Source organism: Lithobates pipiens, unplaced genomic scaffold (assembly GCF_037356315.1).
Source record: "Lithobates pipiens isolate NorthernLeopardFrog02 unplaced genomic scaffold, aLitPip1_a1.2 Scaffold_18, whole genome shotgun sequence".
Taxonomy (NCBI): Eukaryota; Metazoa; Chordata; class Amphibia; order Anura; family Ranidae; genus Lithobates; species Lithobates pipiens.
The window spans coordinates 533,475,805-533,619,983 of NW_027507758.1; the positions used below are offsets into that span (position 1 = coordinate 533,475,805).

The 144,179-nt window shown below is 42.5% G+C and overlaps 1 long non-coding RNA gene across 1 annotated transcript; it reads right to left on the reverse strand.

Moving 5' to 3' along the window:
- Positions 1-34,748: 34,748 nt before the first annotated feature.
- LOC143988897 (uncharacterized) lies at positions 34,749-113,852 on the reverse strand. Its single transcript, XR_013276933.1, has 6 exons — positions 113,823-113,852; positions 109,298-109,397; positions 81,069-81,408; positions 80,396-80,519; positions 49,201-49,263; positions 34,749-36,409 (listed from the first exon to the last, which is right to left on the reverse strand). It is a non-coding gene; the product is annotated as an uncharacterized LOC143988897 (long non-coding RNA).
- Positions 113,853-144,179: the final 30,327 nt, after the last annotated feature.

Consider the following 144,179-nt stretch of genomic DNA (forward strand, 5'->3'; position numbering starts at 1 on the left):
GCAGCGGGTTCCCGCATCGCATGCCTCCCGGCGGCAGTTCACACTGCCCTATGCGAACTGCTGGGAGTGTCAGTGAAATGTTACTGACACCCCCAGATCAGTTCGCATATCGCAGTGCGATCTGCAAACTCGGATCGCATGGTGTGAACACCCATGCGATCCGATTCTGCTGCGGGCCAAAAAAAGGGTCCCGTGCGAATTTGCGGCGGGTGCGGCGGGTGTGGCGGGTGCGGCGAATGGCTGAACTCGAATCGCACAGAGATCGGATGTGATTTGCACTGCAGTGCGGTGCGAATCACATTCGTTCTCATAAACCGCTGCAATGTGAACCCAGCCTTAGTGACACTGGCGACGGGGGGTGATCACGGGGTTAAACCTTTATTGGGGGGGTTAGGGGGGTACATTAGAACTAAAGGGGGCTAACTCTAACTGCCCTAACAGTTATTACAGTCACAAATGACACCAATGCAAAAAAAAAAAAAAATGACATTGGTGTCACTGTGACTGGGGGGCAGGGGTAATTGGGGGGGTGATCGGGGGGTAAAGGGGGGGTGTGAGTGTGCCTGGCATGTTCTACTGTGTGTGTAGAGTGTTGGTGCAACTCACCGATCCGCTCTCCTCCGTGTCGGAACGAAAAATACCGACACGGAGGAGAGAATACATCACTTCCTCTCCTGTGTTTACATTACAGAAGAGGAAGTGATGTCACGGGGGATTTCTATTCGTCGGGAGCGATCGCGAGGGGGTGGCCATGAATGAATGGCCGCCCCCTCGTCCCGGATCGCTCCCGGACGAAAACCGACCACCGCAGGCACCGGGCGGGGGCCCGATCGGGCCCCCGACCCGCGGGAGGCAAGGGACGTACATGTAAGCCCTTATGCCTGCCCGTGCCATTCTGCCGACGTACATCGGCGTGCGGCAGTCGGCAACTGGTTAAAGTCCATTTCCAAGGGGAATTTTGTTTCTTGTTCCTGTTTTGGCTATGGGACAGGAACCACTTGCTTACTGGGCACTTAAACCCCCCTCCTGCCCAGACCAATTTTCAGCTTTCAGCGCTGTCACACTTTGAATGACAATTACTCAGTCACGCAATACTGTACCCAAATGACCCAAAATTTCATACAAATAGAGCTTTCTTTTGGTGGTATTTGATCACCTCTGGATTTTTTATTTTTTGCGCTATAAATGAAAAAAGATGGAAAATTTTGGAAAAAAACACATTTTTTTTAGTTTATGTGATAAAATTTTGCAAATTATAATTTTTTCTTCATAAATTTTGGCCAGAGTTTATACTGCTACATATCTTTAGTAAAAATAACCCAAATTAGTGGATATTATTCGGTCTGTGTGAAAGTTAGAGTCTACAAGCTGTGGTACAAATCATTAAAAATTGATCACATCTGATGTACTGGTGGCCTATCTCATTACTTGTGACCCGAACAAGCCAGGAAAGTACAAATACCCCCCAAATAACCCCTTTTTTGAAAGCTGACATTCCAAGGTATTTAGTAAGATGCATGGTGAGGTTTTTTTATGTTGTAATTTTTTTCCCCCAATTCTTTGCAAAATTAAGATTTTTATTTTTTTTCCACAAAATTGTCATTGTAATAGGTTATTTCTCTAACATGGCATGTTTATACCACAAATGACACCCCAAAATACATTCTGTTACTCCTCCTCCATTTTGGAAAGCTAACACCCCAACGTATAATCTATGAGGCATAATGAGTCCAAATGTGTGAGACTTTTACACAGCCTGGCCGCATACAGAGGCCCATTATTGAAATAGCACCATCAGACGTCCTAGGAGCATAAATTACACATCTCATTTCTTAACTGCCTATTAAACACTTTTAAAGGCCCTGGAGCACCAGGACAATGGAAACCCCCACAAAGTGACCCCATTTTGGAAAGCCAACACCCTAACGTATAACCTATGAAGCATAATGAGTCTTTTGAACGGTTCATTTTTTTCCAGAAGTTTTTGAAACATGTGGAAAAAAAATGAAAACGCATTTTTTTTTACGCGAAGTTGTCCATTTATCAGATATTTCCAAAACAGAGCATGTGCATAGCAAAAATGACACCCCAAAATACATTTTGCTACTCCTGCTGTAGGTACAAGATGGAGCCCACAAGAAAACTAAACTGGAGCCTTTCCCCTGCCGTGCCCTCCGTGGCAGAAATGCACATTTCTCTTGTTTGAGAACTTGAACTGTATTGTAGGATTTGCTTGTCTTCAGTTGAGAGAACTTACAATCACAACTTGCAATAACTTATGACTTTACATGTTATATAGTTTGAATACCATGTCGTTAATATATTACTTATTATTTTGAATTAACATATTCCACACTTTTTTTTTTTTTCTTTTTTTTCCAGAAAAAAACCAAAAAACATATTTGGAAGAAAAAAACAAAAAAAACTTTTTTCCAATTTTTAAATTTTTTTACCAAACCCTCCCATCTTTAGGTGGGACAGTTTGTTTAGGCTGTGAAAACAATGCAATGCAGCAGCATTATACACCACGATTTACTATAACCATTAATAAGGCTACTAATTATTGTGAAAAGCCTTATACGTATTTATGTATCTCCCATTACTTGTTTTTTCTTCAGTTTTTCATGACGTACTTTGTTGTGTCAGCTGTCCTGTAACACAAGTGTGATTGCCTGTTACATCTTGTCTTTTCTCAGGAATGTGAGGAACTATCCCTGAAGCTTTCATGTTCTTAACAACCATTAATCAGAACATCCAGCACAGGGCACTGCCTGGTACACACTACAGATCACCCCTTCACATCCCGGCTATGGGAAAGAACAGGTCCACTCCACAATTTATGTTTTCCTAATTAAGGAGTTTTAATGCTTTGTCATTCCAAGTCTGTGAGTGTTAAAGACATGGGAGGTATTACATATACCGCCACTCAATATGTGTGCAGGATCTGTTGGTGTCAAGGGTAATTCTTCCTTTGAGGAAGTTTTCTGAGTTCAATTCAGGGCAAACTAAAGTATATTCACCGTAATACCTGTTTATAATATATATTATATATAATATATATTCGTTTTATATTATTATGGTGCCTTTTTCTATCTCTAGCAGAAATGTCAGAAAGTATATATTGTCATCTCAAAACACAGCAAGATAAAATAATAAATTACACTTATGGAGAAAAAAGTTAACATACGTACGTTATCCCCACTTTTGCCCATAGCATTAAGTGAGAAGAATGCCAGCATCCTTTGAGTAATATATACTGGGGGCCTCCAGGTAGTCCAAATCTCACAAGAATGCATGCAGGGCTAGCCAGGTGGCAGAGATATAAAGCAAAAAGGTAGCACAACTTCTTCCTTAGGTGTTTCTTTTATGCAACAAGGAATAAGCAGTTATAGCAATATGTTATTCCTCATTTAAAGTTCAGTTCCAGCCCCTTCCTTTTCTGAATGAACATTGTGAGTAATCAGTACCAATCACTCACTATGTTCATTCATAACTGAAGCATAGAAAACTGTGTTTACTCTGCACAACTTTGTAAATAAACAGGAAGCCACTCAGCACAACGCACTCCCCATTTATTCACTGTCCAGTGCAGCTGAGGCTGCAGAGAAAAGGACTGGGGAATATCTGTCCTCAGTTTCTTTCTCTGTCTCAAAAGTGAGACATCATTTAGACTCCTGATACAGGGCCTTGAAAAAGTATTCATACCCCTTGAAATTTCCACATTTTTTCATGTTACAACCAAAAAAATGTAAATGTATTTTCTTGGGATTTTATGTGATAGACCGACACAAAATGACACATATTTGTGAAGTGGAAAGAAAATGATAAACTTTTAAAAATTTTTTTACAAATAAATATGTGAAAAGTGTGGTGTGCATTTGTATTCAGTCAATCATTTGTAGAACCACCTTTCACTGCAATTACAGCTGCAAGTCTTTTTGGGGATGTCTCTATCAGCTTTGCACATCTAAAGAGTGACATTACTGCCCATTCTTCTTTACAACATAGCCCAAGCTCTGTCAGATTGGACGGAGAGCGTCTGTGAACAGCAATTTTCAAGTCTTTCCACTGGGCCATTCTAACACATGAATATGCTTTGATCTAAACCACTCCATCGTAGCTCTGGCTGTATGTTTAGGGTCATTGTCTTGCTGGAAGGGTTTTGCAGTCTCTAAAAGTTTTTTCTAAGATTGCCCTGTATTTGGCTCCATCCATCTTCCAATTAACTCTGACCAGCTTTCTTGTCCCCACTGAAGAAAAGCATCCCCACAACTTGATGCTGCCACCACCATGTTTCACGGTGAGCATGGTGTGTTCAGGGTGATGTGCAGTGTAAGTTTTCTGCCGCACGTAGCGTTTTGCTTTTAGGCCAAAAAGTTTATTTTTGGTCTCATCTGAGCACCTTCTTTCACATGTTTGCTGTGTCCCCCACATGGCTTCTCACAAACTGCAAACAGGACTTCTTTTGGCTTTCTTTCAACAATGACTTTCTTCTTGCCACTCTTCCATAAAGGCCAAATTTGTGGAGTGCACAACTAATAGTTGTCCTGTGGACAGATTCTCCCACCTGAGCTCTGGATCTCTGCAGCTCCTACAGACTTACCATGGATCTCTTGGCTGCTTCTTTGAATGATACTCTCCTTGCCGGCCTGTCAGTTTAGGTGGACGGCCATGTCTTGGTAGGTTTGCAGTTGAGCCATGGTCTGTCCATTTTCAGATGATAGATTAAACGGTGCTCTGTGAGATGTTCAAAGCTTGGGATATTTTTTTTTATAACCTAACCCAGCATTAAACTTATCCACAACTTCATCCCTGACCTGTCTGGTGAGTTTCTTGGCCTTCTTGATGCTGTTTATTAACTAAGATCCCCTAACAAACCTTTTTGGGGGCTTCATAGAACAGCTGTATTTATACTGAGATTAACCACTTAAGCCCCGAACGAATTTGCAGCCAAAGGACCAAGCCCCTTTTTGCAATTCGGCACTGCGTTGCTTTAACTGACAATTGCGCGGTCGTGCGACGTGGCTCCCAAACAAAATTGGCGTCCTTTTTTTCCCATAAATAGAGTTTTCTTTTGGTTGCATCTTATCACCTATGTGGGTTTTATTTTTTGTGCTATAAACAAAAATAGTGCGACAATTTTGAAAAAAATGCAATTTTTTTTTACTTTTTGCTAAAATAAATATCCCCAAAAAATATATATATATAAAAAAAAATTCCTCAGTTTAGGCCAATACGTATTATTCTACATATTTTTGGTAAAAAAAATTGCAATTAGCGATTATTGATTGGTTCGCGCAAAAGTTATAGCGTTTACAAAATAGGGGATAGTTTTATAGCATTTTTATTAATATTTTTTTTTTACTAGTAATGGCGGCGATCAGCGATTTTTATTGTGACTGCGAAATTATGGAGGACACAACGGACATTTTTGACACATTTTTGGGACCATTGTCATTTATACAGTAATCAGTACTATTTAAATGCACTTATTTCTGTGTAAATGACACTGGCAGTGAAGGAGTTAACCACTAGGGGGCAGTGTAGGTGTTATGTATGATGTTATGTGTTTTTTTTATTGTAGGGGGGCGTGGCCTGGCATGTGACATCACTGATCGTCTTTCCCTATAAATGGGAACAGACGATCGGTGACAACCACAGTAGTAAGCACGGGGAGAGGTTTGTTTACGCAAACCTCTACTCGTTCTTCAGCTATGTGACCCGACCGTGGGACACCAGGATTGGGTCAGGAGCGCCCCCGAGCCGTGCCATTCTGCCGATGTACATCGGCGTGAGGTGGTCCTTAAGTGGTTAAATTACAGAGAGGTGGACTCTATTTACTGGTTAGGTGACTTCTGAAGGCAATTGGTTCCACTAGAGTTAGTTAGGGGTATCAGTAAAGGGTGCTGAATACAAATTGAAGTAACTGATCAGTACCCTCTATTCTTATTATTATCAGTTATGTATTCCTTTGTTTAGTCCCTATAGGTCCCATCTGGGGTGCCAAATGAAGTAACTGATCAGTACCCTCTATTCTTATTATTATCAGTTATGTATTCCTTTGTTTAGTCCCTATAGGTCCCATCTGGGGTGCCAAATGAAGTAACTGATCAGTACCCTCTATTCTTATTATTATCAGTTATGTATTCCTTTGTTTAGTCCCTATAGTTCAGCTAATCTATTAATTACGCCAAACACATGTTATTGTTACTATCACAATGCTATCACCCTTGGCTATGAAATCAATACACGTTTAAGGTCAATTAAATCTCATTTATTTCCCAAGGAAATAAGGAAAATGTGCATCAAGTATCAATAAAAGTTACAATAATATACATAGCATACAATCACAGTGCAATCTAAGCCATACTTATCCGACCTTCGCAGCCACACCTCATGACTGGGTCTCCTGATGGAATACAGAGGGACAGAGAGAGAGCTCAGGTCACAACCCTTTTTGTCAAACATACCTCAGCCATACCACACCCTACTGCCAGTCCCATTTGGTTTGGACCAATCAGTGTTCACATGACAGCCCTCCTAATATTACTGACTGTTCTGCCATATTTGGCTTTGTGGCCAGTCCCATCTGATGTGCCCTGGGCCGTCTTTGTCATCAATCTCTTTGAAGCTTGTGTGCACCATTTGGGCTGAAGGTAACTCCTTTGATATGCAGATTCTGCCACATTCCTCTACACATTCTAAACATGTGTCATGCAAACATCAACATGGCTGAGTTCGGCTGTACAAACAGCGGTGTAGATGTATAATAATAATTCCTGTCTGATTCCAACACAAATGCACGCCACGCTTTTAAAATATTTATTTGTAAATAAATTTGAAAAACATTTATCATTTTCCTTCCACCTTACAATTATGTGCCACTTTGTGTTGGTCTCTCACATAAACTCCTAATAACATTTACTTCTTTGGTTGTAACATGACAAAATGTGGAAAATTTAAAGGGGTATGAATGCTTTTTCAAGGCACTGTATTTCACCAAAGCCCATAAAAAAAGGTTCTCAAACAAATTGTAAAAAAAAAAAAAAAAAATGTAAAATAATATTGTAAAAAATAGTAAAAAAAAAAAAACTACGGACACCATCCACTGCCCTACTGCAATATCTGCCCTACTGACACTGTCCACTGCTTTACTGACACCATCCTCTGCCTTTCTGACAAAGCTGTGTGTTTAAAGCTTTGTGGTGCACACCCTAATACAATAGGCTATGTGCATCTATTTCTACAATGAATTACATTGTACTTAAAAATGCCAAAGCTTTTGTTTTTCATTTTAGAGTAAGGAGGGGTCAAATCCCCTTTTGTGAGATATTTTTGCTGCCTAATATGGTGAGGTTTTCCTTGCTTCCTGTACTCATGAAGCAGTAGGAAATAAAGTGAGCAGAACTCATTAGAACTCCTATCTTAGTTAGTTACCCTCATTGAAAGACTTTCCCTTACCTTTTACTCCAGTGACAACTCACAAGATGGCCAAACCAAAAAAGGGAAAGGGGAAGTGGATACGTGCTTGAGCCATAGTGAAATACCTACAGCAAAGGAATAAGAAAGATTCCACTGGTCCTAGCCAAACTGCCTGGCCCTAGAGGCAGGTGTGAAAAAAAGTGTGTATATGGTGCAGTGACTTTGGTGCCAAAACAATTCAAGATGAGCGTCCCCACCTGTGAGAATTGTGGAACCCCTGGGCTGCCACCCCAGGGGCACAAACACCATGGGCTTCTTTCATATCCCGGCCCTCCACTGGACCAGTGCCTCTCCATCCCTACCAGGAAGGCATTAGAACTTTGAGAGCTTAGGGAGAACCTTGCCTACAACTTGGGACAACCTTGTACGCCAGGCCAGAATCAATCCCGGAGGAAAAGGCCCTCCCACTTCCCCAACTGTTCCCAACTACTGTAATTACGGAAATACAACTGACTCCCCAATTGGCGAAAGGGAGTCAGGGTTTTTTCAGATACTACACTTGATCTTAGTCAAAAGGCCGAGAAGCGATGAAGGGGGAGTTTCTTTGGCCCCAAAATGCATTGGCTGTTTTTAATTTCAAACAAATTAATTTTTACATATTTATCTTTTGGTCTGGTGATCCTTCCATTTTTGTATGTTTTTGTTCCTATTAGAGACATTCATCTTCTCTATATCGCCAAGACTGAACGTGAAGGAAAATGGAAAAACTTGAGCTGATACCAGAACAGGAATGGATGTATTCCAAAGGGGACAGATGTTGTGGTGACAACTTTCTAAAGCTGGCCATACATTATACAATTTTCTTGTACAAATTTCCTTAAAGCGGTTCTGCACCTAAAAAAAAAATATTAAAAGCCAGCAGCTACTAATATTGCAGCTGCTGACTTTTAATAAATTGACACTTACCTGTCCCAGGGTCCAGTGATGTCGGCGGCAGATGACGAGTGATCGCTCGTCTCTCTGCTGCCCCCGCCGACCATCCTCTGTTAGGGAATCGGGAAGTGAAGCGTTGCGGCTTCACTGCCCGGTTCCCTACTGCACATGCGCGAGTCGCGCTGCGCGTCTCTTCTGGTCACTGCTGTGTCCTGGGAACTGTGTGTTTCCCAAAACACAACGGGGGGGGGGGGGCATCTGCAGGGGTCTGCGGCGGTCTGTCCCGGAAGTGGGTGCCGATACCTGGATTATCCAGGTAACTGCACCCCCCTCCCCCCTGAAAGGTGCCGATTGTGGCACCAGAGGGGGGGAGGGATCAGATTAGCGGAACTTCCACTTTAGGGTGGAGAACCGCTTTAAGATCTTAATGAAAGGGGTACAATGGCACATATTTGGTATTACTGCCCACTGCTGTTAGACTTCTGGTCAAAGATATTTTGTATATACTAGAAGATAACAAAATCGAACATACAATTAAATATCTGTATCTCGGTATTATCAATTATTCCAGGGTCAATCACATCCATTAAGGGGGATATTCTACGCCTTATATGCTAGTAGCGGTGCGGACAACGATAGCTCAAAATTGGTGTAAAGTCCCACAATAGCACAATGGGCGTGTGAGATGAGCAAGATGCAGTCCATGGAAGAATTGATTCTAATCAAAGAGAAATCAATTAAACAACCTCAAAAAATATGACAATTATGGGAAGGCTTGCGAACCTCTGCAACTTTTACACAATATCTATAAATAAGACCGGAAACCCTTTTCCCCTTTCCATTTTTCTGTTGTGTTTGTGAGATGGATGTTTGTTATATGTTAATGTGGAGTTTTTCATGTAGGTTATATATGGATAAAGAGAAATAATGTAAAGTTATTAATAGCTAGAGTTGGAACCCTTGACTTTGGAAAAATAGGGATCCTTATCCCTATACTCGTTAATTGGCAGTGCAAAGATGAATGATATGCAAAGAATGATAATCTACATCATCTAATCACTTTAGGTTTATTGAGGTGATGTGAGTGTAAGATGAATGCTTATTGGTTGCTGTCAGATTACTGTATTTTCACTGCTTACAGGTGTCTTTAAGAAATACAGAAACGTCCAGGAAGTTCCTCAGGAAGGCTAAAAATAGGATAAACGCTGTTACTGTAAATATTTCACTGAAATACAGCTGGTAGTCAGTCCCTGAAATGTGAGATCACTATTAGTATTATTTTTATAGCACGCTCAAAAACCATCAGGTATATTAATAAAATTCAAGGCCACACTGAAACAATAATGTGCAAAGGGGAGCTGTAATTAATTCTTTCCTTGGATGTTTCCCAGTGGCCTGGTAAATTTAGCTGCACAATGTAAAATATTTAGGTTTGACAGGTAGTACTAAGAGTTATATGTTCCACAAACAATAAGTGGATTTATTTATAGTTTAATAGCCCCGTCTCTGCAGTCACCAGGAGCTGTACATGTATATCATACATAGATAGTTTTGGGATGGTTCCATGTGAAATAACTCTTGCTGAGGTTACAGAGAAGGTCAGGCTTGCTGGAGATGCACCATATTATGAAGGCAGCAAAGGATTTGTTTTATTTATTTTTACAGTAGACTTCATCTTTATTAAAGCCCAACTCCAGTAAAAACGTTGCTTTTTCTTTTTTGATTGGGCATGAAAGAGTTACATTTCCTGTAAAGTTGTTATTGGTGTTGGCGTCCTCACTGGGGAGATTTCCAGTCACTTCCTGCTATGGTGACACTAGAACAAGAAATAAGAGGTTGTAGGTGTCAATGGACACAGAGAACAATAAAGGCTGCCAGATGTCCTAACCCCTCTACACTCTAAGCCCTTGTACACACGGTCGGACATTCCGACAACAAAATCTGTCAGATTTTTTCCGACGGATTTTATCCGAAACCTGTGTTGCATACACATGGTCGGACAAAGTTGTCGGAAAATCCAATCGTTCGTAACATGATGACGTTTTTTAGTTACAACGGGACTACGTTCAGGCTAGTAGCCAATAGCTTTGGTCTAGGAATTTGATCTGAGCATACGTGGCACTTTGTCCGATCGGAATTCTCTACAAACAATCGGAAAATTTTATATCCAGCTCTTCGTATCTTTATATCAAACTTTGTTGGTTGGACATTCCGACGGAAAAAGTCAGATGAAGCCCACACATGGTCGGATTATCCGACAACACAGTCCAGTCGGACATTTTACTTCGGAATGTCTGACCGTGTGTACAAGGGCTTATATTTGAACATGCCTTTGGTGTCTATGAAGATTCTCATTTATCTAGGTCATGGTATAACTAATATAAAACATAAAAATGCAGTGCTTTCATAAATATTTTAAAGTGCACATAAAGTCCATTTTCCTTTAAGAAAGATCACAACTTGATAGTGTGAGCAGGAACAGAGATCCTGATAAGAGACCGCCACCTCCAACATCAACTCACACAGTCTCTTACCAAATGTAATTGACCACCCTATTACAGAGGGTCAAACACACAGATATGTGATCCCCAGGTCACTCCAAAAATAGTCCCCTTCCTCCACCACCACATCATTATATGGTTCCTTCCAGACTCTAGTGGTCACGCCAGAGATGTCTCTCCAACAAGCAACCCGAGGTCCGCAATGGGTTGGACGAAAAAAAAAAAAATAGTGGTGTGTACGAGGCTTAAGACTTTTATAGATCAGCCCAATGTCTCTGAAAAGCATTTAGGCTTTTTTTTTCTGGGACAGAAATGACTTTATTGATGGAAGTCTCAGTTAAGTGATTACAGTTAGGGTCGGTTCACACTGAGGCAGCACGACTTGCAGCGCGACTGCCTCAGGCGACCTGCTTCTGACTTCAGCGGCGACTTGCAAAACGACTTCTGTATAGAAGTCAATGCAAGTCGCCTGAAGTCGCCCCCAAAGTAGTACAGGAACCTTTTTCTAAGTCGGAGTGACTTGTGTCACTCTTATTAGAACGGTTCCATTGTACAGAACGGAGCGCGACTTGTCAGGCGACTAAGTCGCCTTCGCCTAACAAGTCGTCCCAGTGTGAACCGAGTCTAAAGGATGCCTATTGGGTTGTAAATAAAAGCCATTTATACTTAATTGCTAAACATACACAACCCTTTCTAGTTTCTCCAAAGCCATATTTATAACTTTTGTAAGAACTGACAATGATAATTTGGCAAAGTGTGTCCACCATAGAATTATTGTGTCTACCATAAAGTTCTGATGGGATTGTAATGTTACCTGTATAATGGGCCAGAGATAATGAGTGTGGCCTCCTACGCAAATGCTTTCCGAATACTCCTGGAAGCTAAGACAGGGCTGGCAAGGGCAATGGAATGGCACAAGTTCCCAGGTTCAAGAACCAGTGACTGGAATTCAGGATTGCTGATATCAGATGTGCAGGGGTATACCTGATAATACACCAAGGAAGCACCAAGTTCAGATGCAGACCGGAGTCATTAACAGACAAGCAGCAAGCCACTAAACTGAAAGCAGGATTGTGATTGGGAACAAGCAAAGAACAAAACAAAGTTGGTAAGCAGAATATTGGTCAGATGTTCAGGTCAGTTGGTAAAGCAATCATAGGGCAGAAAAACAAATCCAAGAGCAGTTCAGGCAGAAGCCGGGTCAACAATGAAGATTGGACATAGGTTCAGGTTTAAAGATCATAGGTCATAGGAACACAGGCTGAAGGACCATTCAGAAATGAGCCTATGCGGGTTTACACAGACTGCTGCGCTCCAATGTTTTTGGTGGATATGTAAGCACGTTTGTGCCCATGATGTGCATGTCTATGGGCATACTGTATGCATGGCTGGCATGACGTTCCTTACATGAAAGCATTAAGAATTAGTGCATGTTGGAATGTGGCCACAACTACACTTCTCCAAACCTCCAGATTCCTGTAAGTAAACATACACAGGGCTGTGTGTGCTCCCCACCCCCATCTTGTATCTGCAGTATTATGTGACCCCCATACTCAAAATTACCTGATATTTTTGGGGTAGTTTTAGAGTGGATGACAGCAGAAAAGGTAAGTACTGGTTGAAAAAGGTTGATCCTAAACCTGTTACTTTACCCACAGTACATCGAGGTATACTAGTCCTATTGTACCTGGAAAATATTCATGTCCCTATAGATTTGTCTTCAAAAGGGACTTGATAATGGTAAATCTTCACATACTTCCAGTTTATCTCTCTAATCACAGACATGACGAGTAAGAATTCAGTGTTAGCTGTGGGATACTTCCACCATGTGTTAGACATCATTCCTTGTGCACAGATTGAATAACAGACCCGCCACTGTGATAACTGGCATGCCTTTCAATGGCTTTAATCACCGGCATGTCAATTGCTGAAAACTGCCATTGATCTCTCAGCATCATCTATCTATTGATGTCCCCCTCTGACCACAGACCTAGCCTATGATGATCGATAATGAAACCAAGCTTTGCAGCTAATCGCTGTAAGTCATTAGTGAGACATGTTATTCATTGGTGGAACAAATCCCTATTATTCTAACTTGGCCTTAATTAATGAAATATCCCTTACTGAGATGACAAATCTATCAGGCATGATCTTGAGGGAAAAAAAATATCAAGAAACAAAAACTAAAAGCTAAGTTTGAATGCCGCTTAAAGACAATGGGCTGCCATATTGATACATCCTCAACTGTGCATTACTAGGTCCTTTTTTTTTTTTTTTAAATGTCTCTTTTTATTATACAGTTATTATATGATAGTTTTAGCTGCTAAAGCTAACTAGATCTAAAAGGGGCAGAGATTCATGACAAATTTACATTTTGCTCCAATCCAATGTGTTAGATTGCTATCACCTTGCATAGTTGGCTAAGTTTTGGGAGAAGGTTACATAGAATCCACTATATAGTGAACAGAAAAGAACAGATAATTAAGCAAGGGCAAATCTGAGTTAGTTTGTAGTTAATAAAATAATTGTTCTAATATGGGAAAACAAATTTACACCGTAGGTTTGAGACGCTGGCCGTCTTGAAATCCTTTCCTCAGATTTAATCAACTGCCTTCTAATCTTTTTGATACTTTTTCTCTATTTTCTTATAAACAATCCTATAATCTATAATTTTTGGGGGTCAAATTTATTTTTTATGTTTAGTTTTATAGAAGGGCACTAAATATTTATATGTAAAACAAGGAATGTATTTATTTATTAGGGTCAGGATTTAAACCTTTTTTTTTTTTTTTAAAAAAAGGTTAAACTGTTGGAATATATATTGCCTTTTACGTCAAGAAATAATAAAAAATTGCATATTTTATAGTTAGACTCTTTCATTTATTTAACCACTTCAATACTGGGATCTTTCACCCCCTTCCTGCCCATATTAAATTTGTATATTTTTTTTTAAGACAGAGTTTTTTTTGGTGGTATTTAATTACCATAATGTTTTTTTTTTGTTTTTTTTTGTTAAGCAAATGAAAAAAGACAAAAAATGTATGTATATATATATATATATTTTTTTATTCGTTTCTCTTTTAAAATTTTGCAAATAAGTAATTTTTCTCCAATGATGTGCGCTGATGAGGCTGCATTGATGGGCACTGATAGGCTGCACTGATGAGGCTGCACTGATGAGCACTGATGAGGTTGCACTGATGAGGTGGGACTGATGGCCACTGATGAGGCAGCAATGGTAAGTGGCACTGATGGACACTGATGAGCAGCACTGATAAGTGGCACTGGTGGACACTGATGAGCAGCACTGATAAGTGACACTGATGGACACTGATAAATGGCTCTGATGGACACTGATGAAGAGGCACTGATGATGCTGCACTGATAAGATGGCACTGATAGGCTGCACTGGTATGCTGCACTGATGGACACTGATATGCATAGCTTTCCTTTCTTCACACACTGACAGCGCTGAGGAAAGGATGTGCCTGTAACCTGCAATTGTTTCGACGGAATCAACTGTGATTGGACACAGCTGATCACGCTGTAAAAAGCCAATGTCATTCACTCTTTACCGTGATTGGTGATGTGCTGTGTCTTCGGGCGACACAGTGGTGTAGTGGTTAGCGCTCTCACCTAGCAGTAAGAAGGGTTGCTGGTTCAAATCGCAACCACGACACTAAATGCCTGGAGTTTGCATGTTCTCCCTGTTCCTGTGTGGGTTTCCTCCAGGTACTCTGGTTTCCTCCCACACTCCAAAGACATGCAGGTAGGTTAATTGGCTTCAGTCCAAAATTGGCCCTAGTATATGAATGGGGACCTTGGATTGTGGGCTCCTTGAGGGTAGGGACTGATGTGAGCGTGCAATGTACACGGACAATTGTAGACACTCACTCAGGTTGAAATGGATGGACTGGTGTCTTTATTCAACCTTACTAACTATGAAACTATGACATGGCTCACCACTGATTGCCACATGTATGACCAGAGTGACCAGGATGGTGTCCACACGGAAAGACGAACTGGTTAATACCTTACCTTAGCTGTGGTTGAAAAAAGGCTGCTGTTTACAGACCCCAATAGCTGAAGTTTACACATGCAAGTGAATGAATTAATGAAGTGACATATGCTTTGCTAGATAGCTTCGTCCGTTGCTTTAGTCAGACAGAAATGAGAAAAAAATCTCACTAAAGTTTACAGATTACAATCTGATTATATAATCTCCTTTAGATCTATCAACAACTAGATGTAAGAGTGCAAGGGCCTTCCTGATTTGACAGATTATATAGGTTTTCTTATCACATAGATTTGGTAAACTTAAAGAGGGATTCCACCAAAAAAAAATATTAAAAGCCAGCAGCTATAAATACTACAGCTGCTGACTTTTAATAAATGGACACTCACCTGTCCCGGGTTCCAGCGATGCCGGCAGCTGAGGCCGATCGATCGCTCGGCTCTCGGCTGCTGCCGCCACAATTCTAGGTGAGGGAGTCAGGAAGTGAAGCAAATCGGCTTCACTTCCCGGCTCCCTACTGCGCATGCGCGAGTCGCGCAGCGCAATAGGAAATCTCCGCGCTGTCACTGGGAACCGTGTGTGTCCCAGCAGACAGCGCGGCAGGGCAGGAAATGGCGTAGACTCCCACGGAAGTCTATGCCCGGAAGTGGGTGTAAATACCTGTCTTTGACAGGTATCTCCACCCCCCTCCCCCCCTGAAAGGTGTCAATTGTGACACCGGAGGGGGGGAGGGATCCGATCAGCGGAGGTTCCACTTTAGGGTGGAATCCCGTTTTAAGGTAGATTTTGCAAAGCTTGTATGGCAAGATTGAAATATGTATGCTGACTGTAATAGAGTCCTGGATAGCAGTAAAGCAGTAAAAAAAAAAAAAACAGACAGGGTTTTAACCCTTCCTCTGTCTATCTAAAATAAAAATAAAAAACATGTTTTTTTGTCTTAACATACAGTTTAATGTCCTTACGTTTGTACTCAATATGTATTTATTTATTCAATGTGTTTCTGTTAAAAGGTAATCTATGTAACTATAACACTTCCTATTGACAGATTGACATGGTAGCATGGGTAAAGGTAATTCCTGAAATAGTTAACAGTGGAAAATGGAACATGGCAGTCTCCCAGAATCCCTATCCACAATCCTGTTCACTGATATAAAGTTTAGTGACATCCAGCTATCTGAACACCCTTCTGAGTGCAAAATGTGGGTGGAAGTCCGCTTTAATAAAATGCAGGAAGCACAAATACCCCTTTTAGATTTATTTTTAAATCAAGGTGGGAAGGGTGTTTTACTCAGTGCATATGGTTACCAAGGATCAAGGGTTATCCAATCTCTATATTGCTGCATTTGGTATTTAAAAAAATATATAGGAAAAATATAGGTTAACTGCTTGCCGACCAGCCACTGTCATTATACTGCGGCAGGTCGTCACGATCCCATGAGCCGTTGTAACTATACGTTGGCTCCTTTAAGAGGGATAGCAGGCGCGCAGACACGCCTGCTGCACTGCAAGGGTGACGATGCTTGTGGTCGACGGTCACGATGATCGCCGGGCCACGAACAATCGCGGGCATGAGAGGCAGAACAGGGCTGAGGAGAGACAGATCGTGAGTTCATAATAGCTAGGAACCACGATCTATCATCGCCTACTGTAAGAACACACAGTCATGGAACAGAGTTAACCCCTTGATCGCCCCCTAGTGTTAACCCCTGCCCTGCCAGTGACATTTATACAGTAATCAGTGCATTTTTATAGCACTGATAGCTGTATAATTGTCAATAGTCCAAAAAATGTGTCAAGTGTCCGATGTGTCCGCCATAATGTCGCAGTCACGATAAAAATAGCAGATCAACGCCATAGCTAGTAAAAAAAATAATAATAATAAAAATGCCATAAATCTATACCCTATTTTGTAGATGCGATAACTTTTATGCAAAGCAATCAATATACACTTATTGCGATTTTTATTACCCAAAATATGTAGAAGTATACATATTGGTCTAAACTGAGGAAAAAATTAGCTTTTTTTAAAAAACAAAATTGGGATATTTATTATAGCAAAAAAGTACAAAATATTATGTTTTTTTTCAAAATTGTCGCTCTTTTTTTTGTTTATAGCGCAAAAAAAAAAAAAAAAACGCAGAGATGATCGAATAAATAATGATCAAAAGAAAGTTCTATTTGTGGGAAAAAAAAGGACGTAAATTTTGTTTGGGTATAGCATTGCACGACCACGCAATTGTCAGTTAAAACGACGCAGTGCCGTATCGCAAAAAAATGCTCTGGTCATTGAGCAGCCAAATCTTCTGGGGCTGAAGTTTAATCAATCATTTCCTTCATATTAGATCTTTGTGGTCTGCGCAATAAGAGATGAGGCAGGGATGTGTCCTTTATTTACATACTGTGTGCTAAAGGGTGTCCCTCTTTATCATTTTAGAAAGCTGGGAGGTATGCAAGTTGGCTATTACTTATCATGCAATCTGGGCAGTTGTTCTTATGCAATGTCTTTCTGTGGACCCCTATCAGCTGCGTTTCTCTGCCACGTTCTATCCTCCAAAAACTATTCTTTTCAAGACGTTGCCGTTCTTCCATCCAGCAATGCTGAACAGAGATCTGTTATTCTAACAAGCTGTCATGTTTTATGGTGATGCCCACATGCCATCCCATCTGCTCCAATCAATACGATAATTAGCAGGCAGCCGTGCCAGCTTTGAAAAATCATATTCTTTTTTACTTGACAAGTACTATTTATTTTAAGGCTCTCATTAACATTTAATTTGAAATTAATGTAATTCAATTTCATTTTTGCAAGTATTCTTACATAATGTTCTCTCATTCCATCATAACAATGCTTATTACCCAAGGCTATTTGTTGTATTAAGTGTATATGCTAAATAACTACTAATTATACATACTGCTTTTCTGGGGAAAAAAAATGCAAAGTGGATAAAATAATAACAAAAAATATAGAGAATAAAATGTATATTTTAAGTAAGTTACATTAAAGCTGAACAATTCAATTGTTGTGTATTCCCTTAAGAATAATTATATGTATTGATGCAGAGAACTACCATGAGTACCTGAAACTGTCTTGTTATCAGCCACTCTAAGAGCCAATCAGGATCTGCTGCATGCACATGTACTGATAGGGAACATGCTGACAGTAGGAGGGAGCAAAGTGAGAAGAGCTAATGACTTACCAGTGTGCTGCTGCTTGTTTACTGTCAAATCAACAGACGGCAGGCTAGAAAGTGACATTGCTAGATTTTTATGGCCCGTTCATATGTGTGCAGTAGGCTTTAGGCACTTTGCATTTTAGGTGCCTTTTTTACTTGCGTTTTAAGTGCATTACCATTGAACTCCATATAACAGGCAAGTTTTGATGAAAATGCATCAAAGATGCAGCAAGCAGTTTTTTTTTTTTTTTAAAAGCCCTCTGGCAAATGCTGCACTATAACCAAGGTGAGATATATAATATAAGCAGCCAGCACCAAAAAAGTCCAGTACCTAGTACTTCTTACACAAATAGATGCAGCGCTAATAACAACACATAATTGAATTATGTGATCAATTAATTTGTGAATAATGAATACAGTTAATTAACCACAAAAGGAAAAAAAAGAAGAAAAAGAAAAAGAAAAAAATGTGATCAACAAAAAGAAAACGAATGCAGAGTCCCATTAGAATCAATGGTGAAAACATTTATATAAAGTGTCCACGCAATAAGTGAGTAATAATGATCTCCGTGATCTATCTTCAAACAGCATGCAATGTGCGTTCTCTTCACCACAAATAATGTATAGATTGCCTGCTTACCAGAGGGCGATGACTGCCAAAAGAACAGTCTCGCCTAGCGTTTGGGAAATAGGTCTCCCGCAACCCTTTAGATGTTCATAGAGCCTCCGTATGTAACACTCAATACCGGGAAACAAAAGAGACTTCCATAGTGTGATACCGTAAAATCAATACGTTTTTAATAAAGATAAAGTTTGCACTCACAAATTAGTAGTCATCAAATGGCCGAAAATATATCCAAGTGTGTAAATCTCCAATGCGGTCTCGCCAAAACAATCGCTCTACTTCCTTGTTCTTGTATCCATCCACCGTCTTGCAGCTAGCATGATGACATCACTGTCAAGGCCATACCCTACGCGTTTCGTCTGCAAACGGACGTCGTCTGAGGATTTTTTCAAAGTGTTACTAAACCCACAACAGTAAATACAATCAGTCTGTACATGCAGTAAAGCAGTGGTTCTCAACCTCAGTCCTTGGGTACCCCCAACGGACCATGTTTTGGGAACTTCTCTTAGACCAGTGGCTCTCAACCTTTCTAGTGCCGCGACCCCTTGATAACATTTCCCAAGTTGTGGGGACAACTAACAGTAAAATTATTTTCATAGCGTGGGTTGTCAGCACCCAAGGCAAGACAAGTAATTTGCGCCCCCTAGCCCACGGACATTTAACGCTCCCTGAGTGCCTTCCACTCATACAGTATTAAAACCCCTTATGGTACATTTTAGGATGTACCACTTTTTCTCTTTGTTCTCCTTTCTTTCCCTTTTATCTATCTCTCTATCCTAATTTATTGTTTTTTTCCCCCCATCCCTCTCTCTAGCTGCCTTTCTTGTTCTTTCTCTCCCTTTTTCTTTGTTTCTCCCCCTCTTTTCCTCTCCCTTCCATGTATTCTCTATTTTTATTCCTTCTCTTACTTCTTGGTGGGGGGGTGGAATCAGTGGCAGTGCTGGGGGGAGTTCTGATCAGCCAACTTAGGTGCTCTTGATCAAGGTCATCTACTGATATGGGAACTGTAGTGGGGACTTTTAATGGCAACTCTAATCACAGGTAGTTACTCACTGTCTCTCCGGTTTCACTGTGTCTCCAGCTCTGTGGTGTCTCATAGCAGTGACACCTATGCTGAAATAAGGAGATAGGGTCTCCTCCAGCCCCTCCCACTTCATATTCCTCACCAATCAGCTGACCTCTAGTCTCTGCCCCCCACCCATGCTGTGAACTGAATGGGTGACTGTGAAGAGGCTGAGTGGGCAGCCGTGGGCTCAAGGAACAGCTGTGTGGCTGTGAAAAGGCAGGGAAAGCAGATGTGGGCTTCAGGAACAGCCCAGGATTTGGTGACCCCTGGCAAATTGTCATTGGACCCCCAGGTTGAGAACCACTGCCTTAGATAAAATATCTCTTATCCATACCATGTCATTGAATTTGATTTAAAGCAACTGTGCACAGTAAAGGAAAACCTGAAAACATGGCCCGTTGGAGGTTCTAGAGGACTGAGGTTGAGAACCACTGCAGTAAAGCATGTGTGTTATAATCACTGTGAAACCTAAGGGGTTAATCATCTGCATTGTGTAAAAAGGCTGTTTGAGGCTGTCTTCTCTGATCCTCCCATCCCTCCAATGTCCCCAATTTATCTCCTGATAGAACAGAGCCTTGGGGGCACTCGGCCCATGCTCAGTTCAGTCTGTATTGCTTTTTTTTTTGGAGGGTGCATGTGACTGGCACAGGGCCAATCAGCACTGTCCAGACAGAGGGTCAGGGGTCATGCAGCCTCATACGATGGTCAGAGAATAATGAAAACTCCTCCTACAAGCTTTAACGAGTACTTGTCCAGACACTGATAGAAGTCAAAAGATTGCTATATACTGCTGATGAGAAAAGTTATTTAGCAGTCTATCTTTACTAAAATAAAATGCATTTCAATGTTCTATGCTTTGTGGGAGACCAGATAAAGTGAATGCAGGGTCCTGGGTTTAGTAACACTTTACTACATAGGGGTCAAAATCAGGCTTACTTCCGCATAGAAACCAATCGGCTTCCAGGTTTTATTGCCAAAGCCTAATTGAACAACAGGGTCAAAATCTGATTGGTTTCTATGCAGAAGTGAGTCTGATTTACGCTCTCCAGCTTTCGTAAATAAACCCCATAGTCTCTTTATTTCAAAATAAAGAGGTTTTTTTTTCTTGGGATGGTGCATGTGATCACAGAGCCAATCAGCACTCTCCAGACAGAGGGTCAGGGGGTCATGCATGCTCATAGGACAATCAGTGCAGAATGAAAGCTCCTCCTACAAGCTTTAACCGGACACTGATAGAAGTCACAAGACTGCTATGTACTGCTGATGAGAAAAGGTGTTTAGCCATTTATATTTACTAAAACTATTGCAGTTTCATGTTCTGTGTACTCTGGGAGATCAGTTATAGTGCATGCAGGGTCCTGGGTTTAGTAACACTTTAACACACTGTACCTAAAGCGCGTAACCAGGTGTGAACAAGGCCTAAAGCTTACGTTTATTTTATTTTTGGGGGGGGGATAGAGCATTATACACATTTGTTGTGTATGTTAGTGTGTATCCAATTATCTGCATGCTACTGCTTCTAGACTACTTGAATGGAATCCCAGACAAATTAGGATGCAGTCACACAAGCGCATGAGCCCTAGCCCCTGCCTGCAATTATAAGTAAGAATCCCAGTGGGGGTTCCTGTGATTAGCTGTGAGAGGCAGCCCCATTGAAAGCAATGGGAAGCTGCCAGCTCTTACAGCTAATCGCACCCACTTGCATGTATTCTCTCATGCTGCGTTCACATGCAAGTGATCTGCACTGGACACAGACAGTCTGCATCCAAGGTCGATCGCTCACATTGCAGCATAAGATATTGCATGTGGTGAGTGCAATTAACTGCAAGAGCTGCCAGTCTCCTATTGCTTTCAATGGGGTTGCATCTTACAGCTAATCGTGGGATTCTTGCATATAATCACAGACAGGGTGCATTGCAAGTGTGATTGCACCCTAAAGCCCGGTGAACACTATTAAACAATGAACAATCAACAAATGAAAAAAAAACTGTCGGTTTCATTTAGAGCCGCTATACTCACTATGCAATGTAAGTACAGCGATCTACCCCTGCTGAGCTGCTGTGTTCTGACAGGGGGTTGCCCCCCACGCCATAGTACTCCACCCACTATTGGCTGAACACGCTGACCGGAAGTGGGTTGGCTGCTGGTTTTCCAGAATGCTCGCCCGACACATGGGCCGAATGTCGGACTTTTTTTTTTTTTAACCGGAAAAAGTTTTCTGACATTTGGCCCATGTGTACCCGGCTTTACACAGGTTTCTTTTGCGCACTACAACGTGTATGATTTTCTTGAACAGAAATCACATTCTGAATAGTTAGAATTTTATTTTCTAAAATATTTAACAAAAAAAAAAGGTTCCATCCTGCTCTTTTGAATTTTCTCATCACTGCAGTCAAAAATAATCGTTGCTCTGACCCCACTAACTATTAGGAAACCAAACAAACGTTCCATAAACTAAAACTTTCGAAAGAAATTTTACTGGTATATGGCCAGCTTTAGTCTTTACTTGTAATAATTGTTTTCAATAGGAGATTGGCAAGCAGTGTTTGCCCAGTGGCAACATCTTAACCACAAAATGATTGTCTTGTGTCTGGAATAAGGTCTGGTATCTGTTCTTACTTTAGAAAGAACAAGATTATGTCTTTGATCTTAGGCCAGAAAGCTGTCTATGTAAGCCTTCAGTCTTTAAATGCCAGTCTTCTCTGTGGTTGGCTGGCTGCTTCTATTGCTTTAGCATGTATTCTGTGAAATTTCTCAAGGTGTTATGTTCAGATACAGAATATTTTATTCCAAACTCTGTGAGTTAAAGATGTAAAGGATAACTCATCAGGGATTACACATTACCCTCAGCGTACCTTGAATATAACAAGGGAAGTGATGGAGACAGTTTTCCATTTTTATATGGTTTTTATGGTATGTGCGGCATTATGCATAGGTCAGAAGGATTTAGAAAGTTGGAAAATGTTGTATGCGGCTCTACATTCAGAGAATCTTGTTGGTAATATGTTCTTGTCAATTCTAGGCTAAATGACTTTCAGGCATCTGTGCTTAAGCTAGTCATACACTAGTAGATTTTTGAACGAACATTTGTACTATTTTGTACAAAATTTTCAGTAACATTTGATGGCTTGAAGAATGTCGTTTGAAAGTACATCAAAATTTTGTTTGCTTTTAACCGATTGCAGACCAGCCGCCGCAGTTTTACTGCAGCAGGTTGGCTCCGCTGCGCAAAATCGAGGCTTGGATAGCAGGCGCATGCGTGCCTGCCGCGAGCCCCGTGAGTCCGACCACGGGTCCCACGATTCCCACCATCATTGTCTCACGGAGAGGGAGAACAAGGAAATGCTAATGTAAACAAGCATCACCCCGTTCTGTTAAGTGACACTGTCACTTAGCACCGCTCCCTGTAATTCGGGAGCGGTGATCAGTGTTGTGTCACACACAGCCCCCCCCCCCAGTTAGAATCACTCCCTAGAACGCTCTTAACCCCTGCAGATCCCCCTCCAGGTTAACTCCTTCACTGCCAGTCACATTTACACAGTAATCAGTGCATTTTTACTGATCGCTGTATAAATGTGAATGGCCCCAAAATAGCACCAAAAGTGTCCGATCTGTCCGCCACAATGTCACAGTCTTGATAAAAAAGTCTTGCAGATCGCTGGCATTACTAATAAAAAAAAATTATCATAAAAATGCCATAAATATATATTTTTTGTAGACGTGATAACTTTTGCGAAAACCAATCAATAATCATTTATTGTGATTTTTTTTTTTTTTTTTTACCAAAAATATGTAGAAGAATACCTAGTGGCTTAAACTGAGGGGAAAAAAATGTTTTTTTTTATATATATATTTTTGGGGGATATTTATTATAGCAAAAAGTAAATAATGCGTTTTTTTTTTCAAAATTGTTGCTCTTTTTTGTTTATAGCGCAAAAAATAAAAAACACAGAGGTGATCAAATACCACCAAAAAAAAGCTCTATTTGCGGGGGAAAAAAAGAACATCAATTTTGTTTGGGAGCAGTGCTGCACAACCATGCAATTGTCAGTTAAAGCGACACAGTGCCAAATTGCAAAAAGTGCTCTAGTCTTTAGCCGGCCAAATGCTCCGAGGCTGAATTGGTTAAAATTCAATTTTTGGAATAAATATTGTAAGGTGCGCCCCTCTAGTTCTGCTCGAGCTGGACTCTAGTGGTCAATGGAAAACCTCTCTGACCGGCCGGGTAGTCAAGACACCATACATAGTGTGGATGATCAAGAATACAAAGGTTTATTCTGGCTTCACACAATAATATGCAATAAACAAAAAGAGGTTGTATAGGGGGAAGGTCCCATGAAAACCAATCACATTCAAGCATTATGTTAATACAATATACAATTAATATTAACCTAAAAGATATTCATAGTAACTCTGCCTATAGACAGCCTCAACGTCACAATATATGTTCTTAATGTCCAGCAACTAACCGCAGATGCATCCTGCTTTACACTTCGCCTTAGGACGTCTGGTAATTTTAGCACAAGCTTAGCATGAGATGAAAACATTTTCTAAAACATTATCTTCTAAAACAGACCTAAGGGGTAACTCTACCTTATAATATCTAAAGAGTAACTCTACATTTCCTTACAATCCCTCCTTTGATCATGGGAGACCCTAGTCTCCCCTTGATCACTCACTGTACCACTTATGCTCTGAGTAGAACATAGTTATGGTGGTTATGATAATTGAAAGAAACTCTACCTTATAATATCTAAAGAGTAACGCTACATTCCCTTAAAAATATAATCTCCAGAACAAAAATTACATTCACTGTTGGGAAATTAGGTCAAGAATAATTTTCCATCCCACTCCTTCAAATTCTCTCGTCACTGAAAACTAATGTCTATTTGACTCCATGGATACTGAAGCCCCATACACACTATCAGTTTTTCTGTTGAGTTTTTCCTTCAGATTTACCAAAACCATATAATATGAGGTCAAACCTTAGGAGTTTCAATGTGTATGCAAATAGGGCAGCCCCTTGCACTACATGGTTTTGGTAAACCTGAAGGAAAAACTCAGCAGAAAAACTGATAGTGTGTATGGGGCTTTAGAAAATTGAACAAACATTCTTCAAATTAAACATTTCGAACACAATTCTACTAGTTTATAGCCAGCTTTAGCCCATGTCTCCCATTCAGTAACATGTGATACTTGTGCCTCGTTCACACGAGCGTGCTTAAATGTACACCCTTGCAAAGAGCCAAGTTTGCCCGCATGGGATGCACAGGTGTTCTGGGTATACACGTACAGGTAGTTCCATTCATATCAGTTGGGATGGAGTAGTTGCACGGACACAGCCATTGCTCTCAGTTTGACATCCATCTGGATGCAGATGCATTTCTCTGAACTACACTGTCTGCATTAAGGGGCATTCACCACCACAGATGTCAATTTGGAAGCAGTTGCTGTGTTCATGCAGCTGCTCCATCCCAATAGACCTAAATGGGACTACCTGCACACAGATGCACTGAAAACTTGTGCATCCCATGCGGGCAGACACAACCCTTCACACGGGTGTATGCTTAAAGCAGAGTTCCACCCAAAAGTGGAACTTCCGCTTATTTGTCTCCTCTCCCTCTGGTGCCACATTTGGCACTTTTTTTTGGGGGGGGGGAGCAGATTCCTGTCCCTACTTCCAGGAGTCTGGGCCATGGCCGTTGATGTAACTGCTCGGCTCCCTCCTCCTTCCTCCGCCTCTGGGCCAGAAGGATAGCACAACTGGTGCCTCGCGCATGCGCAGTAGCGGCCCGGCGTGAAGCTGTAATGCTACACTGCCGGTTCCCTCACCTGCAATGGTGGCGGCAGCACTCATGGAAACATCAGCTGGGATGCCGACATCGCTGGACTCCAGGACAGGTAAGTGGCCTATTATTAAATGTCAGAAGCTGCATGTGTAGCTGCTGGCTTTTAATTGTTGCAGTGGTGGGCAGACCCGCGCTTTAGGCACACCCATGTGAGCAGGGCCTTTGAGGAGCAGCTATTACAACCTAAATTATGTATTTTTTCCTGACTAGGTGAACAAACAAATTTTCATTTAAAATGCTGGCTATCAACATATATTAGCATGCTACGGAAGATCTTTTAATCTCAGAATTCTGACTGAAATTCAGAATTAATTTTGACTTTGAAACTTAGAGTTCTGCTTAATACATTTTAGGATGGCCCCAGGGCTTTTCTGGAGCATACAAAGCCCACTAATAATAAAAAGGTGATGTGACTGAATCTAACATTCATTTAGATAGGAATTTTATTTTGCAGCTGGCTAAAATTGTAAAACTTGAAATATCTAGGTCCCCTTCACACCAGCCTGGTCCACTGCAGAGCATTAAACAAACTTCGCTCATGTAAAAGTGGGATTTTGAAGGTGCCACATACAAAGATTCACACAAGGGTTGAAATAAAACCATAACGATTCATTCAGAGTTATGGTCTATGAGCATAACTGTAGTGCAGAGTTGGTCAATCTATAATTTAAAAGCTTCAAGTAGTTGCTTTGACATGTTTCACCCCGTGTGGCTACATCAGGAAGGATATAGTAATTATTGGAAGTGAACTGTATCAATGTGAAATTATAAAAGGGAGGTACGGCGTGCTGACGTCACCGCGTTCTACACCAAACCCGGAAGTGCGGGCGGCATACGAGAGCCAGCTGGCTCGTCTTTTACTACACGTTCGTTTTCTTTTACATATATGTGAGTGCATTGTTATTTATTTTATCATTCATTAAAATAAGGGGTTTTACGCTATGCGAGTGCTTTTCTGCTTCTTTATATGATCTATGACACCATCGTTTTGAGACTGGGGGCTTACATCAAGGACAAGTTCAGTGTAGCTCATGTGACGGCTCATCCAGAACTCCTGTACATCTGCTTTGTTGATCTCACTGATACTGAGATCTCAAACTCTGGTAAGCGGCCTTCTTTCACTGGTGGAGGTGGCTTCTTGGATATTTTTAGACACAAAGTATTGTGGGTGCCAGCTTCATACCTTCACTTTGGACGAATCATCACCATCTGTTGACTGTTTTCTTTGGGACTTCTATTGACTCTATTTTTATCAATTTCCTTTTTATTTTATTTTTTTGCATATTTACTACAAGTGGTTTGTGTTCTGTGTTTCATAATAATTTATGTATTTTCCATGCACAAGGGATATATACACTTTATGCTCATTTGGAAAACACTTTTTGTGACTATTAGTACTGGTGACTTTGGTTAAGGTCCCCATTTGTGATTTGATATTGTGATAAATATTTCCACCCATCTATTTAAGATATTATTCACTGATACATATTTTTATTTATTCATTTAATATTTTTAAAGTTATTTTAGTATTTCTCCACTATCTTCCTTTTTGGGGTTATAGATTCTTCAATATATGTGGTATTTGAGTTTTTTTGAGTTGAGTTTAGTTTTTGTTTTTTTAGCGCAGCTCACCTTTTGACTTATTCAGTATAAAATATTTACATTATTTTAAATCAATAAGTATACATAAAGTGACCATAATTCCTCACCACCACAAATAATTTCCACATCCAGGGTCTACATCACCCAGTAGAGGATATGCCACCATGCAGAGAGGGCAGAGATATTTATAAACAGGCCATGGATTTGTGTTAAGGTGCATTACATTAGGGTAGCCGATATATTTTAACTTAGATGCGCCACAACAGACCAAAACTTCTGCATACAGTTTTGGTAGCACCACGTACTGTAATGTATGGATGTTCATCTCCATGTGTTGCGGTGTGCTGCAGTGCAAGTGTACTGAGAAGGTGCGCTGGGACACCATTCAGAGTGTAAAAGTGCATAACGTGTATTACTGCAGCACAACGGTGTGAACGTTCCTTTAAGAGGAAGAACTACCATGGACCAGAAACCTCCAGAAATCCAAGACTGGATAAAGGCATATGAATGCGGATTTACACCTTTACCTCGTTGATGAGTGGAAATATTGAAAATACAATGTTTCCATTGATGAGACCCATTGATGAAAAAAAAACACATCATCAACCCTATTCATTTTGTGGCCAATCAGGGAAACCCTGGCACTACCTAATTGTTGGTGGTTCTAAGAAAGATTGTACGTCAGATTGTAATAGGGGTAAGGAATATAAATACGAGCTCCAAGCTCCTTCAGAATTTTTTTTAAGTCAGCAGCTACAAATATGGCCATAACGAGGAGACATATTAAGTAAAATCGTAAAGTTTTAATTTAACAATTTTACATTTTTTTCTCAATTAAGAAGATAGACCCTTTATCAAGGGAGAAGAAAATAGTAATATATACAATATAAAAGCAGTTCATACATTGATGAGATGTTGTCTGTATGGTCAATGTTTTGCCACTAATTTGTAGTTTTAGTATTAGTAACAGATGTATATTAAAGTGAGTCACATAAATCATTTAGCCAAACAGTATATCGCATACTCCTACCAATAGGGCCAGGCAACAGGTCCACCAACTCAAATGCTTGGGGTGGGCATAGGAGCACACCCAGCAAAAGGCAACCACATGCAAGACATGGGCGGATCCGGGGGGGTGCAATAGGCAAACTGCTCCCCCGAGAAAATAGTGAGCGGGCCAGGTGGCAGGCATTCAGGTCAGTTAGCGGCCGGCAAGTGAGTAGAGCAGGTCAGTGAGCGGGCCAGCGGGTGAGCAGAGCGGGCAGACAGTCATGCCAGTAAGCGGGTCGGTGGCTGGGAAAGGCAGTACAGTGAGCGGGCGGGCGAGCATGCAGAGAGATGACATCATCTCTCACCGCCCGCCCTGCATCACCATATTTCCGCCCTCACTGTGCAGCTGCGGGCAGCAGAGAGATTACATCATATCTCACTGCCCGCCCTCACGTGTGCTGAAAAGCTGGGGAGAGAAGCTTGTTTCTCTGCTGTCATTGTTGTTGAAGGATAGTGACAAACTACATTTGGTGTCAAGTAACTTAGCAAGTGACAAGCTGCATCTGGTGGCAGGCAATGTGGCAAGTGACAGTCTGCAACTGGTGGCAAGTAACGTGGCAAGTGACAATCTGCATCTGGTGGCAAGTAACGTGGCAAGTGACAAGGTGCATCTGGTGGCAGGCAATGGTGGCAAGTGACATGCTACATCTGGTGGCAGGTGACGTGGAAAATTACACACAGCATCTAGTGGAAGGTGGCCGTGGCAAGTGACACACTCAGGGTGCCCACTAATTCTGCATTATGGTGAGTTGAACTATTTCATTTAATATTATAATATAATAATAGAAATAATGCGCTTCAATCATTCTGACACCATATCAACCATGGCGCCGTTATGATTGAATCGCCATTACCAGCCATGGACCTGAAAATTGCCTGCGAAAAACCTTATTTTCTGGCAGTGCCCCTCCCGAGACTAGACTCTGGATCCACCTCTGATGCAAGATGGAACAAACAGGGCAGCAATCTTACATATAATATAAGGAAGAATCTGATGTTTTGTACCATCAATCCATACTGATTTAAAATTGATCAAAGTACATAGGAAAGTAGTCTATGCAAATTCAACTTACTTAAAGGGTTAAAAAACCCACAATAGTAAAATCTGTCTGTATGTGCAGAATATCATGCTGCTTGTTAAACTCACTGTGGGGTCTCTCTTGGCAAGGCCAGATAAGACATAGTGAGGGTAGTACTGCTGCACATGCTTAGTTTGGTCTCTATTGCTGGAGAGAACATTTCTTTGTTGATCAGAGCTAGCCAGGTCAAATGATGTTGACATCACACCTGTGGCGTGTATACAGATCCTAAATGACAGCCCAGTCCCTCCCTCCTCCTCCAATGCCCAGTAACTAAAAAAGAACACAGTGCGTAGGATGTCACATCTTGATTGATGGATGATCCGCCTCCCATAACAGCATGAGGACACAAGCTGTAACTTCTTCCTACCTGAACACTCAGCACTCTATCATGTGACCGTGGTATACAGATCAGCCAAAAAGTTATATAGTGGCAGTATTTTAATGTAAAAGAAGATTTATAAGCTGTGGGCACTGTGGGGGGGATGATGAACTGTTTTCATATTACTGGGTTTAGTAACACTTTTTAAATATAACAACTACAAAACATGTGGCAGCAGAAGGTGTACTGGGGAGCAAGGGCCACATGGTCATTAGGTTCCAATGTGCTATCTTAAGATAAGCAAAATAAATATACAGACAAGAGGGACTGAAAGTACAGTATATATACCACCACCTTCCAACCCTTTGCACTAATTTTTATATTGCTAAGGGGTCTATCTTTCCTAATTGAGAAAAAATTATTTTAAATTGTTGAATAAATCTTTACACTTTTACTTAATTTGACTCCTCTGTGTGGCCATTATAGTCCGTCATTTTAGGATACTGGGGATTTCCCCTGGTAATTGCCTATTATTTCTCACACACCTGTCCATGAATCCAGCGGTGTCCTTGCCCGAGCCGATTTTCCGATCAGTGTATTCTGTTGGGGGGGGGGGGGTCCTCCCTGCTGTCACAACACAATTGTGCAGTAGGGGATACAAGCATCTTCCTGTTCTGCCTAGCTGTGATCAGGAGCTGTGATCAGGAGCTATGATCAGTGAAGTGTCGTTCGTTGCCCATCCCCCTAACAGTTAGAAACACTCCCCAGGACACATGTAACCCCTCCCTAGCCCCCAAGTGGTTAACCCCTTCACTGCCAGTGTTATTTTTACATTAATCAATGCAATTTTATAGCACTGATCTCTGTAAAAATGACAATGGTCCCATAAATGTGTCAAAATTGTCTGATGTGTCCGCCATAATGTCGCAGTCACGATAAAAAACACAGATCACTGCCATTACTATTAAAAAAAAATTATTAATAAAAATGCCATAAAGCGAACTCCTATTTTGTAGACGCTATAACTTTTGCGCAAACCACTCAATAAACGCTTATTGCGATTTTGTTTACTTAAAATATGTAGAAGAATACATATCAGCCTAATCTGAGGGAAAAAATAATTTTGGGGATATTTTTTATAGCAAAAAGTAAAAACTAATGTTTTTTTTCCCAAAATTGACGCTCTATTTTTGTTTATAGCACAAAAAATAAAAACCGCAGAGGTGATCAAATACCACCAAAAGAAAGCTCTATTTTTGGGAAAAAAAGGACGTCAATTTTGTTTGGGAGCCACGTTGCACGACTGTGCAATTGTCAGTTAAAGTGACACAGTGACGAATCACAAAAAGTGCTCTCGTCATTGGCCAGCAAAATGGTCCGGGTCTTAAGTGGTTAATGAAAAAAAAAAAAAAACGCAAAGGGTATACACAGTTTAAGGCCTCATCTCATGTACATGGGTATTTAGAGGCTCAAAAGTTTTCAAGCATAAAATTCCTAGCACTTTCCTGTGCCTGTGGAACCAATAAGGTGGCCCATACAGGCGGTCATACAAGTGAATGGCTGTAAGAGGTTGTACTTGTGTAAATGGCAATGCTTCTGTGCATCAGCATTCACCTGTGCATGCACATATGGTGTATTTCCCTGAACATAAGACTAGCATGTTCAGAGAAATATACTATATGCACAGAAAAATCAGCATTTATACCAGTACAATCAGGTGCAGCCATTCACTTGGCCAGCTGTATGTGCCACCTGTGCCTCTCCGGGTGTGGGAAGGTACAGGGAATTGTATGCTTGGAAACGCTTTGTGCATGAGGCCTAACACAGGGAAAATTCTGATTGGATGTTAGAGTGAAGTGAGCAGAGTGATGACCTCATTAGTCTGGTGTTCCTTCACTCCCCAATCAGTACTGATCAGGGGCGGACTGACCATTTGGCCACTCGGGCACTGCCCGAGGGCCCCGGGCCACTAGGGGGCCCCATCAGGGTTGCTGACTCTGAAATGTCCCTTACCGACATCCTTTTGGTCTAAAAACCCTGAGATTATAGCTGCCCCACCTCTCCAGTACCTTCTCAGCCAATAGAAACATGTCTGTGTATACTGTGTGTACAATTATGTGTATACTGTGTGATTGTATTCTGTTTGTGTATACTGTGTGGCCCCATAATCTCTGATTGCCTGGGGGTCCCATAATCTCCTATTGCCCGGGCACGCCATGAGTTGTCAGTCCGCCTTTGGTACTGATCAGGGGGTAGGTCAGTGACAGGGCTGTAATGTTGAACCTAATTGAAGTGAAAAGTCCGAGACGTGGCTGTGTTTTCTGGGTCACAAGACCAGCTGAACAGAACTACAACCATTTTGGACAATTAGTAAACATTTAATAACTCAATAATGGGTATTTAGCGGTTTGCCAAGCTTTAATAATATATTCAAAGATATCACATAAAATCCCTGTTCTGTTCACTCCGAGAGCCTAGAAAATGTCCCACATTGTTTTAATTAGACAGTGACTATTTTCTCCATGGAAACTTATTGGATCTTGGCAGTAAAAGTCAAACTCCTTTTTGTCTTTGCAAAGAGCCTTTCTAGATTGTTCACATGATGTAGCAGATTCATGGAGAAAAACCCTGTGATTCGGAAATGAGTTCAGGCTGGAGGAATGTTCAGCTGGATGTCTGATTTGGTTTGCAGATCACATGACGCCTCAGTAGACTCTATGTTCTGCGCTGACCTCAGAAATCAATAATGATAACTTTTAAGAAGTAACATGTCAGAAGCTTGAGGCTACAATCCTAATCCAAGATGGATTGTAGGCAGGACCCAAACCACCGAGCGTAGAGCCATTCATTAAACAGAGCGGCAACAAGGAAATAGAAATTCGATTAATCACGTCGAAGTGGCAGCAAAAATGTGTGCGCCTAACATACAGATAATATTCTTTTCAAAGAGAGAAGCTGAGGAAACTACCGCTGATAAATTCATGAAGTGACTTCTATGTTTTATTAAAAATCAACTATGGGCGACCAATCAAAGCAATCAGTGAAAAGTTAATTTAACTGAATTCCAGTTTTATATAATTTTTTTCCCCACAATCAGGTTGAGCAAGGGCTTTCATTAACTTTTTGGGCGGGAAGACGGGGGCTGATTTACTAAAGGCAAATAAACACTCTGCAAATGCAGTTGCTGCAGAGCTTAGTAAATTACCGTATATATCGGTATATAACAAGCGCCGGCGTATAACACGCACCCCAAGTTTAGGAGGGAAGTTTAAGGAAAAAAATTATATTTTAAATGCCCATCAATAAAGCCTTATCAGTGTCCATCTGCAGCCTTGCCCATCATTGCAGAATGATCACTGTCCATCTGCAGCCTTGCCCATCATTGCAGAAAGATCACTGTCCATCTGCAGCCTTGCCCCAAATTGCAACATGATCGGTTTTTAACCACTTCAATATCAGGCACTTACGCCCCTTCCTGCCCAGAACAATTTTCAGCTTTCAGCACTGTCACACTGTGAATGACAATTGTGCGGCCATGCAACACTGTACCCAAACTAAATTTTCTTCCCACAAATATAGCTTTCTTTTGGTGTTATTTGATCACCTCTGCGTTTTTTATATTTTGCTAAACAAATAAAAAAGACCAACATTTTGGAAAAAAAATAGTTTTTTCGTTTCTTTCATAAAATGTTGTTTTCACCTAGACTGATGAGGCGGCACTGATGAGTTGGCACTGATAAAGTGGCACTGATATGTAGAATTGATGGGCACTGATAGGCAACATTGATATGGAGCACTGATGGGCCCCAATAGGCAGCAGTGATATGCAGCAATGATGGGCACTGATAGACGGCACTGATGGGCACTGACAGGCGGCACTGATGAGCACTGACAGGCAGCACTGATGGGCACTTATTGGCACTGATAGGCGGTACCGATTGGCGCTGACAGGTGGCACTGATGGGCAGCAGTGATGAATAGGTACTGATATGTACTGACAGGTGTTACTGCTGGACAGTGATTGGCACTCTGGTGGACACTGGCCCACTTTATGGTTGGGGCACGTCTGGGCACTGATTGGCAGGTGATTGCTACATTTGAGGGGTCAGTGCTGATAATCAATGTGCTGATTATCAGCACAGACCCCCCCCCCCCCCCGGCAGGGAGAGACGCCAATCAGCTCTTCCTGTCAGCAAAAACCGAGGAATGCCATTAACTGGCACTTCCTGGTTCACGCGATGATCAGCTGTGATTGGTCACAGCTGATCACGTGGTAAGAAGCCTCCGCCAGAGGCTTCTTATCATGATCGGAGATGCGGGGTGTCAGACTGACACACCGCACTCGTGATTGCCTTGATGTGTGCCCCCACGGGATAACAAAACCATTTCCCGGACATCATTCTGCATACGGCAGGCGGGAAGTGGTTAAATTGTTGCTGAGATAGACAGAGCCGGATGTCCTGTGTACTCGGCTCCTCCCGTAGTCCCACCCTTTGGCCCGGGTCCTATGATGGACACAACACTGGTCCAATGGTGGGATGTAAATGCTAGGAGGCGGGACTGGGCGTGACTATGAGTGGAGCCGAGCCTAGCCGAATACACAGTATACACGGCTCTGTCTATTTCAGTGGTGCTGGGTTCCCTCCTTCCCCTCCGAGGCAGCAGTTCGGCGTATAACACGCACCCGTGATTATCCCCTGATTTTAAGGGGAAAAAAGTGCATGTTATACGCTGATAAATATGGTAGGTAAAGCTTCGCTTTGCAAAAAGTACCCAATCACGATTGGATGATGGAAGTCAGCAGAGCTTCTGTTCATTTACTAAAGGGGAGGGCCACCCTGAAAAACAAAAAAATGTTAGAAATTACAAAAAATCAAAAAAAAAAAAAATGAAAAAAAATTTTTTTTTTTACTTACCAGAAATGCCTGTTGCTAGGCACTTTCTCCTAATCTTCCTCTTCCTCCTCCGCAGAGATCTTCTGTCTTCTCTCTTCGTCGCGGCGTCTTCTGGGTAATGAGTCGCGCTGTGTTCTGGGAACTGTGTGTTCCAGAACACAGCGCGTCCCATTCAGAAAGCGCTGCGGGACTCGCGCATGCGCAGTAGCTGCGGGACTCGCGCATGCGCAGTAGGAAACGGGCAGTGAAGCCATAAGGCTCCGCTGCCTGTTTCCCTTACAAGGGATGGCGGCGCCGGGACCCGAGAGCCGAGGGACGGGTCGGCCTCGGGCGGCCGACATCGCGGGCGCCCTGGACAGATGAGTGTGTTTATTAAGTCAGCAGCTGCAGTGTTTGCAGCTGCTGACTTTTTTTTTTTTTTTTTTAATAACCGGCCCTCCGCTTAAGCTCTGGAGAAGCTTTGCAATGTACACAGTCTATTAGCCTTTAGTAAATCAACTTCACAGTCTCTTGCAGTGAAGTAGTCAGGGGTGCTCGCTATAAGACAGTATAGGTGATATGAACAATATACAGTATTAGTATAACATTAGTTTTTGAAAAAAATCACAATTTTTTCAATAGAAAGCAGTCCTTTAGCTCCAGTAAATTCAGGGAGAATCATTTTCTCTGCCTCCTCCTCCTTTTGATGAGGCTGTAACATTGAAACTTTGTAGCAAGTCACAAAGTGAGAGGCTGCAGCAGTGGGCTGATCTGTGTCAAATGTTGTCAACAAGAACTCCACAGGTACCAGGATGTACAGCATATGATGGTTTAATTTTTAAACCAGCATCTCAGTTTGGGCTCCATTAGCCTTGCATTTAAGGGCAGTAAAAACACCTGTAAAGGCAGTGGACAGGGGTATACACATGTCACGGGAAATATGATCCCCAAATCTCTTTTGGTGGGCAGCACTGCCGCTGAACGCAACCCATTCTGGTGAATAGTGTGGCATTTATAGGGTTAAAACAGGTGGCGGGGAGGCAAAATATCACCTCCTCACCACCTGCCAAATACCTCTGAAGAACTAGTCGATTGAGAATCGCTTTTCAGAGGTGCATCAGTGGCAGTCGCATGTGTAAAGGTAGCCAAAAAGAGATAAATGCTGACCCTGGATGTTGCTCCAAAAATGTTTCTGTCCTTCAGGAAAGAAAAGAAGATGGTGTCAGGAGGAGTACTGTGACTAATCTTCAGCCATCCACCAATAGGAATGAATGGGACTGCAGCACAATGCATAGTAAGAAGGGAACCCAGCGAATACAATTTTCTTTAAAGAGAAATTTTAGTCCAAACAAAAACTCTTTTATAACTTCTAATTGTTACCCTGATTATATCAGCTGGAAGGGTTGTTGAGCCAGTTCATACCAGAAAGCGGTGCAGGAAACCCGCATTCTGTAAGTGTTTCCTGTGCCACGTTCTAAACGCACTGCATTTGCGACCTCCAGCAGGTGTCAATATTAAGTTATTGACATTCCAAATGCAGGTGGCAAACGCAGTGCACCGGATCATGTTGGTAGAAAACTACCATGTGATGCGGTTGCAGTGAGTTTCCATAAGTAGTGTGCATGCACTACTTTTGGCGCGGAGTGGCGCATTTTGAATGGGCAGAGATTGCTTTGCCCAGAACTGCATGTAAATCACACAGGAATGCACAGTGTGTTCCTCTGCGATTCCCGCTATGAACAAGCCATTAATCTGGAAATTAGCTGCCCCCCCCCCCGAGAGGGAGATTTGTGCCCCCCTGATGGATATTTTAGCCCCACTTTCACTTTTTTGGAGCTGCAGCTCTCAACTGCCCTTCTTTCTCACAGTTGTTCCTCCTCTGTGTCTGGTGTAGAGGTCTGAAAAAAAACACACACCATATAAAACACTTAATGACAGTTGAAAGTACAATAAACACCGCCAGGAATTCCCCACAGCATGCAGAATGATGTCACGTGTATAGCCCCACCCAACGTGTTTCTCTGTAACAAGTGTCTTCAGGGGGTCATGGGCCCATTTTTTTTCTTTGGGTGATATCTTATCTTCTATACACTATTAGGTGCTATATAGTATACCAGTGTTTCTCAACTCCAGTCCTCAAGGCACCCCAACAGGTCATGTTTTCAGGATTTCCCTCAGATGAAATGACTGTGGTAATTACTAAGGCAGTGAAACTGATCAAATCACCTGTGCAAAATAATGGAACTCCTGAAAACATGACCTGTTGGGGCGCCTTAAAGAGGAAGTAAACCCTTACAAACCACTTTGACCTACAGGTAAGCCTAGATTAAGGCTTACCTGTAGGTCCAAGAAATATCTCCTAAACCTATATGGTTTAGGAGATATTTGCCCGAAAACGGGCACCGCTGTCTACGGCGCATGCGCCGTAGACAGCGGCGCGCAGGCGCACTAAACGCAGCAGTTTCAAGAATGGAGCTGCCGCATTTGTCGACTCCCGTGCGCATGCGCGGGAGTGACGTCATCACGGCTTTGCCGAATGATAGCGGCGGAGCTGCGAGACGCCACTCCCGTGCGCATGCGCGGGAGTGACGTCATCGCGGCTTCGCCGCTGTCATTCGGCGGAGCTGCGAGACGCCACAAGCAAGATGGATGCGGCGGACTACAGGGGACAGCGGCGACTTCGCTGGCTCCTGTGTCAGGTAAGTGACACATAATGGGCTACTATGCGATGCATAGTAGTCCATTATGCTTTACCTTTGCAGGGAAAAAAAGAGGAAGTAAACTCATCAGGGTTTACTTCCTCTTTAAGGACTGGAGTTGAGAAACACTGCAGTATACAATATATGTCTTTTTTGTTTAGCATCACAGTGTTTCTTTTATTTTCAGTAGTCATGCTCAACCATACCCTCTGAACCCCTGAAGAAGCTACCATTGCGAAATGCGTTGGAACATCATCTCCCCCCTTTTTTTCCTCTCATTGTACCATATTTTGATTATATCTATTATGATTCTATACATAATGTCATGTGAAGGAAGATGATATTTAAGGTGGCTTAGCTGATTATAACCAATGAATGTGTAGGTTGTATTTTGGGGGATTGACACACACCCCAAAATCTTTGAATGAAAAAATGTCTTTGTAATAAAGTTCTTGCCTTTATACAAATGTTTTTTTAAGTGTATTCTGTGGGGAGGTTTACAGCACCATATAAAATCCCATTTGTCCTTCCTTTGATTTCATATTTTCAGTAACTCACATGGAAAGTTTGGATTTTGGACTTTCTATATGAACTTTAAATTATTATTTTTTTTTGGCAATTGTATTTCTGTGCACATTTTTATCGATGGCCTTTAAGAATGTTTATGTGAGTATTGTTTTTGGTTATGGCACTTTGTTTGAATTTATACAATGACTATATATTTGGTAAGCTAGAAGAGACACTGGTGTTTGGTTTTCTATTTATTTTACACATACTACCCGATTATGATTCAGGGGCTGCAATCTTGGACAATGTGTACTAAGCGCAGGATTATTTTTTCTTATCAACTCCTATAACATATTAGCAGCCTCTGACTATCTCCTGTAGCTTTTCTACACTATCTGCTCATTTCTTGTAGCATGCCTGTAGTCTTTGACCATCTCCTGTTGCATGTCTGCAGTTTGACAACTTTGTGTTCACTAGATGTTATGTCTGGCCCTTCAGTGATGTCAGGGGCCACACTTGTGACAAGAGAGTTGACCACCGTCGCTTCAAACATAATGTCCAACCTCTAAATTATTAGGCCCCTTTCACACGGGCGGATAGAATTGTGCTTTTAGCTGCGGATTTTCTAGTTTTATATCACGGCTAAAAGCACACAATGCTTCCCTATGGCCCCATTCACACACAGCGTTTAGCTGCGATTTCATTACATGCGGTTCGGTGCAAATAAAAAAAATGTAATGCGTCCAGGTGCGATGTAGCGCAGCTATATGCACATAACCGCAAGTAATCGCTGTCTTTTGTGTCAACTGCAGATAGCAGCGTGAGAAGGGATTCAAGGGACCAAAAAAATACATTAAAAAAGGGTTGCTAGGGGAAAGACTATATTAGATAACTGCAGCTGAACGCAACTGCACAGAAACGCACATAAACGCAGGTAATTGCACTGTACAAATGCAGCTGATCGCTGTGCCTGGAGTCTTGAATTTCACAGAAAATAATAAACATGCTAAACTGCGGCAGAACAGCCGTCCATGTGAAAGGGGCCTTACATTGTTTAGAATGCCACAAGAAAGAAAAATAGTTTTGAAGAAATCACTAGTGTATGTCAAGGTGAGCTGGTCTTGCGGATTAGTATCATAAGTATTTGCAAATGTATTCTAAACAACCTCTGTTGGTAGGTGTGGATTTTTGTTTACTTAGGAAAAGCTGCATTTTGAGAGTGTCATGGTCTGGGGCTGCATGAGTGATGCTGGCACTGGGGAGCTACACTTCATTGAGGAAACCATGAATTCCAACATGTACTGTGACATACTGAAGCAGAGCATGATCCCCTCCATTCGGAGACTGGGCCACAGGGCAGTATTCCAACATGATAATGACCCCAAACACACTTCAAGACAACCACTGCCTTGCTAAAGAAGCTGAGGGTAAAGGTGATGAACTGGCCAAGCATTTCTTCAGACCTAAACCCTATTGAGCATCTGTGGGGCATCCTAAAACCGAAGGTGGAGGAGTGCAAGGTCTCTAACATCCACCAGCTCTGTGATGTTGTCATGGAGGAGTGGAAGAGGACTCCAGTGGCAACCTGTGAAGCTCTGGTGAGCTACATGTCCAAGAGGGTTCAGGCAGTGCTGGAAAATAATGGTTGCCACACAAAATATTGACACTTTGGGCCCAATTTGGATATTTTCATTTAGGGGTGTACTCACTTTTGTTGACAGGGTTTTAGACATTAATGGCGGCGTGTTGATTTATTTTGAGGGGGCAGCAAATTTACACTGTTATACAAGCTGTATACTCACTAATTTACATTGTAGCAAAGTGTAATTTCTTATTTATTTATTACCAATTTTTTTGGGGTAAAATATAAAAGATGAGGTTGTACCGAGTAAATAGATTTGCATGTCAAACCTTAAAACCGCTTTAAAAGCCCCTACAGGTCATCAGTTTAGAGTTACGCAGGAGCACTCATGTTAAAATTATTGCTCTCAGGCCTCATGCACACGAGACGCAGATGAAACCTCTGTTAAAAAAAAGCTGAAACGCGCGTTTAGAAACGCGCGTTTTGCCGCGTTTGCATGCCGCGTTTAGACGCGTTTAGACGCGTTTAGACGCGTTTGCGTTTAAACGCGTTTATAAAGATAACATCATGTAGACCCTCCCCAAGCTCTCAAAGCATTTTTTTTAACTATTTCTGCTATTTTGATCAGAGTGAGCAGCAGCAGCATAGAGAGCAGTTGTACACTTGCATTTGCCGTGTCACTTGCCACGGCACCTGCCACAAGTTGTGGATTGTCCACTTGCCACGTCACTTGCCACAAGTTGGGGATTGTCCACTTGCCACATCACCTGCCACGTCACCTGCCACAAATTGTGGATTGTCCACTTGCCACGTCACTTGCCACATCCCCTGCCACGTCACTTGCCACGAGATGTGGATTGTCCACTTTCCACGTCATCTGCCATGCCACCTGCCACAAGCTGTGGATTGTCCACTTGCCACGTCACCAGCCACATCACCTGCCACAAGTTGTGGATTGTCCACTTGCCACGTGACTTGCCACATCACCTGCCACGTCACTTGCCACATCACCTTCCACAAGTTGTGGATTGTCTACTTGCCGCGTCACTTGCCACATCACCTGCCACGTCACTTGCCACGTCACCTGCCACAAGTTGTGGATTGTTCACTTGCCACGTCACCTGCCACGTCACCTGCCACAAGTTGTGGATTGTCCACTTGCCACGTCACTTGCCACAAGCTGTGGATTGTCCACTTGCCACATCACTTGCCACGTCACCTGCCACGTCACTTGCCACGTCACCTGCCACAAGTTGTGGATTGTCCACTTGCCACGTCACTTGCCACAAGCTGTGGATTGTCCACTTGCCACATCACTTGCCACGTCACCTGCCACGTCACTTGCCACGTCACCTGCCACAAGTTTTGGATTGTCCACTTGCCACGTCACTTGCCACGTCAGCTGCCACGTCACTTGCCACGAGATGTGGATTGTCCACTTTCCATGTCATCTGCCATGCCACCTGCCACAAGCTGTGGATTGTCCACTTGCCACAAGCTGTGGATTGTCCACTTGCCACATCACTTGCCACGTCACCTGCCACGTCACTTGCCACGTCACCTGCCACAAGTTTTGGATTGTCCACTTGCCACGTCACTTGCCACGTCAGCTGCCACGTCACTTGCCACGAGATGTGGATTGTCCACTTTCCACGTCATCTGCCATGCCACCTGCCACAAGCTGTGGATTGTCCACTTGCCACGTCACCAGCCACATCACCTGCCACAAGTTGTGGATTGTCCACTTGCCACGTGACTTGCCACATCACCTGCCACGTCACTTGCCACATCACCTGCCACAAGTTGTGGATTGTCTACTTGCCGCGTCACTTGCCACATCACCTGCCACGTCACCTGCCACAAGTTGTGGATTGTTCACTTGCCACGTCACCTGCCACGTCACCTGCCACAAGTTGTAGATTGTCCACTTGCCACGTCACTTGCCACAAGCTGTGGATTGTCCACTTGCCACATCACTTGCCACGTCACCTGCCACGTCACCTGCCACGTCACTTGCCACGTCACCTGCCACAAGTTTTGGATTGTCCACTTGCCATGTCACTTGCCACGTCAGCTGCCACGTCACTTGCCACATCACCTGCCACGTCACCTGCCACAAGTTGTGGATTGTCCACTTGCCACGTCACTTGCCACATCACCTGCCACGAGATGTGGATTGTCCACTTGCCATGTCACTTGCCACGTCACTTGCCACGTCACCTGCCACGTCACTTGCCACAAGATGTGGATTGTCCACTTGTCACATCACCTGCCACATCACTTGCCACATCACCTGCCACGTCACCTGCCACAAGTTGTGGATTGTCCACTTGCCACGTCACTTGCCACATCACCTGCCACGTCACTTGCCACAAGATGTGGATTGTCCACTTTCCACGTCACCTGCCATGCCATCTGCCACAAGTTGTGGATTGTCCACTTACCACGTCACCAGCCACATCACCTGCCACAAGTTGTGGATTGTCCACTTGCCACACCACTTTCCACGTCACCTGCCACGTCACCTGCCACAAGATGTGGATTGTCCACTTGCCACGTCACCAGCCACATCACCTGCCACAAGTTGTGGATTGTCCACTTGCCACGTCCCTTGCCACGTCCCCTGCCACGTCACCTGCCACAAGTGTATTGTCCACTTGCCACATCACTTGCCACATCACCTGCCACAAGTTGTGGATTGTCCACTCGCCACGTCACTTGCCACATCACCTGCCACAAGTGGATTGTCCACTTGCCACGTCACTTGCCACGTCCCCTGCCACAAGTGGATTGTCCACTTGCCACGTCACTTGCCACGTCACCTGCCACAAGTTATGGATTGTCCACTTGCCACGTCAAATGCCAGTCACCTGCCACAAGTTGTTGATTTTCCACTTGCCACGTCACCTGCCAAGTCACTTGCCGCGTTACCTGCCAGGTCACTTGCCACGTCACTTGCCACAAGTTGTGGATTGTCCACTTTCCACGTCACTTGCCACTTCACCTGCCACGTCACTTGCCACAAGTTGTGGATTGTCCACTTGCCACATCACTTGCCACCTGCCATGTCACTTGCCACAAGTTGTGGATTGTCCACTTGCCACGTCACTTGCCACAAGTTGTGGATTGTCCACTTGCAATTGCAATTGTTTAAAATATTTTTCTAATGGTTTTTCATCATTTGCAATCATTTTTGAGATTTTTAATGTAAAAAAAAAGGTCACCTTTAAAAACGCATATAAACGCAAACGCGGCTAAACGCGGGTGCCGCGTTTAGCCGCGTTTAGCGTCTGAAACGCAGAAATTTTTGTTTCTGAACGCATTTTTTTGCTTCTGGAAAAACGAGATTAAACGCAACTGCATATAAACGCAAAAAAACGAGACTGTGTGCATGGACACATAGGATAACATTGAATGAGTTCAGGTGCAGTTGAAAAAACTGTCCAACTGCATCTGAACGCGCGTTTAACTGCGTCTCGTGTGCATGAGGCCTCACACTGGCATGAGTGCTGATATATAACATACTGCAGGGAAAATAAGTGTTTAGCATGTCCCCATGTTTCTAGGTAAATATATTTCTAAGGTGCTATTGACATTACATTTGCACCACATAGTTACATAGTAGGTAAGGTTGAATAAAGACAATATTCCATCCAGTTCAACCTCTGTAGGTGTGGGTGTGTCAGTGTTCATAATCATTTCCCATATCCCTGTATGCTGTTTTCGCTAAGATGCACATCCAAGAGTCTTTTAAAAATATCAATACTCCCCGCTGACACCACCAATTGTGGAAGAGAGTTGTGCATCCTTATCCCCCTGACAGTAAAAAAAACCCTACGCAGCTTAAGGTTAAACCACATCGCCTCCAATCTCATTGTGTGGCCCCGTGTCCTCTTATGGCGCGTACACATGACCGGACTTTGATGGACTAGGTCCGACGGAATGAATCCGTCGGATATTACGATCGTATATGGGCTCCAGCGGACTTTTTTCCCCAAAAGTCAGACGGACCTAGAAATAAAACATGTTTCAAATCTTTTCAATGGACTCGAGTCCGGTCGAAAAATCAGTTTGTCTGTATGCTAGTCCAACGGACGAAAACCGACGCTAGGGCAGCTATTGGCTACTGGCTATGAACTTCCTTATTCTAGTCCGGTCGTACGACATCACGTTCAAATCCGTCGGACTTTGGTGTGATAGTGTGGGGCCAAGTCCGTTCATTTGGAAAGTCCGGTCGGAACTCCGCTGAAAGTCCGTCGGAAAGACCGTCGGGCCTAGTCCGTCGGGCCTAGTCCGTCGGGCCTAGTCCTAGTCTTTTTTCCTGCTTAATTCTAATTTTATTGTAAATTATTATAAAATATTACACAAACTTAGACAAATTCAGACATATACAAATACATACATACATAGAAAGCATATTTGTTTTAACACACAAGGCATGAATACCTAAGTATATCTTCTACTGAAACTTTGTCTAACACCTCCATAGACCGTCATTTTTTTCCCTTTTTTTCCCCTAGAGGTTTTTTTCTAATTTCTTGTCAATTTCCTATACTGCCTCCAGGGGGCCCACGTCAGGAGGCACCTCTCGTGTGTATCCAATTCCTGTGCTAAAAGTGTCTCCATTCTCCCTATACTATCCATTTCTAGGGCCCATTCATTGACCGATGGAGACTGTGTTGACCGCCAATACTGCGGTATCACCAGTCTCGCTGCCGTCAACCAGTGTCCAAGAAGACTTTTAATGTTTTTATATGGTTCTGGTAGCATAGAGAGAATTTGAGGTGTATTTGGAATTAGCTCCCCAGTAACTGAGGTATACAATTGCATAATATTTTCCCAGAAGCTAAAGATTTGGGGGCATTCCCACCAGATGTGAAGCAGTGAGTCCTTGTCCGTATGGCACCGCCAACATATATCTGATTTATCTGGATATATACGCTGGAGTGATACTGGACTCTAGTACCATCTTGAGAGGAGCTTATAACTCGTCTCTTCTGCTTTAGTTGTTGGTGACAAACAGTGTGTTAGGTTGAATGCCTTTTCCCATTCCCTAGGCTCCATTTGGATCACCTAGGCTTTATGCTTCAAGTTCTGTATTGGTAAGTGTTTATGGAAAGCAATGGATACCCGCCTTGCTTTAGAACTAGGCATAGTGCTATGAAAACATTGTGAGTAATGTTTACCCGAACACACTGTAATATTACCACTATGGAAATGGGTCTCCTGGAGGAGTATAATATCTACCTTAGCCTTATGTAAGTTGTATAAAAATGTTCCTATGCTGGGATCACCATTGAGGTATTTGTATATTGCTATCATGTCTCCTATCAAGTGTCTCTTCTCCAGCGAGAATGAATTTAGTGCTTGTAGATGTTCCTTGTAATTTAAGTTCTCCAGTCCCTTTATTAATATTGTTGCCCTTCTCTGGACTCTCTCCATCTCCAGCACATCTTTTCTGAGGACCAGTGAACAGAACTGGATGGAATTCTCCAGATGTTACCTAACCAGAGTTTTATAAAGTGGAAGGATTATAGTTTTATCTCTGGAGTAAATCCCCTTTTTAATGCATTCTAATATTCTGTCGTCTTTGCTAGCTGCCGCTGAACATTGCATGCTATTGCTCAGTCTGTCTTCTACTAGGACCCCAAGATCTTTTTCTATCCTGGGTTCCCCCAGAGGTTCCCCCACTAGTGAGTAATTTGCGTTTATGTTTATAGTCCCCAAGTATATTACTTTACATTTATCAACATTAAACCTTATTTGGCATGTAGTTGCCCACCCTATCATTTTATTCAGATCGTCCTGTATAATTTCTATATCCTGATGTGAAGTTATTACCTTCCTTATTTTCGTGTCATCCGCAAAAACTGAGATTGAGCTATTTATCCCATTCACTATATCAAGGATATGCAATTAGCGGACCTCCAGCTGTTGCAGAACTACAAGTCTCATGAGGCATAGCAAGACTGACAGCCACAAGAATGACACCTAGAGGCAGAGCATGATGGGACTTGTAGTTTTGCAACAGCTGGAGATCCGCTAATTGCATATCCCTGCACTATATCATTTATGCATGAATGAAACAGAATTGGTCCCAAGACAGAACCTTGGAGTACCCCACTTACCACTCCAGACCAGTCTGACTTCACATTATATATCACTTTGCACATGCCTCTGTAACCAGTTTTATATCCAAGAACAAACCCTATGGTCCATGCCTACAGACATCAGTTTGCAGATTAAGCGTTAATGGGGGAACTGTATCGAACGCTTTTGCAAAATCCAGATACACCACATCTACAGGCCTTCCCCTATCTTGATGGCAGATCACTTCCTCGTAGAATGTTAACAGATTGGTCTGGCAGGAACAACCCTTTGTAAAGCCATGCTGATTACTACTAATGATATGGTTTTCATCAGCAAATTCTTGGATATAGTCCCTTATTATCCCTTCCAATAATTTACATACTATTGATGTTAGGCTGACTGGCCTGTAGTTTCCAGGTATACATCTCTGCCCTTTTGTGAATATTGGTACCACATTGGCTTTTCTCTAATCAGCTGATACAATTCCTGTCAGTATGCTGTCCATTAAGATTAGGAATAATGGTCTAGCTATAACCTGCTGAGGTTCTTCGAGGACTCTCAGGTGTAAGACATCCAGTCCTGGTGATTTATTTGTGTTAAGTCTTTTCTTGACTCTGGTCTCTGTTAGCCACAAGGGTACGTCCTGCGAAATTTTACTAACAATACAGTCATGGCCAGGTATACCCCTCCTTTTCCTGTGTAAAAACTGAGGAGAAGAAAGCAATCAGTATAGTTGCCTTCCCTGTGTCATCTGTAACCATCCCCCCATCATCGTCTTTTATGTGGGCATCTGCTCTGATCTCACTTTTTTAGTGTTACTAGATCTAACAAACTTTCTTGGGATTTTTGTTTTTCTCTCCTCCGCTATGTTTCTCTAAATTTTTTTTTAAGCTGCCCTGATTGTGTTCTTACACTTCTTATTGCATTTCCTGTAGTGTTGGAATGCTGACAATGACGCATACCCTTTATGTTTTTTAAGGAATGTTTTTTACAGCGATTCATATGAGATCTAATCAATATATGCCTATGACCTCCTACTATCTTGTAAGTGTTTTTAATCCCATTGTGCCTGTAATAAATATTTTAACCACTGCACTTAGAGGTGCCTTTCCTTTATGTATCTATATCAGCCTTACCCAAGCAGGGTTCAGAATCTGCTAGGGGTTCCTTGAGTGGTAAGCAGCTCCTGCCTGTCTGATAAGTAACCAAAGGCACTGACCTTTTTATTTATTTGTGAGGAGGACTTCTTCCCCTTAAGCAGCAAGCTAAGAAGGCCCTTCACTGACCATGTATACACCTATATAAGAGCCTCCTTCTCCACTGACAATATACACTTAGTGGCCACTTTATCAGGTACACCTTGCTAGTACCAGGTTGGACCTCCTTTTGCCTTCATTCTTAGTGGCATAGTTTCAACAAGGTGTTTGACGTGTTCCAAGAGATTTTGGTCCATATTGACATGCTAGCATCGCAGTTGCTGCAGATCCATGATGCGTATCTCCCGTTCCACCACATCCCAAAGTTGCTCTATTGGATTGAGATATGGAGGCCATTGGAGTACAGTAAACTCACTGTCATGTTTAAGAAACCAGTTTAAAATGATTTGAGCTTTGTGACAAGGTGCATTATCCATCTGGAAGTAGCCATCAGAAGATGGGTATACTGTAGTCATAAATGGATGGACATGGTCAGCAACACTACTCAGGTAGGCTGTGCCAAGTAAATATCCCCCACACCATTACACCACCAGCCTGAACTGCTGATACAAGGTAGGATGGATCCATGCTTTCATGTTGTTTATGTCAAATTCTGACCCTACCATCTGACTGTCATGGCTGAAATCGAGACTCATCAGACCAGACAACATTTTTCCAATCTTCTATTGTCTAATTTTGGTAAGCCTGTGCGAACTTTAGCCTCAGTAGCTGCTCGCTGGATATTGTAATTTTTTGGACCATTCTCTGTAAACTCTACAGATGGCTGTGCATGAAAATCTCAGTAGATCAGCAGTTTTTTTAAATACTCAGACCAGCCCGTCTGGCACCAACAACCATGCCACGTTAAAAGTCACTTAAATACCCTTTCTTCCCCATTCTGATGGTTGGTTTGAACTTCAGCAAGTCATCTTCAACACATCTAGATTCATAAATCCGTTGAGTTGCTGCCATGTGATTGGCTGATTAGCAATTTGTTTTACCAAGCAATTGAACAGGTGTACCTAATAAAGTGGCCGCTGTGTGTATACTCCTATATAACAAGGTCCTTCTCCACTGACCAGCTATATGCTTAGAGCAGGGTTTCTGAACCAGGGTTCCATGAAACCCTAGGGTTCCTTCAGAGGTTGCTAAAGGTTCCTTGAGCAATGAGCAATTTCTACCTCTCAGATAAGTTCCCACTGACATCTTTGATCTTTTTAGCTATCTGTAAGGGGGGCATTCTGCCAACTGACCATGACACTAATGTATATTAAGTTGTAGATATATTCATTTTCAGTAGGGGTTCCTTGAGGCCAGAAATGTATTGAAAAGATTGAGAAAGGCTGGCTTAGATTTTATAAGAAGGTCCTTCTCCACTGACAATCTATACCCCTATAGAAGAAGACCTTTCTCCCCTGACCAGTTAGGCAACTTCATAAGAAGGCCCTTCTCCTCTGACCTCCCCTCCTCTGTAAGAGGGCATGTCACTATCCACCAATGTAAGGTGGGCACTTTTCCATTGACCATCATAGTAGTTGGGCATTTCTTTTCTGACCACCAAGTAAGGGAATTCTAAAATTTTCACTGTCTGGCCATTATACATTTTGAGACAAAGAGCAGCCCTTGGGGGCAGGGCCAGACTTACCATTGGGCTTGACTGGGCTCAAGCCCATTGGCCCCGCCAGCCCCGCCGTAATACATAGCTGAGTGCGCTCGGCTCGGCTACGCTCAAAGTCACGCCCAGTCTCGCCCTATGATGGACATAACGCAAGAACTAGGCGTGAATGTGAGCCGAGTAAACTTGGTTACTCTCGGCTCCACTTGAGACTGCGAGTGGAACCGAGAGCCGCTGAGAGGACCCGAGAGCCACAGAGAGGACCCGAGAGCCGCAGAGAGGACCCAAGAGCCGCCGAGAGCCACAGAGAGGACCCTAGAGCTGCCGAGAGGAACCGAGAGCCGCGGAGATACACAGCACTCTGTACCTCGGCTGCGCCATTTTTAAACTTCAAGAATGGAATGATAAGGTTGCAAATGACAAGGCTGCAAATTACACTGCGGCAAGGCTGCAAATGACAAGGCTACACTGAAAAGGATGCAAATGACACTGACAAGGCTGCAATGACACTAGACAAGGCTGCAGATGGATGGGCAAGGCTGCAGATGGACACTGATAAGGCTGCATTGATGGGCTTTTAAATGTAATTTTTTCCTTAAAATTCCATCCTAAATTTGGGGTACGTGTTATACGCTGGCGTGTGTTATACGCCGATAAATACGTTAATGTATAGAAGGTAGGGCCCGAAAGTGACTCAAGCCCAGGGGCCCCGACCATCCTAAGTCCTGCCCTTCTTGGGGGTCAAATATGCCAAGTATGTTGCATTCTTATTTTTATTGCTTCTTACATCTACAACTTTCTGTTTATCTACAGTGATAGATATATTAATGTAAAGTAATTTCTACCAGGGGTTCCCCGAGAGCTAAAATGTCATTCAAAGGTTTCTTCTTGGTAAAAAGGTAGAGTTAGGCTGATCTTTATTATAATTGGAGTTCCTCTTTAACACTGTTTTTTTCCATTGAACTCCATAACAGGAATTTTATACAGTATATATATATACCTTTCCCAGAAACATATGTTGTCTGTTGTCTGCAGAGCTGGAACACCTTTTTGGCAGCGACTGCTAGGAAAATAGGACAAAATATACATTACTGTCAGAAAGGGGAAAAAGCTGGAAAACATACCATGAAAGCCATTGTACTCAGGAAAAAGCACAAACCTCACATTTTTCCCTAATCTCCAGTACATGCTGACTGCCAGAAATACATATGTTGAGAGCAAATAAGGTATAAAATGCTTAGTGTCTCAGACTGTGTGGTATGCACATATCCGGTTTCTAGAATGAAAACTATACTGTAGGAGCATGAAACGATAAATTGTTGTTCTTAAGATTTTTGAACTCTCGAAAATGCAGTTTTCATCGGGGGTTTTGGCACGCTGGTGGGGTTGCCAGGGAAACGGGGCCTCTTGAATTTTTATCTGCTTATTTTAAAGCTTTGCGTTAGATTTAACATTTAAAGAGGCACTGATAAAAAATATGACATTGTTAAACACAAAAGAATCCTTTCTGTTGTAATGTCTTATTATGCTGAAGAGCTAAACTGGTGCGTTGCCAATTCGCCTGACAAACCCAGCCATGTACACTGCAAGCTTTTTCAAATGAGCAAAGAATGCAGAAAATACTGTTTATATTCATATTTTGCATGAAGGCTGTGAATTTAATGCACCACTCCACCTTTCTCACAAGACTCTTATTCTTAGATATTGTAAGAAAGGACATGAATACAATGTTACTTTCTGAATAGCATTTATTATCTATCTTGTTAATGGTGTGCTAGTACAGGCTTTTGTCACACTTATTAGAACTTACTGATGAGAAATGGTGAGGCTTTAATCTTTTAAAAAACAAGGAAAGGAATCTGATTGGTCATTATGGTTAATGAGGACCATGAATGTCAAATGTCAGTGTCAAAGCTGTACCCAAAAAGGCTACCAGGAGGCAAAAGACTAGTTGCCAGTATTGCCTGTAGGCTCTCTGCAGTTGACTGTTTCCCCGTTACTTACTTTACTATAGTACACACAATCCAAAAATCGTGTTTATGATCTGAAAGCCGTACACACAATCTGAAAATCGGACGAAAAATACAGATTTAGGCGCGAACGTACGATAATCGGATCATTAGTACAGAGCTTTCGAGAGCCGATCACAGCAGTTAATCCGATATTATTCGATCAGACAAGCATAAAAATTTTCCTCGTACGCTACCAGATCATAAGATTTTCATTTAGTCAGTACAGTTGTCATCCGAAAATACAATACAAATACACTACAACACATGACATCACTTCCGGGTTTTTTTCCTGTGGTACAAGAATTTTCGTGACTTTAATAACATCGCCGGAATTGAAGTTCTGTGGTCACCCTTACTGAATCATTCCATCACCAGCAGGATCGCTATTGGTATAAGCATCTAACGCTGGATAGGTCAAGTGACATGGAGGACGTAGGTCCTAACAGGGCCATACCGAACAACAGGTCTCCACACCTCTCATTTTATTTATGACATATTGCAATAAACCTATGAGTATTTTTTGACCTGCGCCATTTGGAGCCCCTCTGTTCCTTTTTTATATCTCAACCTGAGCATTGGAGGACAACAAGTGAACTGGTCCCAGATACGGCCATCTTGGAGTCTTTACTCCTTGGAGCTCGTGGATACAGAGTCGAGGACCTTCTGTAAGGATCCATCTAACCACTGTTCCCACACGGCATTAGATCGTGATTGCAAGCCTTTATGACCCACTGTCGTATGACATGTGTGTCCAACTATATCCGTGAGGAGTACCAGGTTTTTTTCTTGACTGGTCGATGTTAATGTGACTTCAGACAACTAGTCCTAGCCTCCATTGTTGGCATCACTTTTCCCAGATTTCCCTTTGTGTTTGGCATTATCCTACAGGAACATTCACCTGCACATTTGGGCTTATGCGGACTATTTTCAATATAGGACACACTGGAGTTAATTTTTTCAATGTGAACCAAGTCCTTCACTTTGTCCACTTTTTTCATATATTGTTTTGCACTTTTATGTAAATTTTATCACATTGTGCAGTGCTGTTTTATGTGCTGTATCACACTTGTATTTACACTTTTGTACATAATGTTTAGCACTACACTAATCTTTTATCATTTTGTTTAGCTTTGTTTGCTTGAGTGTTAGCTGCTCTATCGCCTTTGTTAAATAGTAGCGCAGTGTTTTCTCTTTTTTCAACTTACAGTTCTCACTAATCTCTTTGGTAAGCTGGCTAAAGTCCCAGGCTGGGATAGGAAAGCTCGTGAAGGCAGTGGAAAGCAGTGACCTCTTTCCGCCGCATAAAAAGGTGATCCAGTGGCTATTTAGCTGATTGGATTGCTTTTACTTATTTCACAATCTCCAGCTAAAAATATTGATACCGGGGTCAGGACTGCAGCTGCAGCCATGGCCTTGGTATAACCACTCAAATCTGAGGGCGTACAGGGACATCTTATGGGTGGGAAGTGGTTAGGCACAGCTATCTTTTCTAAATGTCCCCTACAAAACAGCAAATGTTTGGTTTTTGAGTCAAGTTCCACTGTAACGTGGAATACCATGTGACCAGTAGATGGATATTTTTTCCAGCCAAAAACAGGAAACATGGAGGTTAAATGCAACAAAATGTATGTTGACATGCATTAAAATACATATAAACGATTGTTCACATTTGCTGCATTTATATAAACACATTCTCTGTCCGTATTAGGCCCATGGCACATTGGAGATCCTGATGCATGACTCCCTTGCTAACAGAAACACTGGAGAATGTTACTCAACAGTAGAAATAATGCCGCGTACACACGATCAAACAATCCGGTGGAAAAGTCCGGCGGGCTCAAGTCCGCCGGACAATCCGCCCGTGTGTAGGCTCCAGCGGACTTTTTTTACCCAAAAGTCCGGCTGACTAAGATTGGAGTTTTGCACACCAATCTGTCCCCTGGACTCGCATTTCGGCGGACAGTACGGCCGTGTGTGTGCCAGTCCGCCGTACTTTTGAAATGAACAGACTTTTCCCGCCCGGAGAAAAGTCCGCTCATTTTGAGCGCGTCTCCAGGTAGCCGGGACCAGCGAAGGAGGCGTCGCTGGCCCCGTCACCTAGTATGGACTTAAAGGGAAATCCCTACGCCGCAAAAACAGTGTGGGGGCCCCCCCTAGGTCCATATCAGACCCTTATCCGAGCACGCTACCCGGCCGGCCAGGAAAGGGGGTGAGGACGAGCGAGCAGCCCCCCCTCCTGAGCCGTACCAGGCCGCATACCCTCAACATGGGGGGTGCCTTGGGGAAGGGGGGCCGCGTGGCCCCCCACCCCAAAGCACCTTGTCCCCATGTTGATGAGGACAAGGGCCTCTTCCCGACAACCCTGGCCGTTGGTTGTTGGGGTCTGCGGGTGGGGGGCTTATCGGAATCCGTGAGCCCCCTTTAATAAGGGGGCCCCCAGATCCCGGCCCCCCACCCTATGTGAATGAGTATGGGGTACAATGTACCCCTACCCATTCACCTGTGAAAAAAATGTTAAAAAAAACACAACACACAAGGGTTAAAATAGTTTATTGCACAGTTCCGGGGGTCTTCTCGCCGGACTCCTCCGCTATCTTCTGCTAGCTCTTTTACTAGCGGAGGAGCCCGGCTTTCTTGTTTGCCGCCACCCTCTTCTTCCGACTTCGGGGGTCTTGTCCCCCTCTTTGGGGGTCTTGTCCCCCTCTTCGGTTCTTCTTGCCGGTCCTCCGTGCCTTCTTCTAGCTCTTTTACAAGCGGTGGCCCAGTCTTCTGTCGCCGCTGTCACCGTCGCCATCTTCTGTTCTTCTGTTCTGGAGATGTTGCCTCGTCGCGGTCTCCGGTCACTATGACAGGACACGCGGCGTGCGGCGACTTATATAGAGGATGCTGGGACTGTGACATCATAAGGGGCGGGGACATCATCCGGTGATGTCCCTATATAAGTCACCGCGTGTCCTGTCATAGTGACCGGAGACAGCGACGAGGCAACATCTCCAGAAGAGAAGAACAGAAGACCGCGACAGCGGCAGCGTCGACAGAAGACTGGGCCACCGCTTGTAAAAGAGCTAGAAGAAGGCCCGGCAAGAACCGAAGAGGGGGACAAGACCCCCAAAGAGGGGGACAAGACCCCCGAAGTTGGAAGAAGAGGGCGGCAGCGAAGAAGAAAGCCGGGCTCCTCCGCTAGTATAAGAGCTAGCAGAAGATAGCGGAGGAGTCTGGCGAGAAGACCCCCGAAGATGGAAGAAGACCCCCGGAGCTGTGCAATAAACTATTTTAACCCTTGTGTGTTGTGTTTTTTTTTTTACATTATTTTCACAGGTGAATGGGTAGGGGTACATTGTACCCCATACTCATTCACATAGGGTGGGGGGCCGGGATCCGGGGGCCCCCTTATTAAAGGGGGCTCACAGATTCCGATAAGCCCCCCGCCCGCAGACCCAGGCAACCAACGGCCAGGGTTGTCGGGAAGAGGCCCTTGTCCTCATCAACATGGGGACAAGGTGCTTTGGGGTGGGGGGCCACGCGGCCCCCCTTCCCCAAGGCACCCCCCATGTTGAGGGCACGCGGTCTGGTACGGCTTAGGAGGGGGGGCTGCTCGCTCGTCCCCACCCCCTTTCCTGGCCGGCCGGGTAGCGTGCTTGGATAAGGGTCTGATATGGACCTGGGGGGATCCCCATGCCATTTTTTCGGCATAGGAATTCCCCTTTAAGTCCATACCAGGTGACGGGGCCAGCGACGCCTCCTTCACTGGTTCCGGCTACCTGGAGCCACGCTCAAAATGAACGGACTTTGCTCCGTGTGTGGGGGGGGGGGCGAGTCCGTTCATTTCAAAAGTGTGGCGGATAGTCCGGCGGTACGGCAGATAGTCCGGCGGACTAAGTCCGCTGGACCTAGCCCGCCGCAAAAGTACTGTGTGTGGGTAGGTAGCTCGTTCGGAAAGTCCGGCGGACAGTCCGGCGGTTTGTCCGCCAGACTAAGTCCGCCGGATAGTCTGATATGTGTGTATGCGGCATAACACTGCACAAGTTGATCTGTTGTCTGCTGTGAACTGTTGTGCTTTCTCCAAGGGCACCAACTTTGCCGACCAATGTTTTATTTTCATTAATTACAATACAGTGGGATAAAATGGGGACTGTTATAGCAAGTTAGTACTGTCTTTATATACTGTTGCTAGCAATTCAGTTCTGTTAAAGTGGTTCTAAAGTCAGAATATTTTTTATCTTAATGAATTCTATGCATTAAGATAAAAAACCTTCTGTGTGCAGCAGCCCCCCTCAGCCCCCCTAATACTTATCTGAACCCCCTCTTGATCCAGCGATGTTGCACAAGATACTCAGCTGTTCAGGACTCACCTGCTCATTGGCTGAGACAGCAGTGGGGTGCAATTGGCTCCTGCTGTTGTCAATCAAAGTCAGTGAGTCAATGAGGAGAGAGGGGGCGGGGCTCAGATATGGATCCATGTCTGAATGGACACACAGAGCAGCGACTTGGCTTGGGTGCCCCCATAGCAAGCTGCTTGTTGTGGGGTCACTAGGAAGGAGGGAGGGGCCAGGAACGCCAGCGAGGGACACGAGAAGAGGGCTGTGACAAAACCACTGCACAAAGCAGATAGGTATAACATGTTTGTTATTTTAAAACCCCAAAAAAAAGACTTTAGTATCACTTTAATTACTGTTTATCAGAGCACTGCGGGTGTTTAGATATATATCTCATATGTACATTTGATAATCCTTTCTCCTTTTAGGCTATGCTTGGTCTAATAAATCCTTTGAAATGCCTCAAGTTGTGTTGGAAAGTGCTGGGTGAGCGAGGTGTGTCATATTCAGGTGTGCAGAGATGTTATCAGTGATTCAACAATGATTTCTACCAGGCTCACCACATAAGTCCAGATCAGATGCACATTCGAAGTTCTGCAATTAGGAATTTTAATGCAAAACCCGCATTTGTGCATGTTTGCATTAATGTCTTACATCTGGGGCCCCAACCTGCCCCACTGCAGCGGTGGATAGCTAGCCAATGCTGTTCAAAAAAAACAAAAAAACATCCATTTACTTTTTATAAATACACCCTCAATGTCATAAATTACTTTAGTATGATAATTATAATTGTTCACCCCAGTCCTGTATTTCCATCCTTATCCTAATGAGCTGCAAACACATTCATTTACTTCTGTATTTGTCCTTTGGTTTAAGTGGTTTGGAAAATTCAATGGATATTTACTTATCAACCATGATTTATTCCACAGGTTTTTTTATGCATGACATAATCCTGGTGTTTATTCAATAAACATTGAAAACCACAGGACATAATTACTCAATTAATGTTGTCCTAAGCCATTTCCCAGATGAGTTTATTTATGTAGAAAAAGCTGTTATCCTTGCCTTCTGGCCTGGAAGAAATAGCTGTGCGTCTTTACGTTCTGTACAGTGGCAAATAATAAAGCAATACTTATAATAACAAAAATAGAATATGATATTTTCAATTGCCTACTGGCGCTAATATTAATAAAGCTTCCTAAAGTGTAAGTATAGACATACACTTTGTAGATTAGTGAGTAGATTAGGATACATTTTATAGCTGTCAGTATCCTTTCTAGGTAGATTACCCTCCTTCTATAGGGTTTATATATTAAGGGCAAATAGCAAGGGAATTTGCTCCAGAGCTTAGTAAATCAGGGGCGGTACTAATGACTTCCATCATCTAATCATGTGCAAGCTCATTTTTATTTATTTTTTCCTTGCATGTGATTCTTTGAAAAATTAACCTTCACCTCATTAACTAAGCTCTGGAGAAAATGCCCTTGCAGTGTGCAACTGCACTTGCAAAGTGCACTGTGTATTCGCCTTTAGTAAATCAACCCTTTGTGTCAATCTACATGTCCTGGTGACCTTTCTCACCTAGACAGAAAGTGTGTGAATTGCTTTTTTTTTTACAGTTTACTGCAGAAGAAATATGCAGGAAATCTTCCAATGATGACATCTGTTCCAGTGACAACTCTATAAAAGTGGTGTTCCCCTCACTTTTTAGGAAGAAATTTTTATCTGTGATAAGTCTGAAGAAAGAAAGAAGGAAAGAGAGAAAGGAAGGAAAGAGAAGAAAAGAAAAGAAGGGAAAGAAAGGAAGCAAGGAAAGGGAAAAAAGGAAGAAAAGAAAGGAAAGAAAAAAAAAGAAAAGAAAGAAAGAAGGAAAGGAAAAAGAAAGAAAAGAAAAGGAAGGGAAATAAAGAAAGGAAAGGAAAAGGAAAGGAAAGAAGGGAAGAAAGGAAAACAAGAAAGAGAAAGGACAGAAAGGAAGGAAAGTAAAAGAAAAGAAAGGAAGGAAGGAAAGGAAAAAAAAAGAAAGGAAGGAAAGAAAGGAAAGGGAAAGAAAGAAAGAAAGAAAGGAACGGAAAAGAAAAGAAAGGGAAAGAAAGGAAAAATTAAAGAGAAAGGAAGGAAAGAAAGGAAAGAAAGGGAGGAAAGAAAGTAAAAAAAAGAAAGGGAGGACAGAAAAGAAAGGAAAGGAAAGGGAAATAAAGAAAGGAAAGGAAAGAAGGGAAGAAAGGAAAAAAAGAAAGAAAAAGGAAAGAAAAGAAAGGAAGGAAAGTAAAAGAAAAGGAAGGGAGGAAAGAAAGGAAGGAAGGAAATTAAAAAAAGAAGGGAAAGGGAAAGAAAGAAAGAAAAGGAAAAGAAAAGGAAAGAAAAGAAGGGAAGAAATGAATGAAATAAAGAGGAAGGAAAGAAAGGAAAGTAAAAGAAAAGGGAGGAAGGAAAGAAAGAAAGGAAAGAAAGGAAGGAAAGGAAAGAAGGGACTGAAGAAAGAAAAGAAAGTAAGGAAAGGGAAAGAAAGAAAGGAAAGGAAAAGAAAAGGAAAGGAAAGAAAGGAAGAAATGAATGAAAGAAATAGGAAGGAAAGAAAGGAAAGTAAAAGAAAAGGAAGGAAAGAAAGAAAGAGAAAAGGGAAAGGAAAGAAAAGGCAAGAAAAGAAAGGACTGAAAGAAAGAAAAATAGAAAAGGAAGGAAGGAAAGAAAAGAAAGTAAAGAAATTGAAGGAAAGGAAAGGATCCAGCAGTTTGCACAAAGACTGATGAGTCTATATGAGTCCTCTCTTTGCAAAGTTTTTCAACGTTGCAGTGCTGCAATTTAAAAAAAAAAATTTGGGATTTTCCATCCCGTTTAGTCCTGGTGAGAGTGGTCACCTAGGCAAATACAGGAAATCTCCATAACTGGGACACAATTATAAAAACAAAAAAACTGATCTGGTTTTCTTTCTGAAAAATTACTTTCATTCCAAAATAGATTTTTAAAGCAAATGAAATCTTAAAGTACCTTCAAATGACATTAGTCAAGTAATTGAATGTACAGTGAGAATTCTTGTACTAATTTCTTTTACATAGTTAGTCAGGTTGAAAAAAGACACAAGTCCATCCAGTTCAACCACAAAACATAACATAAATAAATAATATCATACAATCCCATATACCCAATTCTATACCCACAGTTGATCCAGAGGAAGGCAAACAACCCCAGCAGAGCATGATCCAATTTGCTAAAGCAGGGGAAAAAATTCCTTCCTGATCCCCCGAGAGGCAATTGGATTTTCCCCGGATAAACTCTACCTATAAATGTTAGTACCTAGTTATATTATGTACATTTATGAAAATAATCCAGGCCTTTAGTAAAGCAATCTACTGAGCTGGCCAGAACCACCTCTGCAGGGAGTCTATTCCACATTTTCACAGCTCTTACTGTGAAGAAACCTTTCCGTATTTGGAGATGAAATCTCTTTTCCTCTAGATGTAAAGAGTGCCCCCTTGTCCTCTTTGTTGACTGTAAAGTGGATAACTCAACACCACGTTCACTATATGGACTCCTTATATATTTGTATATGTTGATCATACCCCCCCTTAATCTCCTCTTAATGTATGGCCAGCTTAACACTTCCTCACATTATCCAACATTAAACAAAATGTTTTGGCTTAAAGTTCATAGATTTCACCATCCACAGTCCTTGAAAGATGTAGGAAAGTGTGATTTTACAGCACCTCCTGATTGAACTACCTCTTCTGGGTGGACTGACCCCTTGAGCAAGCTAATTTCATTCTTGTTTTTTAAATAATCATTGGTGACAGTATGAGCACACTGTTTCACAGCTCATTAAACTTTAGCGCTAAATTCTTCTACCATTGATCTAATGTGACTGAAGTGTTGTGAAATTTAGAAAATCTCCGTCTTTGAAATCTTTCTCAGACATCCTGAAACTCAAAATGCACAAAACTTGTATAAATATTCGCTGATGGCCAGGAAAGGTCAGGACTGTCAATGTTCCTACCAACTAAAGCTGTAACCTTTTCCTAAAAACATTCGACTCTCATTGCAACAATTATGTTAATCAATCTTATTACACAGGATCCATATAAATAGCACTTTTTTAGTTGACACCAATTACACCGACATGCACACATTGCATTTAGCTGTGCATTCCAATAGTTAAAAAAGAAAACGGGATCTGGAAAAAAAAAGCTTTAAAAGGAAACTATAATGATTTCCCAGCAAGCATTTATTAAGGATTAATATTGTGCAGTTTATCTTAAATTAATATTTGATGTGATTATCAAATGTTTACATGCACGCTGAGCCGTATGTTTATTATGGCTTGGCATATGCAGATTTGTGGATTTTTTCTAGATTTCATTGCAATTACTGATCAACATTTGCTAAGATAAAACCACGGCCACCTACAGACTGCATTTTTACCACCCAGTCAGGCCTGACAAAGAGAGACAGGAAACAATTAAGGCACAAGCATTGTGCAACACTACTAAGAAGATGAGTCAACATTTGTAATAAGCTAATATGGCTTACCCCATGTGCAAATATAACATTTTGCAATAAAGAGACTATCGGTTTTATTTACCAAAGCTGGAGAGCGCAAAATCAGACTCACTTCTGCATAGAAACCAATCAGCTTCTAACTCCAGCTTGTTCAATTAAACTTTGGCAATACAACCTTGAAGCTGATTGGTTTCTATGCGGAAGTGAGCCTGATTTTGCACTCTCCAGCTTTAGTAAATAAACCCCTATGTCATATTATCTATTAAACCCAGGACCCGGCATTCACTTTATCTGGTCTCCCACAGTACACAGAACATGGAAATGCATTTTTTTTAGTAAAGATAAACTGCTCAATACTTTTTCTCATTAGCAGTGTATAGCAGTCTTGTGACTTCTATCAGTGTCTGGACAAGTACTGGTTAAAGCTTGTAGGAGGAGTTTTCATTCTCCTCTGACTGTCCTAGGAGGCTGCATGACCCCTGACCCTCTGTCTGGACAGGGCTGATTGGCCCTGTGCCAGTCACATGCATCCTCCAAAGAAAAAACTCTCTAGCAATACATATAATACACATACAATACAATACCAAACTCAGCATGTGAAGAGTGCCTCCAAGGCTCTGTACTATCAGTAGAAGGAGTGTGGACAGTGGAAGAAGTAAGGATCAGAGAAGACAGGATCAAACAGCTTTTTTACGCAATGCGCAGGATTAACCCCTTAAGTTCCTTTGTGAGTATAACATGCATGGTTTACTGCATATACAGACTGATTTTACTGTTGTGGGTTTAGTAACACTTCAAGGGCAAGGTAATATGGTCTCTATAAAACCCTGGCTCACATATACCCATCTCCACTGTACTCACCCAATGATTCTTGTTCTAATGCAGCTCCTGCACAATTCCCTAAACTCAGTTCCTGGTGGTGTTGCAGCCTACACAGGGTTTTCATACACTATACCCAACTCACAGCGACCACCGGTTGGAAACGTATATAGTCAGAGTGAGAGAATGTCACCAGTACACCATGTATCTCCAGAATGGGTCTAAAACTTTATTCAATGATCACATTGTTACGGCAAAAGCAAAATTTTGGAGTCTTGCAGGATCCCTTCATCAGTAATGTGGCGTCTCATCCCTCATGTGACAGTTTTGGGCCTGGGGACTGGCCGCACAACTCAAACACTACATCATGGGGGGAAGTCACAAGCCCCCCTATTGCCAGAAGTACCAGGTATTTTACAGCAGCTGTAATGGAGGAAGGAGCGGCATCGGGTATAACTGGGTCCAGTGGGGAAGGAATGGAGAGCAACAGATTTGGTAAAGTGAAATTTCTTTTTGAAGTGACCACTGTCACATGCATATTTAATCTTACATTAAAAAGTATATGGCGTCTTATTAAAGTAAGTATAAATAAGTATGTATATCTAGTAATACATAGATTCAAAAATAAAACCTTTGATAAATCTAAAAGCCTCAGTTCAGTCTACATACTGTTTCACCTGGGCTTTATGTGCCTCTGCTAGACAGTTAAGCCCAACATTGATTAGCGCATGCTGTTATCAATAATGCATCTTGTTTTTAGCATTAGCTGCTCATTGATTGATTCACTTGTTGCTTGCTCTTTGAAATACAGTACTTTTTATTTTTTTACTTAGTTGCCTCTCCCTCCTGAGTGAGGCTTACCTTAACTTATGGAAAAAAGAATAAGCTTTTGCGCTGACTGGAACCCAACCGCCATTGAACGGGGCATATAAAAAGCCCATGAGAGAGGTAGGGAACAACAGGTAAAAAGGATGCAGCTCCTCTCAAATTAGGTCTTGAGATCCTAACGCACATTAAAAAAAAAAAAAAAAACACAAGAGGGTGCCTCCATCTACGTGTAGAGATTTAATTAACCCTCGGTCTACTGGCTTTTTTTTGTACAACCTTACACCACCAGGGACCAATGGGCCCTGTACTATAGTTTGGTACATATAATGAATAAATGTTGGTACATATAATGAATACACATTTTAGTATAATTATTTTTATTGTGAAACAGGGTAATCATGAATTTTGTTTATAATTTTAGCTAGTAAAATATTGAATAACCATGAAATACTAAGCAATGTTTACTCATTTGGTGATGATAAAGTGTATTCTCCATATTTTGAGCACTAACTGTGAAGAGTATTTCGTCTTTATATATTATTTTGCACATAAATTCACAGATAACGATAAAAATTATAAAGTAATTGTCAACTGAGAGAAAAAGGAAATTTTGATATGTAGGTATAAGACATAGGTAGTTAGAAAAGCTATGCTAATATGATGAAAAAGTTTCACTGTCCACAGTTCAAACATACGACTTTCAGATGTTCTTGACATACAGTTTTTTTTGCACACACAAAACACTGTTTGAGTTTTTCTGCCTATGGTGTTAGGGCAAATACTGCAACATGCTTTCTTTCTAGGTGGTTCTTCTGAGGTAGAAGTTTGAGAAAAGTCAGTCCCATACTCCAGTCAGTGCTTTCCCATGATGTGTAAGGAAAACTTTTCTTTTGTGTGAATTACTTGCATTCCAGTCTGGTTTTAGCAACATCCAGATAATGTAGGCGCTGATAGTACTAACGTACAACATGTTATAAAATATAACTATTGGCCATCTTCTGGTCATTCATTTAGTACTGTGAGTACAAACCAACTTATCCAACGTATCCTACTTTTGTCTCATTCTTGGTTTTAAACAGTAGGTTGGGAATGCATAGAGCTCAAGAGGGTAACAACTTTGTTTTTCTTGGGACAGTATGATGCAATCATCATGTCTTTCTAGAAACCAGTAGATTAGAAGTAGAGTAGATATTTCAGTTTTTTGTGTTCACAAATTCTTAGGGCAATCCTTTTTTTGTTTTTACGAAATGTTCCAACAGCTGTGATTTTCTTCTCCAGTAATGTTTTAGCTAACTGCAGGCTCGTGAAGAAGTTATCACAAGTGATATTTCTTCCAGAATGCAATATTCCTTGAGCCAAATCTCTTACCACTCACTGCCCCTGATTCACTTCCCTTCCTTGGTCTTGACATTCCCCGATGTACACCTGCATAGTAAATAGTTCTATTCACAGTTGAAGATAGCAAATCAGTTTGGGTGGTAGGTGCTGTGACGGTGCTATCATCAGAATCCAAGTTGTCTTCTACAAGGATGTCCTCTATTTCGTTTTTTTGTCATCCGTTGGCTCGTAATCTGATGCATGTGGATCTTCTTCAGAATCTGAGTGCAGCGACCAAGTACTGGGGTATGCCTGTATTGCTTCATTACTGAGGTGTTTGTGAGCCATGATGAAACTACACCACCAAATCAAGAAAGCATAACAAACCTTCAAAAGTTAAGAAAGCAAGTCCTAACATGCAGAAACATGTCCTAAATTGCAGACTGAAAATGGCTCACAAAGTGCCGTACAGTAATCATGTGACTTGATGAGTCATAACAGAGAAGCCATTGAAGAGCAACATGCATCCGATGGACCCTGCCAGTGTATAATGGTATAATTTGAATTTACAGAAAAAGTGTAATTTAAAAACTATTCATGCTTTCAGACTTATAACTGCTAATTACCATTAAAATAAACACAAACTACGTACATGGTCCATTGGACTCTGACAGTAGACCAAAGGTTAAAAAGGCATAAAAAACAACTAAAATGCACTCACTAGTTCAAAGTAGATCAAGGCTTGTCATAGACCCACATAGAGCTTCATAGGATCACTGTGAGGCTGCAGAGCTCAGCAGGCACGTGTCTGTTTGAAGCAGAGTTCTTGAAGGAGGTGCAGCTGTCAGACTTCAGGCTGGAACATAAGCATCAGCAGCTTCCAGTAGTGGCAAGATGGCTGCCACTCCAAAACAGCACCTCTCTTGGCCTGGTGAAGACAGGAAGTGTAAGGCATGTGGCTACATGTTTCAGTGCAGAAAGGAGGTCCCCTTTATCCAACCATAGGATAACCATAGGATAGCTATGGTTTGATAAAGGGGCCCTCCTTTCTGCCCTGAAACATGTAGCCACATTCCCTCCACTTCCTGTCTTCACCCAGCCATGAGAGGTGCTGTTTTGGAGCCACAGTCATCTTGCCACTTCTGGAAGCTGCTGATGCTTATGTTCCAGCCTGAAGCCTGACACCTGCACTTCCTTCAAGAACTCTGCTTCAGCCAACCACATGCTAACTTTTAATATATGGACACTTTCCTGTCCAGGAAGCCTGCAATGTCAGCACCCGAAGCTGACCCATCCCTTGCCTCTGGGTGCAGGCACTGGCATCCTTACTAAGGGAAACAGGAATTGCAATGCACTTTCTGAATGGTCCCTGCTGTCTTCTGGGACCTGTGTGCCTCCAAGAAGGCAGCAGGGGGAAGGACATGGCATAGTTCACCACACAAGATTGTGGCGATCTTTTCCTGGAAGTGTCAGCAGATACCAGGATTTGACAGGTATTCACTCCCCCCTCCCCCCTGAAAGGTGGCAAATGTGGCATGGTGGGGGGGGGGGGATTTGATCAGCAGAAGTTTCATTTCTGGGTGGAACTCCTTTAATTTTCTAGCCAAACCAACTATGTCTGATGTACTGGTGTCACAATGCCTGTAGAGAGGTAGCTCTTCATTCAGAGTGGCAACAGATGTCACCGAAACCATTATTTCATTTACCTTCCGTTAATGAAGTCAGGAAAGAACTGCTACTACATGAACAAAGTTATTTATTATTATTATTACATTTCTATACAATAGTCACCCACTATTTCATTTTTGGTAGTTATCAAAGGGTTACACTACCTCCCAATTCCTTGTGTTAGTGATTCCACACTCCTTCTGTGGACTTTATCATTGGTTTCCTTTATTCTCTGTTTAAGTGTTACTAAACCCACAACAGTAAAATCAGTCTGTATATACAGTAAAGCATGCTTGTTATACTCACTGTGGAACCTAAGGGGTTAATCCAGTGTATTGTGTAAAAAAAACTGTTTGATCCTGTCTTCTCTGATCATCCCCTTCTTCAACTGTCCCCAATCAATCTCCTGATACGGCAGAGCCTTTGGAGTAGCTCTGCACATGCTCAGTTTAGTGTGTATTGCTAGATATTTTTTTTTGGGAGGGTGATCAGCACAGGGCCAATCAGCACTGTCCAGACAGAAAGTCAGGGGCCCTGCAGCCTCATGGGACATTCAAAGGGGAATGAAAACTCCTCCAACAAGCTTTAACCAGACACTGATGTCTAATTCACAAGACTACTATATATATATATATATATATATATATATATATATATATATATATATACTGCTCATGAGAAAAGGTATTTAGCAGTTTATATTTACTAAAATAATTGCATTTTCATGTTCTGTGTACTGTTGGAGACCAGATATAGTGAATGCAGGGTCCTGGGTTTAGTAACTTTTTAAATTGTTTATTTATTTTATTATTATTTATTTTTACTAAAAAGAAAGCATCAGGGGGTGCTGGGGCGTGCAAAGGTAAGTAGGAATTCCCAGGAGGGCATGAACTTAGTTGGGAATTACGACAGGGAAAGCTTTCTGTTGGTTCATTCAAGATATATCTGCCTCCAGGCTCTCTCAGTACTGGTCCTTTAAATGTGTCCAGATATTTTTCATAGCGTCTGCAGTACTGCGTGCTTGCTCACAGTTATGCTTTAATTGCTTAGAGACTTCACAGCTACAGCACTTATTTTACAACAAATCCAGATTTTGAATCAGACTGAGTTTTTTCAATTTAACTATATACCTGTGCATCTGCTACCAACAAGCCATTTTCAGTATTAACGCAGCATGAAGCTGAAAAGGTGGAAGACAGAATGTACTGTGCTTAGCCTTGAATCTCTAGGTGAGACAGAGTGCATTGCTTGGGTAAAGTATAGTGTGCAACACTTGACACATCACAGGTAGAACAACGTAGACACAAGACATAGTGCCCCGGATGATGATGAGATGTCAGGAGGAAAGCTGCATTCATGTGTCTTACATAATGTTTCCTTCATTCAAAGAAGACAATAAAGCCTTTTCTTCCATGTACTGTATCTACCCTTCTGCCCCATCTCTGTTTATGGAATTCTTTCTCTATGTGCAAAACATTTTTTTATTTTTTCTGGTGAACAAAACAATACTTTTATACAAAAGCAAAAGCAGTTAAAGTGCATCTAAAGCCCAAACTTGTGAACAAAACTATGCTTTTATAAAAAAGACTGTAAAAAAATTATTAAAAGTATTAATAAAAAGCTGTTAAAGCGCATCTAAGGCCTAAATTTTTTATTTTTTTTGTGCTAAAACCATTCTTTTATTTAAAAAAAGGATGAAACGCATATAAAATATAAATTATAAAAAAAAAAAAAAAAGTTAAATTGTATGTAAAATGAAAGCTTTATTCCTTTTTGTTCTGTCTTTGGGTAGATTTCCTTTACCCCCTGCCCTAGAAGCAGAACAGGAAGTAAGAAGAAGTCTGTCCAAAGTTAAAGCCCAAACTCTCTATCACCCAAACAGGCCCCAATTGAAAATTCCTTCTCAATTCCTGTTTTGGTGACAACTTTAGAATGTTGGATCTTCCCATTACTTTCGGCTCTGGTTATAGCCGTCACCAGAAAATACAGACAAGGAGAATCTCTCCAGTAGTGACATAGACATCACTAAAAATCTGATGCAACTTCTTTAATATGCTATCCAAAAAAAAAAAAAAAAAAGGTTTACACATATTTTTAACAATGCCTCACCAAAAAAGGTTTTATATTTTATTAGACTGTAAGCTCTTCTGAGCAGGGCCCTCTTAATCCGCTTGTATTTTATTTTATTGGCATCCTTTTATATTGTAAAGCGCTGCGTAAACTGTTGGCGCTATATAAATCCTGTATAATAATAATAATATAATAAAAAATTTTTTAATAGTGCCTCACTTGCATCACTGCTGGTAGAGATTATTGCCTTGGAGGCAATTTGAAATTAAATTTTTTTTTAATTCTTTATTTATTGCGACTCCATAAGACATAGAGTAACAAATCAGACTTTTATCCATAACATTAAAGGCCATGAACAGTAAAAGATAACCATGACACTATCTAACTTGTAGAAAAACTTTTTGCACTAGAAAGGTCTGGATCGTTGGCTTCAGGTCTAATAGACTTGCAGGGAACAAAGCCTTGGCTATAAGATTTTGGGTAGGTCCGATGAGTATCTGGAATAGGTAGATCCATAGGTCATCTGAAGGGGAACTGAACATAACGTTCCTCAGTGGAAATGTATGTTATTTAAGGATAGGGAAAGGAGTGGAGTTGGGAGTGGGACCCTCTGAGGAAGAAGAATAAAGGAAGAGAAGAGGAATAAAGGAAGAGAAGAGGAATAAAGGAAGAGCAGTGTTAACTTTGGCACTAAATTTTGATTTAGTTTTAGTTATAGTCTTTTGACTAAAATGCTATTTTAGTTTTAATCCCATTTTAGACTGACAGAGATGAGAGCCAGCAGTGATGTTCTATGTGGACAGCTTTACCCTGAATGCCTGCATACTTAGATGTGCCTGTTTTAATCATCAACCATGTGAGTTGCTAAATGTTGTACCTTTATTAAGTGTAACCATATTGCTACACTTAGAGGCGCCTCTCGTCTCTGTAGCTCTTGCTGAATTTTGCTTCTAATCCCCTTGTGGAGGCTGCCATTTGTGAATGGACATTTTATGGTTACACAACCCATCACATTGCTATAATCTTTTTATATGGACTATAAACTGAAAAACTTATGAATAAATGGTTGTGGAACAAATCATCTGACTTTTCATTATTTCTTATGGGGAAATTTGCACTGATATACGAGTGCTTTGGATTACAAGCATGTTTTGGAACAATTGCAATCCAAGGTTTTACTGTATCATGTTATTATTTATGATATTAAGTTTTGAACAAACTCACAGATACAGATTTAGCCACTCTAGATGGTCTGAGGAGGCCTCTAATGCCGCACAGTGCTCTGAACAGTGGTACGAGAGGCTTGTAATGCTGCACAGTGCTCTGGATGGTGGTCTGAGGTGAGGCCTGTAATCCACAGTGCTCTGGGATGGTGGTCTGACGCTGAAAGGCCTGAAATGCTTCACAGTGCTCTGGACAGTAGTATGAGAGGCCTGTAATGCTGCACGGTGCTCTGGACAGAGGTATGAGAGGCATGTAATGCTGCACAGTGCTCTGGATGGTGATCTGAGGTGAGGTCTGTAATTTACTGTGCTCTGGGAAGGTGGTCTGACTCTAAAAGGCCTGTAATGCTGCACAGTGCTGGATGGTGGTCTCAGGGATGGCCTGTAATGCACACACAGTACTCTGGACGGACGGTGGTCTGAGGAGAGGCCTCAGGACTGTGATTGTAATGTACACACTCACAGTGAGTGCTCTCTGCTCTGGGCGGCCGTCTTCATGACTCGTGAGTCAGAAGTGGGACTCTTGTCGGGACTTTTGAGGCCTGTAATGCACAGTGCTGCTCTGGTCTCTGGATGGTCATCTGAGGCCTGTAATTCTGGCTGCACCCAGTCGCTTGTTTGCTGGGAGCGGAAGCAGGCAGAGCACCATGAAAACTAGAAGTTAGTTAACGAGGGTAAACGTCCCTGCATCACATTTTCATTTTGTTTTAGTTTATTAATGAAAAAATTGAATTGATTTTCGTCATAGTTTTAATCACTGGACGAAAATGTGGTGTACTTTTACATTTCGTTTTCTCCACTGTAAAAATGTCACTGATGAAAATTTTGACAAAAACGTTTTCATTGCTGAAATTAGCACTGATAGAGAGGGGTCAGGAGAGAGGGAAAAAAAAGAGGAAAAAAGGGGGATATAGGAGAGGCACAGATAGGCAGGAGTCAGACACAGTGTTAATCTCCCTGTGTGGAGTTGGAGGTTAGGAGAGCCTGATATCTCTCAGAGAAAATAAATGGAGTCCAATAGAACTGTGTTTTCCTTAAAGTGGGCTTCCGTTCACCCTGCTGATTCATTGTCCAACTTTGGGTGGGGTTGGATATTTCCACTGTGCTGGGACACATGCCCTGGGCCTGGTGAACTTTGGACAATGAGCTAAGATGTAGCAAACAGGCAGCTGGATCCTGTTGAATCCAGCCAGACCATTGAATTTCTGTATCAAGGCATAAAACCTTGCCAAAAGATGCAGATCAGTGGACAAGACCAAAAAATGTGGAAGAGCATGCCCCTGGGTCCATCACATCTCCAGCAATTGGAGTAAATGTCAGGATACATTCCGTGAAGCAGATCAGGAACTCTGTACCATCTAGTGAGCAGTTTATAACCAGATTTTTGCAATCTTGATGAAATGGAAGAATTGTGCGTAAAGAAGAAGATAAATTCCCTCTGTTCAGGGGTTAAGGTTGTGTTCAGGTCATTCTCCCATTCAGTTATGAAGAAGCAGTGTAATTATCCTGAGAGGAGAACAGTGTAGAATATGTGGTGGAGAGGCCATGTTGGATAGGATGAGAGTTGTCACAGCTTTTTTCTCGAGAACTAGTAGAGGAAGACAGGCTAGGGCAGTGATGGCGAACCTTGGCACCCCAGATGTTTTGGAACTACATTTCCCATGATGCTCCACTACACTGCAGAGTGCCAGAGCATCATGGGAAATGTAGTGCCAAAACATCTGGGGTGCCAAGGTTCGCCATCACTGGGCTAGGGTATAATGGAAAAAAGGTAGTGCCAGAGTTGAGTTGCTTGCCAGATCAGCAAAGTCAGGGATAATATAGATTGGATCTCCGGAATAGATTTCCATCCACCATGGCTTCGGAAATCTCTTACCCTGAATTTTTTCACGGATCGTCTGAATTTTTTCATGGATCGTCTGCATATGTGGCAACTTTGTGGATTGTCTTGTTGACCTGTATATCCTTAATGTCATGGTTCAGCCTGATTTGTCTTTACAGAGGCTCGAAGATCAATATAAAAATAAGGGGGTGGACGGCGCAGCCCTGGCGCATTGCATTGGCCAGATTAAAAAGAAAGTACCACATCATATTGGCCCTGATACCAATGTATCGAAGTGTACTTTTTGTAAACCTGAATTAACATGGTTTTTAAGACTGCACTGGCCTATAATTATCTCATTATCTCTATGTTTCACAGAAAATAAGACAGCAAAAAATTGTAAAATTTCTAAATCTAAGTATCAATATACAAATAAAATTTGAATGCATAAAAAAGGGTAAACACAATTTCAAAGAACACTAAATAAACTAAACTACCTTTAAAACCACGCCTTCTAAATAGATAATGAAGAGACAATCTATGCTTTAAAGCAAGATTTGCAGCTGGATGAGTGAAACAGAGATTTTGCTGCAGTGAAACTGTGCCACTGGAGAAACTGGTAAATTTGTGTCGAAATCCATTTTTCTGAAAGAACTCTGACTATCCCTTTTTATTAGTCCACCCTTATAATCTGCTGTATGTGCAAGTTAAAGCCAGAATCTGGCTGCAAAGAGCAACAACAAGTCCGACTAGTCTTTGTCTCTCTATTGTTCTCTATGGCCATTACAGCTTGGCACAGATGCCGCAATGCAGTAGGAGCACTAAGCTAGTGAACACTGTGCTGGCCTTTGGCCATGTTACCTCTATGTTGTATTGAGGTGCACTATTCCACTCATTGCAGGAGATAGGCTTGGGTAAAGGCACAATACTCATTCTATATATTAAACCACCTGTTCTTTAATTAAATAACATTTTTTGGTAAGTTAAAAATGTATAATGTGTCATAATCTTCATTCAAGTGTCTTGGTAAAGTCTAATTATCAATCTAAGGCCAGAGAGGCGGACACACCTCCTCACCTTGGCTTTGAATTGAATTTTCACTGCGGAGAAGACAGACAAGCCTACTCATTGTGTAGAGAAAATATTCTATAGCTCCAGCGTTCTTTGTAAAAGGAAGTAATGGATTTGCCAGCAGTTTAAGGGATTTCGCCTAGCAATTAACAGCAACAAGTAGATACCTGAAAGGAAATAAAGGCTTGGAAAAAAAAAAGAAAAAAGAAGCTTGCTAGAAGTGCCACGCAGTACTTGTCAGCCATCTGTCACCCTGTGCAAGGGCTGACAAGGGTCTATAAGTGTCCTGTTGTGCTGATCAAAGCGGCAAACTTCATTGTAAAGTTTTTTAGAATCCTATTTTCTTTAAAAAAAAAGTTCTGCCACATCCCCTTAGATAGAGGATTCAATCACAAAAATGTAAGAATTCCAAGAATAAGATATATATCTGCTTAGCATGCTATTAGGATACGTGAACTTCTCTTTTTTTTTCTTATTGAAAGTAGAACTCCAAGCAGGAAAAAACTGTTACGTATGAAAGACTAGGTTATGTATCCTAAATTGGCCCTTCTCATCTGCCCCCCACCTCCTCACTCTTTCACCATTACATTTAGTATCTTTTTTATTTTTTTTAAAAAGCTTGTATTTGTATGGCCCCCCACTTTCACATTCCTTGCTAAGGAAATGTAATGGAAATTTGTAAGTTCTGTATATAATTGTATTCTATTATATATGTATTGCACACTGCCCTCACTGTGCACACAGCACTAATAATATTTTCAGTACATGTTTGCATTCTTTCGAGTCCTGATTAGAATTAGTCTGCCTATTGTGAGGGGGTTCGCTCGGTAGCGGGTGTGTGTGACCCCCTGGATGGGTTCACAACACAAAGTCAGGCACAGCAGACAGCGGTGTAGGTGCAAAAAACAAAAGATCCGGTTTATTTAGGCTACATGCAGTGATACATATAACAGCCAAACAAAATAAAACAAGAAAATAAATCCTGGTCAGCTTGACCTCTAACTACACACGTAGACTCCCTGTCTAACAACTGGGTGCAGCCTTGTGCTGCCCCAGTTCCTGTCTCTATTGTAGGGGTTTGCCACACAGGCGTTAACTCACCGCACAGAACAGATCTCAGACTCCCCAGTCTATACACACAAAACTGGTTCCAGGATGGATCATCTCCCTATGCATGCTGGGGTTTTTTGTAGAGGCCTTAATGAGCCCACTTACTACAGCTGGGCTCATTAACTCTTCCCCTCTAATTGTAAAAGTCTGCATAAAGCCTGAATCTAGGACACACATATTTCCCATCCTGAATACAACCAGGTGATTTTACCTGCCTGCTGCCACATACCCCCCCCTCTTGTTTCAACCTTGGGGTTGTAACACAAGCAGCCAGACACGCATGTATCGGAGACAAAGCATCCACATTCCCCATTTTAACACCAGGGCGATGCTTAACTGTAAAGTTAAATTCCTGTAGGGCCAGGAACCACCTATTTACCCTTCTATTGGTCTCCTTGTTTTGAGCCATCCACTTTAAAGGAGCGTGATCAGTCACCAGGTCAAAGTGCCTACCTAGCAGATAGTACCGAAGGGAATCTAGAGCCCACTTCACTGCTAAACATTCCTTCTCAATCGTGGAGTAATTTACCTCATGGGACTTTAACTTCCTGCTGAGGTAAATGACTGGGTGCTCTTCCCCGTTCCAGACCTGGGATAACACTGCTCCTAACCCAATGTCTGAAGCATCAGTTTGTACAACAAAGTCCTTAGAGAAGTCTGGTGAGTACAACACTGGCTGGCTACATAAGGCTGTTTTTAAGGACTGAAATGCTTCCTCAGCCTCTGGGGACCATTTAACCATAACCGACTCTTTCCCTTTTGTCAGGTTGGTGAGGGGCACAGCCTGAGAAGCAAAATGGGGAATGAATCGTCGATAATAGCCAGCGATTCCCAGAAAGGCTCGTACCTGTTTCTTGCTGTTGGGACGTGGCCAACTCTGTATGGCCTCGACTTTATTGACTTGGGGTTTTATCGACCCCCTCCCAATAGTGTACCCCAGATATTTGGCCTCCTCCTGTCCAATGGTACACTTCTTTGGATTGGCCGTAAACCCAGCTTCCCGGATAGAGTCTAGGACTGCTTGTACTTTCGGCAAATGTGAGACCCAGTCTGTGCTATGGATAATCACATCATCCAGGTAAGCTGCAGCATATTTATTATGGGGCCTCAGAATCTTATCCATTTTCCGCTGGAATGTTGCCGGTGCATTCTGTAACCCAAACGGCATTCTCTTATATTGGAATGCCCCATCTGGGGTTACAAACGCAGTTTTCTCCGTGGCCGACTCGGCCAGGGGAATTTGCCAATACCCTTTGGTGAGATCAAGAGTTGTCATATATCGGGCTGTTCCCAGCCGGTCAACCAACTCATCTATACGTGGCATGGGGTAGGTGTCAAATTTTGTAACTTTATTTAATTGTCTAAAATCGTTACAAAACCGCCAGCTCCCATCAGGTTTGGGCACTAGTACGATAGGACTGGACCAGTCACTCTGGGACTCCTCTATCACACCCAATTCCAGCATCCTTTGAACCTCCCCACGTATTGCCTCCCATCGGGCCTCTGGTATTCTATAAGGTTTTAGTTTTACCCTTTCTCCTGGCGGGGTGATAATGTCATGCTCTACGCCAGATGTTTGTCCCGGAAGCTCAGAGAAAATCTCTTTGTTACGAAGTACAAACTCTTTAACCTCCTGTTGTTGGGGTTTCGATAAGGTGTCTGCTATTCCAACCTCAGGAACTAAGCAATCAGGCTGTACTTGTGACAAAGTCTCTGCGACTAGGGATTCCCTATCCCTCCAGGCTTTCAGCAGATTGACGTGATAGATCTGCTCCGGCTTTCGCCTTCCTGGCTGTCTAACCCTGTAGTTCACCTCACTCATTTTTTCAATTACTTCATATGGACCTTGCCATTTGGCCAGAAATTTGCTTTCAACCGTAGGGACTAGCACCAAGACCCTATCCCCCGGGGAAAAAGTACGGGTCTTGGCCCCACGGTTGTACACTCTCTGCTGTGCTAACTGCGCTTGGGTTAAATGTTCCTTTACAATTGGCATTACCTGTGCAATTCTATCTTGCATCAGGGCGACATGCTCAATCACACTCCTGTGAGGAGAACTCTCATTTTCCCAAGTTTCCTTGGCGATATCCAGCAGCCCTCGTGGGTGTCTCCCATAGAGCAACTCGAAGGGTGAGAAACCCGTAGAGGATTGGGGTACCTCCCTAATGGCAAACATCAGATAGGGTATTAGACAATCCCAATTCTTTCCATCTCTATCCACCACCTTCTTTAACATTTGTTTTAGGGTTTTGTTGAATCTTTCAACCAACCCATCTGTTTGGGGGTGATACACAGATGTACGCAATTGCTTCACTTTGTACAACTTGCATAATTCTTTCATAACCCGGGACATAAAGGGTGTACCTTGGTCCGTAAGCAGTTCCTTACAAATACCCACGCGGCTAAAAACAAGGGATAGCTCTTTGGCTATGGTTTTGGCCGAGGTATTTCGGAGAGGAATGGCTTCCGGATAACGGGTGGCATAGTCCAATATAACCAAAATGTACTGATGCCCCCTAGCAGACTTCATTATTGGACCTACCAAATCCATTGCGATCCTCTCAAAGGGGACCTCAATGATAGGAAGAGGTACCAGTGGGTTACGGAAATGTGGCATAGGTGCCGACTTCTGACACACAGGGCAGGAGGAACAATAATTTTCTATTTCCTTCATGACCCCAGGCCAATAGAATCTCTGCAATACCCTCTCTCTGGTTTTCTCTGTCCCCAGATGACCTCCCAGAAAGTGTCCATGAGCCAATTCTAACACCAACTTCCTGTAAGGTTTGGGCACTACAAGTTGCTCAATGGTTTCTTCTGCCCTTTGAGCCACTCGATATAGCAGGTCCCTTTCCATAGTGAAGTAAGGATAAGGGCAAGTCTTATCTGGGTTCACTAACTCGCCATCTATTTTCACCACATTTTCCCGTGCCTTTATTAGGGTGGGGTCTTTTAACTGTTCTGTGGCAAAATTTTCCCTGTGAACCTCAAGATCCGAAAACTCCACAGACGGCATGTTTTCATCTGAGGATGTTGGCTCCTCCCCAGTTTCTCGAGTTTCCCCCGCCAATACCGACAAGGGAAATTCAGGAGAGTCCTCACCACTCCCAGAGGAATTCTGGTCATCTTCCTGGTTTATAGGGGCACCAATGGGGGCCTCAGGACAATCCCAGAGTTCCCAGAATTTTGGAAAATCCCTTCCCACAATAGCATCATGTGGTAACTGAGACACTAACCCCACCTGATGAGAGAGGTTACCTTTGGGGGTCTCAAAAAACACTGAAGTTACAGGATACTCTCGGGTGTCCCCATGCACACAAATAACAGCCACCCTGTTCTTCCCAGAGACCTCTGTAGTAACTAATTCAGCTTTTATCAATGTTACCAGGCTACCTGAATCTAGCAACACATCAACAGGTCTACCATTAATACACATTTTACATAAATGTTTCTCAGGTCCCCGAATGGCAGTGCATGCAACTGTCGCAAACAGCGACTGACGTCTCTCCCTTATAAAGTCACATTGCATAGGCTCATCCACAACTGGGCAATTGGCTGCAATATGTCCCTCTTGCCGGCAGCGGTAGCAAATAATTTTTTTTCACTGCCTCTTGCAGCATGGGCTTCCTGGGCTGCTCCCGCCAGACCTTAGGTAGAACTCCCACCCTCTCACTCTCTCCACCCTCACCCCTTGGAGTCATCTTACCCGCCACTTGGGATGATCTGGTCTTAGGGGGGAAAGTCCGTGAGTCCCTGGAAGAGGTGGTCAAGTTCTCTGTAGCCAAGTACCTCTCAACCAGATCCACAAGTTTATCTGCATTTTCTGGGTCTCCATGGCTTACCCATTTTTGGATGGCAGTAGGAAGAGCTCTCAGGAAACGATCCATAACCACACGTTCCACAATGTTTGGTGCGGTCAAAATCTCTGGCTGCAGCCACTTCCTGCTCAGGTGAATGAGATCATACATTTGAGACCTGGGAGGTTTTCCAACCTGAAAAGTCCAGTTATGCACACGCTGAGCCCGGACTGCCAGGGTGACACCCAGCCGTGCCAATATTTCTGCTTTTAGCACCACATAGTCTTTTGCTTGGTCAGGCTCTAGGTCATAATAAGCTTTCTGCGATTCCCCAGTTAACAGAGGGGCCACCAGTCCAGCCCATTGCTCCTTAGGCCACTTTTCCCTTTCAGCAGTCCTTTCAAATGTGGTCAAAAACACCTCCGGATCATCCTCTCCAGTCATTTTTGTCAGTAAACGGCTCACACCAAAGGTTGCGGTATTATTGTACCCACTTGCTTCATTGGTCTGCGGACGTTGCTGTATCAATGTCTCTATTTGCTGTTGAAAATTCTGCTCTTGCTTCTGCAACAGGTCTATGAAGCGGGCTTCAGATCGCTGCTGGGCTTGTTGCTGAGCTTCCAAACTCTGCTGCAAAGTTGCATTTGTCTGCTGCTGGGCTTGTTGCTGAGCTTCCAAACTCTGCTGCAAAGTTGCATTTGTCTGCTGCTGATTTGCATTTGCCTGCTGCTGGGCTTGTTGTTGAGCTGCAAGGCTCTTTTGTAAAGCTGCATTTGTTTGCTGCTGGTTTGCATTTGCTAGAGCCAGCTGTCTCAGTATCTCCTCCATGCTGGCCTTAACAACAAAAAAAAAAAAAAAAAACTGCCAAAATTCTCCACCAACTGTGAGGGGGTTCGCTCGGTAGCGGGTGTGTGTGACCCCCTGGATGGGTTCACAACACAAAGTCAGGCACAGCAGACAGCGGTGTAGGTGCAAAAAACAAAAGATCCGGTTTATTTAGGCTACATGCAGTGATGCATATAACAGCCAAACAAAATAAAACAAGAAAATAAATCCTGGTCAGCTTGACCTCTAACTACACACGTAGACTCCCTGTCTAACAACTGGGTGCAGCCTTGTGCTGCCCCAGTCCCTGTCTCTATTGTAGGGGTTTGCCACACAGGCGTTAACTCACCGCACAGAACAGATCTCAGACTCCCCAGTCTATACACACAAAACTGGTTCCAGGATGGAGCATCTCCCTATGCATGCTGGGGTTTTTTGTAGAGGCCTTAATGAGCCCACTTACTACAGCTGGGCTCATTAACTCTTCCCCTCTAATTGTAAAAGTCTGCATAAAGCCTGAATCTAGGACACACATATTTCCCATCCTGAATACAACCAGGTGATTTTACCTGCCTGCTGCCACACTATGTTACGCCCTTTGTTACCATAAACGTACAATTGTAATATTAATGTGATACCTACATAATTATGTGTATTAAAACCTTCAAGTGCGTCATAATAAAGCAGAACAGTTATTTGGAAAGATGCTGAGCGTATCTTTTGTGTCTGTTCCCTACTGCAGTAGTTATTATTAATTTGGAACCACTAATCAATATGAGGAAAGGAGTTGCCTATCTATAAAATGTCCAGGTCAAGTGGCGAGCTTTGCCTAGGAGGGGTTTTGCAGGTGACCCTGAGAATCCGAAATGAGGAGCTTGAGATGATCCAGGAATTTCTGATAATCAGCCGGCTGAGGTAAGCCTTTTGCTTACATTTCAGTTATCAGACTTCCTTGATCGGATTTTCGGGACAAAGGGTACCTAATTTTCTCCCCTTAATCAAACTGTATTGATTGGTGGTTATATGTTATGTTGTCACTGTCTACTGTCCATTGGATTATTATAGATAAGAAAGGGAAGAAAAGTGCTGTTCACAGGTATATGTAGTACATCTGCTAGATAAGGTTGTTTAGAGGCAAGAGGGTATAGGCACATGTAGAGAAGACTGGCCAGTCATTATGGGCATTAAATTAAGTAAGGGAATGAAGGGTAAGAGACTCTCAAAAAGGCCCAGTGAAAGAGGAGCGCTATATATAAACCGAAGGTGCGGTTCCGCCTATTCTAAGCCCCTAGATTAATGGTTAAAGTGGACAGGGATCCACATTGGGTAACTGGGTTACCAGAGTCCACAGGGACTAAGAATCATGCAGAGTAAACAGCCAGAGAAACAGATATCTATGTGAGCAGGATGGATCAAGGGTGACAATTAACACTAGACAGAAAAGGACATTTTGATTTTAAGTTGTGGGATGAATTTGTGGTCAGGCACTACAACTAGTAAAGTCAAGAAACTGTAAGTTCAAGTAATGAGAGTTAAAATAGAATACAATTATATACAGAACTTACAAAATTCCATTACAGTCTCCTTTATTTTGATCAATATTTTGATCACTAACCATACCTGCTATCAGTGGTGGAACTACCATCATAGTGACCCATGCGGGCGCAATGGGGCCCGCAGCCGAGGAGGGCCCAGTAAGCAGGTGAGCCGCCGAGCTGCCCGTCCGCTTGGCGCTTGTACAGTCACACTGACTGTACGAGCGGACGCAGCTGGGTGGCTCGGCGGCGGGGGGGGGGGAGATGGCAGCTGGGAGGCTCGGTGGGTGGCCATACAGTGGGTGGCGGAGCAGAGAGATGACATAATCTCTTACCGCCCGGCACCCACCCTGCATCCTGGCAGTTCCGCCCTCACTCACTGTGCAGGCAGCAGAGAGATTACATCACCTCTCTGCTGCCTGACTCAGGCTGAGAAACAGAAGTGACAATCCCCATTCCCCACCTTAGCAGGAAAGTGACAATCTGCAACTTGTGGCAGGTGATGTGGCAAGTGGACAATCCGCAATGTGTGGCAGGTGACATGGCAAGTGGACAGTTTTCAACTTGTGGCAGGTGACGTGGCAAGTGGACATTCCGCAATGTGTGGCAGGTGATGTGGTAAGTGGACAGTTTGCAACTTGTGGCAGGTGACGTGGCAAGTGGACAATCCGCAACTTGTGGCAGGTGACATGGCAAGTGGACAATCCACAACTTGTGGCAGGTGACGTGGCAAGTGGACAATCCGCAATGGGTGGCAGACGACTTGGCAAGTGGACAATTTGCAACGTGTGGCAGGTGATGTGGCAAGTGGACAATTTGCAACTTGTGGCAAGTGACAATGCGCAACTTGTGGTAGGTGACGTGGCAAGTGGACAATCCGCAATGGGTGGCAGGTGGCGTGGCAAGTGGACAATTTGTAACGTGTGGCAAGTGACGATCCGCAACCTGTAGCAGGTGACGTGGCAAGTGGACAATCCGCAATGTGTGGCAGGTGATAGTGGACAATTTTCAACATTTAGCAGGTGACATGGTAAGTGACAATCTGCAACATGTGGCAGGTGATGTGATAAGTGAAAATCTGCAACTTGTGGCAGGTGATGTGGCAAGTGGACAATCCGCAATGTGTGACAGGTGACGTGGCAAGTGATAATCCGCAATGTGTGACAGGTGATGTGGCAAGTGACAATCTGCAACTTGTGGCAGGTGACGTGGCAAGTGGACAATCTGCAATGTGTGACAAGTGACATTCTGCATCTGGTGGTAGGCGACGGTGGCAAGTGACCCACTCGGGGCTCTCACTGATTCTGCATTATGGTGAGTTGAACTATTTAATTTTCTATAACAATGTAATAATAGAAATAATGTGTTTCAATCATCCTGACACTATAACAACCAAGGTGCCGTGATGATTGAAGCACCAACATCAGCCTTTGCCCCAATAAATTTCCCCCCAAAAAAGTATTTTCTGGCAGTGCCTCTCCCGAGACTAGACTCTGGATCCGCCTCTGGGTGTGGGGGAGAGGGGAAGGGCCCCATACAACATTTTGCTATGGGGTCCTGTGATTTCTAGTTATGCCCCTGCCTGGCCAAAGAAAATAATAGCTGAGCAGCTTTTTGGAAAGATGCTGAGTATATCTTTTGTATCTGTTCCCTACTGCAGTAGTTATTATTAATTTGGAACCACTAATCAATATGATAGCAGTTGCCTATCTATAAAATGTCCAGGTCAGGAGAGGATGACTCATAACTCACCTGCAGCCTCATAGGATATCAATGTCATGAATTCTGGGAGGTTGTTCTAAAGTATTGAATTGTTTGAAGCCTTCAACCTATTCAAGACCTACTGTCATTTCTGAGCATGCGCCAGATCAAGGGCGTGTTGTCAGAGGGCAGCTGTGCACATGATGTGCTTAAAAAAAAAAAAAAAAAAAAAAGTTGTATGTAGATTATGGGCCGGGCGCATGGTTTACGGGGGCAGTGCCCCTGCGCTCCTAATCTATTAGAGCAGCTGCCACTGCCTCTGGATAGAGTCAGGGTTCTGACCTCTCCTAGATCTATGGTGATGTTGATGTTCCTGCTCTCTGAATGGCATTGAAGCTCTGTATGCTCTCATATTATTTATAGAAGAATCTTGTCCTGCAATAACAATGATACAGTGGTGTTAGTAAATGGGAGTTGCTTCTCTCCTGACCAATGCTAAATGAAAATTCTAAATGTTATTTCTTTCAGTATTTTTTTTGCTAGAAAATTACTTAGAATCCCTAAACATTATACGGTATATTTTTAAAGCAGAGGCCCTAAAAAATAAAATGGTGGATGTTTTAATTTTTTATGTCAGACAGTATTTGTGCAGCTGTTTTCAAACAAGTTTTCAAAAAAATTTAAAATAAAATACGCTTCCATGAATTTAAATGCACAAAAACACAATATAACACCCAATTGTTTAGTAAAATATAAAAGATGATGTTATGCTGAGTAAATAGATACCAAACATGGAACAGCAACAAACCATAAATTGAATTATGCATAGTCAACAGTTTAAAAGCCTTTACAAGTTACCACTTTAGAGTTTAGGAGGTCAGAAGTATTGCTTTTAATGTGACCTTTGCACTGATAGCTCTTATGTGTGGTGTGATCACTGTTTACATACCAACGTGGGACCGACGCATGCTTTCGACTTTGCATTTATCTATTTTTTTTTTTTTTTACACTATACCTTTAGTTTAGTTTTTTTAATAACTTTTATTGTGATTATTGTGATTATTACATTCCTTGTGATAGCAAAAGGTAGTGGCAGGTACTCTTTACTAAGACATCTGGGGTCTATTAGACCCTAGATGTCTCCTCTGTCTTAAAAGCTTTGGATCATACCAAGATGGGTATGATCCAATGCTTTTTACAAACCGCTAACGGTTTGTTTACAACCGATGAAACAAGAAGTGACTAAATACTTGTTGCTTCTGGTTTCTTAGACCATCAAGATAATTAGGGCCATTCTGGTCCCTGATTAGCTCTATGGTCAGCTGGCGGAACTTCCTGGTGCAATCCCAAGTTCCCTGGTGGCACGGAAGAGCCCTGGAAGGCAGTGGAAGGTGGCTTGGAAAAGCAATTCAGAAGAGCTCAATCAACTCTAAAAAACAATACTAGATGATGTCTGCAGCTGCACTGAAAGTTGGCAAGTGGTTAAATCTCTTTTCTTTTTCACAAGTTTAAAATCATGGCAATGAACTTGGGACAACGTTATCAGCAGCAGTAGAAACAGTAAAAAGTGTATTATTATCTTACCTGGCAACCCATGTACAGTTAGCTGCCTATCAGTAAAGTGAAGGCAAACCCATAGTTGTTCGGATCAGAATCAGGAAGGGGTCTGGATGGTCATGCGTCCGTAATGTGGTACAAGAAACACATGCTGTATGTGAAAAAAGAGAAATTACACTTGTTAAGGGTATTTCTGAAGGAAATGTTCTTAAAGTGGAGTTCCACCCAAAACTGGAACTTATGCTTATCTGCTTCCTTCCCAGCTCCGGTGCCACATTTGGCACCTTTCATGGGGGAGGGGGGAATGGGTACCTATTTTTGACATATACCCTCCCCCACGTCCTAGAGACTGCGCTGGGGCCTTGAAAGTTTGGCCCCCCCTCCTCCTTCCTCTGCCACTAGGCCAGTAAGAAAGTGCAGCTCTCTTCGCACATGCGCAGTAGGGAACTGACTGTGAAGCCGAAGATCGGCTGGGGTGCTGACATCACAGGCTCCCTGGACAGGTGGGTGTCCATATATTAAAAGTCAGCCACTACAGTATTTGTAGCCGCTGACTTTTAATTTTTTTTTTCCTCCAGGCAGAACTCGTCTTTAATCAACAAAACAAGCTCTCAATAACTTCTCCACTTACTTAAAACAATCAACTTTACTAGGCAATAGTATAACTGGAAGAAAAGAGTGACAGATATAATACACATACGTAATAATTCCAAGTAAACCTTCCTTGGCAGATTGGACAGGTTCTCTTCTACAGCAGCTCTCTTCCCATGCACCTGTTGAGAAATCTGTGGAAGGAGGGTAGTGTGGTTGCCTCTGCTCCTCATATGAGTTCATGTAAGCAGACCTTGCATGTAGGATGCTCCTCCCTCAGCCAATCACTGGCAGGGGGTCACCGGACGTTCCCCAGTTCTAGGTTGTTCCGGTTGACTGGAGAGCAACTGCTTTCCCTCTGGGTGGAATCTGGGTTCTGATACCTTCTAGTCCTCTAGGGCAGCTGATGTTCAGGGTTTCTGCCCCACAGCGGAGCTCTGGATCTTGACCTGCAATAACCATTAAAAAGAGTGATGCCGAGTAAATGGATGTTCCTCCCCCCTTGATCAATTCTAAATGTTATTTCTTTAAATTTCAAGTTTTTTTTTAGAAGTATGAAATCACAGTTGCGATCTTCAGGATTGTCCTTGGGAGCTGTAGAGACAGGAAGAATGTTCCCTTTGTGCACTCTACATAATTCCATAATACAGGCCACACATGTGGCAATGTCTAATGCCACGTCCACACAACCGGACTTTCCGGCAGACTAGGTCTGGGATCAGTCCGTCGGACAATCCGATCATGTGTGGGCTAGTACGATCGTTTTAAAAAAAAAGAAATTCAGACGGACATAGAAATAGAACATGTTTCAAATCTATCCGACGGACTAAATTCCGATGGAGTAAAATTGGGAAAACCATTCATCTGTGTGCTAGACCGACGGACCAAATACGACGCAAGGGCAGCTATTGGCTACTGGCTATTGAACTTCCTCGTTTACGTCATCACGTTCAAAACAAACAGACTTTCGAACAGACTTAGTCTGTTCGTGTGTGGCCAAGTCCGTTCGTTCGGAAAGTCCTTCAGAAAGACCGTTGGACCTAATCTGCCGGAAAGTCCGGTCGAGTGTACGTGGCATTAGAGTTCTGATTTCCATGACAAATACAATCATCGCCCATGTATGAACTCATATACTTATTCTTATATCTATATGGGAGAATGCTAGTTAAAACCTAAATGTGCCAGACATTTCTAGAAAATTGCCATGTGTATAGTCAGCATTTGAGGTAGCAGACTCCACTGATGAACATTATGGAATGACAAACCAAAAGTTTTTCTAGTTTTGTTTTGTCTATAGAGTATGGAAAGCTTAAACCTCTTTTAGGTTTTACTGCTGCCTGGGAAGCCAGTGGGGACATCTCCAATATAAAATTCTGTCACAGGCTCTTATCAAGAGAGCCCAACTATGCCTGCCCATTCTGCCCAACTCCACCATTCATAGAAGTTGTAGCAGGGACGTGCGGTGAAGCCAGTGGCTGGCAATGCACTGGCTAGTATCAAAGCCAGATACACACAGGTTACATACGCCAAAAACGTTAGAGCGAGAGCACTAATTCTAGCACTAGACTTCCTCTGTAACTCTAAACATGTAACGTGTAAAAAAATTTATAGCGTCTATGGAGATTTTTAAGTGCTGAAGTTTGGCGCCATTCCACCACTGTGCGCAATTTTAAAGCTTGACATGCTAGGTATCGATTTACTCAGCGTAACATCATCTTTCATAGTAGTAAAAATCGGGCTAACTTTAGCGGGGTTTTTTTTATTCATGAAACAGTTTCTTTCCAAAAAAAATGCATTTGAAAAATTGCTGCGCAAATACTGTGTAACATAAAAAGTTGCAACGACCACCATTTTATTCCCTAGGGTGTCTGCTAAAACAATATATATATAATGTTTGGGGGTTCTGAGTAATTTAGCAAAGAAATTATGATTTTTACATGTAGGAGAGAAGAGTCAGAATTGGCCTGGTGGCAAAGGTTTAATTGCCAAAAGTAAGTAATATACAAATAAATATTATATATTGTTTTTAAGGTAATTTACTATATTTTCAATAACTGTGCTCAAGCAGGTGGCTAAATGGAGAAATTACTGACGTTTGAAGTTATAGCTTCCAACCAGTAATTTCACAGTAAATAGTGTGGCAGCAGGCAGGTGAAGTCACCTGGTTGTATCCAGGATGGTAAATATGTGTGTCCTAGATTCAGGCTTTATGCAGACTTTTACAATTAGAGGGGAAGAGTTAATGAGCCCAGCTGAAGCAAGTGGGCTCATTAAGGCCTCTACAAAAAACCCCAGCATGCATAGGGAGATGCTCCATCCTGGAACCAGTTTTGTGTTGTATAGACTGGGGAGTGTGTCACCTGTACTGTGCGGTGAGTTAACGCCTGTGTGGCAAAACCTTTACAACAAAGGCAGGGACTGGCACAGCACAAGGCTGTACCCAGTTGTTAGACAGGGAGTCTATGTGTGTAGTTAGAGGTCAAGCTGACCAGGATTTATTTTCTTGTTTTATTTTGTTTGGCTGTTATATGTATCACTGCATGGAGCATAAATAAACCGGATCTTTTGTTTTTTGAACCTACACCGCTGTCTGCTGTGCCTGACTTTGTGTTGTGAACCCATCCAGGGGGTCACACACACCCGCTGCCGAGCTAACCCCTCACAGTTGGTGGAGAATTTTGGCACTTTTTTTTTTTTTTTGTTAAGGCCAGCATGGAGGAGATACTGAGACAGCTGGCTCTAGCAAATGCAAACCAGCAACAAGCAAATGCAAATCAGCAGCAAACAAATGCAGGTTTACAAAAGAGCCTTGCAGCTCAACAACAGAGCCTTGCAGCCCAGCAGCAGACAAATGCAACTTTGCAGCAGAGTTTGGAAAATCAGCAGAAGGCTCACCAGCAGAGTTTGGAAGCTCAGCAACAAGCCCAGCAGCGATCTGAAGCCCGCTTCATAGACCTGTTGCAGAAGCAAGAGCAGAATTTTCAACAGAAAATAGAGACATTAATACAGCAACGTCCGCAGACCAATGAAGCAAGTGGTTACAATAATACCGCATCCTTTGGTGTGAGCCGTTTACTGACAAAAATGACTGGAGAGGATGATCCGGAGGTGTTTTTGACCACATTTGAAAGGACTGCTGAAAGGGAAAAGTGGCCTAAGGAGCAATGGGCTGGACTGGTGGCCCCTCTGTTAACTGGGGAATCGCAGAAAGCTTATTATGACCTAGAGCCTGACCAAGCAAAAGACTATGTGGTGCTAAAAGCAGAAATATTGGCACGGCTGGGTGTCACCCTGGCCGTCCGGGCTCAGCGTGTGCATAACTGGACTTTTCAGGTTGGAAAACCTCCCAGGTCTCAAATGTATGATCTCATTCACCTGAGCAGGAAGTGGCTGCAGCCAGAGACTTTGACTGCACCAAACATTGTGGAACGTGTGGTTATGGATCGTTTCCTGAGAGCTCTTCCTACTGCCATCCAAAAATGGGTAAGCCATGGAGACCCAGAAAATGCAGATAAACTTGTGGATCTGGTTGAGAGGTACTTGGCTACAGAGAACCTGACCACCTCTTCCAGGGACTCACGGACTTTCCCCCCTAAGACCAGATCATCCCCAGTGGCGGGTAAGATGACTCCAAGGGGTGAGGGTGGAGAGAGTGAGAGGGTGGGAGTTCTACCTAAGGTCTGGCGGGAGCAGCCCAGGAAGCCCATGCTGCAAGAGGCAGCGAAAAAGATTATTTGCTACCGCTGCCGGCAAGAGGGACATATTGCAGCCAATTGCCCAGTTGTGGATGAGCCTATGCAATGTGACTTTATAAGGGAGAGACGTCAGTCGCTGTTTGCGACAGTTGCATGCACTGCCATTCGGGGACCTGAGAAACATTTATGTAAAATGTGTATTAATGGTAGACATGTTGATGTGTTGCTAGATTCAGGTAGCCTGGTAACATTGATAAAAGCTGAATTAGTTACTACAGAGGTCTCTGGGAAGAACAGGGTGGCTGTTATTTGTGTGCATGGGGACACCCGAGAGTATCCTGTAACTTCAGTGTTTTTTGAGACCCCCAAAGGTAACCTCTCTCATCAGGTGGGGTTAGTGGCTCACTTACCACATGATGCTATTGTGGGAAGGGATTTTCCAAAATTCTAGGAACTCTGGGATTGTCCTGAGGCCCCCATTGGTGCCCCTATAAACCAGGAAGATGACCAGAATTCCTCTGGGAGTGGTGAGGACTCTCCTGAATTTTCCTTGTCGGTATTGGCGGGGGAAACTCGAGAAACTGGGGAGGAGCCAACATCCTCAGATGAAAACATGCCGTCTGTGGAGTTTTCGGATCTTGAGGTTCACAGGGAAAATTTTGCCACAGAACAGTTAAAAGACCCCACCCTAATAAAGGCACGGGAAAATGGGGTGAAAATAGATGGCGAGTTAGTGAACCCAGATAAGACTTGCCCTTATCCTTACTTCACTATGGAAAGGGACCTGCTATATCGAGTGGCTCAAAGGGCAGAAGAAACCATTGAGCAACTTGTAGTGCCCAAACCTTACAGGAAGTTGGTGTTAGAATTGGCTCATGGACACATTCTGGGAGGTCATCTGGGGACAGAGAAAACCAGAGAGAGGGTACTGCAGAGATTCTATTGGCCTGGGGTCATGAAGGAAATAGAAAAGTATTGTTCCTCCTGCCCTGTGTGTCAGAAGTCGGCACCTTTGCCACATTTCCGTAACCCACTGGTACCTCTTCCTATCATCATTGAGGTCCCCTTTGAGAGGATCGCAATGGATTTGGTAGGTCCGATAATGAAGTCTGCTAGGGGGCATCAGTACATTTTGGTTATATTGGACTATGCCACCCGTTATCCGGAAGCCATTCCTCTCCGAAATACCTCGGCCAAAACCATAGCCAAAGAGCTATCTCTTGTTTTTAGCCGCGTGGGTATTTGTAAGGAACTGCTTACGGACCAAGGTACACCCTTTATGTCCCGGGTTATGAAAGAATTATGCAAGTTGTACAAAGTGAAGCAATTGCGTACATCTGTGTATCACCCCCAAACAGATGGGTTGGTTGAAAGATTCAACAAAACCCTAAAACAAATGTTAAAGAAGGTGGTGGCTAGAGATGGAAAGAATTGGGATTGTCTAATACCCTATCTGATGTTTGCCATTAGGGAGGTACCCCAATCCTCTACGGGTTTCTCACCCTTCGAGTTGCTCTATGGGAGACACCCAAGAGGGCTGCTGGATATCGCCAAGGAAACTTGGGAAAATGAGAGTTCTCCTCACAGGAGTGTGATTGAGCATGTCGCCCTGATGCAAGATAGAATTGCACAGGTAATGCCAATTGTAAAGGAACATTTAACCCAAGCGCAGTTAGCACAGCAGAGAGTGTACAACCGTGGGGCCAAGACCCGTACTTTTTCCCCGGGGGATAGGGTCTTGGTGCTAGTCCCTACGGTTGAAAGCAAATTTCTGGCCAAATGGCAAGGTCCATATGAAGTAATTGAAAAAATGAGTGAGGTGAACTACAGGGTTAGACAGCCAGGAAGGCGAAAGCCGGAGCAGATCTATCACGTCAATCTGCTGAAAGCCTGGAGGGATAGGGAATCCCTAGTCGCAGAGACTTTGTCACAAGTACAGCCTGATTGCTTAGTTCCTGAGGTTGGAATAGCAGACACCTTATCGAAACCCCAACAACAGGAGGTTAAAGAGTTTGTACTTCGTAACAAAGAGATTTTCTCTGAGCTTCCGGGACAAACATCTGGCGTAGAGCATGACATTATCACCCCGCCAGGAGAAAGGGTAAAACTAAAACCTTATAGAATACCAGAGGCCCGACGGGAGGCAATACGTGGGGAGGTTCAAAGGATGCTGGAATTGGGTGTGATAGAGGAGTCCCAGAGTGACTGGTCCAGTCCTATCGTACTAGTGCCCAAACCTGATGGGAGCTGGCGGTTTTGTAACGATTTTAGACAATTAAATAAAGTTACAAAATTTGACACCTACCCCATGCCACGTATAGATGAGTTGATTGACCGGCTGGGAACAGCCCGATATATGACAACTCTTGATCTCACCAAAGGGTATTGGCAAATTCCCCTGGCCGAGTCGGCCAAGGAGAAAACTGCGTTTGTAACCCCAGATGGGGCATTCCAATATAAGAGAATGCCGTTTGGGTTACAGAATGCACCGGCAACATTCCAGCGGAAAATGGATAAGATTCTGAGGCCCCATCAGAAATATGCTGCAGCTTACCTGGATGATGTGATTATCCATAGCACAGACTGGGTCTCACATTTGCCAAAAGTACAAGCAGTCCTAGACTCTATCCGGGAAGCTGGGTTTACGGCCAATCCAAAGAAGTGTACCATTGGACAGGAGGAGGCCAAATATCTTGGGTACACTATTGGGAGGGGGGTGATAAAACCCCAAGTCAATAAAGTCGAGGCCATACAGAGTTGGCCACGTCCCAACAGCAAGAAACAGGTACGAGCCTTTCTGGGAATCGCTGGCTATTATCGACGATTCATTCCCCATTTTGCTTCTCAGGCTGTGCCCCTCACCAACCTGACAAAAGGGAAAGAGTCGGTTATGGTTAAATGGTCCCCAGAGGCTGAGGAAGCATTTCAGTCCTTAAAAACAGCCTTATGTAGCCAGCCAGTGTTGTACTCACCAGACTTCTCTAAGGACTTCGTGGTACAAACTGATGCATCAGACGTTGGGTTAGGAGCAGTGTTATCCCAGGTCTGGAACGGGGAAGAGCACCCAGTCATTTACCTCAGCAGGAAGTTAAAGTCCCATGAGGTAAATTACTCCACGATTGAGAAGGAATGTTTAGCAGTGAAGTGGGCTCTAGATTCCCTTCGGTACTATCTGCTAGGTAGGCACTTTGACCTGGTGACTGATCACGCTCCTTTAAAGTAGATGGCTCAGAACAAGGAGACCAATAGAAGAGTAAATAGGTGGTTCCTAGCCCTACAGGAATTTAACTTTACAGTTAAGCATCGCCCTGGTGTTAAAATGGGGAATGTGGATGCTTTGTCTCAGATACATGCGTGTCTGACTGCTGGTGTTACAACCCCAAGGTTGAAACAAGAGGGGGGGGTATGTGGCAGCAGGCAGGTGAAGTCACCTGGTTGTATCCAGGATGGTAAATATGTGTGTCCTAGATTCAGGCTTTATGCAGACTTTTACAATTAGAGGGGAAGAGTTAATGAGCCCAGCTGAAGCAAGTGGGCTCATTAAGGCCTCTACAAAAAACCCCAGCATGCATAGGGAGATGCTCCATCCTGGAACCAGTTTTGTGTTGTATAGACTGGGGAGTGTGTCACCTGTACTGTGCGGTGAGTTAACGCCTGTGTGGCAAAACCTTTACAACAAAGGCAGGGACTGGCACAGCACAAGGCTGTACCCAGTTGTTAGACAGGGAGTCTATGTGTGTAGTTAGAGGTCAAGCTGACCAGGATTTATTTTCTTGTTTTATTTTGTTTGGCTGTTATATGTATCACTGCATGGAGCATAAATAAACCGGATCTTTTGTTTTTTGAACCTACACCGCTGTCTGCTGTGCCTGACTTTGTGTTGTGAACCCATCCAGGGGGTCACACACACCCGCTGCCGAGCTAACCCCTCACAGTTGGTGGAGAATTTTGGCACTTTTTTTTTTTTTTTGTTAAGGCCAGCATGGAGGAGATACTGAGACAGCTGGCTCTAGCAAATGCAAACCAGCAACAAGCAAATGCAAATCAGCAGCAAACAAATGCAGGTTTACAAAAGAGCCTTGCAGCTCAACAACAGAGCCTTGCAGCCCAGCAGCAGACAAATGCAACTTTGCAGCAGAGTTTGGAAAATCAGCAGAAGGCTCACCAGCAGAGTTTGGAAGCTCAGCAACAAGCCCAGCAGCGATCTGAAGCCCGCTTCATAGACCTGTTGCAGAAGCAAGAGCAGAATTTTCAACAGAAAATAGAGACATTAATACAGCAACGTCCGCAGACCAATGAAGCAAGTGGTTACAATAATACCGCATCCTTTGGTGTGAGCCGTTTACTGACAAAAATGACTGGAGAGAATGATCCCGAGGTGTTTTTGACCACATTTGAAAGGACTGCTGAAAGGGAAAAGTGGCCTAAGGAGCAATGGGCTGGACTGGTGGCCCCTCTGTTAACTGGGGAATCGCAGAAAGCTTATTATGACCTAGAGCCTGACCAAGCAAAAGACTATGTGGTGCTAAAAGCAGAAATATTGGCACGGCTGGGTGTCACCCTGGCCGTCCGGGCTCAGCGTGTGCATAACTGGACTTTTCAGGTTGGAAAACCTCCCAGGTCTCAAATGTATGATCTCATTCACCTGAGCAGGAAGTGGCTGCAGCCAGAGACTTTGACTGCACCAAACATTGTGGAACGTGTGGTTATGGATCGTTTCCTGAGAGCTCTTCCTACTGCCATCCAAAAATGGGTAAGCCATGGAGACCCAGAAAATGCAGATAAACTTGTGGATCTGGTTGAGAGGTACTTGGCTACAGAGAACCTGACCACCTCTTCCAGGGACTCACGGACTTTCCCCCCTAAGACCAGATCATCCCCAGTGGCGGGTAAGATGACTCCAAGGGGTGAGGGTGGAGAGAGTGAGAGGGTGGGAGTTCTACCTAAGGTCTGGCGGGAGCAGCCCAGGAAGCCCATGCTGCAAGAGGCAGCGAAAAAGATTATTTGCTACCGCTGCCGGCAAGAGGGACATATTGCAGCCAATTGCCCAGTTGTGGATGAGCCTATGCAATGTGACTTTATAAGGGAGAGACGTCAGTCGCTGTTTGCGACAGTTGCATGCACTGCCATTCGGGGACCTGAGAAACATTTATGTAAAATGTGTATTAATGGTAGACATGTTGATGTGTTGCTAGATTCAGGTAGCCTGGTAACATTGATAAAAGCTGAATTAGTTACTACAGAGGTCTCTGGGAAGAACAGGGTGGCTGTTATTTGTGTGCATGGGGACACCCGAGAGTATCCTGTAACTTCAGTGTTTTTTGAGACCCCCAAAGGTAACCTCTCTCATCAGGTGGGGTTAGTGGCTCACTTACCACATGATGCTATTGTGGGAAGGGATTTTCCAAAATTCTAGGAACTCTGGGATTGTCCTGAGGCCCCCATTGGTGCCCCTATAAACCAGGAAGATGACCAGAATTCCTCTGGGAGTGGTGAGGACTCTCCTGAATTTTCCTTGTCGGTATTGGCGGGGGAAACTCGAGAAACTGGGGAGGAGCCAACATCCTCAGATGAAAACATGCCGTCTGTGGAGTTTTCGGATCTTGAGGTTCACAGGGAAAATTTTGCCACAGAACAGTTAAAAGACCCCACCCTAATAAAGGCACGGGAAAATGGGGTGAAAATAGATGGCGAGTTAGTGAACCCAGATAAGACTTGCCCTTATCCTTACTTCACTATGGAAAGGGACCTGCTATATCGAGTGGCTCAAAGGGCAGAAGAAACCATTGAGCAACTTGTAGTGCCCAAACCTTACAGGAAGTTGGTGTTAGAATTGGCTCATGGACACATTCTGGGAGGTCATCTGGGGACAGAGAAAACCAGAGAGAGGGTACTGCAGAGATTCTATTGGCCTGGGGTCATGAAGGAAATAGAAAAGTATTGTTCCTCCTGCCCTGTGTGTCAGAAGTCGGCACCTATGCCACATTTCCGTAACCCACTGGTACCTCTTCCTATCATCATTGAGGTCCCCTTTGAGAGGATCGCAATGGATTTGGTAGGTCCGATAATGAAGTCTGCTAGGGGGCATCAGTACATTTTGGTTATATTGGACTATGCCACCCGTTATCCGGAAGCCATTCCTCTCCGAAATACCTCGGCCAAAACCATAGCCAAAGAGCTATCTCTTGTTTTTAGCCGCGTGGGTATTTGTAAGGAACTGCTTACGGACCAAGGTACACCCTTTATGTCCCGGGTTATGAAAGAATTATGCAAGTTGTACAAAGTGAAGCAATTGCGTACATCTGTGTATCACCCCCAAACAGATGGGTTGGTTGAAAGATTCAACAAAACCCTAAAACAAATGTTAAAGAAGGTGGTGGCTAGAGATGGAAAGAATTGGGATTGTCTAATACCCTATCTGATGTTTGCCATTAGGGAGGTACCCCAATCCTCTACGGGTTTCTCACCCTTCGAGTTGCTCTATGGGAGACACCCAAGAGGGCTGCTGGATATCGCCAAGGAAACTTGGGAAAATGAGAGTTCTCCTCACAGGAGTGTGATTGAGCATGTCGCCCTGATGCAAGATAGAATTGCACAGGTAATGCCAATTGTAAAGGAACATTTAACCCAAGCGCAGTTAGCACAGCAGAGAGTGTACAACCGTGGGGCCAAGACCCGTACTTTTTCCCCGGGGGATAGGGTCTTGGTGCTAGTCCCTACGGTTGAAAGCAAATTTCTGGCCAAATGGCAAGGTCCATATGAAGTAATTGAAAAAATGAGTGAGGTGAACTACAGGGTTAGACAGCCAGGAAGGCGAAAGCCGGAGCAGATCTATCACGTCAATCTGCTGAAAGCCTGGAGGGATAGGGAATCCCTAGTCGCAGAGACTTTGTCACAAGTACAGCCTGATTGCTTAGTTCCTGAGGTTGGAATAGCAGACACCTTATCGAAACCCCAACAACAGGAGGTTAAAGAGTTTGTACTTCGTAACAAAGAGATTTTCTCTGAGCTTCCGGGACAAACATCTGGCGTAGAGCATGACATTATCACCCCGCCAGGAGAAAGGGTAAAACTAAAACCTTATAGAATACCAGAGGCCCGACGGGAGGCAATACGTGGGGAGGTTCAAAGGATGCTGGAATTGGGTGTGATAGAGGAGTCCCAGAGTGACTGGTCCAGTCCTATCGTACTAGTGCCCAAACCTGATGGGAGCTGGCGGTTTTGTAACGATTTTAGACAATTAAATAAAGTTACAAAATTTGACACCTACCCCATGCCACGTATAGATGAGTTGATTGACCGGCTGGGAACAGCCCGATATATGACAACTCTTGATCTCACCAAAGGGTATTGGCAAATTCCCCTGGCCGAGTCGGCCAAGGAGAAAACTGCGTTTGTAACCCCAGATGGGGCATTCCAATATAAGAGAATGCCGTTTGGGTTACAGAATGCACCGGCAACATTCCAGCGGAAAATGCATAAGATTCTGAGGCCCCATCAGAAATATGCTGCAGCTTACCTGGATGATGTGATTATCCATAGCACAGACTGGGTCTCACATTTGCCAAAAGTACAAGCAGTCCTAGACTCTATCCGGGAAGCTGGGTTTACGGCCAATCCAAAGAAGTGTACCATTGGACAGGAGGAGGCCAAATATCTTGGGTACACTATTGGGAGGGGGGTGATAAAACCCCAAGTCAATAAAGTCGAGGCCATACAGAGTTGGCCACGTCCCAACAGCAAGAAACAGGTACGAGCCTTTCTGGGAATCGCTGGCTATTATCGACGATTCATTCCCCATTTTGCTTCTCAGGCTGTGCCCCTCACCAACCTGACAAAAGGGAAAGAGTCGGTTATGGTTAAATGGTCCCCAGAGGCTGAGGAAGCATTTCAGTCCTTAAAAACAGCCTTATGTAGCCAGCCAGTGTTGTACTCACCAGACTTCTCTAAGGACTTCGTGGTACAAACTGATGCATCAGACGTTGGGTTAGGAGCAGTGTTATCCCAGGTCTGGAACGGGGAAGAGCACCCAGTCATTTACCTCAGCAGGAAGTTAAAGTCCCATGAGGTAAATTACTCCACGATTGAGAAGGAATGTTTAGCAGTGAAGTGGGCTCTAGATTCCCTTCGGTACTATCTGCTAGGTAGGCACTTTGACCTGGTGACTGATCACGCTCCTTTAAAGTAGATGGCTCAGAACAAGGAGACCAATAGAAGAGTAAATAGGTGGTTCCTAGCCCTACAGGAATTTAACTTTACAGTTAAGCATCGCCCTGGTGTTAAAATGGGGAATGTGGATGCTTTGTCTCAGATACATGCGTGTCTGACTGCTGGTGTTACAACCCCAAGGTTGAAACAAGAGGGGGGGGTATGTGGCAGCAGGCAGGTGAAGTCACCTGGTTGTATCCAGGATGGTAAATATGTGTGTCCTAGATTCAGGCTTTATGCAGACTTTTACAATTAGAGGGGAAGAGTTAATGAGCCCAGCTGAAGCAAGTGGGCTCATTAAGGCCTCTACAAAAAACCCCAGCATGCATAGGGAGATGCTCCATCCTGGAACCAGTTTTGTGTTGTATAGACTGGGGAGTGTGTCACCTGTACTGTGCGGTGAGTTAACGCCTGTGTGGCAAAACCTTTACAACAAAGGCAGGGACTGGCACAGCACAAGGCTGTACCCAGTTGTTAGACAGGGAGTCTATGTGTGTAGTTAGAGGTCAAGCTGACCAGGATTTATTTTCTTGTTTTATTTTGTTTGGCTGTTATATGTATCACTGCATGGAGCATAAATAAACCGGATCTTTTGTTTTTTGAACCTACACCGCTGTCTGCTGTGCCTGACTTTGTGTTGTGAACCCATCCAGGGGGTCACACACACCCGCTGCCGAGCTAACCCCTCACAGTTGGTGGAGAATTTTGGCACTTTTTTTTTTTTTTTGTTAAGGCCAGCATGGAGGAGATACTGAGACAGCTGGCTCTAGCAAATGCAAACCAGCAACAAGCAAATGCAAATCAGCAGCAAACAAATGCAGGTTTACAAAAGAGCCTTGCAGCTCAACAACAGAGCCTTGCAGCCCAGCAGCAGACAAATGCAACTTTGCAGCAGAGTTTGGAAAATCAGCAGAAGGCTCTCCAGCAGAGTTTGGAAGCTCAGCAACAAGCCCAGCAGCGATCTGAAGCCCGCTTCATAGACCTGTTGCAGAAGCAAGAGCAGAATTTTCAACAGAAAATAGAGACATTAATACAGCAACGTCCGCAGACCAATGAAGCAAGTGGTTACAATAATACCGCATCCTTTGGTGTGAGCCGTTTACTGACAAAAATGACTGGAGAGGATGATCCGGAGGTGTTTTTGACCACATTTGAAAGGACTGCTGAAAGGGAAAAGTGGCCTAAGGAGCAATGGGCTGGACTGGTGGCCCCTCTGTTAACTGGGGAATCGCAGAAAGCTTATTATGACCTAGAGCCTGACCAAGCAAAAGACTATGTGGTGCTAAAAGCAGAAATATTGGCACGGCTGGGTGTCACCCTGGCCGTCCGGGCTCAGCGTGTGCATAACTGGACTTTTCAGGTTGGAAAACCTCCCAGGTCTCAAATGTATGATCTCATTCACCTGAGCAGGAAGTGGCTGCAGCCAGAGACTTTGACTGCACCAAACATTGTGGAATGTGTGGTTATGGATCGTTTCCTGAGAGCTCTTCCTACTGCCATCCAAAAATGGGTAAGCCATGGAGACCCAGAAAATGCAGATAAACTTGTGGATCTGGTTGAGAGGTACTTGGCTACAGAGAACCTGACCACCTCTTCCAGGGACTCACGGACTTTCCCCCCTAAGACCAGATCATCCCCAGTGGCGGGTAAGATGACTCCAAGGGGTGAGGGTGGAGAGAGTGAGAGGGTGGGAGTTCTACCTAAGGTCTGGCGGGAGCAGCCCAGGAAGCCCATGCTGCAAGAGGCAGCGAAAAAGATTATTTGCTACCGCTGCCGGCAAGAGGGACATATTGCAGCCAATTGCCCAGTTGTGGATGAGCCTATGCAATGTGACTTTATAAGGGAGAGACGTCAGTCGCTGTTTGCGACAGTTGCATGCACTGCCAATCGGGGACCTGAGAAACATTTATGTAAAATGTGTATTAATGGTAGACATGTTGATGTGTTGCTAGATTCAGGTAGCCTGGTAACATTGATAAAAGCTGAATTAGTTACTACAGAGGTCTCTGGGAAGAACAGGGTGGCTGTTATTTGTGTGCATGGGGACACCCGAGAGTATCCTGTAACTTCAGTGTTTTTTGAGACCCCCAAAGGTAACCTCTCTCATCAGGTGGGGTTAGTGGCTCACTTACCACATGATGCTATTGTGGGAAGGGATTTTCCAAAATTCTAGGAACTCTGGGATTGTCCTGAGGCCCCCATTGGTGCCCCTATAAACCAGGAAGATGACCAGAATTCCTCTGGGAGTGGTGAGGACTCTCCTGAATTTTCCTTGTCGGTATTGGCGGGGGAAACTCGAGAAACTGGGGAGGAGCCAACATCCTCAGATGAAAACATGCCGTCTGTGGAGTTTTCGGATCTTGAGGTTCACAGGGAAAATTTTGCCACAGAACAGTTAAAAGACCCCACCCTAATAAAGGCACGGGAAAATGGGGTGAAAATAGATGGCGAGTTAGTGAACCCAGATAAGACTTGCCCTTATCCTTACTTCACTATGGAAAGGGACCTGCTATATCGAGTGGCTCAAAGGGCAGAAGAAACCATTGAGCAACTTGTAGTGCCCAAACCTTACAGGAAGTTGGTGTTAGAATTGGCTCATGGACACATTCTGGGAGGTCATCTGGGGACAGAGAAAACCAGAGAGAGGGTACTGCAGAGATTCTATTGGCCTGGGGTCATGAAGGAAATAGAAAAGTATTGTTCCTCCTGCCCTGTGTGTCAGAAGTCGGCACCTATGCCACATTTCCGTAACCCACTGGTACCTCTTCCTATCATCATTGAGGTCCCCTTTGAGAGGATCGCAATGGATTTGGTAGGTCCGATAATGAAGTCTGCTAGGGGGCATCAGTACATTTTGGTTATATTGGACTATGCCACCCGTTATCCGGAAGCCATTTCTCTCCGAAATACCTCGGCCAAAACCATAGCCAAAGAGCTATCTCTTGTTTTTAGCCGCGTGGGTATTTGTAAGGAACTGCTTACGGACCAAGGTACACCCTTTATGTCCCGGGTTATGAAAGAATTATGCAAGTTGTACAAAGTGAAGCAATTGCGTACATCTGTGTATCACCCCCAAACAGATGGGTTGGTTGAAAGATTCAACAAAACCCTAAAACAAATGTTAAAGAAGGTGGTGGCTAGAGATGGAAAGAATTGGGATTGTCTAATACCCTATCTGATGTTTGCCATTAGGGAGGTACCCCAATCCTCTACGGGTTTCTCACCCTTCGAGTTGCTCTATGGGAGACACCCAAGAGGGCTGCTGGATATCGCCAAGGAAACTTGGGAAAATGAGAGTTCTCCTCACAGGAGTGTGATTGAGCATGTCGCCCTGATGCAAGATAGAATTGCACAGGTAATGCCAATTGTAAAGGAACATTTAACCCAAGCGCAGTTAGCACAGCAGAGAGTGTACAACCGTGGGGCCAAGACCCGTACTTTTTCCCCGGGGGATAGGGTCTTGGTGCTAGTCCCTACGGTTGAAAGCAAATTTCTGGCCAAATGGCAAGGTCCATAAGAAGTAATTGAAAAAATGAGTGAGGTGAACTACAGGGTTAGACAGCCAGGAAGGCGAAAGCCGGAGCAGATCTATCACGTCAATCTGCTGAAAGCCTGGAGGGATAGGGAATCCCTAGTCGCAGAGACTTTGTCACAAGTACAGCCTGATTGCTTAGTTCCTGAGGTTGGAATAGCAGACACCTTATCGAAACCCCAACAACAGGAGGTTAAAGAGTTTGTACTTCATAACAAAGAGATTTTCTCTGAGCTTCCGGGACAAACATCTGGCGTAGAGCATGACATTATCACCCCGCCAGGAGAAAGGGTAAAACTAAAACCTTATAGAATACCAGAGGCCCGACGGGAGGCAATACGTGGGGAGGTTCAAAGGATGCTGGAATTGGGTGTGATAGAGGAGTCCCAGAGTGACTGGTCCAGTCCTATCGTACTAGTGCCCAAACCTGATGGGAGCTGGCGGTTTTGTAACGATTTTAGACAATTAAATAAAGTTACAAAATTTGACACCTACCCCATGCCACGTATAGATGAGTTGATTGACCGGCTGGGAACAGCCCGATATATGACAACTCTTGATCTCACCAAAGGGTATTGGCAAATTCCCCTGGCCGAGTCGGCCAAGGAGAAAACTGCGTTTGTAACCCCAGATGGGGCATTCCAATATAAGAGAATGCCGTTTGGGTTACAGAATGCACCGGCAACATTCCAGCGGAAAATGTATAAGATTCTGAGGCCCCATCAGAAATATGCTGCAGCTTACCTGGATGATGTGATTATCCATAGCACAGACTGGGTCTCACATTTGCCAAAAGTACAAGCAGTCCTAGACTCTATCCGGGAAGCTGGGTTTACGGCCAATCCAAAGAAGTGTACCATTGGACAGGAGGAGGCCAAATATCTTGGGTACACTATTGGGAGGGGGGTGATAAAACCCCAAGTCAATAAAGTCGAGGCCATACAGAGTTGGCCACGTCCCAACAGCAAGAAACAGGTACGAGCCTTTCTGGGAATCGCTGGCTATTATCGACGATTCATTCCCCATTTTGCTTCTCAGGCTGTGCCCCTCACCAACCTGACAAAAGGGAAAGAGTCGGTTATGGTTAAATGGTCCCCAGAGGCTGAGGAAGCATTTCAGTCCTTAAAAACAGCCTTATGTAGCCAGCCAGTGTTGTACTCACCAGACTTCTCTAAGGACTTCGTGGTACAAACTGATGCATCAGACGTTGGGTTAGGAGCAGTGTTATCCCAGGTCTGGAACGGGGAAGAGCACCCAGTCATTTACCTCAGCAGGAAGTTAAAGTCCCATGAGGTAAATTACTCCACGATTGAGAAGGAATGTTTAGCAGTGAAGTGGGCTCTAGATTCCCTTCGGTACTATCTGCTAGGTAGGCACTTTGACCTGGTGACTGATCACGCTCCTTTAAAGTAGATGGCTCAGAACAAGGAGACCAATAGAAGAGTAAATAGGTGGTTCCTAGCCCTACAGGAATTTAACTTTACAGTTAAGCATCGCCCTGGTGTTAAAATGGGGAATGTGGATGCTTTGTCTCAGATACATGCGTGTCTGACTGCTGGTGTTACAACCCCAAGGTTGAAACAAGAGGGGGGGGTATGTGGCAGCAGGCAGGTGAAGTCACCTGGTTGTATCCAGGATGGTAAATATGTGTGTCCTAGATTCAGGCTTTATGCAGACTTTTACAATTAGAGGGGAAGAGTTAATGAGCCCAGCTGAAGCAAGTGGGCTCATTAAGGCCTCTACAAAAAACCCCAGCATGCATAGGGAGATGCTCCATCCTGGAACCAGTTTTGTGTTGTATAGACTGGGGAGTGTGTCACCTGTACTGTGCGGTGAGTTAACGCCTGTGTGGCAAAACCTTTACAACAAAGGCAGGGACTGGCACAGCACAAGGCTGTACCCAGTTGTTAGACAGGGAGTCTATGTGTGTAGTTAGAGGTCAAGCTGACCAGGATTTATTTTCTTGTTTTATTTTGTTTGGCTGTTATATGTATCACTGCATGGAGCATAAATAAACCGGATCTTTTGTTTTTTGAACCTACACCGCTGTCTGCTGTGCCTGACTTTGTGTTGTGAACCCATCCAGGGGGTCACACACACCCGCTGCCGAGCTAACCCCTCACAATAGATAAATAATAACTGATTATGTTATAAAATATAGCATAATAATATATACTTTAGCATGATTAAAACAGTACCTTTTCATCAGTAGAAGATTATTATTCTCCCTCTTAACTGTGTGAGAAAAACATGGGATGTTTTCCTTGTAGTTAAGAGGGCTGGGCTGGAAGGGAGTATTTGTCTTTTAGACACATGCCCCCTTCTATGACACTGCAGTGAGAGGACAGCCTCCATTTTTCTTGGACAGCTGGGGCCAATGGTACTTTACCATTGGTCCAAGGCTCCAAGCTGTCCATTGAGCTCACTGCCGCTGACAAGAAGTGAGGAGAGGCACTATGAGGTCATCCTCTCAGTCTGCTGCCAGCTTGTATTTAAACTGGCTGCTCTGTATGTAGCTTCTGACAGGCTGCACAAGGAGCCCCATATCTCCATAACCATAGGTCATAGGAGTCCCAAATTTTGAGCAGTGGCGGGGTAGGACTTCGGCTACCCACCCTACTGTGACCCCAGTTCACCCTCGAAGCTAAATCATTTTTTGTTTTTGTTTTGTTTTTGTTTTTTTTGTTTTTTATGTTCATGGCTCTGCCTCACCTGCCTCTTCTGACTGCATGCCCCTGAGTTGTATTACAACTTGTGTGAATGGTGGAGTTAGGCAGAAAGAGTGGGCGTAGTCGGGTTCTCTTGATAACAGCCTGTGACACCCTTTAGTTGTGTTAACCCCCACCGCACTGTAAGATTGCAACTGTGGGGGTGAGGGTAAGCAGGACAGAGGAAGATTACTACTAACAGCAGAGGAATTAGCACATGTGACATATACAGACTGTAAGTTATGTCCCTTGTGCTGCTTTTTCTGTTTTTGATTTTTGGCTGCACTAAGACTTTAAAGTGGTTGTAAACCTCAGATATAAAATATGAACAGAGCATATCCCTTTTTACTGTGTGTTTGTCTCAATTAAGAGCACTAAGGCCGCGTACACATGGGCGGATTGTCTGCCCAACTAAGTTTGTCAGACAATCCGACAGACAGTCCGTCCAAATTTTGAATGAACGGACTTGACCACACACGATGAACAGACAGTCCGCTGAAAGCTTGCGCGATGACGTGTACAGCACGTACGACGGGACTAGAAAAACGACGGCCTAAGGCCGCGTACACACGGGCGGATTGTCTGTCCAACTTAGTCCGCTGAACCGTGTTTCAGTGGACAATCCGCTCGTGTGTGGGCTTCAGCGGACTTTTTCAGCGGACAGTCTGGCGGACTAAGTCTTTCGGAATTTCCGTAATACAGTCCGTCCAAACTTGGTTTTGTCCGTCCAAACTTGGTTTCAGCGGACAGTCCGCTCGTGTGTAGGCAAGTTGGACGGACTAAGTATGGCGCATGCTCAGAAAGGATTTACACGGCCGAAGGTTGCATTGCAGTGTATTGGACGTCGTTTTTCTAGTCCCGTCGTAGGTGCTGTACACGTCATCTCGCAAGCTTTCAGCGGACTGTCTGTTCATCGTGTGTGGTCAAGTCCGTTCATTCAAAATTTGGACGGACTGTCTGTCGGATTGTCTGACAAACTTAGTTGGGCAGACAATCCGCCCGTGTGTACGCGGCCCTAGTGTAATTTCTGTCTGCTGTTTCATTCCTCTGCTATCAGCATGAGTCACTTCTGACAAGTTTTCCTGACACCAAGAGAAAAATGGTGACGGGGAAGGACCTCCAGCAGATTATTTCCATAGTAGGTTAGGTTGAATAAAGACAATAGTTCATCCAGTTCAACCTGTGTAGGTGCACATGTGTCAGTGTCTTAAATTATTATTTCCCATATCCCTGTATGTTGTGCTCTTAAAGATGTACATCCAAGAGTCTCTTAAAAATATCTATACTCCCTGCAGCTACCACCAATTGCGGAAGATAGTTCCACATCCTTATTGCCCTGACAGTGAAAAACCCCCTGCACAGTTTAAGGTTAAACCGCTTTTCCTCCAATCTCATTGTGTGCCCCCATATCCATTAAACTCCTTGAGACTGAAAAGTTTTTTTCCTATGCTGGGATCATTATTGAGATATTTGTAAATTGCTATCATGTCCCCTCTCAAGTGTCATTTCTCCAGCGAGAATAGAGTTAGTGTTTGCAGTCGTTCCTCGTAATTGAGGTCTTCTAGTCCCCTTATTAGATTTATTGCCCTTCTTTGGACTCTCTCCAGCTCCAGCACATCCCTTCTGAGTACTGACAGATTGACAGCTTTAGATCCATTCCTGTGTACTGTGTGAAGGGGATGATGTGTCTCTTTCCTCCAATCAGCTCTCGGAGCCCCCCTTACTGAACTCTTCAGAGTGTAATTTCAGCTCTCTACCCCCTTTTTTTCTGATCTCTCAGACAAGCTTTAAAAATTCAGCATAACACATGTAGAGAAAAGAGGATTGCAGATAGATAGGAAAATGTGTTTCATCTCTGTGTATCACCTGAGGCCAATTCACTTCAATTGGTATATGTGAGGATTTATAACCACGTTAAGGTACTTTAGAGGATTCAGCAATGAAAAATTGCCCAGCAGCAGGCCAGTTTCAATCAGGGATAATAGGCCTGACTAATGTAAGCCTAACTTGTATCTATGGAGATAGGGATGTGTGATGAATGTGAGTGATAAAATGTCAGGTGGTTTAGGTGCCCACTGACTGTTGGCAGCACCAAGAAAAGATGGCCAGTAGTGAATGATCTATTTTTTTTTTATCTTCCAAGCAAATCTGTACATAAATTGTCCAGGACTGAAGAATTTTCCTCAAACCCATAATAGCGGCGAACACAAACCTCATCCCTGATTACTAAGAGTCTGTTCATCCTGCAGGTCAGATAAAATGAAGAATAATGTGTTTTAAAGGAAAATATGATTTTTTTGTGATGCCAGCATCAGTTACATTCAGGGGTCAGGGAGTAGAAAATCAACAATATGAGGCCAAATTCCAACTCAATCAGGTTGTGGTATATTTTTATACAAGGACAACTTTATAAATAATAAACAATGTTACGGGCTCTTTCTGTGTGTTTGTTGTACAAAATACACATTCCATTCCTTATTGTGGACACAAGTAGGTTTTTATATCTGTAGTAAAATCATCCTCCATTTGTGTTATTTGGCTGATGCGATGAGTAAAATCAGAAGTACCTAGTCTTAAAGGGACGGCCACATACTGTAGATTTATGAAACTGTGCCCCATGTCCCTATTGAGATTTCTTGGTCTCATGTCATTATAGAAGTCGCTGAGCCAATTACATTATCTAAGCTAAGGAGAAACACAGTTTCGACAAATCTATAGAAACCTAAAAATAATTTTGCCCATGGGACTTTGGCTGCACCAAATAAAGCTGATGACAAATTTATTAACAAGTGCAAAATGTATTCTATATTAACCACTTCAGCACCAGAATATTTACCCTTCATTTTTTGCGATACAGCACTGCATTAACTTTAACTGGCAATTGCGCAGTAATGCGACGCTGTACTCACATACAATTGATGTCCCTTTTTCCCCACAAATAGAGCTTTCTATTTGGTAAAATTCTTTATAAATTTAGGCCAAAATGTATTCTGCTACATATGTTTGGTAAAATAAATCCCAATAAGCGCATATTGATTTGGTTTGCACGTCTACAAACTATGGGATCGATTTTTACTAGTAATGACGGCGATCAGCGACTTATAGTGGGACTGCAATGTTGTGATGGACAAATCGGACTCTAACTGATACTTTTGACACTTTTTGGTGACCAGTGACACTAATACAGTGATCAGTGCTAAAAATATGCACTGTCCCTATACTAATGACACTGGCTGGCAAGGGGTTAACATCAGAGAAGATCAAAGGGTTAACTGTGTGCCTAGCCTGTGCTTTGTAGGGACACATGATGAATGCCTTACCTACTGACAGAACAGCAATCTGCCTTGTTTACTAAGGCAGATCACCGCTCTGGCTCTGTAACGAATGATCAGCAGGTGCCGGCCAAGATCGAGTCTGCGGTACCTACAGATTAGCTCCCGCTTATTCCATGAGTGTCCCCATGTTCCCAATAATTAGTGTTTCCACCACCAGGTGGCACCAGATAAATGAGCCTCTAACCGGATCTTGTGGATCATAATATAATATGGTCAAATGCACATGTTAAATTCCATTGGATGGGAAGACTTCAAACACGAGTATGTGTCCAGTCAGGGTTGATCTATCTCTGTCTCCGCCGAGAAGGAAAACCAGAGACGAACCAGAGACACTAGGGGGAGTTTGACAGAGACAGAGATGGATAAACCCTGACTGGAGACATACCTGGTGTTTGGAGTCTTCCCATCCTAAGGAGTTTAACATGGGCATTTGACCATATTATATGATGGTCCATGGGTTTCGGTAAGAGGCTCATTTATCTGGTGTCACCTGGTGGTTGAACCACTGAATATTGGGAATGTGGGGAATAACTGGATTATGCATTGATTGCTCCTTTCTGAACTGTGTTGTTCAACAATTTTTTTTCTTTATGCCCTCATTGATGGGTTTTTTTATGAACTGAACTTCTTTCACAAATTCGTTTGCTATCACTTCATGCTTGGTATGATATAAGTTTGGTGTTATTATAACAACACATAATATTTTTTTTAACAAATATTGATTCATTTACCTGTTTATTGATTTGGTGCTTCATTTATTTATGATTATATATAAAGGAATGCAAACCCTGTGCATCATCTGACTAATAATGAAAAAGTCACCCCTATTCAGAGCCTTCACTCTACACACAACAAACAGCTTTTTCTTCAGAGCAGAAACAAAGAAAATAAAATCCCTGCAATGTGCATTGATCATCCATAGGGCAATGTTTTTTTTTTAACAATGAAAGTGGAGTTACTCTTTAAATTCTTGCCAGCCAGATTTGTCTCTGCCATTCGTGAAATTCTCAGATTTGTTAAAATCTGGACCACCGGCTTCAGTCCTGGGCTCCTTGGTGGGACCCAGTAAGGCAGCGAGTGTAAGTAATAGCAATCCAGTGGCTTCTTAGCCGCTGGATTGAGTTTACATTTTTCGGCATCGCCAGCTAAAAAAAAAATACTGGGGTCATGACTGCAGCCATGGCCCCGGTATAACCTCTTCAATCAGAGGATGTACGTGTACATCCTTTTGGGGGAAGGGGTTAAACCTCAAAACAAAAATATAATATATAGCCACCATTCAGTAATTAGATGTGGTAGCTTCATTCATTTTATTTTTACATTTTTATTTCTCTTTACCTGGTGATCATGCGAATAACTCACTTTCTGTCCATGGGTGGCTATGCTCACTCCCACACTATATTCACAGAAGAAGCCATGCTTGTCACCCAGGCTGGCCTTTGAACATGTGTGTCTTTGTTCACCTTCATTACTTAGGAGATGGGGGGATTAGTAGTTTGCAGAAGAAAAGTTACATTGTTTTTGCTTCTAGTTCAGCTTGCAGAACGTGACAAGGACACTCTATTTCTGGCAAGATCAACAGATATTTTCTGTACTTGCTGAAAATGTTCTTAGCCTGCAATAAGAAAACTAACGCAACAACCACATTTTAGAACTGGTAAGCTGCAACATATTAGATTTTTGTTTTTGGGTTAATTATCTTTTAAGAAAAGAACATTTTTGTCTAGGGATTGTGTGAGTAAAGAAGTTTTTGGAAAGCTGTATGGAGGCTGCAAACAATTGTTCTCCACCTAACCAGGGCATTAGGACATACAAACCATTACTGGACTTAAAAGCCCATCATTACATGTAATTTTTATGGGTCTTCTGAGTGATTAATGCAAATTCTTTGTCTGGGTTCTTACAAGTTGGAGCATGGAGAAGAGAGCTCCTTAATCTGATCATAAAAACAGGTTTATTCCCAGAATCCTCAGACCCTGGCAGTGTGTGGTCTGCAATGCGTTCATAAACCAGACATAGCCCTTTATGGAGTCTGGATGAGCTTTAAAGAGTTCAAATGGGTGGATCAGATGTTGACGAGTAACTTTGGAAGAATGGTGTGCAGTGTGAGGTCAGCTACGGCTAAAAACATTAAGATATATAGGGGTTTTATATCAAGGCTTATGCCAGATAAGATAAAAAGAAGTGCAAAATGATGAGGCTTATTTTATATAGAAAATAGACATAAAAATCAAGGCATTCTTTATATCATATAAAATTGCTGACATGACCCTTAAGTAAACACCTTTATGCTTTATGACCTAGCATTCAATTATTTCTTGAATTTCCTTCATAAAAGAAAATATATTTATATTTGGTTCTATAAATTATCTGTAGAATGTATTATGAGAAGAACCAGTTACCTTTTTTTCTTCCTCTTATGGAATTTTTTATTTTTTTTATATATATCTATGTGGTCAGCATAGAGATCCCAATCTGCTATTTCACCATTACATCAGTAGTAGGATTTAAAGTCAATAGTGTATTTATTACCATATTAAAGGGGACCCAGCATCAGATATACATGTTTTTTTTTATTTTAAGAACATGCAATGCGGATGTGTAACACATTCAGAGGTCGCAGTGCTCCCCCTGACAATAACTTTATCTGGTTTTGCTCCAAAAGAATGGCTCCACTTTTATTTGGGCATCATCCAGGGTCAGCATCTATTTTCTGAAATGAGATGCTGGACCAGAGATGACACACTCATGTAAATCCTAGCAGCTGTAAAGTTCCTTGCCAGATCAGTCCCCTTGCTGCAGCCTCTTAACTTCTGATTTCCTTCAGTTTTTCGTTGAAATCTTATCACTGGAGGGTTGGAAACTGAGGAAATTCTTCTTTCTGCCTGCATAAAATGATGGCATTGGTTCAGTCTAGATCATGGATCTCCAAACTTTCTATAGAAAAGGCCAGTTTACTGTCCTTAAGACTTTAGGGGATGGATTGTGCCCAGTGGGAGTTAATGATGCCTGATATTTGGTATTAGAGGAAGAAACAGTTGGTGTCAGTCAGAAGAATAGTGCCCCATTTTTGTTATCAGTGGAAGGAATTATACCCCATCGTTGGTGTTAGTGGAAGGAATAGTGCCCGGTTGTTGGTGTCAGTGGTAGGAATAATGCCTCAAGGCCTGGACCATTTTCACAGAGAGAAATCACCTTTTAATTGGAATTTCATTATAAAAATATTTGATAACTCATAGCAAAAACACTTTTGGTTGTCAGATCTTCTAATCCCTATCTCAATCTATGTCTACCTTTTTACACATTTTTTATAGCACAAGGAGCCCAGTTTTTGAATTGTCAAGGGTCTGGGGAATTGTGTTCACAATTTGGCAAACCTGAACTAAAATTGAATCCCATTGAAGACTATAGGGGGCCAATCTTGTTAAATTCTATTAGGGGCTAATCTTGTTAAATTCTATTGGGAGAAAATCTTGTTAAATTCTGGCCATTTTAAGGACTGATAAGCAAACTACTGTGCTAAAAGGCATGGGAAACTGGGCATTGCCATGAGAGATATTTACCAATGAAAAACAAAAATACCATACAGCGGGGAGGGAGCCTTTTCATGCGGCTTTCATGGCAACATTGAAAATATGCAAATAACATGCTTGGGGGATGCCTTGAAGTGTTTGTAAACCTCAGACATGAAGTATGAACAAAGCATAATGTGTAGTGTGCAGCCACTTTAAAGCTGTATGTGGTGTTATGGAACAGTACAATTTTTATTGACAGTTTCAATGAACGTGTACATTGGTAGCTCATATTTGGCTGTGGAATAGTTTTTTTCCTTTTCAGTTAGCTTATCCTACATACTGCCACAGCACCCCAATCTCATTCATTGAAGTTAGTTTTAGCAGTGATGCATGCTTTTTCATCAAATAATAATAAGCCCACTTTGATGGTCAGATAGAATTTGGCCAGCAGTTTGCTGTGACTGTCCTTGTTCTCGTTAATGCAAAACTTTTCTGACTCAATGAAGGGCCCATTTGCACCATCTATTTGCAGTAACAGGCATGTGGTACCGTTTGTTCTGAATAGCACTGCAATGCACCTACACACAGATGTGCAGTGCGGTACACTGCACTGCCAAAAAATAGTGCATGCATTGTTTTATGGCAATGCACCACAATGCATGCAAACCTCAATAGTAAGAACCTCTTGGCCAAATCTGCACATAAATGCACTGGGAATGCAAATCTCCGACCAATAGGATTTGCCTCCAACTCACCTGCTACAAATAGTTAGGAGATAATCCCTATAATGCTAATACTGACAACGATGACAAAAAATAATTAAAAATAAAAGCTGGAGACTCAATTTACGCACTGGCGATGGGCTCCAGCGGTGCGGGTCAGGGAGACAACAGACAGACCTTGTTATACCATTACAGACGCATATGGGACTTAGCTTCTGCTAAACTAGGGATACCACTCCATAATGATTATACCCCATTATGGTATAATAAAACCCTGTTGGAATTTCTACGACTCCCTGATGCAGACCTTTGGTCAACTTATGGTATTCTCTATATGCACCAACTGTTTGTTGACGGAACCCTTAAAACCATCGCCACGCTTAGAGAATAATTTTCACTTCCCGGCTCCATGCTCTTTCGATTTTTACAGGTGAGACACGTGGCTCGGGCTCAGTTTTCGAAATACACCCCACAGTCTACCCCCAATGCACTAATGGCCATAATCAAGAGTTCTGACCTCCGTAAATTAACCTTGTCCTTCTATGACATGCTCACTACCCCCGCTTCCACCAAATTGGCATATAAACTCAAACCTCACTGGGAAAGAGTGATAGGCCCTCTGGAGGATGTGGAATGGGAGGAGGCTTTGGAATCCTGTAAGGCTGTCTCACTCAAACTTGCAGACAGACTGACTCAAATTTATATTATCCATCGGGCATATCTCACCCACCTTTGGGTTGCCAAATATAGAAGCTCTCAATCTACCCTTTGTCAGATGTGCGGGAAGGAGGTGGGTACATTCTTTCATTTAATATTGTCATGTCCCAAAATACATGGACTGTGGGCGCAAGTTGTATCCATTAGACCCAAAACAATGCTTACTTGGGTGCTTCCAGATACTACAGACAAAAAAACAAAGACATTCCTGCATGAGACCTTGTTCTCAGTGAGGAAGGTTATTGCCCGGAATTGGATTAGACCCATACCCCCTGGGCTGGTGGAGTGGAAGGTGGAGGTCAATAATAATTTACTATATAAAAAGGTTATGCATATTAACAGGGAATGCCCGGCCAAATATGACAAAATATGGGATTGTTGGTTACAGGACTCCGATACCTGCACGCAAGGCACCTTGAATCTATGTTCCCAGATGAGTGGTTTGCCCCTTGCTATGTGTCTTGATAAAGGTCTAGATGACCCACATGGTCGACACCAGATAATGCCCTTACCCTATTTCTGTCCCCTTTTACACATGTTGTTATTCATGACACCGGTTCTGAAACATCTGTACTTTATTCACTGTACACCCTTCTGATATCAGAGACACTTTAGATGTTTTTTATGTAATATTATATATGCACTTATTTCCTGTTTTTGTTTGTTTTCTTTGTTTGACATAATAAACTTGGTTGAAGGAAAAAATACATAAAAAAACAAAAAAAAGCTGGAAGTCTAGATGTAAAGCCGCGTACACACGGGCGGACTGTCTGGCCAACTTAGTCCGTCGAAACACATTTCAGCGGACAGTCCACTCGTGTGTGGGCTTCAGCGGACTTTTTCAGCGTGCAGTCTGGCGGACTAAGTATTTCGGAATTTCCGTAATATTGTCCGTCAGACTTTGGTTTCAGCGGACAATCCGCTCGTGAGTAGGCTAGTTGGACGGACTAAGTATGGCGCATGCTCAGAAAGGATTTACACGGCGGAAGGTTGCATTGCTGTGTATTGGACGTCCTATTTCTAGTCCCATCGTACGTGCTGTACACGTCATCGTGCAAGCTTTCGACGGACTGTTTGTTCATCGTGTGTGGTCAAGTCCGTTCATTCGAAAGTAGGACGGACTGTCCGTCGGATTGTCTGACGGACTAAGTTGGCCATACAGTCCGCCCGTGTGTACGCGGCTTTATACAGAAATAGGGACTTCTTGACAGCATACAACACAGTTACTAGAATCAATACCCCTAATGATGTATTATTTAATACACTGGTACTCCTAGAAAATGACATATGCATTAAAGTGCATGAGAAGTTAAAGTTGAATTCTAGAAGAAACATAACTAGTTTTAATGCTTCCTCCCCTTCCTAACACCTATTCAAACTAACCCGTGTAAGAAAGATGTATATACTTGCCTATTTTCAGCCTGGTCATGTGATCTGGCTCTCTTTTGTCAGCCAGCAGCGGCTGCAGGGGAGAGGAGGCAGTGCCAACAATAGATAGGCAATGGGAGCCTAGGGGTGACATCACTGTTCCCAGGCATTCCAGCCATTGTCAAGCACCCTCTCCTCTCCCCTGTAGCCACTGTTGGCCGATATAGGGGATCACATGACCTGACCAGAGATGCCTGAAAATAGGTATATCTTTCTTAAGCAGGTTAGTCAGCATAGATTTTAGGGGAGAGGGAGCATTTTTAAGATTAGTTAGGGTTTAGCCTAGAATTGTACTTTAAAAACAAAAATGCAATATATTGTAGTTTATAAGTCCTTAGATGTGGTGGTTTTGATAGTTTTAATTTTTCAGGCTAATAGCATTTTCAGCAAGCACAGACAATACTTGTTATTGATTTTGCCAAAAATAAATGTCCTTGCCACTTTCCATGAGTTTAAAAGAAAGCACTAATATCCTTACCTTTCTTGTGTAGGCTGCTAGTCCCATTATTCCATCACATAATGAAAATGAACAAAATCAGACATGAAGAATTCCGCTGGTGTGGCACGGATGACTCCCTCTGTAGGTTACAAGGAAAAATGAGTGACAGGAAATGTGATATTTGAAGGATCACCAGGTGAAAATAAAAGGAAAAAAAGGTTGAAAAAAAAAAGAAAATACATATATGTATTTGTTTTTGGATTTAAATACCCTTTTGGTTGTAGTCCTCTACTGCCTATAAAGTCTGGGGACAGAAAAAGGCTCAGGCCAGCTATGGCACATATTAGTTACCATAACAATCACTATTTTCAAAAATGTGACTTTTATTTTCTGCTCCCATTGCTTAAAACACCTATCGTTATGACAAAGAAAAAGAATGAGCCCTCAAACTTGGACTGATCCCCAGAACACAATTGGTAGAGAGGAATCCTGTTTGAAGTTCCTTCAGGGCCCAGCTACTCAACTTATCCTCACTGGGATTACTTTTTACAGGGAGATCAATTTCCAGAGACTTGATCCCACTAGCAGTTCTATTTTGAAGGCTCCCAGGTCTTGGTATTATTAGAAATGTACTGGCAAACACAACATTTCTGTGACTATACGGTTAATTTCCTCTAGATGGCGCATCTGTGCTTACATGTTCATTTATTTTCCCCATCATGCATTATTACATGCTAGCTTCCTGTTTTTTCTTCTTGCTGAACTGAAAGGAGAACAGTGCTGTTCTCTCAAGGTTTAAAGTGTTTTTTTGTGTGTAAAGTACAAATATTCAAGATACAATCCCCTCTCTTAGCTCACAATCAGGCAAAAGTAGTATCTAGATTTATTTCTGTCTAGTTCTGAGTTTCAAGAGTTGTGTGTTTTAAATGTAATTCACTGTATTTCTGATGATTAGTCCTGCATATTTGTCCTCTTTATTCAGTTCTAGTGTGTTGATGTGTCAGCGTAAGAACTTGATATTTACATTAAACATCAGTGATACAAGAACCTCACCTTCTCATTGTGACTAAGGGCGACATAAGAAATGTTACTTTAATTTTGTGTTTCCATTGCTTAATACACTTATCATTATAACAAAAATAGACTGAGCCCAGAATCCTAGATTGTGGATTGATGACAAGAGCACAATTGGTAAAGAAATAACCCTGTTTTAGGTAATTTAAGGGCCCAGGTACCCAACTTATGCTTATTGTAATTACACAACATGAAGATCCATTTCCAAGAAGTTGATCCCACTAACAGGTCCATATGGGAGGCTCCCAGATCTTGGTGTCATCAGTTTTTGGAACAGCACCTTGGCATCATTTCATGCATAAGTGGCCAAAACATTTAAAGCATTTGTGCCCACTGTGGAGTTCTATCTTCACCAATGCTTCCTCAACCTACTGCAGTGCCCAGAAACAAGAGACATCCCTAAAACTGAATGCTCAACTCAGTCCATGCCGAAATAAAAGGATGTATGCCATCCTCCTGACAAAGCATAAATCACCAGCACATCATGAATCTTCACAATAGCTTCCAAAATGTATTAAAGTGATCACATCGCATAAGTAAATTGCAATGTTTTGGGGCCATGCAGGATCCCTTCGTCAGGCCTGATGAAGGGGTCCTGTATGGCCCCAAAACTTTGCAATATACTGATGTGATGAGATCGCTTTAATAAATTTTGGATGCTATTTTAATAATAATAATAATAATAGTAATAAATGCTTTGACTTTAATTTGTTACGTTTCCAGCTGGAAGTTCCTACAGAACCCACTTACTTCAAGCCATACTTCTACTTGGTCATCCCTCTGACAGGTCTGACAGGCACTCTTTGCACAGGCAAACTGGAGTCAATCTGAACTGGCTCTTGGGGGTGATCATTAAGGTGTCTGACCAAGAGAATCGGAGTGCTCTGTGACTCTCACAACAGCATTCTTTCACTTGTCCCCGAGGATGTCACAGTAGATGGCCCCACTGAGCATCTGCAAGAGACTCTTGGCAGCTTCACAATGTAGTAGCAGTTTCATGGAACAAAAAGACAGTAAGTAAACTAATTGCAGACTTTAGTGCGTGGCTATTAAGAAATTACCCATAAAATCTTGAGCAATGTAAGTGTCCCTTTTATGTTTTATAGCCTGACTTATGACTTTGGTTCCAGTTAATTACAATACAATTGTTCAGGGAAAAGGGGCATTAACTACTGTAAATGGGGAGGTTTTAGAGACCTGGATTTGCTTCAGTCATCTGGAACGTATCTTGTTGTGTAAGTATATTGTCTTGTCACCCCTGCAGGCTATAAAGCTTAATTTAGCTAAACTACAAGAAAGTCAGCATAACAAACAGACAATTACTCTGTCACCCTCTTTTGTAGAATGTTGAGCTTTGGTTTTATTGTAATTTGAGCAGGTATAGTGTTTTCTTACTATCTATGACTGGAGCTGAAAGACAAGTTCTAGTTTATGGGAAAAGTTACACAGGATGGCTTGAACTAGTTTGAACTGGAGATACATAATCTTGTAAGTGTCTAAGGTCAGGTCAGTGTGATCAAATAAATTACATTCAGTCATTTACCTGGTGTTGATTCCTGACATTCTGGAATGTTAAATTAAAGGTAACCGTAGGAGGGTGACGTGGTCATTCATTAATTACCAATCAAAGGTTAACACAACTTCCTCTAAGCAATACACGTACATAAAGGACATGGACTGTTGGTCAGCTGCACACAAATCAGTCATTTTGTTAGCTGTTAAAGCCCAATTGAAGTTTTCATTTTAGCACATATGAGCAGGAAAATTGTCTTCTGTGTGTTTATTGCTTTTATTTTATGTTTAACTCTCAGTGGCAGCACAAAGAAATGGAGAGATGGACCTCTGTTTTTTGTATGAGAACAATGGTCTCTCTGCAGTGGTCTCACAGGTTCACTCGTAAGCAGGTTGTGTTAATGCCGATTTAATAAGTTAACCACTGGCCCAGGCTGGGGGAAAGAGTTAAGTTATGTGTTCTCAGTTCCCAGGCTTTTGGTCCCAGTCAGCCCACCTGTGGTGTAAAAAGGGGGAAGGCTGAGGTCCAGGACTTCCAGACTGTTCCCACTATTGGTTCAGCTCGTAGTAATTGGAGGACGTCCAAGCAATGGAGAATACTAGCATGGACTACCACCTCACAGAGGTATGTCCGGGCAGCCACACAACTATAGTTAGGGTTATGAATTGGACTTGCTCATATTGGACTGTAATGTTGAAGTCTCTTTAGTAAATTTACATTAACTTTTCCAAGCCTGGTATGAAGTTATTTAAAGGGGTGCATGTGGGTTCTGGCATATCTAAAGAACCTGGGTCTGTAAAGCACAAAGAGGTATGAAGCTCAGCTACTACCAAAGAGTTAACTCAGCAAGACAAGGAGAAGGAATGCAGTTGCTAAGAGTAACCAAGTTTTGGACACAAAGCAACCAGTAATTAGGTGTGATACCTGTAAGGTTACAGGTCCTCTGGTAGTGAGGGGGTCATTGTCTGGCTCACTCCATAGTGGTCGGTTTTTAGTAACAACCAGAACCAAACCCATGTTGAAGGGGAAGAGAAGCACTCAATATCAAACACACATAAGGTCCATGCTCGTGCTTGGTGAGACCCCATTCTGTTACCTGGAGTGAGATAACAGAGGAATGCTGGACTGGTGGCATGGGCGCAGGCTCAGCACATCCCTCCTAATGCAACATCTATCAAGTTACATTGTGTAGTGACACAGGACAGCATTTTTCAGAGGAACTTTGCATTTTTTACTGCACACAGTGGAAGCTCAGTCGGGGAACTGCCTTAATGTTAGATTCTTCACATGACTGCAGTCTCTGCCTGTTCTCGGGCATTGATGAGCACACTTTGCACAAAAAAGTACCCACAAGTGCAGGGCAAGTAGGCTCGGCTTACACACTGCTGAGTCAGAGCTGAAGCTTTGGTTTTAACTAAGTTCAAGCTCCCTGCTGATAGGAGAGCTCTAGTTCTGCAGTGCTCTTTGCTGTGCTTTTTGTGTTTTTACCGTGATATTTTGCGTTTTTTATAATTTTTTGGGGGGTTTTTTGGAAAATTTGTTGTTGGGCAGATTTAAAAACACTGAAAAAATGCAAATCGTGGAAAAGTCACGGTAAAAACACACTAAAAATACACTACGCGTTTTTCTGCAGCTTCTCCACTGAACCAAAAAAGCAGCATTTTGCATTTAAAAATGTCCCTGACCATTTCCAAAAATGCAAAGGTACAAAGATGTTGATGTGAACCTGTTGTATAGCCACCAATGTTAAAAATAATGTCCTGTGTTTCTGCAAAAAACAAAAAGCATGAAAAAATGCTTGGGTCAATGGCAGTGCTGTGGTGTCAGTGGCAGTGCTGGGGTATCAGTGCTGGGAGGGGGGTCAGTGGCAGTTCTGTGGTGTCAGTTCTGTGAGGAGGGGGGGTTCAGTAGCAGTGCTGGGAGGAGGGGGGTTCAGTGGCAGTGCTGAGAGGATATGCTACAGGCAGTAGTACTCACTGTGACACTGTCTTTGGCTCCATGGTGTCTGGCGGCAGTGACACCTATACCTAAATGAGGAGTCTAGTCTCCTCCCCCCTGCCATTCCACAAACTGAATGGGCGGGCCTCAAAGAGGCAGAAGGAGCAGCCACGGGCTACAGGGACAGCTCAGTTGTGACCACATGCAGCCCGGAGGCTCCGCTGACAAGGATGCACCACCTGGAAAGAGGGGAGACATGGAGCTTCTCGCATCTAGAAGTCTCCTTTCCTTCTGCTCTCCCCAACCAAAATTGCCCCACACAGAAATGCTGGGGAAAAAATGCGGGCATCAATTTGCCACCCCTCTCAAACGGCCGCCTGGGATCATTGGACCTACCGGAACCAATGGTAGGGCCGGCCCTGGATGTCACACAGACATCTCATGAAGTTAAAATGACAGCCACGCACTTGAGGCAGTGGATTGCCTTGCACTGCATTGAAAAAAAGTACTACAGCGCAGTGGTGTGAATAGAGCACATGTGGAGATGTTGTGGGACTGTGCTGGAATGGCTGCCCAATGCAGTCTCACTGCATGTGCTGTGAATCATCATGCTGGCGCCAAACACAAACTTATGTAAAGAAATGTAACCTTTATCACCTAGAGAACATCTGAGGCCTCATTCAATGTAAGTCCTTAAACGTCTGAGGGTCGTAAAGGAGTGAGAAGGCAGCGTATGGGCCAAAAAAAAACCCTGCTTGATTTTCCTTCTCTAGTAACAGTTTAGGTTATGTGAGAATTACCCCACACACTAAATTGTGCATATTCACTTCAGTTATCCAATCTTGTGAAAAGTAAATTCCTTTTTACTTATTTTATTTTATATAGAATATTTACACAATTTATTGTTTGAAAATTCTCAGTACGTCTAGGTTCAGACCTATGCGTTTTTTAGTGCGTTTTGCAGTTTGCAGAAACGCACTACAGTCCATTTAACATAGTTTTCTACACAGTCACATCTATGCATTTTTCAGCCGGTATGTTTTTGGAAAGGTTCAAGGACTTTTTTTTCCACAGCAGATTGTGTTTTGCTTGTAATAGACTTCCATGAACCTGCACTAAAAACTTTTAAAAAGTTGTGTGTTTAATGCGTTTTCTTACATTCAATTTGCTTCTTTTTTTTCTCTATAACAAACTGTGTATAGCTGGTTGTTAAGGAATGAGCTTGAAGCCCGGCCACCGCAAATTCGATTGGAGCATGTTGGGCCATGTTAGGGCGGTGCCACCAGGTGAAGTCGCTGGGTGACCCCGCCCCTTAGCTAGTAACCACTTGCAGACTGTAAGATTTTCCCCCTTAATGACCAGGCCATTTTTTGCATTACAGCACTGCATCACTTTAACTGACAATTGCAATGCTGTACCCAAACAAAATTGACATCCTTTTTTTTCCCAGTAATAGAGCTTTCTTTTGGTGGTATTTGATCAACTCTGCAGTTTTTTTTTTTTTTTTTGCGCTATAAACAAAAAAAAACAACAATTTTGAAAAAAAAATTTTTTTTTACTTTTTGCGATCATAAATATCCCCAAAAAACAAAATGCCCTCATCAGTTTGGGCCAATATGTGTTCTTCTACATATTTTTGTTAAAAAAAAAATCACAATAAGCGTATATTGATTGGTTTGCGCAAAAGTTATAGCATCTACAAAATAGGGGATAGAGTTATGGCATTTTTATTATTATCATTATTATTATTTTTACTAGTAATGGCGGCCATCTGCTAGTTTTAGCAGGACTGCGACATTGTGGTGAACAGATCGGACACTTTTGACACTTTTTTGGGACCACTGACATTCATACAGAGATCAGTGCTATAAAAATTATTATTATTATTATTATACAGGTTTTATATAGCGCCAACAGTTTGTGCAGTGCTTTACAACATGAGGGCAGACATTACAGCTACAATACAATTTGGTACAAGAGGAATCAGAGGGCCCTGCTCGTTAGAGCTTACAATCTAAAAAGGAAGGGTCAATTGATACAGAAGGTAATAGCTGTGGGGAGATGAAAAATGCACTGATTACTGTGTAAATGTCACTGGCAGAGAAGGGGTTAACACAACGCGGCGATCAAGAGGTTAAATGTGTTCCCTGGGAGGTGTTTCTAACTGTGGGAGGATTTGACTGACTAGAGAAGGAGAGAGATCGCTGTTCCTAATGATTAGAAACAGTAGATCTCTCTCTCCTCCCCTGTTAGAACAGGGATCTGTCTGTTTACAATGACAGATCCCCGTTCTGACTCTCTTTCCCGCAGTCGCAGCCACCGGCCATGCGCATTGGGTCCCCCCGTCGTGCAGCTATGGCTCTCAAAGGAGTTGATGTACACCTACAGCGATTTGCAGGAACAAGCCAACCTGCAGTATACTGATGGCAGCTGGTCGGCAAATGCTTTAATAACTGTGAGACGGAGGAACAGGCAAATGGTGGGAACCTTCGGCGCAAGCGGAGCTTTTTTTTTATGGATCTACACCGGGGGGACATTGTTTTTTTTTTTGTTTTTTTTTTAATGAAGGACTTGTCAAAGACTTGTGTTGTGTATTTACTGACTTTTCACACTTTTTTTGGTGAATGGGTAGGGGTGCTATGTATCCCATAGGGGGGACCCTGGGATCTGGGTCCAGATTCTGATAATCCCTCCGCAGACCCCCAAAACCACTGGCTAGGGTTGCGGGGAAGAGGCCCTTGTCCCCATCAGCATGTTGAGGCGGGGGGGGGGGGGGGCGATCGCTTGTCCCCCTCCCTTTCTTGACCTGTCGGACTGCATGCTCAGACAAGGGGCTGATATGGATTGGGGCAGGGTCCTACACCACTTTTTTCCTGTTTTTTTTTTTTTTATGCTGGCAATTCTTTTTTTTTTCCATTCAGCTGTCAGTGGGCAAACCTGCTCCTTAACAACCATCTATTCACAGTTTGGTAAAGAGAAAGAAAAAAAACGGAGAATGCATGAAAACTGCATGCAAAAACACAGGTTTAAAAACGCACCACAAAGTGCTCCTGAAAACTGCATCAACCACATAAAGTCTAAACTCCTTGTGCCTTCTGAGCAAATTCCTTCTCTCACCTAGTGCCTAGTACAGTGATGATGAACCTTGGCACTCCAGATGTTTTGGAACTACATTTCCCATGATGCTCAAGCACACTGTAGTGTAGCTGAGCATCATGGGTAATGTAGTTCCAAAACATCTGGGGTGCCAAGGTTCGCCATCACTGGCCTAGTACATGGACTTCCAGGAACGCACTCTCATTCTCACGCTGATTTCAAACTTCAGCTGAAAGCTTCTGCATAGGGAGTGAATATATCCACAAGCATTGAATGAGTACACCTTCATCCAGCCACTCAAGGGATTTTATATAGATCAATAAGCTTAGAGGGAACAAAGCATGTAATCATTTATCATATATGTAATCATATATTCCCGGCATACCCTGCACACATCCTTGCAGGCTGTTCATTCTGAGTTTGTTTCTCCAAAGAGCAAAACACTTCAGTAACATACAATATTTCTGTGCAGTTTAAATATTTTCTATGTCTATACTCTATTGATATACTCTTTATTCACTCCTTACATTACACAGATACTCCTTTTTCAGATAACGTCTAAGGCTTAAATAGTATATTCAACCTCTTGCAACCCCACTTAGCAATATTTTATGAAAACAAAACTGTATTTGAACAAAATGGAGCTAGCAGCCAGGAAATGTGCTGTAAATCTACATTTGTTGCAAATGTTTAATTAGCATAGTGTGCATTTGGCTGGAAAATGAAGAAAAACCTCCCCAACAAAACTATAATTCTACCATTGAGAAGCATTTTAATAAATCCATCAAAGTCTACAGACTATGCATTCATCTGAAATTTATGAGCGAACGGGAAGCCTGCAAGTAGAGAGATGGACCAAAATCAAGGTTAGGTTTTTTCCCCCTCTGTAAAATATGCTTTGAAGTTTTATAAAAAGTGGAAGTTTGCTGTCATTAAATCAGTCCGGAGCTGCAGTTTGCTTTAAGGCAAAGAAACAAAAAAAGAAAAAAATAATAACAGTGAAATAATTTGATCTAATTTATTACCACTCGCTATAAGTGTTTGACAAGGAACACTTGAATGAACCTTCCCAACAGGAAGTCATCCCTCATTGCTTGTCTTTTGTAATTCCAGTTTGTTTTTCACTAACGAGGCACCCAGAAGTAGCAGGGCAGGGTCAGTAATTGTGCCTCCCTATGTGCTTTTAAAGCTTAGATCTCACTGTTTATATCCACCAAGGTTTAGACAGGCCTGGCTCTAGGTGTGCGGTCCTATTTAACCCCAGGAGGCTCTAAGAGCCTCATATGGTAGAGCTGGGAAGAATTTAGGATAGATGGTTTCAAGAGAGGTGATTGTAGCCGTATTAGTGTACTTGTGTACAGAAACCATTGAGTAGTGCCCTTGATATTTTTTGTCTTTATTTGCACGAACATACAATTTACTGCAAATAAAAAAAGTATCAAGGACAGTACTCAATTGTTTCTATGGTTTCAAGAGCATATCTAAGCACACTCTATGAATTGTAGAGCTTAAAGAGGGATTCCACCAAAAAAAAAAAATATTAAAAGCCAGCAGCTATAAATACTACAGCTGCTGACTTTTAATAAATGGACACTCACCTGTCCCGGGTTCCAGCGATGCCGGCAGCCGAGGCCGATCGATCGCTCGGCTCTCGGCTGCTGCAGTCACCATTCTAGGTGAGGGAATCAGGAAGTGAGGCGAATCGGCTTCACTTCCCGGTTCCCTACTGCGCATGCGTGAGCCGCGCCGCGCAATAGGAAATCTCCGCGCTGTCACTGGGACCCGTGTGTGTCCCAGCAGACAGCGCGGCAGGGCAGGAAATGGCGTAGACTCCCACGGGAGTCTATGCCCGGAAGTGGGTAAATAATACCTGTCTTTGACAGGTATCTCCACCCCCCTCTCCCCTGAAAGGTGTCAATTGTGACACCGGAGGGGGGGGGATCCGATCAGCGGAGGTTCCACTTTAGGGTGGAATCCCGCTTTAAGCACGTAGCGTTGCCCCAGTGTTGGTTTACTGTTCCTGCATATTGCATGGAAACTGGCTATAGCAGGTTTTCTCACCCTTTTTACCCCAGAGGAACCCTTAAAATATTTTTTTTCAGGTCTGGAGGAACTAGTTATACCTACAGTTTGCATTTCCCAGTGATCACCAAATCAGTGTTTCTCAAGGTCTCTTCTGTGTTGCCATGGAATACTGCAAGTGCAGGACTAAATTTGCCCAGGATGGGGTGGGTCTCTCTCGTATGTATAGGGGGCTTCTAATGTGAATAGAGGACTCTGATGTGAGGAGCGGAGCTTTGATGTGATGGTAGAACCTCAGATCTGATTGGGGCTTTTGAGCTTAATGAAGTTAAAGCGGGAGTCCACCGGGAGTCCGTTGTTTTTTAAAAGCCAGCAGCTACAAATACTGCAGCTGCTGACTTTTAAAATAGTGACACTTACCCGCCCAGCGCGCCCGCGATGTCGTCACCCGAAGCCGATCTCTCGATCATCTCTCGGGTGCTGCCGCCGCCATCTTGGGTATGGGAATAAGGAAGTGGAGCCTTTCAGCTTCATTTCCCAGTTCCCTACTGCACATGCGCGAGTCGCGCTGCGCAATAAGGATGGTCCCCGCTGTCGCTGGGATCCGTGTGTTTCCCAGCAGGCAGCGGGGGACTTTCGGAAAGGAGCGTAGATTCTGCGGAAAGGGGCGTACCTTCTGCAGAATCTACGCCGGAAGTGGGTGCAGATACCTGTACTGTACAGGTACCTGCACCCCCTCCCCCCTGAAAGGTGCCAATTGTGGCGCCGGAGGGGGGGAGGATTCCAATGAGCGGAAGTTCCATTTTAGGGTGGACTTCCGCTTTAATTTAATCAAGGCGGTTGAAGGTGTGCATCATCCCAGGCTCAGCTTTTGCATTGATTAGTAACATTGTTTTTTTTTACATTTTAGACTGGTACGCTTCAGGGTTTTTTTTTTTTTCTTTCCAAAAGTTTATTGAAAATATCAAGAGGAATCTACAAAGCGGTTAACAGGAGTAGAGTACATCAGATACAAAATAAGTAGTTCAATCACGATGAATCTAGTAGGGATATACTCCCCTATGACAATACCATACTCGTAAATAACTTGACTAATTTTTAGAGGTATGAATGATCAAAAAGACATGTAAACACAATGGCAAAAATAGTAGGTCAACAAAGTACCAAGAAGTTTAGACGTTCACGTTCTTGTGAATTCTTCCAAGGAAGGGAAAGAGGTTGCTGTAATACATAGCAGAGTTGCATGCGCTAATTACATGCACCCAGGAAGCGTTAAAGGGGAGATGTGAATGCTAAGATCTAGGAAAGTAACGTTGCATATTCCGATGAGTTTCGAAAGTGATGCCAACAAGCCCAGACTTTCCAGTAGCTGAGTGGAGAATCTTTTGTTTGGTGTATAAGTTCTTCCATCTCAGCCACCTTGGAGATACGTTGGAACCAGTCTGTAATGGAGGACGCTTCAGGATTTTACATAGTTTTAAAGTATGCCACAACTGAAAAAAAAATTGAGAAACACTGCACTAAAATGTAAAATGTAAAAATCAACAATATGGTGACCCCAGGAAGAAGTCACTTTTGATGAAACGACGTAGGGTTAGCGGCGTGCTGACGTCACCGCATTTCCACGTTAATCCGGAAGGGCGGGCAGTGCAAACAAGAGAGAGCCGGCCGGCTCGTTTTTTATACGCTATACGCTTATACTCTGCTGGGAATTTGTGAGTTGTTACTTTACTTTTTATATTTTAATAAATCTTTACGGAATTATGCTATGGGAGCTTTTTTTCTTCTCTCTTTGCCGTACTAAATGAATGTGGTGGAACGAGATATACCATAAAGAGGGAGCAGATAGATTGGTGTTACCAACAGAGCCCAGTGTGGGGACCAGGAACGTAACATTTTACAAGCCCGTATGATCTCCTTAAAAAGAGATCTTGACAGCTGGTAAGCCTCCTCTAATTTGGTGGTGGATAATCTCTTTCTACTCTGGGTGCACCTGCTACGTGTGTAAAGGGTGGTTTTTGAGAGTCACCGAAAATGGACTAAGATTCAGCATCCTATCCATCTTTCCTTTTCTTTGGACTGCTTATATGCCTGGAAATCATTATTTTGGCACTATTTTTGCATGTTTTTGGGATTTTTTGTAAATTAGAAAAATGATGTCACTTTATTATTTTGTTTTATAAGTTTTAGCGCAGCTATATTTTTTGATAACAATATGGTATACCCAGCATATTTGACACTCTAGGCAGATAAGCAGATAATGTTTTTTTTGCTCTGTAAAACAACAATTTTAGTAATAATTTTGAAATTTATATGAATAATAAAAAATAAATTGAAAAAAAGCAGACAGTAAAAAGTGTGGTATCCTCTAATATTAGTGGCCACTGTAGAAGTGGGGCATTGGTTCCCCAGAACAACTAACTCAAAAAGGCGCTGGGAGCATTTAGATTTGCACATGTAGTCTGATGAAGGAAAAATTCAAACAAGCTCAATAGCTCTGGTGAGATGGCTCCTACTCAGCAAGGCTTCCCTCAGGGGGCACCCAACAGTAGCTCAAACAATGTCAGGTCACCTTGAGGCAAGGTGACAGATGCACACCGTAGGGATCAGGAGTGCACGCAAGGTTGTGGACCCTAAGGCTGACTGCTGCGGACAGAGACAGATCCCACCAAGGTTAGAGCGTAAGATTCCCTGGGGCGCGGAGTCTAAGAGCCAGCAGGTGTTCACCAGAGCCTCTAGTGGTGAGGATGAACTTGGCTGCAACTGGCTCCAGGTCACGACCCCCCGGGGGTCCCCCAGCTCGCACCCACAGTAGGCAACAGGAGGATAGGGATAGTGAGGGATAAAGCCAAGGTCGGGGCCACAAGCAGACAGGAATAGTCAGGGACACGCCAATAGGTCAAAATCACAGGCAAACAGGGATAGTCAAGGACACTCCAAAGTAGGTAACGGAACAACAGAAGAGCACACGGCAGGTAACAGGAAGCTAAACACACAAAGGAATACACAATGGTTGATCAGCAGGGTTGGCCTGCAGTGCACAGGTTAATATAGAGTCAGTAAATTTTTTTAATCGTTGGCAAAAAAAAAGTAAGAGTGTTGGCTGTTTTCTATGTTGGTATTTTTTTAACCAACAAAATAAAATTATCTTGGGCTCTTTTTTTCAGTTTTGGTCTGGCATTGGTGGCTGGTGGTGTAGCCATTGCTCACTGCTTAAGGAACCCCTCGCAACCTCAGGAGGGACCTTAGGGGTTAAAAAAAACCCTGATTAAGGCTGGTTTCACACAACACAGGTGGTCGATTGGGTCCACCTGTCAGTATTTCAGATGGACCTAATCGGACCAGCCATTGTTCTCTATGGAGCGGCAGATGTCTGCGGCATCCGATCCTGTCTGCCAAAAACCGACAGATGGGGGATCCATTTCCCATCCATCCAGTGGATCGGATGACAGTCGAATGGAAATGGACAGGTGGTCCGTTTCCATCTAACCTCCCCATATAGAACAGCAGAGCTATGTCCGTGTCTGCTCTGCATAGCGTAGCCGACACAGACCTGTCATCTGCCTGCTCAGTGGGGATTAGTGCAAAGATCCCCTGCTGAGCAGGTGAACACGCTTTATGGAGTCTGCCCTGTGTGAGAGAAAATGCAGTGTTTAGATACGTACATCAGATGGTTTTGTAATCAATGAGCCCAATGCACACAGAGCTCATTCAGCTGGACAGATACATGTTGCATTTAGATGCCTACAGCAGATAGTTTTGAATGCATCTAAGTGCAGCACTATATTAATCAATGAACCCATACACACAAGCTGCCTCTACATACGAAAATGTTCGCCGTGTTTAGTCGCACATAAAAAAAGTAGGACACAGAATTTATGCATGTACACTATATTAATAAAAGCATTGGGACACCTGCCTTTACACGCACATGAACTTTAATGGCATCCCAGTCTTAGTCTGTGGGGTTCAATATTGAGTTGGCCCAGACGTTGCAGCTATAACAGCTTCAACTGTTCTGGGAAGGCTGTCCACAAGGTGTGTGTCTATGGGAATGTTTGACCATTCTTCCAGAAGTTCAATTGTGAGATCAGGCACTGATGTGGTGTTCTATTGGGTTGAGGTAAGGACTCTGTGCAGGCCAGTCAAGTTCCTCCATCCTAAACTCACTCATCCATGTCTTTATGGACCTTGCTTTATGCACTGGTCCAAGTCATTTGGTGGAGGGGGGATTATGGTGTGGGATTTTTTTTCAGGGCCCTTTAGTTCCAGTGAAGGGAACTCTTCAGGGAACTCTTAAGTCGTCAGCATACCAAGATATTTTGGGGAATTTCATGCTCCCCTTTCTGTTCCAACATGACTGTGCACCAGTGAACAAACGAGGTCCATAAAGACATGGATGAGCGAGTTTGGGGTGGAGGAACTCGACTGGCCTGCACAGAATCCTGACCAGTGGTGACCTGTCCATTAGGGGCACACAGGTGTTTTTTTGAAGCACGTGATTAGAGCCAGAAGTCTAATAGTCTTCAAAAAAGGGTGGGCTTGGGGCACAGAGCCCTAAACCCACCGAGTATGTATTTGATCCCCTATCAATCAGCAAGATTCATGGGTCCCAGGTGTCTTTTATACAGGTAACAAACTGAGATTAGGAGCACTCTCTTAAAGGGCTTGTTACCTGTATAAAAGACACCTGTCCACAAAAACAATCAATCAATCAATCAATCAGATTCCAATCTCTCCATCATGGCCAAGACTAAAGAATTGTCTAAGGATGTCTAAGGATGTTAGGTACAAGATTGCAGACCTACACAAGGTTGGAATGGGCTACAAGACCATCGCCAAGCAGCTTAGTGAGAGGACAGCAACAGTCGGTGTGATTATTCTCAAATGGAAGAAACACAAAATAACTGTCAATCTCCCTCAGCCTGGGGCTCCATGCAAGATCTCACCTTGTGGAGTTTCAATGATCATGAGAATGGTGAGGAATCAGCCCAGAACTACACGGGAGAATCTTGTCAATGATCTCAAGGAAGCTGGGACCATAGTCACCAAAAAAAATTGGTTACACAGTCCGCGAAGGACAGAAATCCTGCAGCACCTACAAGGTCCCCTTGCTCAAGAAAGCAAATGTATAGGCCCATCTGAAGTTTGCTAATAAACATCTGAATGATTTAGAGGAGAACTGGGTAAAGGTGGTGTGGTCTGACGAGACCAAAATTGAGCTCTTTGGCACCAACTCAACTCGCTGTGTTCGGAGGAGAAGGTATGCTGCCTATGACCCAAAGAACACCATCCTCACCGTCAACACATGGAGGTGGAAACTTTATGCTTTGGTGGTGTTTTTCTGCTAAAGGGACAGGCCAACTTCACCGCATCAAAGGGGTGATGGACGGGGCCATGTACCATCAAATCTTGGGTCCCTCAGCCAGGGCATTGAAAATGGATCGTGGATGGGTATTCCAGCATGACAATGAGCCAAAACACACAGCCAAGGCAACACAAGAGTGGCTCAAGAAGAAGCACATTAAGATCTTGGAGTGGCCTAGCCAGTCTCCAGACCTTAATCCCATAGAAAATATGTGGAGGGAGCTGAAGGATTGAGTTACCAAACGCCAGCCCTGAAACCTTAATGAACTGGAGAGGATCTGCAAAGAGGCGTGGGACAAATCCCTCCTGAGATGTGTGCAAACCTGGTGGCCAACTACAAGAATTGTCTGACCTCTGTGATTGCCAACAAGGGTTTTGCCACCAAGTAATAAGTCATGTTTTGTGAAGGGATCAAATACTTATTTTACTCATTAAAATGTAAATCAATTTATAACTTTTTTGCAATGCGCTTTTCTTGATATTTTTTCATGTTATTCTGTCTCTCACTGTTAACCATTTTCAGACCGGACCATTTTGCTGGCTTAAGACCAGACCACTTTTTGCGATTCGGCACTGCGCCGCTTTAACAGACAATTGCGCCATAGCTCCCAAACAAAATTGACATCCTTTTTTTCCCACAAATAGAGCTTTCTTTGGTGGTATTTGATCACCCCTGCGGTTTTTATTTTTTGCGCTATAAAAAAAAAGAGCGACAATTTTGAATAAAAACGCATTCTTTTTTACATTTTGCTATAATAAATATCCCCCAAAAATATATAAAAAACATTAAACATTTAATTAAAGATTAAAACATCAAGTCAGCATACACCAATCTGCCAAAACATTATGACCAAAGACAGTTAAAATGAATATCATTGATTATCTTGTTACAATGGTACCTGAAAGTGGTTGGGATTTATTAAGCAGCAAGTGGCCATATTGTTGCTGAAGCTGATGTGTTGAAAGCAGAAAAAATGGGCAAGTTTAATGATTTGAGTTACTTTGACAAGAAACAAAATGTAATAGCAGATGACGGGGTCAGAGGAACTCCAAAACTGCAGCTCTTGTGGGATGTTTTCAGTCTGCAGTGATCACGGCCCAAAAAAAGTGGTCCAAGGAAGAAAAACCTATGACAGCATTGTGGGCGGCCAAGGCTCATTGATGCACATGGGGAGTGAAGGCTGGTCTGTGTAGTCTGATCCAATAGAAGAGCTACTGTTGCTTAATCTGCTAAAAACATTAATGGTGGTTCCAATAGAAAGGTGTCAGAACACACAGTGCATCGCAATTTGTTGTGTATGCAGACCGGTCAGGGTGCTCATCCTGACCCGTAGCGACAGAAAAAATCACCTACAATGGGCATGTGAGGGTCAGAATTGCAGAAAGATTCGTTGGTGGAGTTGAGAACCCTTGGAAAGGACAACTGACAGGTCCAGCTAACCTATTTCAAGAACACTAGTTTATGTGTAATAATAATAATAATCATTTATGTGGACCGGAAGCATACACCAAGCGTGGTGGAGTGGTATACTAAAACTTCAAGAATAAAATGGCAATGATTAATTTTTTTTGTGTAAATGGAGTGTACCTTTAAATATGTTACATGTCTTTATCTATAAAAGCATGTTCCCATGTCAAGCATAACATAAAAAGTCAAATAAAGAAAAAAAAAAGGGGGGGGGGGGGGGTGCGCTTCTTTCACTAGACTGGCAGTGATAGGCAGCTGAAGCGGCTGTTCAAATGGTAATAATGCTCTATACAATGCTCATATCCTTTGTCTTTCTTACATCAAACCAGTGAATGCAGATGGCTGTACTATGCTATTAAGACTGAATTATAAATGATGAAAAAGACACATTTTTTCTTGGAATTTAATTTCAATGCATAGGTACTATAGGCCATCACAATGACCCAAAATCAAAAAGGAACACCATCTAGAATTTATCCTAATAATAAGTGTAGAGAAGTTTGTGTGAAGTATAAGCAGGTCATTGAAGGATAGATCAGTTTTGGGTGTATGCTTGAAGGGTATATTCCTTGGCTTATACTCTCCACCTGTTCCTGACTTTTCCTGTACCAGTGTTATGCCAAACAGTGGTCTCAGTTTTGCTCTAAACCTACAAAAACTCAACTGAATTGATCATTACCTTTAGTCTTACCTAAAGAAACAGTCAGCCCTTGTACACACGGTCGGGAGATTCCGACGGAATGTGTCCTATCGGACCGTTTTGTCGGATATTCCGACTGTGTGTGGTCTCCATCGGACTGTTTCCGTCGGAATATCCGACGGACCAACTTTTCCAACTTGCCGGTAAAATTTTCCGACAAAATGCTCCGATCGGACATACTCCGATCATGTGTAGCCTACTCCGACGGACAAAGTGGCACGCATGCTCAGATCAAATTCCTGGACCAAAGCTATTGGCTACTAGCCTGAACGTAGTCCTGTCTTAACGAAATAACGTCATCACGTTATGTACAATCGGATTTTACGACAACTTTGTCCGACCGTGTGTATGCAACAGTTTTGGACAAAATCCGTCGGACAAAATCTGTCGGATTTGGTTGCCGCAATGTCCGACCGTGTGTACAAGGGCTCACAGATATGTGTGCATGTTACAGCGCACATTGTAACACACAGCTTTCAGGAAAATAATATCTGGTGGTCCTCCCATAGTCCTTATTTAGGCACTTCCTGTTAATACGGTGACATCACTGCCCCATATCTCAACCTGCTTTGTTGCGGTGTCACATGCTGTTTCAACATACGTTATATGCAGGCATAGACTATTGTCACGTCATGTAACCTGCTTGGAGACATGTTGTGCAGTGCACGAAGCCAGGCACTGATCCCTGAAGGAGCTGCTGGATTTTATAGACCCTCCTAGTCTTTCTACTGGTGATCTGCTTGCCCTTTAGCTGCACTCAGACACTTACCGACCTGTCAACAGACAGATTTCCACCCCCTCCAAACTTCTTCTACAAAATGTATCGGGTCATTTGTCCAAGGGAAAGAAGGTTAGGGATACAGGATACCCAAAACCTGCAGTAAAAATATCCCTCCGCTTAGTAGTATTTTCTAGTACCTTTATTCCTCTGCCACAGGCTGATGTACAACTCTATATAGGGTCGATTTACTAAAACTGCAGAGTGCTAAATCTGGTATAGCTACAGGCTCATGTAGAAATCTGTAGACCCATACGGGTGGCTACCTTTAAGTATCTTCAGCTTTTGCCACAGAACAAGTCAGGGATCCTCAGACCTTATTCAATGATCTTTAAGCCCCGATGAACACCTATCTGATTAGAACTCAGCTTTAGCCTTCTTCCCAGGCAGCAGACCTCTCATCCTCTCCAGGCAAAGGCCTTTCCACAGCTACATCCTCTTTAAACAAAGCTGGGATCCTTTCTTTGCCTCTTTTCCTGGATCCTTCACACTGACATCTTCTCCAGGAAAAGTTGGGAGGCATCCTCTCTAGACAAAGCCTGGAAGAAAAGGACCTTTCTAGAAGGTCTCTCCAAATATTTATTCCCTTCCCTTGCATGCATAACTGGATTAAACCTCTCAGTGATTGGCCATAGTACAATAAATATTTATAACCCATTGCATTGTAGCCTCTAACTTAAAGGAGAACAATCCCCAGAATCAAGCATAAGAAACCAACCTCCTGGGCATAGGAGAAATCCAGTGAACACATATAACAATAACAATCAGAGTTCAGGCTTGTATGTTTGTACATGTAGTCAGGAAGTGGCTGCAATGAGCTGCAGAAGCAAATCATTATGTGATTGATATTGCTGTACTAATGTCAGATTGTTAGTACAACGGCTCCGATCTGAGCTGTCAGTTTTTTTCTTTCAACCCACTGGGCTGAGTGAGAAAAAACTGATGGTGGTAGGCTTTACTGTACAGTACTATCAATTTGGGGCAGTAAGAGGGAGAGGAGAGCAGCAAGGAGAGTATAGTAAAAGGGACCTAGGAAGGCAGCACCAGAATGAACATTCTAGTCGATCTTTTTCTGCAAGGTTCATACAGCTATGCCACTGAGTTTGCCGTGTATTGTGTACGTCTGCCAATTTACTCATTTACTAAAATGTACTTTTCTTCTCTAGGGTCAATTGGTGAGGGGGTTCCCCTCTCTCCAGTAATGGGTGGTTTTTAAATGATGCAGAGAGGCGCACTGACATAATTATGTTCTCTGCAGCGTTGTATTGTGTATTTAGACCGCCATAATGGTGTGTGTCCAGTTTGTGGGTCTATGACACCCTGACGCCCACAAGAAGTGAGTTGAATGACAATGGGAGTTGTTCAACACAGAAGGCCATAACTGGCACAAGGACAGAGCAGAGCTTCTCCAAGGACAGCGCTGGAGAGAAAGTATTATATAAAAGGCAGAGTTTTTTATTTTATCCCATGCTGGACAAATGATTTTCAATTTCTTTTTTTTTTTAACTGGATTTGGGCTTTTATGCACAACTGAATGCTGACTAGACCAGGACAAGTAGGGTGCATGTTTTTTGCATTTGCCATTTACAGCTGAGTAAATATATTTAGACCATCTGTTTAATACTGAAACCAAAACAGGTCATAGATGATGCAATTTTCTGTCCTACCACCGCAGGTAATAAGGAATAAAATTGCTTGATTCCCCAATTAACATAAATTATTGTTGATGGGGGGATCCCTTCTGCACTGCTATTGTGTTCTGCTAGCGGGGGGCATGGTGGAGCTCTGCCAGCCAGCAAGACACAACGATTACTATTGCTACTGGCAGTAATTGCATCTACAAAATCCAACAGGTTGGTTGTACTAAAGTCAATCGACTTACTCTGTAATTTCCCCTCCCCCCGCCCATTTCTGTCATCCTGCATGATGCTCCTTGAACAGGATGATAGAGCTGTAAATGTTTTTTATTTATTTTTTATAGGATACTATGACCTTATCATTAATATAATAATTAATAATAATAATAATTAATAATTATAAGCATATTTGCTTGTTCTTACATTAAAAAAACATTTTATTTTTCTAAATATCATTTTTTCACATATTTTTTCACATATCTTTCATATCACACACACACACATTATACACTTCTTTAAAAATCTTTTTCAGATTTTTAGCACATATTGTTTCTTTATTCACACTGCATTTTTTATTCATTCATTTCTTGATTCATTTCTTTTCATTTTCATGGAGTTTTGTTCGACTTTCTGTTGTCATTATTTTTTATCAATTGTTATTATTTTTCACATTATTTTCTCAGTACATTCATGTTGATTTCTCACTTTTTATTTCTTATTTTTCATCATTCTATATTTCGTTCCCTGTATTTTATCACACATTCTTTTTTATTTTTCCTTCTTCACTTTTTTTTATTTTTTCAGTTCTGAACTCTTTTCCCATGTCCCATAACAGTACCACATCACCTCAATCATCCACACGTTCATTTTTTCATCGTCACGGCCAGTGATGCATAAATTATTTTGTCCTGTTTTTATGACAAAGCTTCGATGGGTGAGGTGAAATGCGTCAGTTCTGGAGCAGATCAAGCTGAGGCCGCTACATAGACCCACTAATACAGATTGGACTGGGAGAGCGGCGATATTCTTTTGTAAGATACACACAAGTGGTTAGTGATATTTCACGCCAGCACCCCATTCCAGGGACCAGAAGGACCATACATACCTCTTCTTTTCTTTGAGCGTCACTACAAGTAACAAGGGGATTGCAGCCTTCCCATACATGGTTCAAATCTCGGCCAGTTCTTGCTTTACTGGTCGAGATTTGCTCCATCTATGGCTGGCTTAACACAATTAATATTATTAAAGATCCAAAATGCCGCCAAGACTCAGCTATTCTTACGCACAGCAGCTTGACTGAAAATCTTTATATGGATAGCACAATGTGCAAATGCACTTAAACAGGTCAGCCACACCTTTCGATTGTTTAGAGCATTTTACACTGGCTAGAGCAGCAGTTGCGTTCATGCTGACTGGCAGTCGGCTAACAATTATCTTTTCAATATTTTACAGTGTAATTAGTAGGGACCAAACACCTAATTCTACGCTGCTCTCCATTTACTGGTCCACATACTCTTGGTACAGCGTGCTAATCACACCTGTTTCACAAGATAATTACATATTTCTTGCTTATTACATTGTGCACGTAGGCCTTTCAGAGATTGCACATTTAGATAAAAAAATTGATTTCAAATTGACAGCAATTTTCTAGCGCAATTACAGTGTTTATGCAAAAAAGACATTCGTTTAATTAGAATACTTTAATTTGGTTACTTTAAATGGCTCAGTCTGAGTCCTCTTTCGATATTATGTTCAATTAGTGTTTTTTTTGTAGGTAGTGTTGTAAAGATGAAAGCTAGTGGTAACCATGTATAAAATTCATGCTATTAATAGAGGTTTTTCTAAAGGAGCAATAGTAGTAGAATTTGTTTGCCTTTAGAATGCCTATAAGTTATTTCAGATGCTCCAGATTTAAAAAATGTGTTAATTTATCTTTGATTTTAAATGTATATATATATATATATATATATATATATATATATATATATATATTTGTACTAACTTCCTTTATTTTTATATAAACTTTTATTATAAGCATTTTGCAGGAACTATTTTCAGCATTTCCATAACATAAAATCAAATTTAATAAATTTTTGCATAATGCAAATTGAAAATAGTTCAGCCTAAGTGTTATCAAAGGGCAACAGAGGCAGTCCTTCTTTCAAACTTTAATTCCCACTTTGCAGTTTTAAAAGGGAATTATAGCAAATTTTAGTGTCTACATATTTTGAGATCTTCTTGTTAGACATGTGCAGAACGGAAATTCTTTTTAGTTTCGGATAGGTTTGTTATGTTGCTAATTTTGTTTCGTTGATTCATTTCGGAATTCGCTTAGTTTTGTTTTGATTATTAATTTTCGATAGAATTCCACATTTTTGGAATGATTCAAATTCTGATCAGTCGAAAAATGAACGACTAATTTGAATTCTGTGTGAGAAATAGTTGGTCATCAAGGAGCGGGCTGCGGCCCCTGCGTCCCTAACAAGCAATGACTATTGAAATGTAAACAAAAGAATGGCAGCAATATTAAAAAAAAACAGGTTGAGTCCCCCTCCCCCCCCCAAGATCCATACCAGACCCTTATTCGAGCATGCAGCTCAGCAGGCCAAGAAAGGTGGGGGGGCATACCAGGCCACTTACCAGGAACAAACAATACCAGGACACATGCCCCCAGATCCAGCCACCCACTACGTGAATGAGTATGGGGTATGTAGTACGTAGTACGTAGTGTCAAAAGTGAATAAAGACACAACAGGGGTTTTTGACAATACCTTTCTTAAAAAAATCCATGGCCTGCTCCTTGACAACCAGCTATTCTTCAGATTTAATTCTAATCGTCGATCATTTTTTGACCAATCCGAATTTGAATCGTTCTGAAAATTTGGAATTCGTTAGAAAACAAATAAAGCAAATTAAATTAAATTCATTTCAATGAAATTCATTATAATTACATCCAAATCTCAGAATAACTAAATATGTGTCCATATTTACATTCGGACCAAAACTAATGTCTAATTCATGTCAAGTTAACCTGAAAGAGGTTATTTATACTATATTTTTTTATAGTTCTTATTTGTAGAACTAAAAATTCTACATTCTGAGCTTTTTTGGGTAATTTGCACCTTGGATTACTAGACAAGTCCTCTAAAAATTGCAGTGCAGTGTTTCAGTTGACCTAAGCATACTAAAAAACTGACAGGAACAATAAAGTACAATCATTGTGATGCAATAGATGACATTTAAATATACACATAACAGAATTTTAGCTTTTAATGAATTTGTGGCTATAATTTTCATAGAAAGCAATGTTTATTTACAACAACATAAAATAATTTTAAATATTGAAATCATAGACTAATTGAAAGTCTAATTGCTCAGTATGCAAACATTTACCTTATGTAAAATGAAATGTCAGAGGTGTATTATAAACTGGGATAGAAAATTGTATTAGGTATTAAATCAAACACACTAAAGGTCATTCCTATATAAGCTCAGGCAATGCATTAATTACTAGATTTAAAATAAAAAATACAGATAAACCAAATAACAGTCCAATACGTAAAAAAAAAAAAGAGAATAACTATTCTTAAAACAAACATGTCTGAACTATTCATTGAAGGAAAATGGAGTGAGAGAGAGGTATCGGAAATGACAAATAAACAAAGAAGAGGAAGGAATGCAGGAGGTCTAACAATTCAACCAATTTATCATCATTTGCCCCTGAAAGACCACCAAAAATGGAAATATTATATCAGGGAGCATTTGTTATGGGTTATATCTTCTATATGATCCAGAAAGAATTGCACAGTATTATCTTCTAAATTATATATATATATATATATATATATATATATATATGTGTGTGTGTGTATTTTACAAGGTAACTATAGCAGTCCTCTTTTTTCGTTTTCCATCAAAAGTAGGAAAAGTTACAAAATTACAAAACTAACAGTAAACTGGAAACATTTTCGGGTCTAGTTTCTTGACCCTTCTTCAAATCTATTGTCTTGTATTCACCACCTTCTGTCAATTATCCTAAATGTGAGCTAACCATAACTGACATTTGCTACATTTGATGGAAAAATAAAGCAGCGGAGCTCTGCAGTTACCTTGTACAATTCTACATATGAAAGGAACTATGGACGAATTCCAGCTGACAGCACCAATAAATGAGAGAATAGAGTGCAGTAGGCCTTGCAATGACCTATATACATGTATTGCAAAACTTCTCTTTCACACACTTCCCTGGTCCATACTTCTTACTTTTCCAGAACTTATTTTTTTTTACATGTTATCAGATAGTCACCAAATCTCTAAATCTATATACCCTACCCTGCACAGTGTAACCCCCCTAAAATACTTAGCTACTTATATTGTCCCGCTGGGGCTCAGGAATGGGGTGCTGGCATGAAATAACACCATTCAGTAGTGTGTAGTATGCTTAGAAAAATCGCTGGCCTTGCAGTCTATGTTGTTAACATGTGTGAGATGGCCTCAGCCTTACACCACACCACAAGCGCCTCACCCACCAGGGCTTAGTCATAGAGGGCATTTCCTATGGCTGATCTGTATTTATGGCAGTGCCTTGCCATCTAGAAAAGTTTGGCCTATTTGTAGGAATGCATAAATTGCAAAAGCTGTGCAGCACTGGGCAGGGCCACGCAGCAAAGAACCTGGGCAGGGGGATGAGGGCAAGTAGTTTAGTTTACAAGCTATATTAAGGAGAGTGAATTATACTTAATGGACAACTTCACTAAAAGAAGGGGTGATACTTTGTTTCCCAGTTAAAAGTTCCCTCTTATATCTGCCCAATTCTAGACTCCATTTTACAATCCACAAGTAAGCCAGATGACAGCTAACAGCTTTTTTTTTTTATTCAAAAACCTATGTTCAGAGAAAGCAGAGTAAACCTGTGCTTTGCACACTAAAGTACAGTGGGGAAAATAATTATTTGATCCCCTGCAGATTTTGGAAGTTTGTCCACTTACAAAGAAAAGAAGGGTCTATTTTTATCATAGGTGTATTTTAAATGATAGAGACAGAATATCAACCAAAAATCCAGAAAAAAACACATGATGCAAATATTATAAATTGAGTTTCAGCTGAGTGAGTAAAATAAGTATTTGATCCCCAAGCACACATGACTCAGTACTTGGTGGAGAAACCCTTGTTGACAAGCGCAGAGGTAAGACGTTTCTTGTAGTTGATTACCAGGTTTGCACACATCTCAGGAGAGATTTTGGTTCACTCTTCTTTACAGATCTTCTCTAAATTCTTAAGATTGCTTGGCAACTCGAAGCTTCTATAAGATTAAGGTCTGGCGCTGGCTAGGATACTCCATGACCTTAATGTGCTTCTTCTTGAGCCACTCCTTTGTTGCCTTGGTGGTATATTTTGGTTCATTGTCATGCTGGAAGACCCATCCATGACCAATCTTCAGTGTGGTGGCTGAGGGAAGAAGGTTCTCATCCAAGATTTTACAATGTATGGCTCTGTCCTTTGGCCCATCAATGCTGCAAAGTCGCCCTGTACCTTTCGCAGAAAAACAGCCCTAAAGCATAATGTTTGCACCTCCATGCTCAACTGTAGGGATGGTGTTCTTATGGTCATAAAAAACAAAGTAATTAAATGCTAAAAACTGACAGTCATAAAGGACATGCAGTCTTGTCTTGTCAAATGATGTAAGAAAATGACCGGACCCCAGTGCAGCTGCCAATTTCTGGAAAAAGTAGACAAAATTGAACAACAAATGCAGCGATCAATGGGACCAGTACCAAAAAAACGTTAGCAATAATAATGCTCAATATAGTTTATTTATTAGATGAACAATTCGATTAAAAAAAAACTGTCAGATGAAAATGATGTAGTTAAAATCCAACAAAATAGGAATAAAAAACATTCTCATGTTTGAAGTACTCTGAAACATAATATGTGAAATACCGCCACACCTCCTGGTAACAAAGGGTTATAATCAATAGTTACACTCCATTATCCAGATAATGACCGGATAGTTGGATGGCTCAATATGTAAGAAAAAAGCCAAAGTGGCGAGACACAGTTCTCTTGAGTACAACTACTGATTAATAGCAGGTGACAAACTCACTGTGCTGTGGAAGGTGTATTGTAGTCCACGCTGCCAGTTGATAAACAGGCAGGCTAATCCAGCAAGCTACAACTGATGTCCTAGATGGCGTTCTGTGTGGCATGCACTAGCTCCAAGGACCCGGAAACTAAGTTCATGACCGGAAGCAAGGAGTGTCCTGGTGTTAGGCAGATCGCATGCTCATTGTTGCTGTGGTGACCATGACTTACATGTTTCACGCCCTGCGCTTTATCAAAGTCCATGGTTATAGTCAGCATTTTTCCTCCTCCAAATACAATGAGTCAAGCTAATGCCAAAGAGCCCAATTTTGGTCTCATCTGACCACAGCACTTTCTCCCAATCTCTGAATCATTTAGCTGTTTATTGGCAAGCTTCAGACGGGCCTGTACATGTGCCTTCTTGAGGAGGGGGACCTTGCGGGAACTGCAGGATTTCAGTCCATGATGGCGTATTGTGTTATCAATGGTTTGTTTGGTGACTGTGGTCCCAACTGCCTTTATAACATTAACAATCTCCTCCTGTGTAGTTCTGTGCTGATCCCTCACTTTTCTCATGATCATCCTTACCTTATCCGTACCTCCTAGATTGTAAGCTCTAACGAGCAGGGCCCTCTGATTCCTCCAGTATTGAATTGTATTGTAACTGTACTGTCTGCCCTCATGTTGTAAAGCACTGCACAGACTGCTGGCGCTATATAAATCCTATATAATAAATAATAATAATGAGGCAAAGTCTTGCATGGAGCTCCAGACTGAGCCCGATTGATGGTTATTCTGTATTTCTTCCATTTGCAAATAATCGCTCCAACAGTTGTCTCTCGCTAAGATTCTTGCTGATGGTCTTGTAGCCCATTCCAGCCTTGCGCAGGTCTAAAATCTTGTCCCTGATATCCTTTGATAGCTCTTTGGTCTTGTCCATGATGGTGAGGTTTGAATGGAAGAAAGAGATTCTGTAGACAGGTGTCTATTATACACATAACGAGTTGTTGTTAGGAGCTTAAATTGACAGGACTACTCTGTGTACCACATGAGCACATACTGTCTGTGGGAGCCAGAATTGTTGTTGGTTGGTAGGGGATCAAATACTTATTTTACTCACTGAACTGCAACTTTATAACATTTGTATCATGTTTTTTTTTCTGGATTTTTGGTTGATATTCTGTCTCTATCATTTAAACTAAACCTATGATAACGATTACATACCCTTCCTTTCTTTGTAAGTGGGCAAACTTACAAAATCTGCAAGGGATCAAATAATTATGTTCCTCACTGTATTTATATATTCAGAACAAACAGCAAAATCACTTTAAAATGAGACCCCACTCAATGTATCCATGCACATTGTGAAGAATTCATTTTCAAACTTCACAACACGTGAAGCACCGAAGTCTCCGTTTCTTTCTATGCAGCTCTCTAATATAAATAGCCTGCCAGCATGCCAATATAAATAACCAGCATGTGTTTGTTAAGCTGCTTAGAAACTGACTGAAACTTAGAAGCTATGTCATGATTTTTGACTGAATAACTTCACAGTACAAGCAGCTAGAGAGGTTAGTGAGGGCTTGTTTTAAAGTTTTTTTTTTACTGGAAGTCAAGGTCCACTGCCTTGTTGTCACATACATGCATAAGGGTGGCATTAAGGAGTTAATAGTTATATGTTCACAGTCTGGGCACAGGGCCATGTCAGATGGGGAATTTTGTACCAGAGATTATTTGTGAGTTGTAGCAGTGATTTAATCACTAGAGTAGTGCTAAAGCATTGGTTAGATGTGCTCTGCTGCAAATCACGCTTCTTCAGAGATTAGTAGCTAAGCCATAAAGGTGAATAAAGAGCAATTGCCACTGGCAAGAAAAACTCCTCAAGGCTTTATGTACACTAGCATACACTGGCAGCTCCTAAACTTGATTTTAGGAGCTTTTGGCATTTTTTTTGCCAAAAGCTCCTAATCTCAACTCCATAAAAGCCTATGTGTCAATGTGATTGGCCAGAGCCGCAATGACGTCTCTCCTGCGCATGCGCGCAGTAGCTGCCGGTCATGGCACAGCTACTGAAGAAAAGCCACCAGCGGCCTGTTTCTTCAGTGCACATGCGCCGAGGACGTCGGCAGCAGCGCATATACTGAATATCTCCTAAACTGTGCAATAACCTGTAGATAAAGTGGTGTAACAGGGTTTACAACCATTTTAAGTTATTTTCTATTAGGTCTTCACAGCTCTTCTGGGGCTGTTGGACTTCTGGTCCCCAACAGTTGTTGGTGAGGGCCCTAACTGTTGTAACTTCATGTCCTTGACTGACCTCTCTGTACTGATAACTAATGGAAGAGCACTACAAAGAAAGAAAGAAAAAATATTTTCTATTTAACTTCCATACTATCCTGGGAACATAAAGGACACAATTTGATTGGTAGCTATCAACAACAATAGCTGATGTTTTTTAGGGACCATTTACACCTATGCCTGATGCATCTTTGTGCCTTGTAGTACATGTGCCTGTTAATTTTCTGTGAGCCCTCTACACACCAAAAAATGCATCTGCTCTTTATTTTCCAGTTCACTACAAGACAACGTCTGTGTTTCCAGATGTATGCCTTGTGGGTTGAGAGTCAAATGTGTTGTTTACTGCATGCATGAATGTTGGGGCCTATTAGAAATAAATGGGTGCACCTCAGAAACACAGACACAATGCATGTGTCCAATGCGGGTCAACATGCATTACTGTCAATATATCTTTGCACCCCATACTATGTTTGACCCATTTAACATTACTCATTGAAATTATATTTTCATGCTAATTTTACATTTCATATAGCTGAAAATTGATAATGGTGTTTCATTTTCAGACTTGTGGATGACTCCACTGCCGCCAAAATTTTTTTTACAAGCGCCTGAAACACTTTTAAAATGTAAGTGTGTTACTTTTTAACCCCCCTGACGGTATTCTCGAGTCTGGCTCAGGGTGGAATTTTTATACCAAAAGCGGTAACCCCGAGCCAGACTCGGGACTGCATCGCTGGATCCAGGAGGAGGTTTACTTACCTTCTCCCTCGGATCCAGCGTTGTCTCTCCGCTCTACGAGCGAGCCGTGTCTCGCTCGATCTATCACATCGCCGATCTCCGTGCCCTGCGAGCGTTGCGACGCGCGGGGACGGAGATCGGCGCCAAATTCAAAAAGTGAAACACACAGTATACATACAGTATAATGTAATCTTACAGATTACATTGCTGTATGTAAATATTTCACATCGCCGTTGTCCCTAGTGGTCTGCCCAGTGTCCTGCATGCAGTTTTATATTATAAAAACTGTTCTTTCTGCCTGGAAACTGGAAATTGTCCATAGCAACCAAAACTGTCACTTTACATCAAAAATGGTTTTAGACCAGCTAGAAAACAGCGATAATAAATTGGAATCACTCGCAGAATTGAGCGACAGCGATTTGTGGGGAGATCCGTCATCAAATATTGAAAAGTAATGACAGTGACAATTCTGCAACTGAGCAAATTTCAGTGTTTTTGATTTGATTACATTATTGAATAATTTTTATTATTGTTATATTATTATTTGGTACAATTATTTATAGTTATTTATTATATTATAATTTATGATTTCATTTTTCAAACTTTATCATACCCGGGATGTCTGCTAGACTCTGGTTTGGACAGATTTAAGAGAGTTATTCCTAAGAATTACAGGACTACAATATAAAACGCGAAAAATTTAATGCAGAATAATTGTACCGCTTTTAGCACCTAAAATCCGAAATAATCATACCGCCAGGGAGGTTAAAGACTTTTTTGCACGTTTTATATTTATTTATGTTGTAATAATTTGTTTTTTTTGTGCAAGTTCACTACTAGCCTATTCTAGGTTTATATATGTGAAATGTTAATGCCTACACTGGTTAAATTTTTTGTATCTTTTAAATTTGATACTACGTTTTTTTATTTCTTGCACTGGCCACATCTTTTGTATCTTTGAATTTGATATAAAAAATTTTTGTATTTTTGTATTTGATACCACTCTAGTATATGTCAATAGTTTTATTATATAAATATTTCTTTGCACTTTTGCAAGCTAGGTGGTCATGGCACTCTCCAGCCAGACTATCATATCTGGCGCTACACTTTATATACCAATTGTACATTATATGGCCAAAGGTTTGTGGAAACTTGACCATCATACCTACCTAATGGCCCAAAGTCTCCGAATGCCTGAGTTCAGATGTTTTCGATGAAAAGTACTGTCTTATGCAGGGTGCTTTAGCATGCAGTGAATCACATTGTAGGAAACAGAAATAACTATTAGACCAGATAACATTATTCTTTCTAAATGTCTTTTATTGAAGCACAATGCAAGTCACAAAATACTGCAATGTGTTGGAGCCACACAGGGCTCCTTTATCAAGGCAATGTTACATATACATGCTCACAGGTGTGAAGCTTGTCTTAGACTTTCCATCACAAAGAGCTGTGTTTCCCTTAAAGTATGTCTTTCTGTATCCTCAAAAGACCTCTCCTGCATTGCCTCCAATAAAAAAATGACATATCGCTTATTCTGAAGTACTTAACATGAGCTTTAAAACATGAAACTTAACAATGCATGTTTTTATATAAACAGCCTAAAACATCCTGTCATCTTTCCTGTTGATACTTAACACAGATATTGAAAGACATGTTCTACCTGAACAGACATGTCTTCTATATAAAAAATAAAATAAAATAAAAAGTTGGTATGATGACACAGTGTATGTTTCTTGACATGGGAGTTCTGCTCACCAGATAAAATCAAAAAAGCACTTGAACGGAATGGCCGGTGAGATTTTGGGATTTTACGGCAGAACTGAACATGAAAGGAGCTGTTTTTAGTATGTTCAGCTAAATGGTTTTCCTGCTGGCCAACATTCCACACCTACGTGAAGGTGAACATGACACAATTAGGTAAATACTTCATCTGTTCGGGAAATCTTTTGTCACTTCAGTCGTTTTCTTGCTCCTTACATGACATGACAAATAGGATGGGGGGGGGGGGGGGCGGGTTGTCTTGTAGTCTTACATTCTACAACTGTTTTAGAAATTTGAGTAAAACTTTCCAATTGGCATTTTTTTAGTTTTAGAGGCAATCTGTTAATAGCTGATCTGTATATAGGCCGACAATCAAGCTGACCAAAATCCAGTGTTCAGATGACTACATACAGTATAAGATATGGTGCCTGTGGTACTGTCAGAAACCATGAAATCAGACCGAGACAGAAGTACAGTTAAATCACACTTGTTTAATAATAAAAGTAAAAAGAACAAACATAGTCAAACATAGCCAAAGTTCAGTAACCGGAATGGATAGTCAGCCAAGCCAGAAGTCAGGGATCAAAGTAGCGGAACAGCAAGCAGGATCTGGAGCCAGAAGGGATGTCAGCAAAGCCAGCCTTTAAACAAGAACGCAGGAGATAGTTTCTTGTGATGTGACCAAGGCGAAGGCAGAGCTCCACTGGACTGGATGGCTTAAGTAGGCAGGACTGACGAGCAGGATCATCAGCAGCTGAGTAACTGTGGAGAGAGATGGGAGCTGGAAATTAGCTGACAGCTGAGCGGCCAGCTCAGAGAAGGAAGGGCTGAGCCCAGCCTTGATAGGTACCATGTGAAGGGTATATTGCATGGGATTACATGCCACTTGCCATGGCACGATCAACCTGCAAATGAGAGAACTTTTCTGCAGAAAGAGAACGCTTGAGGGTTTATCTACTGAAGGCAAATTGGCTGTTCACAGGAATTTTTCCTTAGCTTAGCAAATGTACAACAATACAACTTTCCAACCCCTGAAGAATAATTGCTTTATGGCTATAGTTCCTGATGTTCCCTCCTGAATGATCCAGCCATAGAAAGGTAGATTATACAGATGCATCACAGACAACTGAGTATCCCGATATACCTAGTATACTAAATTATGATTATGTAGTGTGATAAACAACACTGTTTTTGTATACATTTTTATTAGTTTTTAAACTGCTTGTAAGAAAAACTGGCATGATAGCCTTTTAAATATATACTTGATGTATTTGCCTGTAAAGTCCCAGTGGGACTTATAAATTTTAGTAATGGATGTTGGCAACTGGAAATAGCACCCGCTTATTTGTGTTAGCTTAGCAAATGAGGTAAAGCTTTGCTGATTTCCATCATCCAATCATGTGGAAATAAAATGATTGTTTTTTTCCTTGCATGTAGTTGTGTATTCTTTGCAAAGTGAATGGAAAATTCCCTTGCAAAGTGATCAGCCTTAGTAAATTAACCTTTTCAAATTATTGGTATAGAGCCCTAAAGTGTTACTAAACCCAGGACCCTGCATTCACTATATCTGGTCTCCCAACAGTACCCAGAACATGGAATGCAATTATTTTAGTAAATATAAATGGCTAAATCCATTTTCTCTTCAGCAGTATATAACAGTCGTGTGACTTCTATCAGTGCCTGGCTGAGCACTGGTTAAAGATTGTAGGTGTAGCTATTATTCTCCATAGACTGTCCTATGAGGCAGATCGGTCGATTTATATAAAATGGACCTTAGGCAGATCAAAAAGAATAATTTAAAAGTAAGGTAAAAATGTTTGACACTGAAGACTGTACAGCAAATGTGGTAGAGGTCAAAAAATGAAAAAAATGGGCTTGGACTTTAAATCCCATCTCCAGCTTCACTATTTACCTTTTTTACAATCCTTTGGGGCTTGCTTACACCGGCCCCATTGGGCTGTGCAGTCCCACAGCATAGACAAGTCAATCTGCCTTATCGTGTGATCGTGTGTACGGGGCATTATTGCTTCAGTTGATACCAGCGCTCTGCGTTGTGGACATGTTGCATTTTAACGCAGTGCAGAATTAGGTAAGTCTGTAAGTAAGACAGCTCACAGCTGAATGAAATGTCATTTTGTGACATTTCAATAAAGTAAAAAAAGTAAACAGTGAGGGCTTGTTTATAGGGTAAATAAAGTGCTCCCTGTTGCTCCCTGTTGTAAATGGGCCATTAGGAATTCTAGTAACAGATTACTGTTACTATTACTGTTACTGTTCTCCATCCATTCCCTCTTTGTAGCACTTTCTTTATAATTGCCCAGAGACTGCATCACTTCATTGTTGGATGAGACCCAACATCATCCAACAACTTCCTCCCAGTGCAGGCAGCCATAGTCACCTCTCTGTAGTTTGAAGACCAGTGGCGGCCCGTCCATTAGGGCACATGGGCGCCGCCCCCCATGTATGTGTCCGCCCCCCTGATCTACATACAGGGTGCTGGACCAGGGATTCCAATGGGGGGAGCGTTTTTTTTTTTTTTTTAAGCACGTGATTAGAGCCAGAGGCAAATTAATATTCACTATTGTCACACTGATCCTCTTCCTGGCCAATCAGAAAGTGGGTCTTGAGACCTGTCACCCAATTGGCTGAAAGGACAGGCGATCCTGTTAGACACCTAGGAGGAGGAGGGAGGAGAATCATGGCAGAATCCACCATGATACATAGGAGGAGGAGAGGACACAGGAGCCGCTGCCTGCCAACACAGGAGCCGCTGCCCTCCGCTGCCCACCTGCAACCTAGATCAACCTAGATGGGGTAAGTGCTGAGCTGGATGACTGACTGACTGACCTGGGAGGGGGGGGGGGGCCTGTGACCCGACCAGCCTGCCTAGAGCAGGCGGGGGGTGTCGCCGACCTACCAGGGGGATGGTTGTTTGCCCCCCCCCCCAAAAAAACACCAGCCGCCACTGGTGCAGACTACAAGAGATGCTAATGACACACTACAGTCCACTAAAAGCCATGCGGGGAGAGTGCTTTTCAATGCTGTTAAAGGTAGAAAGAGATGTAATGAGCAGAAGGGAACTTGAGCAACCAATTTGTTACTCATATTCCAGGAAAACAGCTTAATACTCAAATTAAATACATGAAATGAAGCTATTTTACCTGCCAAAGGATTTGCCAGACTGAGAGGGAAGAAGACCTGTTTTTTCTCTGCCCTCTATTGAGAGTGAAAGAAGTAGCAGAGGACTGATGAGCTCATTTTTTTGCTGCTTTGCTCTCTCCTCCCACCAGCATGTCTTTTGTTAGCATACAAATACTGCAGCACAACCAGGTGGCTCCTTGTGCTACTTCGCCCTCTCTCAGTCTGAGCCCCGCTGTACTGGGACTTCAAGAGGCTGATACAAAATCACATTTAGATGCTTAAACTGCTTGAATTAAAAATCAAACAAACAACAAAAAATGAACAAATGTAATGATGTGGTAATATCTATAAAGCTCCATTCATCTGTGCCTTGTAGATCTGCCTGGAGTTCAGTTTTAAATGATGTCATATGGGTTCCTATTAAAGTGGTTGTATACCCACATTTTTAACTTTTACCTACAGGAAAGCCTATAATAAGGCTTACCTGTAGGTAAAAAAAATATCTCCTAAACCTGTACGGTTTAGGAGATATTCCCCTCGGTATGCGCCGCTGACTGCAGCGGCGCATGCGCACAAGGGGTTTCTCGCCATCAAAATCCGGCAGCAGCCGAGCGGCCGGACTGAAATCTCCCGCGCGCATGCGCGGGAGTGACGATATCGTGGCTCCGGCCACTCACAGCGCCGGAGCCGCGATACCCGGAAGAAACGCAGAGGGAGCATGTCAGCTCCCTCGGCGTGGATCGGGCCAGATGTCGGGGCCTCGTTCTAAGGTAAGTATTTCATAATTAGCTAGTATGCAGTGCATACTAGCTCATTATGCCTTTTGCTTTGCAAGTTTAAAAAAAAAAAAAAAAAAATGTGCGGGTTTACTACCGCTTTAAGCCACATTCTATTACATTATTGAATAAAGCAGAATTACATAATACAGAATTACTAACTATTAACTACTAGCAGAAGCCCTATGCTGCTAACCTTAGCAAGTAGATAGGAAGATATATAAAATGTAGAAGATCAAAATGGTGTCATACTGTACATCCCAGGGGTCTTCTTGGGCTTTTGTTTTTCTTTCATCTGAAGGAGGGGAAGAGGAGCTTTCTCAGCTAAGCACGCCCTCCTGACTGCATGCCTAAGCTAAGGGCAGATTGATTCCAGGAAGCAAAATCTACAAGAATCATCTGTCCTTACTCAAGATTGCTGTGGCTAGAAAAACAAGGGGCTCTGACCCCCCCCCCCCCGGCGCTCACTGGAGCGCTGAGCTGTAGAGGGGGTGAGAGCGGGCTGAGCAGTTCGCTGAGAGGCTGAGCCA